This window comes from Neolamprologus brichardi, unplaced genomic scaffold (assembly GCF_056152115.1).
Source record: "Neolamprologus brichardi isolate AB-2024 unplaced genomic scaffold, ASM5615211v1 NODE_ptg000032l+_length_1147064_cov_1, whole genome shotgun sequence".
NCBI classification, from domain to species: Eukaryota; Metazoa; Chordata; class Actinopteri; order Cichliformes; family Cichlidae; genus Neolamprologus; species Neolamprologus brichardi.
In genome coordinates, this window is record NW_028270039.1 from 995 (window position 1) to 136,829 (window position 135,835).

At 43.8% G+C, this 135,835-nt stretch overlaps 8 protein-coding genes across 11 annotated transcripts; 3 read left to right on the plus strand and 5 right to left on the minus strand.

Annotated features, from left to right (window-relative positions):
• Positions 1-3,547: 3,547 nt before the first annotated feature.
• Positions 3,548-25,326, plus strand: nt5c2a (5'-nucleotidase, cytosolic IIa). 2 transcript variants are annotated; one of them, XM_087836980.1, is made up of 19 exons: positions 3,548-3,610; positions 4,079-4,200; positions 7,596-7,634; positions 11,127-11,200; positions 12,463-12,580; positions 12,679-12,774; positions 13,373-13,464; positions 16,905-16,962; positions 17,098-17,191; positions 17,276-17,329; positions 17,444-17,527; positions 18,508-18,549; positions 18,629-18,736; positions 19,165-19,231; positions 19,748-19,918; positions 21,012-21,063; positions 22,025-22,085; positions 23,687-23,863; positions 24,067-25,326. In XM_087836980.1, exons 2-19 carry the CDS (start codon positions 4,100-4,102, stop codon positions 24,292-24,294), a joined length of 1,716 nt encoding a protein of 571 aa, XP_087693106.1. In that variant the 5' UTR covers positions 3,548-3,610; positions 4,079-4,099; the 3' UTR covers positions 24,295-25,326. The 2 variants fall into 2 exon arrangements, with proteins under 2 accessions (XP_087693106.1, XP_087693107.1); XM_087836981.1 differs by lacking the exon at positions 7,596-7,634 and having other exon boundaries at positions 24,067-25,325.
• Positions 25,327-26,938: 1,612 nt separating this feature from the next.
• borcs7 (BLOC-1 related complex subunit 7) lies at positions 26,939-30,623 on the minus strand. The gene is made up of 5 exons (XM_006807076.3): positions 30,465-30,623; positions 28,603-28,665; positions 28,416-28,459; positions 28,306-28,326; positions 26,939-28,217 (listed from the first exon to the last, which is right to left on the minus strand). The coding sequence occupies exons 1-5, from the start codon at positions 30,594-30,596 to the stop codon at positions 28,166-28,168; spliced, it is 312 nt and encodes a 103-aa protein (XP_006807139.1). The 5' UTR covers positions 30,597-30,623; the 3' UTR covers positions 26,939-28,165.
• A 1,102-nt stretch (positions 30,624-31,725) lies between these two features.
• Positions 31,726-37,445, plus strand: cyp17a1 (cytochrome P450, family 17, subfamily A, polypeptide 1). Its single transcript, XM_087836982.1, has 8 exons — positions 31,726-32,098; positions 32,178-32,316; positions 33,249-33,484; positions 33,745-33,831; positions 34,142-34,360; positions 35,483-35,652; positions 35,887-35,990; positions 36,595-37,445. The coding sequence occupies exons 1-8, from the start codon at positions 31,784-31,786 to the stop codon at positions 36,873-36,875; spliced, it is 1,551 nt and encodes a 516-aa protein (XP_087693108.1). The 5' UTR covers positions 31,726-31,783; the 3' UTR covers positions 36,876-37,445.
• Positions 37,446-44,553: 7,108 nt separating this feature from the next.
• Positions 44,554-56,076, minus strand: rnf166 (ring finger protein 166). Of its 3 annotated transcripts, none has more exons than XR_015717373.1 (7): positions 55,549-56,076; positions 52,200-52,356; positions 51,773-51,885; positions 49,073-49,187; positions 48,323-48,430; positions 45,577-45,839; positions 44,554-45,477 (listed from the first exon to the last, which is right to left on the minus strand). XR_015717373.1 is itself a non-coding variant. In XM_087836974.1 (7 exons), the coding sequence occupies exons 1-7, from the start codon at positions 55,725-55,727 to the stop codon at positions 45,774-45,776; spliced, it is 852 nt and encodes a 283-aa protein (XP_087693100.1). In that variant the 5' UTR covers positions 55,728-56,076; the 3' UTR covers positions 44,554-45,773. The 3 variants fall into 3 exon arrangements, 2 of the variants coding, with proteins under 2 accessions (XP_087693100.1, XP_087693099.1); XM_087836974.1 differs by adding an exon at positions 52,000-52,113 and having other exon boundaries at positions 44,554-45,839; XM_087836973.1 differs by having other exon boundaries at positions 44,554-45,839.
• A 2,175-nt stretch (positions 56,077-58,251) lies between these two features.
• ctu2 (cytosolic thiouridylase subunit 2 homolog (S. pombe)) lies at positions 58,252-70,194 on the plus strand. The gene is made up of 16 exons (XM_006807072.3): positions 58,252-58,461; positions 60,105-60,179; positions 62,957-63,035; positions 63,156-63,215; positions 64,415-64,475; positions 64,598-64,707; positions 64,784-65,025; positions 65,148-65,283; positions 65,380-65,511; positions 66,925-67,016; positions 67,114-67,211; positions 68,239-68,331; positions 68,414-68,516; positions 69,151-69,217; positions 69,632-69,690; positions 70,075-70,194. Exons 1-16 carry the CDS (start codon positions 58,406-58,408, stop codon positions 70,133-70,135), a joined length of 1,524 nt encoding a protein of 507 aa, XP_006807135.2. The 5' UTR covers positions 58,252-58,405; the 3' UTR covers positions 70,136-70,194.
• Positions 70,195-72,698: 2,504 nt separating this feature from the next.
• On the minus strand, positions 72,699-83,334 carry cdk1 (cyclin dependent kinase 1). The gene is made up of 8 exons (XM_087836979.1): positions 83,236-83,334; positions 82,609-82,651; positions 82,202-82,358; positions 81,782-81,905; positions 80,092-80,262; positions 78,117-78,280; positions 75,407-75,548; positions 72,699-72,940 (listed from the first exon to the last, which is right to left on the minus strand). The coding sequence occupies exons 2-8, from the start codon at positions 82,643-82,645 to the stop codon at positions 72,824-72,826; spliced, it is 912 nt and encodes a 303-aa protein (XP_087693105.1). The 5' UTR covers positions 82,646-82,651; positions 83,236-83,334; the 3' UTR covers positions 72,699-72,823.
• Positions 83,335-87,775: 4,441 nt separating this feature from the next.
• ncapd3 (non-SMC condensin II complex, subunit D3) lies at positions 87,776-113,731 on the minus strand. Its single transcript, XM_087836971.1, has 35 exons — positions 113,615-113,731; positions 112,834-112,997; positions 112,538-112,700; positions 111,824-111,987; positions 111,422-111,586; positions 111,275-111,336; positions 111,116-111,203; positions 109,596-109,729; positions 106,334-106,406; positions 106,086-106,211; positions 105,519-105,771; positions 105,390-105,428; positions 102,247-102,339; positions 101,056-101,129; positions 100,805-100,939; positions 100,507-100,727; positions 100,227-100,418; positions 98,379-98,476; positions 98,192-98,301; positions 97,862-97,969; positions 96,002-96,116; positions 95,639-95,734; positions 95,319-95,557; positions 95,141-95,220; positions 94,393-94,530; positions 94,181-94,314; positions 93,869-94,077; positions 92,467-92,577; positions 92,138-92,299; positions 91,324-91,436; positions 91,027-91,088; positions 90,261-90,308; positions 88,526-88,588; positions 88,377-88,419; positions 87,776-87,986 (listed from the first exon to the last, which is right to left on the minus strand). Exons 1-35 carry the CDS (start codon positions 113,664-113,666, stop codon positions 87,926-87,928), a joined length of 4,188 nt encoding a protein of 1,395 aa, XP_087693097.1. The 5' UTR covers positions 113,667-113,731; the 3' UTR covers positions 87,776-87,925.
• Positions 113,732-124,583: 10,852 nt separating this feature from the next.
• yipf4 (Yip1 domain family, member 4) lies at positions 124,584-135,341 on the minus strand. The gene is made up of 6 exons (XM_006807071.3): positions 135,102-135,341; positions 133,411-133,564; positions 132,634-132,805; positions 127,833-127,910; positions 127,632-127,745; positions 124,584-125,371 (listed from the first exon to the last, which is right to left on the minus strand). The coding sequence occupies exons 1-6, from the start codon at positions 135,157-135,159 to the stop codon at positions 125,234-125,236; spliced, it is 714 nt and encodes a 237-aa protein (XP_006807134.1). The 5' UTR covers positions 135,160-135,341; the 3' UTR covers positions 124,584-125,233.
• Positions 135,342-135,835: the final 494 nt, after the last annotated feature.

Consider the following 135,835-nt stretch of genomic DNA (forward strand, 5'->3'; position numbering starts at 1 on the left):
TTGCTTTGTGCAATGGTGGTCACTGGAACAGGAAGAGGCCATCACCAAACTGTTCCCACAAAGTGAGGCGCATGAAGCGTTAATAGCTGGTTTCACAGGAACTAATGGCCTGAGCTCAACTCACTAAAAATGACACCAGACCATAATCACCTCTCCACCAAACGTTACACTTGGCACAGTGCAGTTAGACATGCGCCTTTCTCTCAGCAACTGTCAAACCCAGACTCATCTATCAGCTTTCCAGTCAAAGAAGCATCATTACTCACTCCAGAGAACATGTGTCCACTTCTGCATCCAACTGCATTGGTGATTCAAGGCTTGGATGCAGATGATTGGCCATGAAAACCCATTCCATGAGGCTCTCTGTGCACTGTTCAGAAGCTAAGTTTGGAGGTCTGTAGTGATTGACTCTGCAGAAAGTTGGCAACCTCTGCAGACTATGCACCTCAGCATCCACTGACCCTGCTGTGGCTGAGTTGTTGACATCCAGTGTGTTATAATACCACTAACAATTGACTGCTGAATATTTAGTAATAAGGGGGGGGGAAAGGACAGGTATGTCCAACCTAATATCAGCATCTGAGCTCATGGTTCAACAAACTGAACTGAACAGTGTTTGTGCTGCTGATCTAGTGATGATTAGTTAGCAAAACGTTCAACAATGGACAGAAGAAGTCTTCTTAAAAGCAAATGAGAATGGTTCGTTATCGTTTGGCTGACACCCATTTTAAGTTTGTCGAAATCTGGGGCCCTTTTCTCAATCATATTAAAGGGAATTTAACATAAACTTTAACCCATTTGACTGCACTTTGTGTTTGTGTGAAACTGCACCTCTGCCGGACCCTGATTCCTTCCTGGACATGTTTCCCACATCTTCTGGTCTTGGTGAACTCTCTGTTGCCCGGTCTAACCTCACACAGAAGATCATCTTCTTTGGACACTGGTGTTTCTTTTGAACTTTTGATTTGTACTGGCTAACTGGTGTATTTTTATTTATTTATTTATTTATTTATTTTTTCCTTTTCTTTCCTGTTTTCCTGTTTGGGTTTTTTTTTGTTGTGTTTGGTTTCTGTTTTTTTTTTTTTTTCTGTGCTTAAATGTTATTGTTTTTGAATCTTATGTCCTTTGTCTGGTGTGCCGTTATGTAACTTTGAACTTAAAATCTTATAAATAAACATTTAAAAGAAAAAAAGCAAATGAGAATGGGTGTTCAGGCTGCGGGAGTCCTTGCATCTGCTGTTGTGGTGTGTAACATGGCCTGCTAGTTTGATAGCTGCGCCTCGGTCATGGCTCCATGTGATGCTGTCCCCACCATCCTCCACTGTAGTCACAGCATAGGCCAGTGCTTAGTTCCCTCAGACCATGTCCTGAGAGTCCTTCAGGTGCCTTTTTGCAAAACTCCTGGTGGGCTGTAATGTGCTTTTTACTGAGGAGTGACCAGGCCTGACTGGTGTTGCAGAAATAGATGTCTTTCTGGAAGGTTGTCCTCTTGCCACAGAGTAATGCTCTGTCAGAATTACTACCTGGTTCACTTTGCCCTTCCACCCTGATCCAGACCTACAGGCTCTTCTACTTCAGTCACTTGAGCTGGTCGTGTGGCCACTGAGGTTTGGCCATGAATGATCCTTTTGATTCCAAACGTCTTGCATTTACAGATGAAGAAGGCCACTGCGTCATACTGTAGAACTGTTTCTGTATCATTACCAAGATCTGTGCTTTGATAAGATCATATCTGATGTTGTGTTGAGCTCTTGAATAAAACTCCCGCTCAATCTTTCTTTAATACAGCTTACTCTCATGCTGTTTTACATGCCACACACTTCCCGTTGAGTGGGTAAGTACTGCCGCCTAGTGGCGCATGATGTACATCAATATAGATTACACCACATCTGAGACCTACAGACAGTTCTTTGAACTTCATGTCTCTCGCATCCACTGCATGCACATGCATGCATAAATGTGCAAGAATGTCAAACAAGCTGTTTTCACTTTGTCATTTTGGGGTATTGTATGTAGAAGTTGAAAATGAATTTAATCCCTTTAAGGATAAGGAATAAGGCTACGACATGACAAAATGTGGAGTAAGTGAAGTGCTATGTCTTGATGCATGCTCAATCATCCAGGTAAGTAAATCCCAAAAAGTTGATTCTGTTCATCTGGATGTTTTCAGTGGGAGAAACATTTCATCACTCATCCAGGTGACTTCTTCACTCTCAGCTGACTGCAGGTTTCCCCAACCTTACAAACACCTGGTGAAAGTCAGATCTCAGGACATACCACAATTCATGGATCACATTAACTCTGTGGACCGACACATCAAATTCACCAGGGAGGATATGAAAAGTGGCAGGTCAGCCTTGTTAGACTGTGAGATTTCCATCAGTAATGGGGGACATCTAAAAGCTGGCGTGTACCGGAAACCTACACATACGGATCAGTATCTAAGGTTTGACTCTCATCATCCACTGGAGCACAAACTGGGTGTCATCAGGACGAGCGAACACCATCCCCACTGACACAGCGGCCAGGGAGGCAGAAGAACAGCACATCAGGAAGGCCCTGAGTAAATGTGGTTATCCCAGCCGGACTTTTGTCAAAGCTGGGAAAGATCCTAAAGAAAGCTCCAGCTGATCCAGGAGAGAAGGACAACCGCTGCCCAAGAGAAAACCTGCAGTGATCCCGTGTGTGTGTGTGTTTGAGAGAAACAGATAAAAAAGAACAATGTTTTTCAATTCAATTCAATTCAATTTTATTTATATAGCGCCAAATCACAACAAAAGTTGCCTCAAGGCGCTTCATAGATACAGAGAAAAACCCAACAATCATATGACCCCCTATGAGCAGCACTTTGGCGACAGTGGGAAGGAAAAACTCCCTTTTAACAGGAAGAAACCTCCAGCAGAACCAGGCTCAGGGAGGGGCGGGGCCATCTGCTGTGATTGGTTGGGGTGAGAGAAGGAAGACAGGATAAAGACATGCTGTGGAAGAGAGACAGAGGTTAATAACAGATATGATTCAATGCAGAGAGGTCTGTTAATACATAGTGAGTGAGAAAGGTGACTGGAAAGGAAAAACTCAATGCATCATGGGAATCCCCGGCAGCCTACGTCTATTGCAGCATAACTAAGGGAGGATTCAGGGTCACCTGGTCCAGCCCTAACTATATGCTTTAGCAAAAAGGAAAGTTTGAAGCCTAATCTTGAAAGTAGAGATAGTGTCTGTCTCCTGAATCCAAACTGGAAGCTGGTTCCACAGAAGAGGGGCCTGAAATGCAAATGCAGTAGTTGAAATGTTTAAGCAGGCTTTTCAAGGCTTAATATCCTGAAAGTAATTTTCTTTGATCATTTTAAAAAGGGCTCAAGTTGTTTCAGTGATTTATGAAAAAAGCAGAAAAACACTGTCGTTTGTGGATTTTACGGCAGATTTTGTGCGTGTACATTTTTGTCCACGGAGGTGTCAGGCGGGCACACGGGCCAAGTATTCAGAAGCTCCAGGAGAGGGCGCTGAAGTCATTCGGTGCGAAAGGAAACTGCAACAACAACAGAGAAGACCAGGAAGCAGCTGCAAAGGTTTGCGCATGCGCCATACACTGTACCAAGTTAAAACGACGGTGAGTTGTTTGTCATTCTTCTGCATAACAAGTAAAACTGCGTTTTACCTTAACAGCGTCTGGTCTGTGAAGTTGTTGCAACTTGTGACTTTGTTGGGGGGCAGCTGGAGCTCTCAGTGCGTGGAGTGGGATTACACGCCGTACTGTCAGCTGCAGCATCGGAACTTACTCTAAGATGAAGCTGAACTTTACCGGAACCTGCCTTCTGCTCTTGTTTAAATACGCACGTGCTGTTAACAGTCCAGTCCACAAGCCCCTACACCGAGCCCACCCGAGTGGGTGATAGTGGAAAAGGGCTGTGAGAGGGTGTGGGTCATCATCAAAAAGTGAGATTTGAGGCGTTACGCCGTTAAAGGACGCGAGGGACCGTGGGTGTAACGGAGACGCTGAAGCGTCCTCGTTGATGCTGTCAGTGCGACACAGAGAGCCAGCTGCGCTCTTTTTAAACGACTCGGTCTTTTCTTACAGAAACATCAGTAACGGTTGAAGATGACGACCTCATGGAGCGACCGTCTGCAGAACTTCGCTGCTCTTCCGGCCAACATGGACGGCGTAGCCATGAAGAAGTATCGTCGTGAAGCTCACCACAGGTAGATGGTCCCGGTGCAGCACACGTCTGTCCGCTGATGCTCAGAAATGTGCAGTTACACAGTGCTGTGCAAAAGTCTCAAGCCGCCTCTCCTTTAGCATGATTTGCATGGAGGACGTGTGCAGTTGTGACAAGCTTGGAAGTCCACGCTGGAGTGAACACCTGCATTCTTTCAGTTTCCGGGCTTCATTCCCGAGCTGTTCTCCTGATCCTGGCCGTCTTTGTTGTGCTCTGTCAGCATCCCTCTGTTACAGGATGCTGTGTGTCTGCTTTTACCTCATTGTCCAGTGTTTTGGGACTGTGCTGAATGCATGTGTGAAGTTTAAGATTGTTTGTGAGTACTCTAAAGTTGCACACATTTGTTTGTGCTTGTGGAGCATATGTTACACAACTGTAACCAGTATTCCAACCAGTGATGCTGGGGATGTTGATCACTTGGGAGTTGCAGAAATGCAGAAAATCCACCGTCTGCAAAGAGTCAGACTGGCAACAGCTGCAGTTTTTAGCCGCCAACCTTCTGATTAGTTGATGATCTGCTGCCCCTCCTGAACTACAGCCACCCAACCCCAGGCCAGTTCTTACATATATAGAATCCACAGCATAAACACAGTGTTTTCAACTATCCACACATAAACTCAATACAGTTTGACTACATGTAAAAGTATTTTGCAAAGACCAGTTCTGCGTTCCACGAGGGTACATCTGTCACCGTCTTACAATATTGTGATTGTAGCCGTCCCCAACTCTCTGTGAATGGGACTCATGGCCATTGATTCAATTCAATTCAACTTTATTTACACAGCGCCAAATCACAACAACAGTAGATCGTACAATAATACATACAGAGGAAAACCCAACAATCATATGACCCCCTATGAGCAGCACTTTGGCGACAGTGGGAAGGAAAAACTCCCTTTTAACAGGAAGAAACCTCCAGCAGAACCAGGCTCAGGGAGGGGCGGGGCCATCTGCTGTGATTGGTTGGGGTGAGAGAAGGAAGACAGGATAAAGACATGCTGTGGAAGAGAGACAGAGGTTAATAACAGATATGATTCAATACAGAGAGGTCTATTAACACATAGTGAGTGAAGAAGAAACACCCAGTGCATCATGGGAATCCCCGGCAGCCTACATCTATTGCAGCGTGCATCGAGATGTTGGGTGGATAGCACGCTGCTGTCCTTTATGTGTTTCGTGCAGCTTTAGTGGCTGCAGACCAACAGACCAGATTTAGAAGATGGCGCCTGTGTTTGGCTTTGCTGACTTTATTATTTTTACTCTTTTGTGTCATGACTTTAGCCATTTTTCTCTGTACCCAAATATTCAAGTACGTACTTGCATGTTTGCTCAGGAGACTGTGGACTGGGAGGATGCAGTGCCATCATTCTTTAACGACATCACATCGGGTCACATGGGTTTTAGACTTCTTCTTTTGTCCAGTTTCCTCAAATATTTTGCAGATGGACACCGCACCAAGTCATGCTACGTTTTTGCTGACTGGCTGAAACGTTCCTGTGAGAATGCTGGAGGGAGTGAAATGGGTGAAAAGTGTTGTTCAAAATCACATTTAAGAAATGATCAAGTCGGGCTCCTCGGAAATAAAACGTAATGAAACTAGCACTGGCTCAAGACTTTTGCACAGTACAGTATTTAAGAATGGATATGTTTAAGCAGCTTAAAGAAACATGGCACATAGTTAAGTTCAAACAGTTGTAGCTGAAGTTAAAGCAAGTTGGTAGAAAATACACACGAGTACTGGATGTACAGTTTCCACTTGTCATGAATAAAACGGCAACATTTAAATTTCAGCATGAAGTGAATTTGTGAAAACACATTGTAACATAATTACCACTGAACAAACCTGAGGCATGAACACAAAGCCAACAACAGTTTAAAGTGATCGTCACAGCGATTCTACATAAGAAACACGAACAGGTAGAAATGAAGGTTGCAGCCTCATCCATCTGTTTCCTGTTCACATTCAGGGCTGGTTGCTGGGCTGGGGCCACCGGCGCTCTGGCTTCTGGACTTCGAGTGCCGTCTGTGCACTTTACCATCGCTCTCGGGTCCTTTTGTGTAACGGTCACATCCACACCGTGTCGCTGTTCTCTTCCTCTGGCACAAGAACTGAAATCAGCCGATTGTAACACAAGTGTTCGTGGAAGCGATGTGAGGAATCCCGATCCCTGCTCTGTAGCTCTGTGTGAACAACTGGGAAGTGTGATGGGCGAACAGATAGTAACAAACATGTAAATCAAGAAACAGATTTCATGCCTTGTGATTGTAGAATGCTTCTCCAACAAACACAAATGAAAAAGCCGATACTCTGTCAGAGTTAAACACAGCAGCAGGGTGACAGCGGTGCCAGCCCGGCTCTACCAGTCGTTACTCTCAGTCATTCATACCCAGTGCATACCATTCAGACACGTTCATGAAGAAATACACAGCAGTGCTGTAAGAGAGGGCCTCGTGCTGTCAGCTGCAGTCAGCTGTGAGCTCATACAGGAAGGATCTAGTCTTTGCAAAAGAGGAAAAAGGGAAACAGAAGAGGACGTCTTACAGATGTGTACAGCTGCAGCAGTTCTCTTTAAATATCCACCAGCATCAACGTGACAGTATTATTGCAGCGTCTACCGTACAATATAAAGCACCTCGAGGCGACTGTTGTATAAATAACATTGAATTGAATAATTATGGTTAATTATTCAAATAAATAATGGTTGAGCATAATAACTATGATTTTTAAGGCCTTTAAAAAACATAGTTATAACTTGTGCATAAGGACTATTAACCTTACTGTAGCTTCACAGTTCAATCACTGTCACCTCAGATCAACAACATGCATATAGGTCTGATCAGTTTGTCATTATGCTGAGTCTCTGTCTCCCTGCACAGCTGTTGTAGCGTCGGGGTTTGCTTGAGTTGGTGTCGGTTTTCGCTCTCAGCCAGGCAGGAACTCAGACGGAAAACGTACAAGTTCAGAGGAAAGTCTTTAATCAGCTCCTGTTTTCCACTGTGGGGCGTCTTTATCATTTAGTCAAAGCTCAACCTGTCATGTCACTGTGGCATGACCGAAGGATAAGAACAAGCAGCTAAAGTGAAATAAGCCTGTTTCTTCTCATTCTAACCAAACAACACACTGACTCGTCTCAAACGTGTCACTTATAAAGCCACAGACCCCGGCTTTGTTATATTGCTACTCAGATGTATTCAGAACTGTATTAAAATGTCAGCTGTGCCTGTTTCTTGTATGTTCATCATTTTAAACTAATAGTAGGTAATGAAGGCAGATCTAATTGCTTTTGTTCAGAGATAAAAAGACTGTCTGCAGTCAGAGAGCAGCAGGAGGGTAATACTAGTTCTGTGGTAATACTGCGTGTATTTTCTATTACAAAGCTTTCCAAAGGATCTGGCTCAAAACCATCCTGCAATGAGGTATGCCGTCCTACTGTTACTTACACTGTGAATGGTGACGACGTTACTTTTGAGTTTTGATGTCTGTGATGTGGTTCGACCTTCCATGAAGCCCTCAGCTCATGGAGCTCCATAATATTAATGACTGGGATTTCTCACTGTGAAGAGAGCAGCTCTCATTGTGGGTTCTTGCATTTCTCTTCTTTCTCCATCTGCCCTTTTATTCCATTATTATCCATCAGATGAACTGAAATCCAGAATTACAGGTTATTATCTGTCGTCATTTCGCAGTGCGCCAAATGTTTTTAGCAGATGAAGCGTCTGCAGAGAGGCCAGCTCTGTACTTTCTGCTGCCGTGCTGGTATAGCTGTACTATGCAATTTAGCATCATCATGCCTAAATATGCAACACCTGAAAAAGACGTCTACTTCGATAAATCACTTAAAGCACTTTCTACTACAAGTAGAATCCAGTCACACATTGGTACAGCCCTTTATCTGTGCTTATATTAAACATTTGTTTTGGCTGTATTGGACAGAGAAAGTTAAGACTGAGGAAGACATGAGGCAAAGGGCCGCAGGTCGAGTTCGACGCCGGCCGCTCTCAGCCATGCGGCATACGGTCGCATGTTCATCCAACTGAGCTAAACTGGTGCCCTGCTTAAGCACTTTTAACTAGAATCTACACGCGCACTAATAAATTGTGGGTTCAGTAGTTTTATTTCAGTAGATTTGCATGTTATTGCTTTCTGTTTTCTCTTTATGTTTTCAATGTCCCCAAACTTTTGACGTTGGGTTTGAATCTCCATCCTTTAATCTGTACGTCTTTGATTATTTCCGTATACACATTTATTTGGATTTGGATGCTGCTTCATGGAAAATGTTGTCAAGTCTTTCCGATTTTTCCCATTCCTGCTTGAATAATACCTGAAACATCCGATTTTCACGTTCCGCAAGTAGAAAAATCCAAGATTTCATTTGGGATTGTTGAAAATGGTTGATGGCATTGTGCATAAGTTTGGTTCTCTGTTGTGGATTTTGTGTTCATCTCTGCAGCAGTGAGCTCCCACTGGCTCATCTGTTAAACTGCAGTTTGTGGCTGGTTAGCTGAAGCCTGTGTGATATGAGTGGCTTCCATGTGCTAAAGTCATATGTTGCCTTTATGCAACATGTTGGTGTTAGAACATTCTGGTAACAGTGTTACCAACAAACTGCAAATGGCAAAAATCAACTGGAAACACTGGATCTGGTACGTCTGGATTTCTGGTGTAGCTCAGGTCACATGATCAGTTGAGTGAGGACGATATGAGCTCACACATTTGTCTGCTGTTTGGGTATTTGGTGGCTAATCGCTGACACCGCTGGTCCAATCATCTTCCTGCTCGCCTTCTTCAGGCCAGTCAGCCTCTACTCTGCATGCTCACTGCTTACCCGTCATTCTCCTTGCAGACGGCTTCACGCAACCAACTCCGTCCCATTTCCGCCTCTCTCGTGTTACTCAGGCTCATTCAAGCCTCCATCTTTATCTGCACCACCCGTGTGTGTAGACTCTGGGGGGTCCTGTCCTAATTCTTATAACCGCTGGGGTTCCATTCTGTGATGGGCCATCAGTCTAATGGCCACATAGCTTCATTTTCACATCGCGGGCCACATACGGAAACTCCCCCTACTGTCAGTGTAGAGAAGTGACATATTTACCAGTTTGTCTACATGATAAAGAAAAAGACAGAAAACAGTCAGCACAACTCTTTGGACTTAAACTATAAGAACCAGTTAATGGACTGGTTCTTGTTAATGGACTGGTTCTTGTTAATGGACTGGTTCTTATAACGCTTTTCTACTCTGAGCACTCAAACACCACCTGCCTCATTTACCCAGGAACGTTTTCTGTGCTCTTTCTATGTGAGCACTTTCTGGCTAACATTCATTCTCCAATGGATGCATTGGAAAGCCGGGTTATTATCTTGCCCAAGGATATTTGGCATGCAGACTGGGACAGATGGGAATTGAACCACCAACCTTCCAGTTAGTACTACCTGAGCTACAGCCACCACGCCAGCTCACTGCTCAGTAGGGATGGGTATTGTTTAGGTTTTATCCGATACCGGTGCCAAACTGGTACTTTTGAAACGGTGCCGGTGCTTAAAGAATGGAGAAAACAAAATTGGTCCAAAAACCTCTCATGTTTAACTGTTTTCCACTTTTTCTTTGGTCATTTTAGCCTTTTTGTCCAGGGTGAAGGGAGTATCTGCCATCAAACAAGAAGACAGCCGCATGTAGCTATGATGATGTTTGCTAGTTCACCTTACATGCATTAATGTAATAACGTGGTTAGCTTACTCAACGTAAATTACACACGAACAACATTAAGCTACTCACGCAGAGAAGAACGGCTGCCGCTGCCATCATCATCCATCACCACCACACCCACCGTAGATGTGCTCGGTGTGAGGTCTCGCAGCAAGCTATCAAATACGGCGCATTTCTTGGCTTTTAAAAAAACGCTATGCGTCGCCAGGTGTTTCATCAGATTTGAGGTGTTACCTCCTTTGACAGCATCACAGTATCAGCTTAAAGCACTTGTTGCAGCTGCTGAGTTTGCATCTTTTGCTGTGAAGTACAGCCAGACTTTGACCGCTTCGCTTTGGGCATTTTTAATCTGTAGCTCTGCTGTAAAAGAACGTACGTACCTGGACCCGCCTACTATCCTCGGAAACGTAAAATGATTGGCTAGAATTCAAAGTGTATGATATCTCAAGAAAAAAAAAAAGCACCGAAATGCGCGCTGCTTTTCGGTCTGGTTACTACCGTTTATGTCAGAACTGGTACCATCATGGCACCGGATACCGGTACCCATCCCTACAGCTCAGACTGTCCCGGTTTTTTGGTTTTGGGTTTTTAACTGATTTCGTAAAAACAGAGGGGCAGAAATTTCTGCAGTTGAAAGTCAAGACAGAGACTTTTCTCTCGTGTAATTGTTCGTTGCATGACTTTGTGTAGTATGATTGGTAATAAGGTGTGTTTACATTAGTAGAAAGTAGTTGGGCATAGAAGAAATAATTGAATGGGTGAGTGAGGCTTGCAGTATAAAGTGCTTTAAATGCTCGAGTAGAGTATAAAAGTTTTTATATAAGAAATAGTCTGACCTTTCTCTGACCCCTGACCTTGAGGCCGAGGTCACTGAGATTCAAACTCATCTCAGATTTGTGGTAGATACACGTATGATGTTAATTTTAAAGTCCTGCATCACATTACCTGCCCAGCAAGGTGACATCATCAGCCTTTTCCAGCTGATGGTGATAACAAGCGTGAGTTTCTCTGAGGGACTGACGCACGGCCGGCATCATGCATTAAGACTTTGCCCTGTTCTGTAGTTTCTGTGCTTGCAGACTGATTTGTTAACTGTTTACTGTGATCTAGGTGTGTGTTGTGGGAAAAGTAAGCAGTGTTGTTTAGATTTCATTCCACTTTCATCTGTCGTGCAGTCACTGACCGAACGATTCTCCTGTTTCAGAGTGTTTGTTAATCGAAGCCTGGCCATGGAAAAGATCAAGTGTTTTGGTTTTGATATGGATTACACTCTTGCAGGTGAGTGAGTCTTTTCTTTAATGTAAATTCCACTTATTTATTTTAGGTCATCCTCTCCACATATATATATGTGCAGCGGTGGTATCCCAAACTGTTTGGACGAATATATCGACCATCAACGATGGCGGGAGAGAAACTGGCTTCTTTTTCCACTCTGTGTTTATCTGTCTGACACACTCGACACAACAACAAATACAAAATTAAACAAAAAGTTAAAAATCAAAATGTCTCTTTCAGTGATCTTAAAAAAAGCTGTATTATAGCTGTATGAATACTGAAACAAACAAGAAAAGAAGGTCAGATATTCCCTCCAAACAAAACTTTGCCTTGTCAGGTTTTAGCCGCGTGATTCACAGTATCAGCTGCGGTCAGCTGAGCACAGCAGGACGGTGGACACGTGCATGCTCGTGCAAGTCAGCTGTGCTTGAGTCCTTCGCTGGCGCCGTACGTCTGCACCGCTTTGGTTCCATCCTCAGGTTTCCCTCTTTCATCCAGTTTAAAGTCAAAGAATTCCCAAATTGGCAACTTTGTATCTTTTTGGCAGCTCGTTCCTCCACGTTTGGACTTCTTCTGTGTTCTAACAGTCCGTGCATGATCACGTTGCCCCGCCCATCAGAAAGTCGCCTGCGTGAATATATCGCCTATCATCAGAAGAATATTACCGAATGTTAATAGCTGTAAACAAAAGCTGACCTGCACATCTGCTGTCAGAGAACACGACTGGTTTAAAGCACTGAGCTGAAGGAACTTTCTAGATAATGCCATTATCTGCGTCTACCTTAATTACTGGATTATTTAAATATTTAGACAAAACCTATGACAGTAGGAACCTGAAATGCTCCTTTTTTTGCATTTTCTGTATATCAGTCTCTGAAGTTAACATTCACTTTATAAAATAATAACAGAATATTATTGATTCTGTTTTGCTAGAAACAAGTGGAAATATCCACCCAGTCACAGGAAGCGTGACGTTTTATGTAGAGTTTAAATAAATATGATTCCTAAAAATGTTGCTGAAGCACAAATGTGTTTGATGTTTGAATGTATGGGCATCAAGCCTGCAGTATGCTCGTGGGAGATATGACCGCGATGCAGAAGAAGCTAGCTTGTTGTTTAAACGATAGAAGACACAGTTTGGTTTTGTTTGCACCGCTGTAGCTAGATCCCAAAGACATGAATAAGACTCTCTCCATGGTGGATACAATGACATCCTGTACTGGAAGGATCGTTGTGAACCGGAGCTCGTCTCTCTGCTTTGTTAGTGTATAAATCTCCTGAATATGAGTCCCTGGGCTTCGACTTGACAGTGGAGCGCCTGGTATCCATCGGATATCCACAGGAGCTGCTGAACTTTGTCTACGATCCCTCCTTCCCCACCAGGTAGGTTCACAGATCCCAGCGTTATTATTTCACTTCACCATTGCACCGAATGGTGACTGTCAAGTGTTTCTGTTTTCACCTGTTTCCGTGCTTCACAGAGGTCTGGTGTTTGACACAATGTACGGGAACCTGCTCAAAGTCGATGCCTATGGAAACATTCTGGTGTGTGTGCATGGGTTCAATTTCCTGAAGGGGTAAGGTCCATTACTCCCACTTTGCTTTGAACTGGGCAGTTATACAAACCTCTGTGTCTTTAAATTCAGCTTAGGTGATGAAAACTGTTGAAACTTGACTGTCAGAGGAAGTGCTGCATGCTGGTGTTTCTTCAGAGCACAAAACCTTTCGCTAGTGTTCACCAGTACGTGCACTGGTTAAGCCTGTTGGGGGGACTGTTGACGTTGTCATTGTGATTGTGGATCAGGTCAATATTTCTCTACTTCAGCAGCCAATGAATCTTTCTGTGCTGAAGGTCAAAACTCAAATACAGGTGTTGTGGACATCTTCCAAGTACAGCTGAGGCAGGAGTTTGATTAGTTTTACAGTCAAACTACAGTATGATGGTGCTGCTGAGCTAATGCACACTGGATTTAATCTGCCAGCAGTTTTCTACCTGTGACGGACTTCTTGAACTCATCCCTGTATTCCTAACATCTTCCTGTGTGCCACACTCACATCGTGTTAATGAGCACGCTGGTTTCAGTGTTTGGACTGCTGCAGAGGGAGATAATAATGTTGGGAAGTTTGTTTGCTTGTATTTATATTTGCTGCTTCTTCGTTACTATTTCTGCTCAGACCTGACATCAGAGAGATGTACCCGAACAAATTCATCCAGCGTGGAGACACAGACCGCTTCTACATCCTCAACACTCTCTTTAACCTCCCCGGTAAGTAAGCGAAGCAACCCTGAGCCTGATGTCTGTGCAAAAAGGATATAATGAAACAAAACATGCGTGTTTGCAGAAAGACTACATGTGCTTTATCAACCTGGGGAAGGCCTTTGACTGTGGGCCAGCTGTTAGATACCATTTGGTTCCCATACAGCTGTGGTGAGAGCTAGGTTTGCGTTGGCAGCTTTAACGGGGACTTTGTAGGTCGGGTTCACGTTGGCGCTCCATTCTAAAGATGGGACGGCCTGTTTTAACCACAGGGAGCATCTGTTGTCAGTCTGTCAGAGGCAATGTCGGAAATATAACACGTGTCGGGCTAAAGCTTGTGTGGAGAGTAAAGGTATGACTTAGAAAACATACGACAAAAGCAAAGCAGATGGTGTCAGCTTCTTAGTCACAAACAAAATCCCGTTTACATGCTGAGCGAATATATTTATCAATATCAGTAGATCGTCTAATCCAAAGAGAAGCAACCACAACGGAAATCTGGAGTTTTCTGATGGTGCTCAGGAAGTCATTTCATTCATTAAGTGGATTTTTTAGTGTCACTCATTTTCTAATCTTTTTATTTTAGAATATTTTCTCATGAACAATCATTACTTTGCCTAAAATATTATAATCCAAAGTTTCTGTGTTGCTGCTTAATTTTAGCTTATATGGCAAATCTTTTTTTTTTTAATCTAAAGACTCATCACAGTGATAGTGTGAGGAAGCTGAAGCACTGACACCTGCTGGTCGTTCGATGTACTGCATCATGTGCTCACATGTTTGTCCCCAGAATCACCTCAGGTCCAGTTCACACACAAACAGATTCTTGCATCATTAACAACCTAAATAAAAAGATGGTTTTAAAGCTTTCAGTAGATGCAGATTTTTATAAATAGCCCAATAAATTAATTGCAGTAAATGTTTATGTAATGACTCAAAAACAAATAAAAGCAAAAGTAACCAAAAACAATTTGTTACACTTGTGCATAATGTTAGTGCGAGGACAAGGGCGTTCACTGTCACAACCTCAGGAATCAGCCCGTCTGCAGACTGGAGATCAGCTGTTCACTGCTTGATCTATGACGCGTGAGTCAAATCCAAATGTGTGCAGAGCTGCTGATGGGGATTTCCAGTTCTTTCTCTGTATGTAAGGAAAGATGTTCAGTAGTGTTGGCTGAGTGAGCGGCTGAGTGAGTGGTGGCTGGATGGGAGTGTAGGATCTTTGCTTGTGTTAAGAAGCAGAGTTAATGTTTAGAGCGGCCTCATCCCCATCTGTCGTGTTGTTTCCACCTTCGTCTGTCTCTGACTCTTGTTGGGGCTGCTCCTCCTGCACTAGTGTCAGCAACAGCGACCGTTTGTGACGGCTTTGTTTGAGATGGTGCAGCCGCTCACACATCAGTAAATTTGATCTCTCTCACTTTTACTTATCAGCCTCTTGTTCCACATCAGACTCTGCTCAGTGTGTAACGACACCAGAGCCGATGACAGTTTGATTAACTCACACGGCTGCTGTTACAAACACATTCGTCTGCAGCTCGCAGCGCCACACAAACACCACCACAGACAGACAGACGGCTTTTTATGCTGTCGAGCGTGATTGCAGATGCCGTGCAGCTGCGTCCGTCACCATCCAACACTCCATTAGTTTAACCACACTGAGCTTTGTTACAGGGATGGAAGAAACGAGGCTAAAGACTGTTGACTGGTTACAGCAGGGGTGTCGAACTCCAGGCCTCGAGGGTCGGTGTCCCTGCAGGTTTCAGATCTCACCCTGGGTCAACACACCTGAATCAAGTGATTAGTTCATTACCAGGTTTCTGGAGAACTTCAGGACATGTTGAGGAGCTAATTTAGCCGTTTAAATCAGCTGTGATGGATCAAGGACACATGTAAAACCTGCAGGACAGCGGCCCTCGAGGCCTGGAGTTCGAGACCTGTGATTTAGAGGCAGATATTACTTTGAACAGGACGCCCACATCCACAGCTGCCTCACACATACTCAGCCAAAGAAAGAGGGACGGTCGTGTTAATTCATAGAAAACTTCACTGTTGGAAAAACTGTAGATGTGAAACAACTAATACGAGTTCTAAACACGGCTGCAAGGAACATTATTAAACAGTACATGAGTGAGTTTGGTCTTTGCTGGTGTCACCGCACTCGCACCAGTACACCACTCACCCCACTCGCACCAGTACACCACTCACCGCACTCGCACCAGTACACCACTCACCGCACTCGCACCAGTGCACCACTCACCCCACTCGCACCAGTACACCACTCACCGCACTCGCACCAGTACACCACTCACCGCACTCGCACCAGTGCACCACTCACCGCACTCGCACCAGTACACCACTCACCCCACTCGCACCAGTACACCAGTACACCACTCACCGCACTCGCACCAGTGCACCACTCACCCCACTCGCACCAGTACACCACTCACCCCACTCGCACCAGTACACCACTCACCGCACTCGCCAGGACTACTTGTTAGTTGGGCTTTGTTCCTGCAGCAGACTCAGATTGAGGAGCGAGTGCAGGATTTCAGCTCATGACTCGGGCAGTTCATAAACTCCAAGTACCTTTCTTACCTGGCCACCTCCCACTTTGAACACCTGCCGCTCTCCATGATGGCATCTTCACAGAAATTTATATCTAAATTTATATCTCATTAATTGATAGCCAGAGAACTCCTCATGACTGATGGGTTTGTATTTCCGTCCTCTGCACCATCTTCTTTGAAGTTGAGCGATGACCGTGTAGCTCCAGCAGCTGCTCTGCTTTGCACGGTGCTGGCAGCTGGTCCCGAGTGGACGTAACACAGAGCTCGGTGTGACCCCTCCCCCGCCATGAAAAACATCAAGAAGACCGTGAAAATGTAGTTTCTAAAAACAGAGAAGATTAGCCACGGCTATGAAGAAACTGTGGGACAAACAAACACAGCAAACTACAGCAGGCTGCCACTGTCACAGCACCACGTATGAGCACTGAGGATGAAACTAACCTGGTCCATGTACGACCCCACTTTCACCTATGGCCACACACTTTTTGTAAAAGTGAGCCTGTGGATATAAGCAGTGGAAATGAGCCTTCTGTGAAGGTCGGCTGCCTTTCCTTTAGAAATGATGTCAGGAGCTCGTCACTCAGGACAGAGTAGAGATGCAGGTATTTATCCTCAATGTCTCCGGGGTGAGGTCATTATGGCGTGTCCGCCTGGGAGGAGGCCCCAGGGCAGACCTGAGCCACACTGGACTGATTACATACATGCCGTCTGTACGGCTGGGAGAACTAGAGCAGGGGGCTAGGAAGAGGGAGGCCGGGGGGCTTTGCTTGGGTTGCTGCCTGTGACCCATGCCCAGGTATCCTGAACAATGACTGTTGTGTTTCTGCTGGTTTTGGTTTGTTTTTCCAATGAACGGTGCAGACTCACTCTCCCTCTCCTCAGAAACCTACCTGTTTGCCTGCCTGGTGGATTTCTTCAATAACTGCTCCAGATACTCCAGGTACTGTAGGCTCAGTGATCCAGGCAGTGAGGGGCAGCCTCTGATCTGTTAATGACTGATGTCGCAGTAGTGTTTCATCATCACAGTATTGTTTGAGAAACATGGAAACGCTGTGAACATAATGTGTCCCTGTAGCTGTGAGACTGGGTTCAAAGACGGGGACCTCTTCATGTCCTACAAGAGCATGTTCCAGGACGTCCGAGATGCTGTGGACTGGGTCCACTTCAAGGTAGAGACTCCTGTGTCCAGTTCCACGTCCTCCAGTCCCTGCTTGGTCCATGAATGTCCTCAGTAACCTGGTTTATTGTCACAGGGCTCCTTGAAAGAAAAAACAGTTGAAAACCTGGAGAAGTACGTGGTGAAGGACGTAAGTGGAGCAGCTCTGATTCTGCATGTACTGTTGTTGGTGTTGGTGACACATGTTGTTGAGAAACGTAGAAATGAAATGATTTTAACGATTCAGTGTTTGATGTGTTTGTAGGCGAAGCTTCCTCTGCTCCTGAGTCGGATGAATGAAGTATCCAAAGTGTTTTTGGTCACCAACAGTGATTATAAGTACACAGAGGTAAAGTCCAGCTGTTTGCATCTGTTTCTGTAGAAAACCTCAGAATGAAGAAGAAGACGGCTGCATGAACAACATCATCGAATTAGTGCATCGTTTATTAAATATTTTTCTTTACAGTGTAACTCTGGGTCAGGCTTATCTCCAACCTTTTAATCTCAAAGATTAGTAGAAAAATCTTTACTGCAGAGAAACTGAAGCTGGATGACAAACACCAACGAGTTAAACCACAAGAATCTATTAAAGACACAACTTCTAATTTTCTGCTTCTAAATTCACATCAAACTGAGGTCAAAGCTTAGAAACAGGATGTCTAACAGATACTTACTGCATTAGCTTTGTCTGCAGTAACACTGTGAGGACGCCTGGAGGCAGTTTTGACCTGGATGCTCATCGTAAACAAACATGAGCGTCTCTGTAATTACAACCTTAGACTGATGCTGGAAACTTACTGGGACATTTTCAGCTCCATCAACTCTGAGCTCGCTGCCATGGAGATGCTGCCACCAGCAGTTTCCCTGCAGGATGTTCACCAGTGTTGGTGTTTGTCACTAAACTGGAGCAGCTTGTTGTCATCCTTTCAGAGCGACTCCCAGCAGGCTGAGGGAAGAAGCCCTGTGAGTTAAGGCCTAATAATGAAGCACTGCTAAGATGCTTCCAGCAGGTTCTCCCACCTCTGCAGAGGATTTGTTTTGTTCAAGTGATGTTTGGATCCTGGGTCACCTTCTTGTCTAAGGACCTTCTTCCCCGGTTAATCAGTTTGACTGCAGAGCCGAACATCTTCAGATCCCCACAGGCTTTGACACAGTTTCCCTCTTCTGTCATTCACCAAGTTCTTCCTTCAGTTTTGATCTGTCCATTGAGGGAGGGGGGGGGGGGGGGGGGGGGGGGGGTGTCATTGTGGTGTGAAAATGGAAAATTTCCAACATGATTCATTTTAAATTGGATTAAAAATGATTGTTATAAAAACTCTTGTCTTACAGAAAATTATGACCTACCTGTTTGACCTTCCTCACGGTCCGAAGGTAACGATTAAAGCTTGTGTGCAGATTTGACTTGAACTACACACTCAGACTGATGTGTTATTGTGTGTGGGCCTTGCAGCCGGGCACGCCCCACCAGCCCTGGCAGTCCTACTTCGACCTGATCCTGGTAGACGCCCGTAAGCCCGTCTTCTTCGGAGAAGGAACGGTGCTCCGACAAGTCGACACCGTGAGTGTACTCGAGTGCAGCCAGCTGCGTTGTTGCCGTGTCTTTGATAAGACTATGATGACGAGTACTGTTTCAAAAATAATGTCCTGTGTTGTCACGCGCTCGATCTTCACCACACGACGGTTCCTGTGACGGTGCTGCAGCTGGAGCCACGCATCAGTGCCTGAGTGTGCGCTTCCTCCCACACAGTCACACCAACCACTGAAAGGTGGCTGATGACCTGCAGCTCAGCACCAGGCCTCTAAAAACATGAGAGATGTGTGTGTGGCTTTGCCTGGGCCTCCTCTGTGAGCTTCAGGGGAAGTACCTGTGATATTGAGCTTAACCCACGGACGCTGGCTGCCCACTAACACTGAGCGAGAGCAAGAAGTTTCATTTGCACAAAAGTCAGTAAATGCTGCTTATGTGACTTGTTGGCTTTCTTTCAGAGCACAGGACGGCTGAAGATCGGCACATACACTGGACCTCTGCAGCACGGCATCGTTTACTCTGGAGGTAAATTTAAAAAACTGTGCTGATGTTGGACAGGATCTCATGTTTAGATGTGCTGATGATTATCAGTCCTGACCTGTTTTTGAATAAAGGACTCGTTCCTTAACCCGTGACTCTCACTGCGTAATGTAAGAGGTTAGTCTCTATGAGAAACAGAAGTGCAAACATCGTCTGGAGACTGTCAGTCGTATCTGTGAGCAGAGTCAAAGCTCCAAACCTGAAGCTGATGGTTGTTCCTGGAAAGCTCTCGCTCTCCTTACAACAGCTCAGTTTAATCAGACTCTGTCGCTGGTGTTCGATGGCTGTCCTCACTGGTTCCCATCACACATCCAGTGCTGGGAACATTTCTGTCGCCTCCTCCTGACGATCCCTCTGATGCTTCGTCACCATCTGCAAACTTTTCGCCTTTTTTGGCTCAAATTGTAAATAATTCACATTCCAGGTGAGAAATGTTTTGAAACAATTGATTGTGGTCATTTTAAGAAGTGTGTTTTTTCTATCCTTGTGTTTGTGTCTCAGGTTCTTCGGACATCGTCTGTGACCTGCTGGGTGCTAAAGGAAAGGACATCGTCTACATCGGAGACCACATTTTTGGTGACATTCTCAAATCTAAGAAGCGTCAGGGTTGGAGGACGTTCCTGGTGATTCCTGAGCTGGCCCAGGAGCTGCATGTGTGGACCGACAAGAGCTGTGCGTCTGCGCCCACACGTGTACACATACACATAAGAATAAGCATGTTTCTCCTGCAACAGCCTGCACAGACGGAGGACTGTGTGTGTTTGATTATTTCTTTCTTTTCTTTCAATCCGACACGTTACAAAGCCAGTTTGTTCCTGCCAAGGTCAATGTTGCGTTGCGTTGGTCACTCTGGCATGAACACGTGTTCAGAGGGTGAAGGTCAGGAGTGTGGGCAGGCCGTTCCTCCTGCAGTCTACAGATAAGCTGCTGGGCATGCGGGGGCAGAGGTGTGGTCATCTGGGATGACAGTTTGGTCCCAGACGATGGACACGTAGGTTTGCCTCTGGGTGTAGGCTCTTATCTTCACATCCCTCTGCACTGAAATCGCCTCCAGTCATGACAAACCTGTTTCCAGGGAGATGCTGCCGCCGCCTGATGTTGCAGCATCGGTCCAGCATTCTCCACCTTTGAACCTACGATCCAGCTGCAGCAGGCAGAACTGAACTCATAATGTTGCTGCAGATGTTCAGGTTTCAGCAAGCACGTGTTGGCAGTGAGGGCAGAACAGTCAGATATCAGCTGACCAGTGCAGCAGGCGCCTCAGCGCCAGCACTCGGGTACCGGAGGTTTAAACAGTGACAGAAAAGATTTGGTATGTTCGTGGGTTCAGCTCACACACTCGTCTGCATCGTGCTTCCAAATGTGGCTCCATGCAGGGAAACATTCCCACAGTTTAAGATTGATCTCCAAGGAGCGTCGTTGCAACAAAGGAACAATCAACCGCACACAGTTCCCTTGCTAAGCATGTACGAGTGCAAGTTTTTATACAGTTTGTTCATTTAAACAAAATGAACAATTATTAATATTTAATTCATATTAAATGTTGACGAGGCAGCTTGGCACCACCTCAGCGATCAGTCGTGCGCGTGCCTTTGAAACATCGATGAGGCCACGATGAATAAAGTATCCTGATGTTTCACAAATACACAAACTGTAGATCCACAGTGACTGTGTCCATCTTTGATGTGTGGTCTGTGGAGTAACTCAGCTGTGCTACGTTACCTGTGTGTGTGAACAGTAAAGATCTCACTGTTTTGTTTTTTAGCCTTATTTGAAGAACTTCAGTCACTGGACTGTTTTCTGGCAGAGCTTTACAAGTAAGCTGCTTCTTTTGTCTTATAATTTAAAAACAAGGAAACATGTTGTGGGCTCGGACGGGCCTCAAAGTTATATCTGCAACACTGATATTTACAGCAATACAGAAAGAAATGTTGAGTGTTTTACCACCAGACACAGCAAACAACAGATGACAGATAATATGCTGTCCTCGCCCTGAGTCTCTTAGTTTCACCAGCTAGACAGCGAGATAACGATGCTCCAATAACCAGACTTATTTCCTTTTTGCGCTGATTTATTGAAGAATGGCCTCTGACCATTGCCTTCTCTTTGACCATCGTAAAACTGAAAGTACAAAATACTGTATTAGCTAGCTAACATTGTAAACTAGCTTGTGACACTCTTACTGCAAGCTAACAAGATAAAACTTTCAAATGTACAAATTATCGAACCATTTTTACACAAAACAAAAGATAATAATTATTTTATGGACACTCATACTTACAGACATATCTTGTCCAAGGCAACAACATTTTAAGGTCCGTATCAGCTTAGAACGATAACATTACGGTATCACTTTCCGCCATCTTTTATTTCTTCTTCACGTTCTCATTTTTCCTTTCCCAAAGTAACCGAACCCATATTACAAAGCAGCCACTAGAGGGAGCTCTAGGGCAGTTTACAACTATAATATCCCATTTAAGTTATAAAAGGCAGAACAGATAGACAAAGTGTGAATCACAAGCCTCCAGCAGCATTGTCTTGTAATAGCAGTGGCACAGCGTAAAATGCAAAGTTAAATATAAGAGCCAGTGTAGCCTGGGAGGTTTGCAGGTATCCAGCACAGATGTAACAAACCTAAATATGTTATATCGCCTTTAACCATGAATCATTTCGAGCTGTTAACAGAACGATAAGTGCAGAAGTGGGCAGTATGTTCTAATTCTGACCTGATTCCAAACTTCAGCTGTGGAAACTACATTTCAAATGATTTGTCCTCAGGCACATGGACAGCAGCAGCAACGAGAGGCCTGATATCAGCTCCCTGCAGAGACGCATTAAGGTACAACTTCCTCTGATTTCAGTCTGTAGACGTGCAAAGCTGGTAGAGACAGACCCTAAAAGACTGGCAGCTGGAACTGCAGCAAAAGCTGGTTCTACAAAGTATTGACTCAGGGGGCTGAATAATTACGCACACCCCACTTTGCAGTTATTTATTTGTAAAAATGTTTGGAGTCATGTATGATTTTCGTTGCACTTCTCACGTGTTCACCACTTTGTGTTGATCTTTCACCTGGAATTCCAATAACATTGATTCATGTTTGTGGCTGTAATGTGACAAAATGTGGGAAAGTTCAAGGGGCCAAATACTTTTGCAAGACACTGTATGTACATAACTTAAGTGACCAATCACAATAGGTTTGGTCTCCAAACTAGACATCACTGAAAGACAGGAGGACGAGCTGCAGAGCTGAATATGCTTCGATTTTTATTAGAAGGGATCCAGATGGGAAGGATTAGAAACCAGTATGAGAGGGACGGGCCAAGGGGTTCGGACAGGCGGAGGGGTTCGGAGAGGCCGAGGGGTTCGGACGGGCCGAGGGGTTCAGACAGGCGGAGGGGTTCGGACGGGCGGAGGGGTTCGGAGAGGCCGAGGGGTTCGGACAGGGCCGAGGGGTTTGGACGGGCGGAGGGGTTCGGAGAGGCCGAGGGGTTCGGACGGGCGGAGGGGTTCGGACAGGCCGAGAGGTGTGGACGGGCCGAGGGGTTCGGACGGGCCGAGGGGTTCGGACAGGCCGAGAGGTGTGGATGGGCCGAGGGGTTCGGACGGGCGGAGGGGTTCGTACAGGCCGAGGGGTTCGGACGGGCGGAGGGGTTCGGACAGGCCGAGAGGTGTGGACGGGCCGAGGGGTTCGGACAGGCCGAGAGGTGTGGACGGGCCGAGGGGTTCGGAGAGGCCGAGAGGTGTGGACGGGCCGAGAGGTGTGGATGGGCCGAGGGGTTCGGACGGGCCGAGGGGTTCGGACGGGCCGAGAGGTGTGGACGGGCCGAGGGGTTCGGAGAGGCCGAGAGGTGTGGACGGGCCGAGGGGTTTGGAGAGGCCGAGGGGTTCGGACGGGCCGAGGGGTTCGGACAGGCCGAGAGGTGTGGATGGGCCGAGGGGTTCGGACGGGCGGAGGGGTTCGTACAGGCCGAGGGGTTCGGACGGGCCGAGGGGTTCGGACAGGCCGAGGGGTTCGGACGGGCGGAGGGGTTCGGACGGGCCGAGAGGTGTGGACGGGCGGAGGGGTTCGGAGAGGCCGAGAGGTGTGGACGGGCCGAGGGGTTTGGAGAGGCCGAGGGGTCCGGACGGGCCGAGGGGTCCGGACGGGCCGAGGGGTCCGGACGGGCAGGGTTGAGCTGGTATGGACGTACGCAGAGGAGGATGCTCTCCTGTGGTGAACTCTAAAGAGAGCAGCCAATAGAATAAGGAGGTTATCATAGAGTAACCAACACATTACTATACTATTACCAACCGGTTTTGTTTTTGGCATCACACCACCTGCTCCGTAATATTGGGATGAGGAACTCCGTATCCTGGTTTGATGCTAATGGCAGCTGGAACCTTCAACTCCGCAGCACCAGCGAGTCTGACGTGACTGTACATGTTTGTGACCTTTGCAGAAAGTGACTCATGACATGGACATGTGTTATGGCATGATGGGAAGCCTGTTTCGGAGCGGATCCCGGCAGACTCTGTTTGCCTCCCAGGTGATGCGCTACGCTGACCTGTACGCGGCCTCCTTCATCAACCTGCTCTACTACCCCTTCAGCTACCTGTTCAGAGCTGCACACGTGCTGGTGAGAAACCTACACCCGTGTTTGTGAGCGCAGTAAGTCGAAAAGCTCTCAGGAGTTTCACACAAAGGTCTGTCGGTGGGTTCAATTCAGTACGTTAGACATTTAACCAACCATTTATGTCGAGTATAAAGATCATGCACACCCATCATGGGGGTCATTGTTAGAGACGAGAACGTGATTCTTGATTTCTGTGTCCCTCCCAGATGCCTCATGAATCCACAGTGGAACATACACACGTCAACATCATGGACATAGAGTCGCCGCTCGCCACGAGAAACCGCCACGATGTCGACTTTAAGGAGCTCGAGTGCAAAAGACACCAGCTGACCCGATCCATCAGTGAGATCCAGCCCCCGCATTTCTTCCCTCAGGCCCCGCAGGAGATTACCCACTGCCACGATGAGGACGATGACGAGGAAGAGGAGGAGTAGGGGAGGGCCGTGAACCTTTCCCCAGAAGAGCCTGTTTAAATGTTTACGTTTGTCTTTACTTTGATTTGTAGCTGCAGCGAGTGAGCGCTCTCAGTCCGCGCTCTGCTTTTAACGGTTTATACGTGCTCACGTTACGCAATATCACATCAACAGTTGGTCTCACGTTTACGGGGTTGTGCCGAGAGTTTGTCCCACGCTGCAGTCACGGTGGATTCTGCTGTGACGGCTGTGGGAGAATGTCACACGTTGATCATTTCTGGGTTTGTTGTTGCTGAATATCACGGTCTTCCACTGATGTTAACCTGTGACTAGTCTGAAAGCGCTCTCATTGGTTCAGCTGTCAACATGTTGCAGATATGCTGTTCCTGGGGTGGGCGGAGTTCAAAGTGCCTCAGTGTTGTTACTGTTCAGTACGCACGGTGACGCGTTTTTCTTTCGTCATGTTTTTATGCTGCTGCCTTGATTTTAAAGAAACTACAAATATGTCCGACCAATAAAGCTGCAGCGAGGGCCTTAAAGGTTGTAATTTGGCTGCATGCTGGAGTTTTCAGGGCAGCGTCCCTGCATTGGTGCAGATGTGCCAGAGGGAGCAAGACTGGCGCCGACAAACAGGGCGAGTAAAGTATCAGGGTAAGAAGTAAGAACGTAGATCTGACTGCCAGGAGAGGGAGACAAACAGCATGTTCAGGGTCGCCGACAGGGTCAGGCTGCTGCGACTGCTACTAACGAGCGACTGCAGTGATTGTGCTGCTACAGGCTGAGACGGTTCTTCGTCCTGCGCTCTTCTCTTCTCCTTCCTGTCACAGTTTGAGTGAAGTGAGCTCAAATCAAAGGATGCTGTTTGAACCTGGATGTGCCCGGGAGGACTTTTCATAGGACGGACTCATCTCATAATCCATGAAGCTGAAAGCATGTTTTTATGTTTTATTCAAACGTCAGCAGCAGAGAGTGCAAATGCTTTTTTTATTTTGAATTATGCTGGGGGGGGGGTGATAACATGCATTGTTCTGCAGCTGACACGCTTTTTCATGACTGCAATAAAATATATTACATTGCTGCTGAGTTTTAATTTTACTGTTAAATTTGCACTTAGAATAGAACAGAATAGAATAGAATAGAATAGAATAGAATAATCCTTTAATTGTGCCACAAGGGGAGATTTGGTTGTAACAGCAGCCAAAAGGACACATATACAAACAAACAGCACACAGGACAGAAACACATTTCTTTCACATATTTACATCGAGGACAATAGTTACCACAGTACTGTACTGTTATTAGATAAATACAGATAAGAGGCCAACCTGGTTGTCGTGTGAATCGGTTGATAAAATAGTGAAAGTTACAGATGTAAACATCTGTTTGTTGGGAGCAGCTCTGATCGTGCAGTCTGAAGCTGCAGGGAAGAAGGACCTGCAGAAACGCTCCTTCATGCATCGAGGATGCAGCAGTCGGTCACTGCAGCAGCTCTGCAGCAACATCTACATGCATGTAAATGTTGGGAGACTCTGTCCATCAGAGATGTTATTTTGTCCAGAGTCCTTCTGTCTCCCACCACCTGCACTGGGTCCAGGGTGCATCCCAGCACAGAGCTGGCCTTCCTCATGAGTTTATCCAACCTCTTCCTCTCAGCTGCCGATAAACTGCTGCTCCAACATACAACACGTGTTCCTGTAGCTCCTGATAAGCCTGGTTCATGATAATAGTTCAGCTCTTAGCTGCTGTGTTATCAGACTTTATCTCTTTTCTACTCGTTTCTCCTCAGTAAAGTTTTCCTTGGTTAATTTCATTGTAACTGGGTCCAGTTGTCCCTTAATGGGTCACTGCAAATATCGCTTTTATTTTTCTTCTGATTGAGACAAACGTGTGAATCTCGTGCTGCGACCTTTTCACTCATTGAGTCTGAACAGTGTGTGAGACAGGACCACGTCATCAAGACACCGAATGATGAGATTTCCTCTGGACTACTGATCTTCACCTCACCTTCATACGTCCCCATCAAAGGTTTAAAACCACTTAAAAATGATATTTTTCATGGTTGGATCTCAACAAGGTTCCAAGTAGAGCTTCAACAACAACAAGAAGAAACGGAGGGAGACGAAACATTGTTTCAAGCATTTATTAGAAACAAAGCTCAAAGTGAAACAGGCTGTTTTACAGCTGATCAGGAGTGTAGGACCACAGAAAAACATAAACCCCCTAAAACAGTATATATACATCTGTGCAGGAGGCCGCGGGGCGGAGCCAGGACACGCTGGAGAGGTGGATGATGGGTGGATGTGTAGTGTGTTGTTGATGGTGAATAATAATGACTGAAAAACAAATCAAGCTGTTGCTATGAACAAGTGAAAACTGTATTTTTCACAGACATGAACTGAGAGTGTGAAACTCTCAACCTTGTGATTGTCTGGAACCAGTAAGTGTTGTTCTGCAGACTGGAACACACTGGAGTCTCGAGCTGATAACAGCATTGAGGCTGTGGGGACGGTTCCCACAGGACATCCTGTTGGCCTGAGCTCGTTACAGACGTCTGACAGAATGTTCTAGAGAAGGTCACAATGATGCTGATGCCCCCGGGGGGGGGATACTCAGCTGGAGTGAATAAGACGGTACGACGTAAGTGCTCCTGTCAAGTCACGGTTGATTTACTTTGAGCAGATGATCTTTCAGGGAAATTCTTTTGTACCAGCAGCTGAAATGATCAGTCGTTGTTATTATTGGTGTTTTATATTCTTCTTATATTCAGAGTGGCGGGGATGCTGGAGCCGGTCCCAGCTCCCAGTTACACTCTGGACCACAGCACACAGACTGCACTGATGGCCCTGCTACGTGCCTAGCCTTGGATTTCGCCGCCTCATCAGCAGCGAATTGTGAATCTTGTTGCACACGTGTGAACTCAGGAGCACGGCTACAGGAACACTGTCAGGGCCGAGCAGCTGTTTGGCCTTCAGCTGCTGATAAATTTGTCCTTTTGTTCCGTGTCACCAGTCAGGGATGATGAAGAGGCAGCGAAAGAGAAAAACATCCCTCAAATCTGAGGATTGTTTTTGATAAAGGCTTCGCCCATAATTTCATTTTTGTTCCCTTGAGGTTGCCAGACTACAGCCTGGTGTGTGGATGAAACACTACGTTTAAACTTCACATTAGTTTAATATTCTATCAGAAATGTGGCCACAAATATCGCTTCCTGTTCAAGAACGGCACAAAAGTGCTGAAGCTGCAGGTGACAATCACTTGGCCTCACTTCAGCCTTTTATTCGATTTTTATTAGTTGACAGATTTTGTGTCAGCGCTGCTGTGGCGTCAGCAGAATCATCTGCAGCTCAGCCTGACAAAGGACACGACTGTGGACCAGCTGAGGTCCTTTAACATGTGTGACGCTCTGTTGTGGCCGGTGCGTCCTGGATGCTGTGACAAGCAGCAGGTTGAGGCTCGCAGATGCACTGATCCACAAAGCAGGTGATGCTGTGGAGCCGGACTCTAAAGGTGCTGTTGAAGACGTGGATGTTGTCCAAGATGAGGAGATGCTGAAAAGTATCCCCCACCCACTCTGTGACGTGCTGCCGGTCACAGGAGCAGCTCAGCGTCATGTTTCTCCTTAACGTAAAACAATGGACCAAGTCGTTTAGTACTTTTACTTTTATTAAGGTCTTTGATTTTTTCCCTTGATGTTATTGTCACACACCCGCCCCACAGATGTACATATAGTCCAGGATGACAGAAGCGTGTGTGCAGTTTGATGTGAGGCGACAGTAACGGCGTTTCACTGATGCAGAGACGCGCCGCCCTTCAGACGTTATTTCATTTGAACTAAAAGTCCGACAGCGTCCTGAGACGCCGTCTGCAGTGTGAACTCAGCGTGTCCTCTCCGTTACTTCAGCAGGTGCCTCAGCTGGTCCTGCAGGTTTCTCGAGTGCTCCACACTGGAGGACAGAGGAGCAGAACCGAGCTTACTGCTGAGAAATGCTCCAGCTGTGTCTCTAAAGCATGAACAGCTGTGGTCACACTTACTTCTTCTGAATGGCCTCCTGCCTTAGACACAGAGACAGAGACACTTTACAGCAACCAGTTTAAGCAAAAGCCAGCAGGTTTCATACATGAAAGAGACGAGAGCTACTTACTGGTACTGCAGATGTGTGGTGATGATGGACATTTTTCTCAGGCTCTGCGAGAGATGAAGAGAACGAGCACACACACAGTTTTGGACCTCAGCGAACACCAAGTGTAAAATTGTTTTTGAGGATTTTCTTTCTCCAATAATGACGCACACTTCACGTGATTCCTCTGACCTATCAGAAGACTACTCACATCCTCAGAGTGCAGGATAGCATCCTCCTGAATCACCATGCTTCTTGCTGCTTGACCGAGAAGCTGAGAGAGAAGCAACACAATCGTGACGATTATTTCATCAGTACTTCAACTGAATAAACGAACCTTTATCACCATAGTAACATCTCACAGATGTTTGTTTTGTCGCAGAAATATCAGGACAGCCGTCTGCAGTTGGAAACCTTAACCACTCATTGACCCTGCGACAGGCGGGCAGCGCGTCCAGGCTACACAGCCTGTCGCCCTGTGACAGCTGAGCAACTGTGGAAAACTCCACACCCACAGCACATTTAACAGAAAATCCTAAAATCAGGGAAACTCCTTCGGAAAAGGACAGCAGGGTTTTGTTCACTAGGGCTATAAATAAGTCTGTTTATTCCACATTACATTGTATTCTGGGATTTGTATCTCCTGCTGGGATCAAACTGGAGATCAGGCTCAGACCCACTGGGTCGTGTTAGTGTGGGACCACAAGAGTCTGTTTGTTTAATATATTGATGTGAAAGATTTGGTTAAAAAAACAAAATTAAAGCAGACGTCAGCTGTGCAGACGCACACTAACAATCGTGACTTACACGTTTTAACAGAGGCCTGGTTTCCCAGGAAAACTTTTAGAAACAGATCTGTTAGGAAGCTTCGTTGATCTTAACTTCACAACAAAACAAGATTCACTCGTCCGTGTGTTCGATGAATATCACAAACCTGACTTCCTACTATTATCACAAAGCTGCTTTAAAACAAAGCTGCCCACGTACCTGGAGGAGTCACTGAGATAACTACACTGTGGCAACGCGCACACACTGACCTGCCACCAGTCCAAAGACATGTGACGTGTAAACACTACGTTCACATGGCGCTTTCACATGAAACATCTGCTTTATGTTCTTTCATTACAGATGTTTCTAGTAACAGACGCGTCACATTTATGAACATTTAGAATTGAAAACACAGAGTTCATACAGGACAGTAAATGTCTCTGCAGCTCAAAACTGCCACAAAGCTGCAAACCAGCAACAGAAGACTGTGTGTGTTCATAAAGAAGACCACGAGTGACCGAGTGAAGCGTGCGCTGCAGCAGGTCAGTGCCCAAAGCATCAGGATGGCCCCAAACTTCTTCCCTCAGGCCATTTGGACTGTTAACAAACACCAATCTGAGCCTTCATCACTCACACACGGTCGATTCAGCCTTTTCTTCCAAGCATTTACAGCTTGTTCTCCCACATGTTCTTTTCTCTTGTTGTTGTATGTTTCTCCTTTTTGCCGTTTATATTAATCAGATTTCATCGGCACAGTTGGTGTACATGTACATCTATTCTTCTATACAGATCTGCTGATTCATGTTAATGTCAGTGATGTGTTCATCATCCCAGCAACATCCGCTGCTTCCTGCTTTAAACGTTAAACCTAATAATCCTCAACTTCCTACACATGTTACTTTTAATCAGCAGGGTTTTCAGTACAATACACACACGTGCGTTTAAATGAAGTCAGGACACCACGTGTAGAATTTGCCAGAACAACAACTGTCAGCAGTTCACATCTGAAACATCTGGCGCCACAACTCCAGCTGTCAGAGCAGCTGTCCACTCGTTTGTGTTTGATTAATAAACAATGATCAGCTACAGTAACGCGTTTATTATAGCAGCGCTCGTCTTTTGGTGGATTTGATTTTCTTTGTCAAATATTGAACATAACAGTCTGAATCCTTCCAGCATACACACTGGTCTAGTCCGTTCCTGTAGTGTTTCCGTTAGCTAACAGTGGGCTTTCCATTAGCTAGTTGCTCAAAGCAGACGCTAAAAATCACTAAACTTGAGTTAAAACCACTTGCGTGGCGATACCTCCTGACTGCGGGATCCTTTTAGCACTTGACGTGTCAGCGCGATAACATCCCCGCTGCAGGAGCCCACTTTATCGGATAACAAGCCTTTGACAGACTGTCCGAACCGCGGCTGGGAATCAGCTGAAGCCATTTTTCTGTTTTGGCCAGCGATGGTGCGCGGGAAGGGACAAACGACACAGCAACGAGTTCTGTAGATTAGATAGCGCTCCGGTGCAGACGCGCAGTCTGGCTGTGTGCAAAATAAACTCCGTGTGTTTCTTTCTCACTTGCCTGTAATGCAGTAAAATCATTTTGCGACTCCATTCTGTTCATCTACTTTATTACTGACACGTTTTCAGACGCGTGACGCTGATTAAAGTTGTACAACATCCGGGTTTAAAATGAAACTGTGGTCACATCATCCAACTTACTGCAAATCAAACTAGGAATGCTACAAAGCAACACACACTCCCCCACAAATTAACTTCGTGCATTCGGCGTTTTCCTGCGTGGTTCCCATAAATGAATTGTGCAAAAATACCGCACGCCTTTAATTAGCTAACTGGGTCTTCTTTATGATGTCCTGCACATGCGCGTACTCGCTCATTAAACTGACGTAATACTCACTCTACTAAGTAACTAAGTCGTTTCACACTGTTTCCTGTGTGTGCCTTTGTCTTGTTTTCTATATATTTCCTTTGTTTGCTATTTATTTATTTTACTTTTTCACTCCTGCACAGTTGGTGTGGAGCTCCTGTAATTTCTGTGTACATGTACAAAGTCAATAAATGGCTATTTTATTCTATTCTGTTCTATTCTGTTCTGTTTTATTCTATTCTGTTCTATTCTGTTCTGTTCTGTTCTGTTCTGTTCTGTTTTATTCTATTCTGTTCTATTCTGTTCTGTTCTGTTTTATTCTGTTTTATTCTGTTCTGTTCTGTTTTGTTCTGTTCTGTTTTATTCTATTCTGTTCTATTCTGTTTTATTCTGTTTTATTCTGTTCTGTTCTGTTTTATTCTATTCTGTTCTATTCTGTTCTGTTCTGTTCTGTTTTATTCTGTTTTATTCTGTTCTGTTCTGTTTTATTCTATTCTGTTCTATTCTGTTCTGTTCTGTTCTGTTTTATTCTGTTTTATTCTGTTCTGTTCTGTTTTGTTCTGTTCTGTTTTGTTCTGACTGATCATCTTATCTTGTTTGAGTTGTCACAGTCCTAAAGATTCAAGGACCTGGCCTTGAAGTTGCTGCATAAAAGCAGCGCTCCGCAGTGGTCGGGAGACCTTGAACAGATATTTCCTGGGATGTTTCGGCTCTGTTGAACCAAGCGCCTCTGTCACTGATATGGCTTGGTTTTGGTGTCTGTGTGTGTTCATGGCGGTGGGCCTCACTTTGTTAGCGCTGCAGTTCAAGTTCAGGATGTCAGCACACGGTTCCAGGGAGCCGCCACACCTCCCTGCACTACCGCTGATTGGCAGCCTGCTGAGCCTGCAGAGTGAATTACAGCCGCATGTGCTTTTCAAAGAACTGCAGGTAAAATACGGACAAACATACTCGCTGATGATGGGCTCCCACAGCGTGATTGTCATCAACCAGCATGTGCACGCCAAAGAAGTCTTGCTCAAGAAGGGAAAGACGTTTGCAGGAAGACCTCGAACTGTGGGTATAACTCTCTCCTAAATGTCCTGTTCTGTTTGGTCGTTTTTTGGTTTTCATTCATGTCGTGTTTGTGATGAAGGTAACTACAGATATTCTGACTAGAGATGGGAAGGACATTGCATTTGGAGACTACAGTGCTACGTGGAAGTTCCACAGGAAGATAGTCCACGCAGCCCTGTGCATGTTTGGAGAAGGCTCTGCCTCTATTGAGAAGACCAGTGAGTACAGTTCACTCCTCTAGTTTGATACCACTCTCTCATGTGAGACTGCGCGTGGCAGGCAGCTCAGCAGCAATAAATCCCAACAAGCAGACACACTCGTTTAAACGAACACACGGGGCGACTTTTTTACTCTTCAAAGCAATTAAGCATAAATTTAAGTTAAAGAGAATCTGATCCGACGATCAGTCAGCAGGTGGAAAGGACCTGTTTTTACAACGTGATTAGTCATTCTACTGTTCTATTCTATTCTATTCTACTCTATTCTACTCTATTCTACTCTATTCTACTCTACTCTATTCTATTCTACTCTATTCTACTCTATTCTATTCTACTCTATTCTATTCTACTCTATTCTATTCTACTCTATTCTACTCTACTCTATTCTATTCTATTCTATTCTATGCTATTCTACTCTACTCTATTCTATTCTACTCTACTCTATTCTACTCTACTCTATTCTATTCTACTCTATTCTATTCTATTCTATGCTATTCTACTCTACTCTATTCTACTCTATTCTATTCTACTCTACTCTATTCTACTCTACTCTATTCTATTCTACTCTACTCTATTCTACTCTATTCTATTCTACTCTACTCTACTCTATTCTACTCTACTCTATTCTATTCTATTCTATTCTACTCTACTCTATTCTATTCTACTCTAGTACAATGAAAATAATAAAGAGAAACAATAAAGTTTATTTATATAGAGCCAGCTCACAACAAAGGTTTGGCAACAGTAGGAAACTCTGTGTCCATGTGTGCGTGTGTGTGTCCATGTGTGCGTGTGTGCGTGTGTGTGTGTGTCCGTGTGTGTGTGTGTGTGTGTGTGTGTGTGTGTGTGTGTGTGTGTGCGTGTGTGTACAGAGAGATGCAGTCATATCTGCTGTATGATGAGTATCTAAGGTAATCTTCTGTGTTGCCCAGTTTGTGCAGAGGCCCAGTTTCTGTGCTCTGTGCTGTCAGAGGCAGCAGACGTGGGGCTGGCCCTGGATCTCGCTCCTGAGCTGACTCGCGCCGTCACCAACGTTATCTGTTCTCTCTGCTTCAACTCGTCCTACTGCCGAGGCGACTCGGAGTTTGAGACGATGCTGCAGTACAGCCAGGGCATCGTGGACACTGTGGCCAAAGACAGCCTGGTGGACATTTTCCCCTGGCTGCAGGTAAGCAGCAACAATCAGACCACAGTGTAAATGTAGCGATCAACAGAAAGATAAAGGCCGCCTCGTTGTGTTAGTGGGATCACTGCCACTCTGGTGTTTCTTACAATTTATGGTGGAAGAATGTGACGAGTGTCTGATCCACATTTGCAGTGCATGTTTATAAGGATCCTGGCACGATCGAGCTCTCGCAGCACATTTTGAGCGATGAGGAAGAAGGTTGGACCGTGATGTTCATCAGGCTGTTTTTGTCTTTATCACAGATCTTTCCTAATGCAGACCTACGTCTCCTGAAACACTGCGTTTCCGTCAGAGACGAACTTCTGCAGAAGAAATTTGATGAACACAAGGTAACCCTGTAACCACAGGGCCATTAGTGTTTGAAGTTTAAAGGTAGTGTACAGTACAAACTGCTCTTTTAGTGACGTGTCCAGTACCTTATATCACATACTTGGTTCCTTTCATTTGTACAAATGCATCGGCAACGTTTGAGGCAGAAGAATCACAGTGTTGTAGCAGCGCTGTGATCCTGTGCAGCTGTGAGACGGAGGACATCATAACACAGAGACATGCTTGACGACAGCGGTCACATTAGGTTGCTATGCTAAACAAATACAAAGCCTTCTGCACACTGCACGCTGACGTGTTGCTCCCTCACAGGTGGATTACAACGACCACGTGCAGAGAGACTTGATAGACGCTCTGCTGAGAGCCAAGCGCAGTGCGGAGAACAACAACACATCAGAGATAAGTGCAGAGTCCGTGGGCCTGAGTGATGACCACATTCTCATGACAGTGGGAGACATCTTTGGCGCTGGCGTGGAAACCACTACCACTGTGCTCAAATGGGCCGTAGCGTACCTCATTCATCACCCAGAGGTAAGGCTCGATCAGCAGCAGTGTTTCCACGAGGTGCGTGGCGTGGCTTTCTCCTCCTCTCTGTCTGATGGGCAGGTGGTCTAAAACATGTTTAAAACTCTGAATCTAATTAAGTTTAAGCATCTTTTTACAAACTATACCTATGCAACATCATCAACACACACAAAGTATGAAGCGCCTTGAGGCGTCTTTTGTTGTGATTTGGCGCTATATAAATAAAATTGAATTGAATTGAATTGAACAAAGTCATTAATAAAGTCAGTTGTTGCCAAGAAAACCACAGCTGATGGTGGCTGCAGCTGATCAGGTTACTCACCTGCCCGCAGTGTGAATGTGAAAGAACACATATAAAACATGCCTCACAGCACATAAGTGATGGTAATCTTGAATTTAAAATATTGTTGCTCACCTTTAAAATTATAAATAATTTAGCCCCTCGTTATCTTGCAGATCTTCTTAGTCTACATGTCCCTGGGCGAGCCCTCAGGTCTTCAGCCCAATTACTCCTGGCTCAGCCTGGATCTAGACTTAAATCTAGGGGTGACCGTGCTTTTGCCCTGGTTGCACTGAATCTGTGGAACAACCTTCCTATCGCTATCCGTGCGTCAGACTCCGTTTTATCTTTTAAATCCCGTTTAAAAACTCATTTATTCAACATAGCTTTTCCATCTAGTCCCTGTTTTATATTTGGTTCAATTTCTTCTTTATGTACTTTATCTTTTAGCTATAGCTGTTCTTAGTAACTTTGTTCTTATATTCCCTTTTATTGTTGTATAATTAGTGCCCTTAACCTGATGACATATGTGGTACTTTGTTAATAGTCTTTTATTTATTGTCTTAATTTTCCTGTTTTTATTGTAAAGCACTTTGGTGTACTGCTGGTCTTTTAAATGTGCTATACGAATAAAGTTGTATTGTATTGTAATCTTAACTTGTGTAGTATAAAACATGCCCTTTATTCCCTTAATGTCCAACTTGCAGTGTCCACTCTGCAGCAGCCATTGGGAATAATATTTTTATTGATTCTAATCAAATGCAACAGAGAAAATGTGTGAATCCTGAGTGTGTGAAGCTCTTAAAGAGCATCTCCGTTGCACAATGACACTACTGGTTCATGTTTAGGTGCAAAGACGTATCCAGGATGAGCTGGACAGGACGGTGGGTGACAGCCGCTCTCCTAAACTCACCGACAGAGGCAGCCTGCCCTATCTGGAGGCCACCATTAGGGAAGTATTACGGATTCGGCCCGTGGCACCTCTACTCATCCCCCACGTGGCTCTCTGTGACACCAGGTACAGCGATGCTCACTGAGTTCACCCTTCACGAACAACACACCCATCTAATAAAGCCATGTTGACACAGCAGAGGTGACTGCTGTGCGTCAATCTGTGAAACGTGACCAGGCTGTGTGTTAGCATCTGATCTGGAATCTTCTGTTTCTGAATGAAGTCTTAAAAACACATTTACCTGATGCACAAACACCGTTGTCAATCCCATGAGTGAACTGTGAGCTCTTGTTTCTGCAGCATTGGAAGTTTCACAGTGAGGAGGGGAACTCGAGTCATCATCAACCTGTGGGCTCTGCACCATGATGAGAAGGAGTGGAAGAACCCAGAGTGGTTTGACCCCGGTGAGAGCAAACATCTGTCCACAGTTTAATGTCCAGTTCCGGAAACTGATTTTATTCTCTGAGGCAAAAGTTTGGTTTTTTCCCTCAGTCAAGGATGATTAATGGAGATAGAAAGGCATCCACTGTCTCTGGCTGCTATCATTGTCATACTTAAGTAAATACACCATAACAGTGACATCAGTGCTTTGAATTGTATGTTAAAGACCCGACAAACACCCTGTTTTTGATCGTTTTTGGGACAGAAGAAGTCACCTGGATGAGTGACGAAATGTTTCTCCCACTAAACAAATGTCCAGATGAACAGAATCAACCGTTGGGGATTTACTCACCTGGATTATTGAGCATCAACGATAGTTTTTGGACTTTCAAATTCTCCAAGGAATCTGAAAGTCCAAGGAGAAAGGACTCTAATAGCAGCAAGTCAGGAAAACCAGGAAAACCTCACCTTAGGGGATAGCTGGAGTCTTGTTCCTGTTTGATTCACTGCCACTGTTTTATACATGAAATCCTGCATATGTATACAGGATGGATCTGACAGTTGTGTTAGTTTAGCTTCTGTGACCATCACAGCTGTGAACTTAAACCTGTTGTTATTGCTCTGCAGGCCGGTTCTTGAACAGTGACGGCACAGGACCGACGATCCCATCGCCCAGCTACCTGCCCTTTGGTGCTGGGCTGAGAGTGTGTCTGGGTGAGGCCTTGGCCAAGATGGAGCTCTTCCTCTTCCTGTCCTGGATCCTGCAGCGCTTCACTCTGTCCGTCCCACCAGGCCACGGTCTGCCCAGTCTGGAGGGAAAGTTCGGAGTGGTCCTGCAGCCAGCCAAGTACAAGGTGAACGCCACAATCAGACCAGACTGGGCAAGACACAAGTGCCAGGCAGAATAGTCCTGTGGCTGTGAATACGCACGCACCATCGAGAAGGAAAGCGAGCTCGCAGCTCTGGACGCTTTTATGTGACATGAAGTCTTATTTTTCTGAAATGTAACAAGGATGTACATCCTCTTCACATTTCAGTCAAAATGTGTGAAAAACTGTGTTTAGGCCGTGAATGTATATAGCATAACAATTAGAGAGCAAACACATGCAGCTCGCAGGCTGAGAGAACACCAGACTATTATTTCTAAAGCCTCGTTACACTTCCAGCTAACATCAATGAACCTACGTTACTGTCGTTGAAATGCCAAAACTCTAACAGCAATGCTTTGTTCATTTAAAAAACCACATCACAGATCAAACGTTATGTAGTGAAGAAATGAGAACAGAGAATCCCGTCTGAGCTGTGTGAAGAAACTGATGTGGCAGACGGTCACAGCTGCAGTAAAGATGCTTCTTTTGTCCTTGTCTTTCTTTCAAACTGACATGTGACTGTAAGTAATGTGAGATGTTGCTAATCCATATCTTTGTTTTGCTGCTTTTTTGCTTTTATTTGGCAAAAGAATAAAAACATGAAAAATGCCTGTTTGTGCTGTTTTTGTGTGTGGCAGACAAACCAAATCCTTATGAATGTATAAATGTTATCAAGACAGTAGAGGAAGTGCTGAGCTCGCACTGCCAGCAGGCTGCTGCACTCAGTGTCGACCACTAACAAAACCATCTCAAACTTTAAACCTCGTGGTTTTTAGATAGAAACAGGCTCTTGTACGGCTGTGTGATGGACCGAGCAGTGAAGGAAACTTAGGCACAGGTTAAAGTCCAAAAAAATGATTTTTTATTTAACCCAAAAACATAATTAGTTATATCATGCAAAAAGAATCAAAATCTTGGGCCCATAAAAGAGGTCAAACTAACAGAACTCTCCTCAAAGTTGACAACACTGCTGATAACTCAAACAAACTGACCTCACTTAACGAGACGAAGGGGAAACTTAAATAGTGGCTGATCAGCCCACAAAAACAGGAGAAACACAAAACCTAACTAAACCAAACATAATGAACTCCAATCCCCCCCCCCCCCCCCCCCCCCCCCCCCCCCCCCATGGTCCCGAGTTATGGCATGAACCAATTTGCAGTCTTCCTTTAAAGCTGGCTCCGCCCCTTTTCCACCTCTTGGCTCCTTAATCAAGGGACTGGAACAGCTGCAACTAACTCAGAAAACAAAAGATTAATCATACATAACAGTGTAAACTAAAATGTGCGCACTTATTTTAGAATGCACTGTTATGTGGATATGTGAATGAACTCTAAACAAAACCAGTTATTTATTGTCCTGTAAACTAACTCCTATATTTAAAGACAAATGTGAATGTGATGTTACTTATAAGCCTCCACACTAACATGGTGGGTGTTACCACTGTGTGGCTGTAAGTGCAGCCATCACAGACTGTGTGTGCATTGTGGGCGGCTCTTGTACAGCTCTGTATGTTAATATCTTTTGGGCGTGCCTTGTAGGCGGGGCTTCTGTGTGCCTTGTGGGCGGGTGTTATACAGCTGTATGTGTTTGGTCATTACAGATGTCTTATTCCCCAAACTGGTGCTTATCGTTTTATATTCTGTTGGGTTTCATCACACGCTCTTCTAAGATTTTCTGACACCAGCAGCACAGACACTTGCTGTCCTAATGTAGCTACCACCAGCTCGCCTACACGGCTAGGACGCCTCAGAGCATCTGTTGGTTGTCCAATAGAAAGCCTCCATTTTGATGTAAAATAGGTCTAAATATTCCCACCTGATCATTCAGGTTGATCTTCAGTACTAACAGATCCTGTTCTTCACACAGGTTGTTAAAGTGGGCAGAAAGAGGACGGCTCTCAAAGATTGTTGCTGGGCACCTCAAAATCAAAATGACAACTACAACAGGAAGTGAAGTGTGATGTTTGTTCATGGACAAACTGGTCATTCCAAGCATTCAGTGCCATTTGAGTCCTCATGACAGAACCGAGTATATTTTGTATAAAAGTGGGCCATTGCTCATGTCTGAAAGCTCGTCCTACACTATCCCCCCCCCCCACAACGTAATCATATGTATCCAAAATTAGTTACTTTTACAATAATCACTGATTTTTTAGTACAAGTAAAGTTAATAAGCCATGTTCCCAATCATCTTTGTTCAAATCCTTTTGCAAGAAATGTATCTTCATGACTTTAATCATTTTATTAAAAGATTGATCATTTTAAATAAAATTTCTAAAATGAATATGAAACTTTTCCAAACTTTTCCAGACTGAGGCCTCAGTGTGTAGCTGTCCACACCCCAACCACACCTCACCTCACAGTAAATAATCATTTCCCATACTGCCAGTATAAATATACACAGTATACTGCATCACTACAATATACATGTTTTACACACTCCTTTTGTTGTTGACATTTACAGGCTGTCCAGTAGGTGTCCTACTAGAGCAAATGAAGCTTCAAGAAGCTTTGTGCTGGGGTGAACCAATTGGATGAAAAGCTTCAGTGCTTCATGAAGCTTCATCTGCCCATCACTACCAATAATGGGCACGTGAGCATCAGAACTAGACCGTGGAACAATGGGAAGTGTCCCGGTTGGACGAATGACCTGGCAGGGTGCTTGTGCATGACTTCCCTGGGGAATACCCGGCACCAGGATGCCCTATGGGAAAAAGGCAAGCCGGCAGAGCCAGTGCCAGTTTGCTACTGGGAAACCTTGGGTTTTGTCCATGAGGATGCTATTCTGACACATACCCTGCACCTGAGCATTGTTGCAGACTGGGTCACGGGTTCAGGACAGGTGGCAGGCTCGGTACTGAGGCATCTATCCTACATTCACCAATTTGTTGTGTTTGTATCAAACACTGAGAACTTTGTTTTAAGCAAAACTGCTCACATCTCACTCTTACAGTTCTTTCTTTTTCTACACTGTGATAGTAGAGATGACACGATACCACTTTTTTATGTCCGATACGATATCATAAATTTGGATATCTGCCGGTACCGATATGAATCCGATATAGTGTTTTTTAATCAATGAAACGTTTTTTTAATATCTTGCTGCATTTTGTATAAGTTTATACTCAAGTTTAAATAAATAACAACACTAAAGCTATTCTGTTATACCTGTATGTAAAAAATACACTGCACCCAAAATATTTCATAGTTCAGCAACACTGATCAATCTAATAAAGTTAAACCTGCTCCATCCTCCCTATTCTGGTATTTTAAAGAGTACTTAGCAGAAATATTAAGCAACCTAACTAACAGGGTTGCAAACTCCCAGCAAAAAAAAAATAGGGAACCACCCCACACCCTCCACCTCATGATGCTTAATCAATGTAATCAAATTTAATTTGATGCAGGGGGGAAAAAATGCACAGAATTAAATTATTTTTCAAGAATAATTAAATAGATTCAACATCTTTCTTCTACAGAACTGCAGACTGCACAGATGGTACCCAAAGGAAAAAGTACTACAGCTTACTAGGGTATGTTAGACTTAACAGTTACTATATACAGTAATGGACTTCTATACATTTTACATCAGATTAAAACTTTGGGTGTAAGATTCAGATAATTATTTATTAAAAGCTCGACATTTTAAATGAGAATAAGAAAGAAAAGTATGTCTTTGTGCCCCCTTTTGCCTGTTCATGCCCTATCGGCCCCCCTGGCTAAACTTTGCTAGATCCGCCCCTGCACAGTTACGTCAGCTGTAGAAAAAGATCCTGGTGTAGAAATAATATTAAATAAATTCTAACTACAGCTGATCAAGCTTAAACGTGCTGCTGTTGTTCAGCCGCTGGTTTCCTCTTTCTGGGGCAAAGTGAGACAAAAACAAAGAAGAGAGACGATCAGCTGATCATTGATCACTTTATGATTGAAGCAGCAGCAGGAGAGAGAGAGAGAGAGAGAGAGGCAGTCGCTCCATATATCTGTTGTTAAGCTTTACAAACATTCAGAGATGAACTTACACACTTGCTTTACTTCTCTCTGGGAAAACTTCCTCGGAGATGAAATGCTGGTTTGGTAGGACGCTCCAAATACACACAGCCGCTCTATCACGTGACCACACTGCTGCGACGTGCTGCGGTTATGAGCCGAGTTACGCCGTGTAGCAAGTTTTGTGAGGTGCTTTTTTGATATTTAATGGATCGGATTACATTTTTTATTTCTCTCCGATATCCGATCCAGTAATATACGTCAGTATCGGACAGATACCGATACGTAATATCGGATCGGTCCATCTCTATGTGATAGACGCACATAAAACTAAAAATACACACCATCATCGGAGGATAAGGTTCACTGCTCAGATTAAACTGACGAGTCAGGTTTGGGGTTCCCTCGGGCGTTACACCCCACGCAGCCTGAGGCTCGAGTGAGGCTGTGTGCTAAAGAGCAGGAGGACAAGAAAAAGAAAATGCTGTGATGTGTCCTAAAGGGACCATCGAACACGAAACCCTTTCAGTTGGTTTGTCTGTAACTGTGATTTGATCAAGATGAGAACTATTGATATCAACACTTCACCGAGTCCTTTTGATTCCTCAGAGGCCTCCGATGGAAGACAAAGCACTGCTCATAGACCATTCAACACTTTATTTCTCTTTCACATCACTTCTAGCAGGGAGATGCGTCCTGCATCACACGTTGCCGTGACAGTAAGTTTCCACTGCAAGATGCTTCCCTCTTATCTGCTGCTCTACAGGCAAACATGGGCGAGAGTCTACGACTGACTTATTATTCAGGGCTGTGTCCACTTCTATATGTGGTCGTTTGGATTAATGTCAGATTAATAGAAGGCACAGTAATAAAGCACTTCAGGTAAGATCATTCCAACAGAACACAATCAAGAATAAATCGAGTAATAATGACGAGATCCTGGCATTTTACAGGCTTCACAGATGGTTTTTACTATATTAGCTAATAACATAAACCAATGTAAAAAATACCGTATTGTATTTGAATGATCCTTACTTTGAAGACACCATCATAACAGTTTGTTGTTTCTTTGTTCACTTGGTGTTGGATGTAATGATGCCCACAAAGAGTACATGTTTGATATGTTCACTGCTGTTCGTTTCATTTAAGGCATAGATAATCCTCATCTATGCTAACACAATATTCACGTGTCATGCTCACATTTCCATTGGACCCATGTAACTTTTGAACTACGACCCACAGTAACAGGTTCAGTTTCTGCAGTGCAGAGATGGTCAAAGCTTCTGGGTTTGACTAAGTAAAGAATGCAGCTATCCTGGTGTGGAAACAGCTGTGTCAAGGATGAAAAAGCTCCGTATGGCAGAACGCTGCTGCAGGACTGCTCTCCCGTCCCTACAGGACATTTACGTCAGGAGATGCTGGACTAGAGCGACTCGTCCCATCCCAGCATCGAAATCAGGCAGAAGGTTCTGCACCATCCGAACAAGAACAGAGAGGCTCAAGTTTTTATCCTCAGGCCATTCGTGTGTTGAATCCCCCCCCCCCCCCCCAATCATCTTTAAGTGACTGAGACAGGACTCGTTACCATTCTCATCATCCTGATCCTTCTGGCTTCGCTACAGCACAAGACACTTTAACACCCTCCTCACGCAGTGTACACAAGCTGTGAATTTCCAGATTGTTTTATTTTATTTATATGTATATAATGTACATAACTCACCCACTCGCTGCACATAATGTCCTCCTTGTATATAAAGTTCGGTCTGTCACAGTGGAGGAGCGTATCAGGTCACGTTTCACTGCGTGTTACACCTGTATAACCGTGCACGCCACAAATAAAGAATCTTGAATTAGCCTAAACCTGCATTCTTTATGATGGCCAGCAGGGGGAGACTCCACTGTTGCACACAGGCGTATGGTTGCAAAGATTGATTACATTTTTTATTTCTCTCCGATATCCGATCCAGTAATTTACGTCAGTATCGGACCGATACCGATACGTAATATCGGATCGGTCCATCTCTAGTTCAAACCAGAGTACTCATATTTCAACTGAAGAGTTAAAAAAAGCAGACTCGGTACTCAAACAGTGACAAAATAAAAATCTGAATATTCTTCAGAGGTAAAAATCAAGCAGCAAACAAACATAAATAACAAACACAAGACTGCAAATACATGAAGAACAAACAAACAGAACTGCTGTTCCTGAAGAGGCTGAAACCTGCTCATGAACAAACCAGTATTGGAAACATTTCATGTCTGCATTTGGAAAATGATCTCCAAAATCACCACCAACAAAAAATACTAATGTCCAAACTTTTTGTACCGAGCTGCACATGTTTCTGACACAACAAGGTGAATATTTGTGTAACTCTAAATCCTAAATGATGGAGACGAGACAGATGTGGACAATCCTGGTGACAGCATCTACACACAAACACTGTTCACATAGTTATCATCTGTTACCATCACAGCAAAGACACTCAGTGGTGCGACACAGGTGGTGCACAAACCTGCTTCATTGTCTAAACACACGTAAGTTCAAACAATAATGTCAGATTTGGCTACTGTTCAAATGTGCAGCTCAGTTTTCTCCAAACAAACCACATTAATGTTACAGGTTCCCAAAACACTCTTATCACAATCACATGGAAAACCAGAAAGTGTCCACACAGTGTCCTCAAAGCGCACTGTGCGCTGTCAGTGCTGTGTGCTGCACAACAACATTCAATATTTAGTATTTACTGTAATGTACACTTAGCTAGATTAACACGATGGTCGTGTGTTTATCATGTTGGTCTTTTTTCTCTCACTCTCCCTCTCTTTCTCCCAGCCATGTCTATCCCGTCTGTAACAGCTGAAAATCAAATCAAATAAATAACAACAAAGGTCGATGAAATGGACCCATACGGCGAGGCCGTGATGATCCACTTGGTAAAGTAAATCCGTCGGGTATCTTTGTTGGCCTTCAGAACCAAACGGGACAAAAAAGCCTTTTATCATGCCTCCCTGTGTCGATCTTCATTGTGCAGCACCTCTGTCGACATTCGTTGTTTTAAATGTGCTATAAAAACACATTGACTTAGACTATGATGGCAGAGCTTACAGCAGAATACGTGTGTGATATTTAACTGATGTCTGTTCCAGCGACTCATCAGAACTTTGATTTTTGCTGCTGTTACAGGACAAAGTGCCTGAAACCCTGGAGAGAAACACCTGTGAAGCAAAAACATCTGTTTGTGCATCCATGCAGCCTCTTCTGCTGATTCAGTTCACACTTGTTGCCAGATAGTGTGAGAAATGAAGAAGATTCATCAAACTGCAAAGAGTTTTGGAAGGAAATGCAGATACATCGGTATTTAAAGGAAAAAGCTGAAAACTGTAATAAACAGGCTCCAGAAAACCTTCCAGCTGTGTGTTGGTGCAACCAAAGAAAATTTGAGATCACAGCAGTGTATCCTCTGGTGCATCGTGCATGCAAGACTTATAAAAGCACCATTCATCTTTTTCAGGTCAATTCAGCAAGACACCAACCCACAGTCCAACAACACAGCGCTGCACAGCTTCCTGGTTAGAAGCCAGGTTGCAGAGCGGCGGTGGAGAACTCGGGCTTTCAGCTTCACGTGGAAACAGGAAACACCTGCACACGCGTGTGCTCCAGTCAGAAACACTGTCAGAGGAACACGCAATAGAGGGAAGTACAAAGAAGGCAATGTTGTAGAAACCTGGTGAATTATTATTTTTATTTCGTGTGCTCGCAGTAGGAATATGTTTATTGTGAAGATACTCCACCACGCTCAAACGCAGATACATCTCAAAACCTCGACATTCATGTCTGACATCGTCCAGCTGAGTCTGTGGACGTTACATCACGTGTGGGCTGATCACAGTTCATTTTACTCACCGACGACTTTAAACTGAACAACTCTGTTGTGTTCGGGTTGCTATGGTGACCTAATGGCAGCCACGCTCAAAACAATGAAAAGAGTTCATTAAACCTCAGCATCGGCTGCTCACTGACGTCCTCTGCTCACAGGTCAGACCTGCTCAAAGATGTCATCAGCTGTCTAAACCTGACAAAAGGAAACAACAGGAGCGTTGTGCTGCGGCTGTGTTACATGCAGAGGAAACACAGACGTGTCCAAAGCTGCAGAAACACGTCGGCTGCATCAGGTTCAACACAGCGTCAAACACCTTTCTAAACTTGCCTCATTCACACAAACAAACACTTTTCTTCTGTGGAAGTGCTTTTCTCTCTGACACGGGCAGATGCATCGGGGAGCAACGGGGGTTAGTCCCTTGCCCAAGGGTATTTGGCATGCAGACTGGAGCAGACGGGGATCGAACCACCGACCTTCCAGTCAGTAGGTGACCTGCTCTGCCAGGAGGGACACAGGGTGGCTGTGCTGAGCAGATAACCAGCAGGTCAGTGGCTTCCCAGCAGCTCACCACAGAATTATGTCCAAGCAAAGGTTTTTCACCTGAACTCTGCAGGCTTCACTGGCTTTCTGATCTAACCTCGCGCAGCAGCCCGTCAAGGCCTGACCTTTCTGAGGGTTTGACATCAGCAGTATGTGTCATCTTCAGGAAGGTCGTGATCTTATTGCAGCTGTGAAGTGAAGCTGACGATGGGCAGAGCAAAAAGATGCAGACTGGAATTTATTTAGAAAACAAACATGTTTCAGGTTTTTGTTTAGATTGTTCAAAACAAACAGGTTAATATGACTTCTGTGAATACAGCCTCGACCTACTGAAAACTGTCCAGCTTTCTCTTCAGATCACCAAATGAAGCAGTGACGAATGTTTCCAAACACCAGTCCAGTCTGTGGTGGAGCTCCTGTACACACTCCATGAACCAGGCTGGCTCAGCTGTGTGCTGGGTGGATGATAGCCTCGACCTCCAAGAAGGATCAACAGAAGTGCAGAGGGGGCAGTGGTGTGAGCTCGGTCAGTTTTCAGTCAGTGATAGTGCCAAAGCTGCTTGCAGCGCTGCCTCTTCATCGATGCTGTAGTCCTGAGCAAACACAGAAAGCACCGATTACTGTACGAATGCATCTGCCTAACGAGCTTTTGTTTAGACGCTCTGTGATTCAGATCGTTGAACTGTCAGGATTTGTTTGGACCCACATCTGAGCCTTACAGTCTGAATTTCTCCAAAGACACATTTCTTCATTTTGTTGTCTTATAAATGATCATGTTTTACTTTTCTTTCAGTTTCTGTCCACCTGCACACTCTGCAGCAACAGCTTCACTTCAATTTGATCACAAGGTGCCGATTCAGTTTATTAATACAGCCCCAAATCAAACCAGCAGTTGCCTCAGGGCGCTTTAGGTGCCATCCACCGATTGGTCAAAAAGTACGGGGCCATGTACACATATGTACTTTACAGCTCCGCCCTCTAACTTGGTTTTTTCACTTCATGACGGCATACTGTGGTTCCTACATCCTTCCACTTTGCAATAACATGACTTACAGCTGATAGTGTCTTTCTGTGGATGTCACTGAATGACCTGTTTACACGTCCATTCGTTCACAGGTAACAGCAGAATACGTTGCTTCGTGTGGAAATACGCCTAAAATGACTTGAATTCAAAAATGAATATGTGCAGCCCAATACTTTTATCCACAGAGTCCAGATTGTAGTAGGATGTGTCGACAAAGGTTGGCCTGAGTAAACTGCAGTGTTGGAGCTTTATAAAGCTTTATGCATTTACACATTCACATTATGATGGCTGCAGATTCTGGGTCTTTGCATGGACGCTTTAGTATTCTTGTCTTTAAGAACTGGTCAATAATCAATCTGTCACCAACTGATGTGGAATCACACTGATGAGACATGATGTTGTAGTATGTAAACTGAATGAGACAGCATATAAATATATATACAGCATGAAATGACTAGAATGATCCTGAGAATACAATTCAAAGATCCGACCCTGGAAGGAGCAGAAACAGTATAATTCAACTGATCTGATGATGTCATCATTATGATTTCATCTGGTGTTCAGCTTTATTAAAACATCCACATTCCCCTTTCAGCCCACAGTAAAGGTAAAAACCTTTGTATTGTTAGCATATCACAGATCTGACCCAGTTAGTCACCAAGTGCACCGATTACAGAGTCTGACCTGCGGTTCGTATTTGACCTGCGAGGCCACGCTGCCAACCCCGCCTTCAGTGGAAGTGGGATCGACATTCAGACTGAAAGCAGTCAGAGCTGGGCGAGGCCCCCTGACACAGACATCCTGTACCTGGTCTGGTTAATATTATTACAGAATACTTATAATCGGCTAAAAGCACATGTTTCTGATAATGTTGTTATATAGTCGTTATAGTCGTTACATAGTTGTTATATAGCCGTTACGTAGTCGTTACGTAGCCGTTACGTAGCCGTTATCTAGTCGTTACGTAGCCGTTACGTAGCCGTTACGTAGCCGTTACGTAGCCATTAAATAGCCGTTAAGTAGCCGTTAAGTAGCCGTTATCTAGTCGTTACGTAGCCGTTACGTAGCCGTTACGTAGCCGTTACGTAGTCGTTAAGTAGCCGTTATCTAGTCGTTACGTAGCCGTTACGTAGCCGTTACGTAGTCGTTACAAAGTCGTTACGTAGCCGTTACGTAGCGTTACGTAGTCGTTACGTAGCCATTACGTAGTCGTTACGTAGTCGTTACGTAGCCGTTAAATAGCCGTTAAATAGCCGTTAAGTAGCCGTTAAGTAGCCGTTATCTAGTCGTTACGTAGCCGTTACGTAGTCGTTACGTAGTCGTTACGTAGCCGTTACGTAGCCGTTACGTAGTCGTTACGTAGTCGTTACGTAGCCGTTACGTAGTCGTTACGTAGCCGTTAAATAGCCGTTAAGTAGCCGTTAAGTAGCCGTTAAGAAGTCGTTACGTAGCCGTTACGTAGCCGTTACGTAGTCGTTACAAAGTCGTTACGTAGCCGTTACGTAGCGTTACGTAGTCGTTACGTAGCCGTTACGTAGTCGTTACGTAGCCGTTACGTAGCCGTTACGTAGCCGTTACGTAGCCGTTAAATAGCCGTTAAGTAGCCGTTAAGTAGCCGTTATCTAGTCGTTACGTAGCCGTTACGTAGCCGTTACGTAGTCGTTACGTAGCCGTTACGTAGCGTTACGTAGTCGTTACGTAGCGTTACGTAGTCGTTACGTAGCCATTACGTAGCGTTAAATAGCCGTTAAGTAGCCGTTAAGTAGCCGTTATCTAGTCGTTACGTAGCCGTTACGTAGCCGTTACGTAGCCGTTAAATAGCCGTTAAGTAGCCGTTATCTAGTCGTTACGTAGCCGTTACGTAGCCGTTAAATAGCCGTTAAGTAGCCGTTACGTAGCCGTTACGTAGCCGTTACGTAGCCGTTAAGTAGCCGTTAAGTAGCCGTGTTTCCAAACTGCTCGCAAACACAGATCAGAATTTCTGCACTTGTGTGTTTGAACAAAGGATCTTTTCTTGTCATTTCTAAAGAACAATGGTTCCTCTGGACTTACAACAAACGTGTCATATGAGAACTTGTGTCTGTGGAGAAGATGCTGAAGAAAGTTGGAGCTCTTATAACTGGGGTCTCCCCACGGCATGGCTGAGCACACTGGACACACCTGCAGGGACGAGCACACAGCCATTAAAGGACACACACATCACAGGTGCAGCAGGCAGGAAGCTGTGGATGTAAAACAACGAGATGAGTGTGTGTGGCTTTGTCATAGAAACCCGTGCAAACTGGCATCTCTATATAAGGCTTCTCTGGTCTGACCAAGCTTCCGGCTTTTCTCTGGACTACAGGCCGTGTTTACTGCATCTACTGCACAAACACAGTGAGTTTAGCGCCTCTGCAAACACAGAGAAGCCTGCTTGGTGAGAAGCAGCACCGTCACGCTGCCTGCACAGGGCTGAGGTGAGGAGGGAATCCAGCCGAACAAAGGAGACGAGCCACACAACACGTGTTAACAGGAAATTAGTGAGTGTTGTAGTCTGGAAATCTATGTTCTGTACTGCTTACACCTTACAGCCATGAATACCTCAGGAACCTCAGGAGGGATTCAGTGGGAGCAGGAACAGAAGTGTAACTCCGAGGCAAAGAAAAAGACTTTTCCAAGATTTCCTAATGATTCTCGGAGACGTTTGTGTTTCACGGACAGATTAAAGGCAATTCTGTTCCTGACACCCAGAAATAATCTAGATGGTGCTGATGTCATCCTAATACACAGTTTAACAGTGTGGTGTAGTCGTCACTGTCTCACCACTTTATTTGGGTCATTACGATGGTTTTCCATACAGTGCTTCACCAGTTCCTGCTGGTCCAGGTTTCTGGCCCCACAGAACGGACACACAAATGTTGACCGGTTTGGAATATTGCTGCATATAAAAGGACACACACACACACACACACAAATTATCACAAGGCTGGGCTGACGTGTGCATTCGTGTCACAGTGAAGCTGAACATGTGCAGATGTCTCACAGGCAGCTACGCTGGTGGAAAATGTGTCGAACAAATGTGAACTTCTATTTGGAAAAAGTCACAAACGTGATATTTACAGATTTACACAAATACACTGAGAGCTGCAAACTCACTCATACTACAGGTCTGTGATCCTCTCAAATCAGGAAGGCTCAGCTGTGGGTCACACACGTGCGCTTTGGCAACACTTCACTGTGTGACCAAACTGCACTTGGATTCACAGACACAGAGCACCACGAGCCAGCGGACACGCTGCTGTGCAACATGCACATTTTCTGATCACCTCGGTCTCTAAGGCAGTGTTCAGGGTCAGGGCCTCAATACAATCTTTAACAAAAAGGAAAGTTTTAAAAGTAGAGATGGTGTCTGCTGAGAACCTCTAACTGTCAGCTCTCTGACAGTGAAGCACAGCATGTGTGACAGTGATGGGCCAGGTTATTAAGACCCTGTACTGAGGTTTAACAGGAGGTCAGAGAGTGAGAATAATCTGCTCTCACTCCTTCATCCTGCAGCTGGATGCCTCAAACAGAGGACATGGGAACGTTCTGTCCCACAGGGTGAGGGGTCGAGCTCTCAGTGCTGTACAGCAGCCACAAGTTGTTAGAGAGACAGTGCAGATACAGCAAAGCTGAAAAAGAGTGGGTGGTGGACTCTGTGTGTTATTGCCTCCTGGGACGCCCACTCACACTCTGTTTGGGTCACAGCCTGGTCCACCTGCTGGTATCTGGATCTCTAGCTGTTTGCATTCAGGCTGGCCCACAGATCAGGCCACAGAGAGTCGTGGCTGATTTCCTCTCCCAGATGCAGCACCTGATTACAGTGCATAAACCTGCTGACCATGTTATTACTGGGCTTGACAGACCAGCCCACTCAGCTGACCTGAACTCCACAGAGAATCTACGGCAGGGTCGGCAGCCTTTCTGATGATGAGTGCCTCTAAAATTTCCTCAGAGGTCAGTGTGCAATATGACTGCATTAGCAATGAATCTAATAACATCCAGCAGGTGAACATGCAGCTCCATGAACACACAGCTGTGGATTCCAGCTGCTTCGATGTTGCATTAACTCAGCCAGTTAATGTGAGACGAACCAGCTGCTCATTAAAGATTTCTGGTTTGATCAGAAAATAAAACATTGGTCCAAACACCTGAAAGTCCCAAAAACACATTGTGTCTCGAGTCTACGGATGTATCCATGTATTTCTTCCTTCCCTTATAACTTCCCTTCAACTCATCCATGTCACCTAAAAGGTAAACCTGTTTCTCCATCACCTGTTCAGCTCTGATGATTCAGTAAGGACGTCTCCTGGTTTCATCTTCATGTTTCCCTCTCACCACATATCCAAACCATCATGACCAGCAGCTTTACAGCTGTGGCTCCAGCAAACATCAGCTGATACTAGAAATTAATATTAAATAAATTCTAACAACAGCTGATCAAGCTTAAACGTGCTGCTGTTGTTTAGCGCGACATCCGCTGGTTTCCTCTTTCTGGCACCAAGTGGGCGATAAACAAACAAGAGAGCCGATCAGCTGATCATTGATCAGTTTCATGATTGAACTAGAAACAGGAGAGAGAATGAGAGAAGAAGAGGCAGCTGTGCAGCAAAGACACAGAATAACGGGACAAACTGTTCCTTTTCACCTCAATAAGAAACGCGTAATATTTTCTCTGAATACGAGACGATTCTGTTTTTTACGGGACGGTTGGCAACTCTAATAATTAACCTTATGAATAAAACAAAGTTCATTATCAGTAACATCATAGCACCCACCCAGCTGTATAGAAACTCCATCATGCTAGCTAGTACGCAGTACGAGTTATTGTAACTGACGGTAAAAAGTCAGCATAACGAAAATAAACTCCACCTAAACTTGGTTTATATCTGACCAACATAGACTGCAGGTCATAACTTCTTACCTGAAGTTCAGTTCACCTGATACTCGGACCGCTGCTGCCTCAGGTCTCTCCTCCTCCTGCCTCCCCTTCTCTCATCCACCTGCTGGCCTCAGTGGAAGCTCCACCATAGCCACCACCAAACAACTGAGTTATTGTTACACACCGACCAGCATCTGGCCAATCCTCCACCTCTCAGTGTTTATACCGTTGAAGAAAAAAAAAAAAATCATTGGCCCATAAAAACGGAAAATCAGCCAGCTGTGGTCATGCCATCAGTTAACCCTTCGCACGCGTGCCTGATCTACGGTGTCTCATCTAAAGATCAGAAACACCTTCCCTAAAAGTACAAACTAGCTGAAAGGTAGCATCAGAGCAGCCTCAGTGATCTCCACACTGCAACAACTCGACATGTCTGAGCTGAAATAATGGATCTCTGATTGTTACAAGTTATACGCAATAATCATCAAAAATACCACAAAGAAACACACACACACACATATATATGTCTATGTGTCAGTTTGTGTATGCATGTTTGTGTGTGCATGTATCAGCTGTGCATGAACATGGTTGCAGTGCAGTACCTTGGTATAGGTTGGGAGGTGGGCACCACAGGAACAAACTTGGGACAGTTGGCCATCTGCTCCTGCACCTTAGAACAGGAAGCGATGTGGGTCCTCATCTTTACCAGAGCCACCTGACAGCACGCACACACCTGGGGTTACGACTGTATACTGTACATGTATGTAGAGTCACAGTGACACTGCATGGAGGGGGGGTTGAGTCTGCTCTTCACTTCTATTCATCTTACTCTGATTCTCAGACTGTCGTCCATTTTTACAGTGACTTTCATTTCAAACATCAGTTCTGACACGTTTGTTTCCTTTTTCAGTTTCACTGTTGAATTTGCACAAATGTCCAAAGACTAAAACTATAAATAACAGAGAAAAGATTCACAGTGTGAACTGTGCAACAAATAATATTTGTAACAACACTGAGGTCATTATCTACCTTCTTGTTACAACCCCTGCAGGGTGCTTTATATGAAGCCAGCTGCTTCTCCACACTGGACGACCGCTCCACCTTCTTGGGGTCGAAGGGCACGCGACAGAGGGGGCAGAGAGGTGAGGTCACCTGGAGACAGGGCTGCAGACACTCCCCACAAAACCTGGAAAAGCAAACAGCAAAGGTAACGTCTTTACTCAGACCAGCAGAGCTGCTGGCTCCACTGTCCTCTCATTTAAATCCATCTTCAAAGGATTTCTTTCACAATTAGGCTGTTTTTAAGTTTCCTGGTAATTACATCAAAGTCTCTTATTCATCGATGCTTTGCAGTCTGACTAAAGCAGAAAAAACAGAAAGCAGTTCCACTTGCAGTTCATTCAAAGCTGTGGTCAAATACTGAGCTGAGCTCAGGTGTCAGTAACACTCAGAGAAACCCAAAGGAAACCATCCACATGTGTGGCACGAGCACCTAATGATCAGATGGGTGTCGCTATTCTTCTTTTTGTTTATTCATTTTCCTTCTTCCTTCCTGTACTTGACCAAGGACTGAACAAGTTAAAACCTGCAGCACGTTTCCCATTTAAAGAAGCCAGAAGCAGCAGCATCATGCTGCACACACCTGTAGAGAGCAAGCTAACAGTCAACAAGAGCCCAGCTGAGTGAGTGCAGACCCCAGCACACACAACTTCAGCACGTCTATCAATTTAAATATACTTAAGAAAATCAAGACGTAGTCCTGTGTTTATGAGCTCATGAACAACAGTTTACATAAAGGACGGCTGCTATAAACATCTGATTTAAAGATACAAGGTCTTAAATAATCAGGCCCCATCTTATCTTAATGACCTTGTAGTACCATATCACCCTATTAGAGCACTTCGCTCTCGCTCTGCAGGCCTACTTGTTGTTCCTAGAGTATTTAAAAGTAGAATGGGAGGCAGAGCCTTCAGTTTTCAGGCCCCTCTTCTGTGGAACCAGCTTCCAGTTTGGATTCAGGAGACAGACACTATCTCTACTTTCAAGATTAGGCTTCAAACTTTCCTTTTTGCTAAAGCATATAGTTAGGGCTGGACCAGGTGACCCTGAATCCTCCCTTAGTTATGCTGCAATAGACGTAGGCTGCCGGGGGATTCCCATGATGCATTGAGTTTTTCCTTTCCAGTCACCTTTCTCACTCACTATGTGTTAACAGACCTCTCTGTATTGAATCATATCTGTTATTAACCTCTGTCTCTCTTCCACAGCATGTCTTTATCCTGTCTTCCTTCTCTCACCCCAACCAATCACAGCAGATGGCCCCGCCCCTCCCTGAGCCTGGTTCTGCTGGAGGTTTCTTCCTGTTAAAAGGGAGTTTTTCCTTCCCACTGTCACCAAAGTGCTGCTCATAGGGGGTCATATGATTGTTGGGGTATTACTGTCTACTGTACAGTATAAAGCACCTCGAGGTGACTGTTGTTGTGATTTGCTGTATAAATAAAACTCAAATGAACTGAATTGAACGAATATTAAACAGAACACACAGTATTTAAAACGAGCTCAGTCGTAAACATATGAAGCTCTAACATTAATTTATTGAACACGGCGACACACTGGGGCATGTTTCTGCAGGATAATTATTTTTATTCTTCACAATAGAGTTTTTTGTGTACTGAGGTGTTTTTTTAACAGTGTTTCATAAATGAAAATGTCTGTAAATTTCCTCCACTGCTTGTTATTTTCAGCTAATAATAAATGCTCGGTGAATGCTGCATTCAGCTAGAACATCACATCAGTAGTAACGGCAGCCGGGTCACTAATATTAACATTAAATCAGTGTGCAACTAAACAGTGTCAGAGTTTGTGGTTTTCTCTGGTCTTTCCCAGTCAGAGCAGCAGGGACACGTTCAGCTCTCGCTTCTAAAAATCTGTCCAACTTTATTAAAACCTCCAAAATGTGACAATCCAGAGTTGGGACCAGGAAGCAGAGTAGTCTGCTTTCTTCTTTGTGTTGGATTACAGCGAGTAGATTCAGACTCGCCCGGCCTGCAAACGCTCCACAGCATAAAATTTGTGTGAATATTTAATATATTTTATTTAATGGAGGTATATAAACCAAACGACAGATATTTCACATCACAGAGTGTTAATGAGTCGACTATAATCGGAGACTAATCTGCTGCACAGTGTCTAATATGAGAGGAGCATCCCTGAGTCACTGCAGCAGGACAGAAGCAGTGAATCAGTCCTGATGGAAACAGGAGTAAATGATATTTATGCTGATGCAACATAAATAAAATGAGCCTTGATTTTGTGTTTGTGTGTCGCTACTGAAATGATTTGTCTCACTAAAGAGCTGACGTCTCTATACCAGCCTCTTCAAGGCTGTAAGAAACAGATCGCAAACCACCTTTACTGAGGTCAAGTGTGTCTCTGACAGTTTATTCAAAAATAGAAACAGAAATGATGACAAGCAGATGCTGACGATCTAAAATTATTCTTCAAAGCTGCAGAGAGTGATGCACATGATGGGACATCGTGCTGAGAGTTCAGCTTAGAAGGAGAAGAAAAGAAATCAACTTAATCAAAGAACTGAGACGAGCAAATGTGACGGGAAGGAAAAGGATTCAGAGCTCTGGGTTTATCCAGAAAGCTCCCAAAACAGAACATCAGTACGAAATGTGCTGCAGGAGTATTAGGACCAAGTCAAGAACATAAATATTGTTGTTCTGAGATTAAAGTCAGAAATGTGACCAAAAAGTGTAAAAGCTGAGTTTTTAAAAGCAGACGATGGTCGTTGTTCAGAGTGCGAGGGTGAAGCAGCTCTTAAACAACAACTGTAATCTCCACGTGTGGAAACAACACTCGTCGGTACATTTCAACCTTTGGAGACGTTACTTAGAAATCTGGATTAGTGAAAGATTTATCAATTCTTCAGCTGCTCTCTGCAGCAAGTAGCTGAACTGGTTTAAACCCAGTTCCTGGTAAACCCCGAGGATGAGGCCAAGATTGAACTTCTTCTGCTCGTTAGGCTCGCCAGTATACTGTGGGCATGCTGGTGTCATTCATAGCTCTAGTTTAATGTGACAGTCTTGTTGTAAATGCGGAGCTTTAGTTAAAGTTTAGAAACATTTTACTGTCATTTGAAAGTGTGCGCGTGCGTGCACATATCAACTCCAATCATTCAAGCAGCTGATCGTCTGTTTGGGCTCGGTGACGTCACAGGATGCTGATGGACACATCAACTTACTCAGGTAAAGAGTAAAGACACACATGTGTTCTTCGATAGAAGACCACAGCTGGACATGAAAGTGACCGTTCACGGTCATTCACGTCCACACACGACAGCAGAAAGCAGAAGAACAAGCGGCTACTTTACGTGTGAGCACAGCTGGCGATGCTGACGGGTTTGTGGTACACCTCCAGGCAGATGGGACAGGAGAACTGGCTCTCGATGCTCTCCGCCGGGGCTGCCAGCGAACCCGGGCCGCCGTTGGGCTGCTGCTGCTGGCGGAGCTGGGAGCTCGCCGACACAAAGCTCCTAAACATCGCCATCATGGAGCCGCAGACGACCTGAAATCGTCGACAACTGCTCGGTGCCCGAAAGAGGAAGCGGTCCAAGCACTCAGACAGCTGGTAGCTAGTGCTTCATGTCGGGAGTTTGAAGTAACCTTCTGCGAACACGACGGCTTTGGCTCGACATAAAATCCTCCACTGAGCACAGCATCACTTTCCCGTGGCTGTTAAAAACACGCCGAACAAGTAAACAGTGGGAGTGTTGTTGGCGAGTGTGAGCACGATGCCGCGAGGATGAACAAACAAAGTGATCTACGAAGAGAGCCGCGCGCTGCTAGCTTAGGAACAAGCGGACGCTCGCGAGCCAGCCACAACAAACAGCCTGTGCGCGCGACGCTTTCTGGAAGCTGGAGTTCTTCTTCTTTGGTGTTTATTGGCGGCTGCTCGGCGCATTACCCCCAACAACTGGTCTGGCATGTGGATCAGACTCTATCATACAAATGCGTTTGTCTAAGATGAAGAAATATTCCCTGATAACTTCCTGAGTTATTTCTAAACCAATCAGTTAAATCTAGTTTCAGTTCGGTTCTGTTTGGGTTTTGTTGTCTTCCTTCTTCCCGACAGTGTCATATAACGAGCTGCTTTGCCTCATCTCCACAGTGCTCACGTTTTCCAATGTTTCCCTGAAATGAAGAGTGTGCGCTTCAGCCCAGTGTGCCCAAATCTGAGACATGAAATCATCCTCTCCTCGTTTCTCCAGTTGTTTGATTTCATGAATACATCTGGTCCACTTTCTGAATTGTAAACTTACTAATGATGAACTGGAATCTGAACAAATGACTGGTCTTAATGGTGTGGTGTCTTCAACCCAGTGGCTGATAACGTTACAAGCGTTTCTCCAGTGTGTAGCGAGTCCATCATTTATCAGTTTCCCTATTTTAAACTCAGGTCAAAGTAAAAGCTACTCTAACTCTATCCTCTTTACAGTTATACACAAATATATTTCTGTGCTGTACGTGAGTTTAAAGTAAACTCCTCATCCTCATTTCTCTTTTCCAACAAAGTGAAATCTACTGTAGCATCTGGACGTATCCACAGCTGTATTACTGGTAAAGGTTCGATTTAACTTGAGCTTGATTGCTTTGGTTTCACAATCCAATCAAAACTCCTCACGTTTTGCTTTGACCCAGCAGGGTTTAACCATTCCCCAAGTTGGATCCTCCTCCATCACCATCTACGTTTTCCCAGTAATTTAATGTCAGTTGCTCTCTTCTAATATTAAGTGGCATACTGTACTATAGACATGCACTTCTCAGAATAATTATTTCCTATCCTTACTTGTTTGCCTTCCAGAGAGAAAATCCTTGTCTACATTCACCCTGCGACACCATCTTCCTCATTTGGATGAATAAACCTTGTCTCCACATCGTACCCTGTGCTTTTTCAATTTCAAAAGTTCTGTGTCATCTTTGCCTGGCATGCAGATCTTTACCATCACTGCTTCTTTCCATTTCCCAGATTTTACTGTAAAATAATATTCTTTAGTCACAAAGTTGACTTCTCGTTAGATAACAAACCTGCTCTTCGTGGTGACTCTGATGTGAGAGGTCCATTTATTAAATCATTTACATCTTCGTGTTCTAATAGCTCTCTATTCTCTGACGTTTCTCTTCCTGTTTTCCCTTCTACAGTAATATTATCTCAACTATGTATTTTAACAGATGTTTAGCCACCAGCTATGCTTTTCTGTCGAGCTCCAAGTGAGCGGCTCGTGTTTCCCCAGTTCCGCACCTGGCCGGGGTCCTGGCCACTCCCACTCACCTGTTCCTCATGCCGTGACAATCAGTGTAGCTTCTACCTTAAAAGCTTATGAATCCGATTTAAACCATCTCTGGAGTCTTTAATTAAAGAAACCCAAAACAAAACCCTAAAAGAATCGTGTTGTTGCCATTTATTTATAAAGGTAGTAATGTTATGTTACCAGGGGAACAACAGCCTGTGCAAGAAAGGTTATATTAAACTAACCATCAGCAGGGATAATGTGTGTTTTTAGTTTGAATATGTGCATAGTGCATTGTCATCTAATACGAGATTTCTGGTATATGTAATGACTGCTTTTATTAAGGCTCTGATAGCAGTTGTTCTGCAATGATTCTGGGTTTCATTGATAAGTGAGGATACATAAAAACAACACTTACAGTTGCAAAACATTTAAACCTCACTGAGAAAATCTAAAATACGAAGTCACCATATCAGATAGTTAATAGTTACAGTTTGGTACTTAGTTTTCTTGCCTATATTTCGAAATGTATATAAAATGATAAGCCCATTTCTACTCATATTGTTTATACTTAAAGACAGGGACAACAAAACAATGTCTGCGCCATAACGGCAACACTGAGGACACGCTGCAACACGTTCACATCACCTGAGTGACGTATACGCCTGTGTCTGCAAGACTTTCCAGGATTTTAAACAAACAGCCTACTCTCCACACCACTAGGTGGCGACATGTCACGGTGTACCAAAGAACCGTCTCCTACGTCATCAAACAGCGACACGATTCAGACACGAGCCTGTGGTGTGGAGGCAGTGGGTCCGTGTTGGTCTGCTGATGAAAATAATCCGCTGCTGGAGGTTTCACTGATCTCACAGTTGGAGCTCTCTTTGGCTGCTTGCTGTTTTCTCTCCTAACGGCCGCGTTCACCGGAAGAGCCGCGATGTGTCAGGTGGAGGAAGATTACCGGGGAGAGATGGAGCGCGCCGCCGTGCCCAGGTAGGCTGAGGTCAACAGTGCTGACAATAAGTGTGTTTATGGATGAGAGTCCATGTTAAAAAGGCCCAGCGATGAAACGCAGATAAGCTTAGCTGGGATTTGATCAATATACCCGCATTAGTCTGGATATCACATGGAGGGAATAACAGTCCAGGAGCTGGAATGTTTTTGTAAATATTGTAGCCAATTCATCTTAAATGTGTCGTTTAAAGTGCTAAGATCCATAAAGCTTAGATCAGCTTTATCATATGCATTCATGAGAACAGGTTTAAATAATGAGGCAGAGACAGAGCTGCGAGCTTCTCTCCGCTTTAGTCATCAGGTCTGTCCGGAGCCGCTGGTTGAGTCTACATCCAGATTTAAGCATCTTCTTCTTTGCTGATCCTTAGTTATCATCACCCCTAAGTATCTCACTTCATTTTAACTTGTATATTAGAAATACATGTACTGGGACGTCCCTTAATAGCCTCAAGTTCACACTTGATAATATTGAGATCAGAGCCAGAAGCTCGAGAACACTTGTCCCAGAGGCCGTCTGAGCCCAAAGTCGTCGCTTCTCCAACCCGGACGAAAAGGTGTAAAAATATTCGTGTAATAAGTCAGGACACCGTAAAAACTCCACCTGAACTCTGCACCGAACACCAGCCAGGTCCTGGAACACCGCCCTTTACGTCACGGGCTGTGCAAACCGGCGTTTTGGGCCATAGCTGAGCTCGCTGTGGTGGCACATCAGTGACAGTGGGGACACTCATCCACTTAATGTAAACGCCAATCAGAGGAGTGCAGCCCACACCAGTTCATCCAGGTTCACCTTGTTTGCCTCCTCCATCTACTCTGTAGCCGTCGTTGATACAGTCCTTACCTGTGTACTAGGCCCACTGTGGATTTTTGATGTTTTTTAAACATAAAGCAAAGAAAAGGCAGAATGCTGTGACTGAATCAGCAGACCTCCTGTTCATCTGGACGTAGAGAAACGTTTCATCATCACCAGGTGACTCCTTCAGTCAGTCTGCAGGTTTCCAACCTTAGAAACAGCTCAGACTGACTGAAACTAGCAGCACTGATGAACAATGGGCTGGGAGGTCAGTTTATAATCATTGATATGGAAATGATCATGATCATTGATCGTTGGCCGTGAGTACCGTTCACAGAGAGTTGGGGAATGGCCTCAGGGCCCTTTGTTCCTCAGTCATAACCAGACGGGTTGAAATGTGGGGATTTTGGCTTAGATGAGCTGCAGGTTCATTTATTCACACGTTGAAACTCAGCGTCACAGAAGCGGACCTCTCCCTCATATATGAAGCCACAGCAGAACTTACAGCTTCAATACGATTCCTGAAGTGATCCTGATATTAGTGAAATAGTAAAGACGCTGTGTTCACTGAAAATAGAATAAACGCATCAATTATTGAAACTGAGAAATGGTTTGAGTAAACACGTCACTTTAACAACACTAAATATGTTTAAAAATGAAAAACATCATGCATCACTATTTGCTACTAGAACAACTTAAGTCTTTGGAGCTCTACTGTAGGAACCATAGAGAACCACAGAGAACCACAGAGAACACAATCCCAGATCTCCTCTCTGTCATCATCAGTGTCCTTCCTGTTCTAACATGCTGCTCTTCTCCTGTTTATTAGTGTTTCAAAGAAATGTGTCAAATGCAAAGAGGCGCCTGCAGCTTTGGTCATCAGAGCAGGAGATGCGTACTGCAGGTAAGCTGTGCAGCATTTCTAGATACAGAGCTGTGAGAGATAATACTGTAGACTGAGAGCTCGGCTGTGATGGCTGGGATGTTTGTAAGGTAAGCAGTGTGCCTCACTGCAGGGATACATGACTGCATGTGTGATGATGGTGAGCGTAGCCTCATGGACAGTGGAGCAGACAAACTACAGGGTGGGCCGTTTCTATGGATACAGCGTAATAACATGGGAATGGTTGGTGATATTAAAGTCCTGTTTGTGGCTCATTAGTATATGTGAGGGGCCAAACTCCTCAAGATGGGTGGTGACCATGGTGGCCATTTAGAAGTCGGCCATCTTGGATAAAACTTTTGTTTTTTTCAATAGGAAGAGGGTCATGTGACACATCAAACTTATTGGTAATGTCACAAGAAAAACAATGGTGTGCTTGGTTTCAACGTAACTTTATTCTTTCATGAGTTATTTACAAGTTTCTGACCACTTATAAAATGTGTTCAATGTGCTGCCCATTGTGTTGGATTGTCAGTGCAACCCTCTTCTCCCACTCTTCACACACTGATAGCAACACCGCAGGAGAAATGCCAGCACAGGCATCCAGCATCCGTAGTTTCAGGTAGGGCTGTTCCATATATCAATGTGTATCAGATGACGATATAAAAACGTCTGTCGTTTCATTTTAAGCTATCGTTGTTTCGTGGTGTCGCAAAATAAACTGTTTACGGCAATATTTTTTCATTATTTTGATGGTCACTGTAGTGGCTATATTCATTTCTTAAAGTTCTCTCTTTCTCTTATATTTAATATAACCACACTACCGACAGACGAGCGCCTGTTTTTATGCGTTGTCGTTAGCAACAACGACGGTAAAACCACCGCGTGCTCAAGATCCTGTTGAGACTTTTCAAAATAAACTGAATCACGTGAAAGAGCAGAGTATTTACGGATGAGAAGTAAAAAAGACGCAAGGTGCTAAAAAATAAACCTTAGACTCAAACGTTAGAACAGGCTTTTCCCCGCAGCACGCCGTGTAATAAATACTCAAAGAAAACGGCGGCTGTTACAACTTATGTCTAAAAATGTATCGTTTCATGCATCGGTTAAAACACTCGACTCAGCTACATGACGCGCAGCTGGAAACACGTCACGCAAGTCGAGCTGCCCGAGATTCACAGAACTTACAGAAAATGTTACATTTTTGTGATTTATATCGTTATCGGACGATAGATGTTTTATATCGGGATATGAGATTTTGGTCATATCGCACAGTCGTAGTTTCAGGTGCTGCACATCTGGTATCTTCACACCATAGACAATTGCCTTCAGATGACCCCAAAGATAAAAGTCTAAGGGGGTCAGATCGGGAGACCTTGGGGGCCATTCAACTGGCCCACGACGACCAATCCACTTTCCAGGAAACTGTTCATCTAGGAATGCTCGGACCTGGCACCCATAATGTGGTGGTGCACCATCCTGCTGGAAAAACTCAGGGAACGTGCCAGCTTCAGTGCATAAGGAGGGAAACACATCATCATGTAGCCATTTCAAATATCCAGTGGCCTTGAGGTTTCCATTGATGAAGAATGGAGCCACTATCGTTGTACCCCATATACCACACCAAACCATCACTTTTGTTGGTCCAACAGTCTTGGAGGATCCATCCAATGTGGGTTAGTGTCAGACCAATAGCGGTGGTTTTGTTTGTTAACTTCACCATCACATAAAAGTTTGACTCATCACTGAACAAAATCTTCTGCGTGAACTGAGGGTCCTGTTCCAATGTTTGTTTTGCCCATTCTGCAAATTCTGTGCTGATCTGGGTCATCCTCGTTGAGATGCTGCAGTAGCTGGAGTTTGTAAGGGTGCCATTTGTGAGTAGCTAATATCCGCCGAAGGGATGTTCGACTAATGCCACTCTCCAGTGACATGCGGCGAGTGCTACGCTGTGGGCTCTTGCTGAATGAAGCTAGGACAGCCACTGATGTTTCTTCATTAGTGACAGTTTTCTTGCGTCCACATTTTGGCAAATCCAACACTGAACCAGTTTCACGAAACTTAGCAAGCAGTTTGCTGACTGTAGCATGGGAGATGGGTGGTCTCGTAGGGTGTCTTGAAATCTGCTGCAATGACCCGGTTACTGCGTTCACCAGATATGAACACAATTTTGATCCGCTCCTCACGTGTTAACCTCTTCGACATGTCAATGGCTGTGAACAAAGAGAAACTTGTAAATAACTCATGAAAGAATAAAGTTACGTTGAAACCAAGCACACCATTGTTTTTCTTGTGACATTACCAATAAGTTTGATGTGTCACATGACCCTCTTCCTATTGAAAAAACAAAAGTTGTATCCAAGATGGCCGACTTCTAAATGGCCACCATGGTCACCACCCATCTTGAGGAGTTTGCCCCCTCACATATACTAATGTGCCACAAACAGGACTTTAATATCACCAACCAGTCCCATGTTGTTACGCTGTATCCATAGAAACGGCCCACCCTGTAGAGCTTGGCATGATGCATCAAGCTCAGCCAGCCTGGCTCCGGCCTGTTTCCACAGATGCTTCATTAAATGGAAACTGTCGGCCCTTTGTCAGCTGGACTTCCTCCCTCAGTGAGAGACACGCGGCTCAGGCTGGTGAAGAATAGACGATCACTGAGAAAACAAATGTTTTTCTGTACTGTGAGCCCAGCACGTTTTCTGAGATGTTTGAAAGAAATGTGTTTGCACCTGGAAGTCATGTGAGGTGTGTTTGCAGTGGCTGTGCTCACATGTCTCTGTGTCGTTCAGGCTCTGTTTCAAAGATTTCTTCACTCACAAGTTCAAAGCTGTGCTCGGCAAGAACAGGATCATTTTCCCCGGAGAGAAGGTAAGTCGTCCCTGACTCAACACAACGAAATTCACTTTGCTTTATTGTGCGAGTTTGTCTTTGACCCAGAAGAATCAGCAGAAGCTGAAAGCGTCAGAACTGTGCGCCTCTTTTATCCAGGTGCTGCTGGCTGTGTCCGGAGGTCCTTCTTCCTGTTCAATGCTCAGACAAGTTCAAGAGGTGTGTGTCACTGTCACCACAAGTCACTTCAGTTTTATTTATGTAGTGCAAATCACAACAACAGCTGCCTCCTTATATTGTAAGGTAAACGGGTTTGAGGCCCCTGCTTCAGACCTGTGTTATGGCCAACCTGCAGGAAGTCGGGTTCAGGCGTGCGCCCCATAACAAACAGGATTTTACTCTCTGATCCCGACTTCCACCTTACTATCATACAACAGAGAAAAGCCCTGCAATCAGTAGGACAAGCAGTTTGGCGACAGTAGGAAGGAAAAACTCCTTTTAACAGGAAGACTCTTCCACAGCGAGTCTTTGACCCCTCTTTCTTTTCTCACCCCAACCAGCAGCGCAGGGATGTCCAACTCCAGGCCTCGAGTGCCGGTGTCCTGCAGCTTTTAGATCTCACCCTGGGTCAGCACACCTAAATCAAATGATTAGTTCATTAGCAGGCCTCTGGAGAACTTCAGGAGATGTTGAGGAGGTCGTTTAGCCGTTTAAATCAGCTGTGCTGGATCATCGTCTGAAAGCTGCAGGACAGCGGCCCTCGAGGCCTGGAGTTGCCCCCCCCTGCGCTGCTGGTTGGGGTGAGAAAAGAACGAGGGGGCAAAGACTCGCTGTGGAAGAGAGACAGAGATTAATAATAAGTCATATTTAAATGCAGAGAGGAGAAACTCCCAATGCATCATGGGAATCCCCGGCAGCCTACATCTATTGCAGCATAACTAAGGGAGGATTCAGGGTCACCTGGTCCAGCCCTAACTATATGCTTTAGCAAAAAGGAAAGTTTGAAGCCTAATCTTGAAAGTAGAGATAGTGTCTGTCTCCTGAATCCAAACTGGAAGCTGGTTCCACAGAAGAGGGGCCTGAAAACTGAAGGCTCTCCCTCCCATTCTACTTTTAAATACTCTAGGAACAACAAGTAGGCCTGCAGAGCGAGAGCGAAGTGCTCTAATAGGGTGATATGGTACTACAAGGTCATTAAGATAAGATGGGGCCTGATTATTTAAGACCTTGTATGTGAGGAGCAGGACTTTGAGTTGATTCTGGATCCACTGTTTGGTTTTTGGGTATTTAAGTGGTAGAAAAGCATAAAATATTATATTAGTCTATCAACTTCTTCAAACCGGCATTAAAAATATCTTTAACTGCCATAAATAGTTGATGCTGTTCTTGTTGGATTTATTGAAGCGTCTTCGTCACAGGGTTTGAGTCAGAAAGCGAACAAGAAGCTGCGATTCGTGCCTGGCATCGCCTTCATCGACGGTACGCTACATCTGGTTGTACGCTGACAGTAAAGTTTCTATTTCTGCATCTCTGGAGACGTTTTTCTGAAATGATTCTGGCTGAAACAGAAACCTTGTAAAGGGGTGTGTCTTTGTTCCCAGAGGGTGCTGCGATAGGTCAGTCGGTGGAGGAGCGACAGAGGACAGTGGCTGAGCTTCAGGAGGTGTTTGAGGCCACTGGTTTCCCCTTCTTCATCTTACCTCTGGAGCAGGTCTGTGTGGAGCTGCTCTTAGTTAGACTGAAGCTGATCACAGAGCGTCTGTTAAATATACACGATGTTCTCTAAGGTCCTGGACCTGTCCGCGTCAGTCGTGGCGACCAATCCGTCGCCCTCAGAGCAACCTGCCGGCGCCTACAAAGCAGCCGTGGATCGCTTTGTCGAGACTGACGGCAGCAGCTTTCCAACGCCACAGGAACCAAAGGAGACGCTGCTGCCTCACGTTCAGCAGTCGCACACGCTGATGCTGCAGCAGCTGCTCGGCTCAGTTAAAACACTGACGGCCAGAGAAGAGCTGCTGAACACGCTAAGGTCAGAGGTCACTCGCTTCTACTACTCGTGATGCTTTTGTTGCTTAGACACGTTCCGAGCTACCGCCTGCAATCATCTGTCCACCACACGAGCCGCTGACCTGACTGTGTTGCTCCTCAAAGGCAGCATCTGCTGGTGCACACAGCTCGCACGGAGGGCTACAGGAAGCTGATGCTGGGAGACAGCTGCACCCGCCTGGCTGTTAAACTGCTCACCAGTATATCACTGGGCAGAGGAGCACAGCTGGCCCAGGACACGGTGCGTAGACCTCGTTACCTCGTGTGACGCATCAGCTCGTATTTAAAGGTTGAGTTAAAGCGAATCTGCTCTTAATGTTGTCGTTGTTTTAAACAGGGTTTCTCTGACTCCAGATACGGTGACGTCATATTAGTGCGGCCAATGAGAGACTACTCTGCCAAAGAAGTCGCTTACTACAACCACCTGTTCACTGTGCCCTGTGTTGTTGTTCCAGGTGTGGACACCAAGGTAAACCGAAACATTAAAGTGTTTCAAAGGCTTTAATGTGCAGCAGCAAAGCTTTGCTTTAGAGCAGCGGTCTCCAACCTTTTTTGCGCCACGGACCGGTTTATGCCCGACAATATTTTCACGGACCGGCCTTTAAGGTGTCGCGGATAAATACAACAAAATAAAACTAGTACTGAAAAAAAGAAGATTTATTCATAACACACGTGAAAAGACCCAGGAAAACCGAGTAAACGATAAAAACGATAACAAAATAACGCTGAAAACCAATAAAAACCCGCTGCCTTAGATGACGTACGTCTATCAGCAAACGTTCCAGTCACAGCTGGAACAGCTGTCAGTCAGTCTGTGGGAGGAGCTGCAGGCGCTGTCAGCTCATTGGACGGCCTGTTCAAGTAGTACAAAAACAAACAAACAGGAAAACAAATATTTCTGAAAATGGTTTGTTTGTTTGTTTGTTTGTTGTTTTAAACTTCATGTAACAAACTGCAAACATGAACACAGATTGTTTTCCTCCCTGTTAACTAACACACACGTCTGCTGTGTTCATATTTAACACAGACGCACACATGAGTGTATGAACTAACAGCATGTTTGCACTCTCATATCACATCATTTACACAACTTGTTGTAACATTGCTCTCAACAACAAACACGAAGTCACTTCAGGGACCAAACTGCGTTATATTTCTTCATGTTGAAGGCCGCAAGAAGGTGTGACATGGGCCACAAGCGGCCCCCGGGCCACGGGTTTGAGACCCCTGCTTCAGACCTGTGTTGTGGACGACCTGCAGGAAGTCAGGTTCAGGCGTGCGCCCCATAACAAACAGGAAGTCAGGTTCAGGCGTGCGCCCCATAACAAACAGGATTTTACTCTCTGATCCCGACTTCCACAAATAATCAAGATTATTCATGAAACGGGCACCGTCAGTACAGATGTGTACAGATATGTACACGACCTCTGCGGCTGTGCACTGTTCCCACGGGACAGTTTCCTGCTTCCCCTCCTTACATCTTTGAACCGTTCATGTTTGATGTCCTCGTTCAGGCAAAGCTTCTTTTCTTCTCTGTAACTAAATGACCTCAAATTAAATCCAGGCAGACATTCTTCACTGTGTTATCAGGAATAAGTCGCTTATTGTAGGTTTGTGGATGTTAGGCTGGGCTTCATGATGAATACGATGGTTTGGCTTAAACTGTGTGAACAAAGTTCTCTCTGAGAACCTGCACGAGGGGAAACGAGACAGACATGGAGTGTTATCACAGATGGAGGTGTTTTAATGTTTAACATATTTATCATCATCATCTGAGACGTCAGGACCTTTGCTGTGTGCATCGTCTCTTCCTCTGCCTGCGCCTCCTCCAGGAGTTTCAGCGTTCCCAGCCTGAGTACAGTTGTGTTGCTCTGTTCCACAGACGGTGGAGAAGGCCAGCATCCAACGACTCACAGAGAGCTTTGTCACCAAGCTGCAGACAGACTTCCCCTCCACCGTCAGCACCATCTACAGGTTGCAGTTACACACATGCTTCGTGCACGTCGGCACTTTGAACAGATCGTGTGTGCTCAGACAGTCTCAGTGTTAAACCAGCACGTGTGTCACACAGGACCAGCGAGAAGCTGCAGACGGCGTGTAGGAAACGGTCAGGAGGCGACGGCTGTGAGCGATGTCTGCTGTGTGTGTGCAGCCTGGATACTGCTGTGGGTGAGTGAGGCAGCCACAGCCTGCAGGTCACTGACCACAGGAGGAACGCATCATCGGCACATTACAGCGCTCCACTCCAGCTTTATTATTATTCAGCTTTATCTGCAGCTGCGCATTCACTGTCAAAATAAAAGACGCTCCAGATAAGAAGTTGCAGCGCGCGTTTGGACTGTGATTGTCCACTAGAGTGGGATTTTCACAGCACATTCTGCACCACATCTCTGTGCGTTCATCATTTGTTTGAAGCAGCTCACCTCCTGCAACCACTTTTCCAAGAATACGCTTCTGTTGTGGTTCAGACGCCTGCATTTCTTTGGAGGTGGAGGAACAGCAACGTAACTGCTTAGAGGAGCTTCTCCGACATCTGTCAGAGTCCTAAACAAATGTCTGTCCTCCTCTTATGTACGCAAACGTGCGTTGCAGCTTCTTATCTGGTGCGTGTCTTTTATTTTGAAAGCATTATGTGCACCCCTGGATATATCCCTCTAAATGTGGACAAACAGGAAGTGGAAACAAGGCCAAAGTGTTGCAGCCACAGGAAATCACAGCTTTGAACATTATTTTTCTTTCTTGCTCACATTCATGTTAATAACAGACTGTGGAGCGTTTCATACAAACATCATCACAGAGCAGCAGCAGCGTCACACAGAGAGCCACATGGTCCGATCAATAATGGATCAATATCCTGTCATAATCAGGAAAAGAGCAGCAGGTCATTTCTATTACAGATCAATAATTATAACAGTAATACTGTGGTGATGGCACGTTATGACCACCTAATTACAAAGTAGTATGAAATGTTATAGCTGAGTATCATGTTGTAATAACATATTAATAACAGTGTAGTAATAATCAATGCCAACAGCGTCGTCTAATATCTGTATTTATGTGTTTAAACCTGTTTATAAGCTGACTCGTGGCCTCACAGGGTGATGCTGGATTATGAGGCTCTAGGCTGCTGTTCATTATTAGTGTTATAATCCAGGACATCGTTCAGGACTGAACCTGTCTGTCTTCATCTTTCCAGAGGAGGCGTCGGCCTTCCAGGCCACGCTCATCTCAGATCAGCTGTCCGGGTCTAAGCGAGGCGGCGCTGCTGAAACGCTGAGGCCAAAGCCGGGTACGGTGACTGCTTTAGACCTGAACAAGCTCCAGTTTACATGGATGCAAAGCCGTGTTTTTACGACGTCTCTGTTAAACAGGGAGGCCGGAGTCGCCGGCTCCCACCGCACAGTGCTGTTCCTCTGCAGAAGGGCGGGGCTGCGGGAGACCAGGAAGTGATGCAGGTTGCTGTTCTTCTGCGAAGTAAGTGTTTATTTCCTGTGTCGGATTTATTACCCAAAAAGCTCTTTTTCAGACATGTGTGGCAAATATTTGCTAAACTGTACGACGTGCATCCACGAGGTGCTTTGACGAGAGTCGGTAATATAAGAGATAATCTTGTTTGCTGTCAGTTTGGACACTGGCCCGGCTGCTTGGTATCCTCTAGTTTAACTCCTGCTTATTTTGAGAATGCTGTGATGTTTAAAAATAAGAATTATTTAATAATAAGATCGATCCTTCTCTTCTTAGCTCGATTGATCTGTAACTGCTGAGGTTTTGAGGAGAGGTCGTAGCTAGGCACGTTCAGGTTTGAGATAATTGTAACCACAGGCCCCTCTGTAGGTATAAGAACATTACAGAGTAATCTATTACACTGGCAGCATGCTGTCATTTGAACACTTCACATAAAGGTGCTTTCGTTCACACGTACAAAGTGTTTGAGTTTATATCCTGTAGGATGGATTTCATCAGATGTTCAGTCGAGTCCTAAAAGTAAACTGGGAGAAACTTTCACGTTTCTTCTTCGGTGCATCGTCTCGTCTGCTGAAGCATCGACTGTGGACTCGTCCCTGTGGGTGCTCACAGCTCAGGTTTCTGTGTTGCACTTGTGTTACAGGCTACCAGAAACAACACGTCTGCAGAGCCTGTTGTGTTACAGCTGTGCACTGACTGTCAGAGACATGGTGAGTGACGACGTGTTTGACCCTTTCATGCATGAATTATGACGACCTTTATTCTTCTTTAGGCATAAACAAGATTTTTGAATTTGTACTTTTCAAAGAGTTTGTTACGCTGATGTGTTGGAGTGAACATCAGTGTCCATCCAAGTGCACCATCAACACAAATACATGAAAACAGCTGTCCACTGTGGTGAGGTCAGGGAGAGCGGGGTCACTGGTGTTTTTGTATTTATTGTATTTATTGGAGTTGTGGCATCAATTAGCAACACTTCAAACATTATAACACACACCTGTGACTCAGACTTAGCCATCAGCGCGCTGCAGCGAACAGGAAGTCAGTGAGCAGCACACACCATGTTTGGTATGAACTGATCAGAGTGTGAAGATCTGACATCCAGATGTTTGTTTCCTTTGCAGTCGACAGTGAATCACCTCCCTCAGTACATCCTGTCAGAGGCTCAGAGGAGGCAAAGGAGGTGGGATGTTTGACACTGATACTGACACTGTACACATGATGTAAAGTATGATGTCATATTTACGGTGGCTTTGGGAAATTTCAGCGTGTGTTGAACAGTTTGAGCTGCGTCTGTCTCGCTGTCCTCTTTGCAGTCGCCCGCCCTGAAAGTAGTCTGTGTTAGTTAACCTGACCACAGGTACAACGTGCTGATGTGTAAGGAAGCATCACAAGGATGTAATGCTGTTTCCTGTTTCGTTCTAACCAAACAACGTTGTTCCAAATCGCATCGTTTCCACTTTTGTATGATCGTCTGTCGGCCAGCTGTGGTTTCTTTGGTGAAACAGCTCAGAAATACAGATGTACAGTGAGACTGCAGGGCTGACCGGGTCGTTGTGCTCTGTAGGTCTCACATGAGAGAGGAGATCAGTGACTTCCTGCTGGACGATGGTGACGAAGGAAATTAGAAACAAAAGGAGAAGCCCTGCCCCCCCCCACGCCAGAAGACGATGGAGGAAAGGAAACTGGCACTTAAGTCCTGCAGGAAGGAGCTGATTTCATGTTTAACAATCACATCATTAGAGATCGTGTGTGTGTGTCTGAGTGTGTGTGTGTGTGTGTCTGTGTGTGTGTGTGTGTGTGTGGGGCAATCTTGCATTCTTTTAAATGATTTTGAGTTTTTTTCTTTGAGCTGAGTCTCCTTAAACACACTTCAGCTGTTCTTGTACAGATCAGATTGTATCATGAATGTGACAACATGTAATATTAATCTCTTTATTTCCATCACGTCCTTAATAAACCTTCACATATCAAAAAGACGATATGGCAGTGAGTCCATCTCCTCCTTGTGAGTGATATAAACCATGTTTACATGTTTACATCAACACAAATCAAACACGCACAAAATAAAGTTTTATTCAAACACATTCAGTTGATCATGTTGTCAGAAATCGTTGAATTTTGATGAAACATTTAAAAACTGCGTTTTGTATTTTTTATTAAAATCTGCTAAAACTCCAGCTGTGAATGTGAATGTGTGCGTACTTTACAGAGAAGTTGTTGCTATGGTAATAAAAATAAAATTTTTATCATTAGAGAAAAAATTACCAATAATCATCCCACAGATGTAATATTATCTACAGCTACTTGTAGTTCCATTGATGTTAAGTTAGACTCTTTTTCTCCAATTGATCTTTCTGAGTTAACGTCAATAATTACTTCCTCCAAACCATCAACGTGTCTTTTAGACCCCATTCCTACAAAACTGCTCAAAGAAGTTCTGCCATTGATTAATTCTTCGATCTTATATATGATCAACCTATCTCTAATAATCGGCTATGTACCACAGGCCTTCAAGGTGGCTGCAGTTAAACCTTTACTCAAACAGCATCTCTAGACCCAGCAGTCTTAGCTAATTATAGGCCAATCTCCAACCTTCCTTTCATATCAAAAATCCTTGAAAGCGTAGTTGTCAAACAGCTAACAGATCATCTGCAGAGGAATGGTTTATTTGAAGAGTTTCAGTCAGGTTTCAGAGTTCATCACAGCACAGAAACAGCTTTAGTGAAGGTTACAAATGATCTTCTTATGGCCTCTGACAGTGGACTCATCTCTGTGCTTGTCCTTCTTGACCTTAGTGCAGCATTCGATACTGTTGACCATAATATCCTGTTAGAGCGATTAGAACATGCTGTAGGTATTACAGGTATTGCACTGCAGTGGTTTGTATCATATCTATCTAATAGACTCCAATTTGTGCATGTAAATGGAGAGTCCTCTTCACACACTGAGGTTAATTATGGAGTTCCACAGGGTTCAGTGCTAGGACCAATTCTGTTTACATTATACATGCTTCCCCTAGGCAGCATCATTAGAAGACATAGCATACATTTTCACTGCTATGCAGATGACACCCAGCTCTATCTGTCCATGAAGCCAGATAACACACACCAATTAGTTAAACTGCAGGAATGTCTTAAAGACATAAAGACTTGGATGGCCACTAACTTTCTGCTTCTTAACTCAGATAAAACTGAGGTCATTGTACTCGGCGCTGAAAAGCTTAGAAATATGGTATCTAACCAGATTCTTACTCTGGATGGCATTACCTTGGCCTCCAGTAACACTGTGAGGAACCTTGGAGTCATTTTTGACCAGGATATGTCCTTCAACGCACATATTAAACAAATATGTAAGACTGCGTTCTTCCATTTGCGCAACATCTCTAAAATTAGAAATATCCTGTCTCAGAGTGACGCTGAAAAACTAGTTCATGCATTTATTACTTCCAGGCTGGACTACTGTAATTCATTATTATCAGGAAGGATTTAATGATGATAATAAATTAATAATAAATACGTCTTTTACGTCACTGACACAAGACAGACGCTAATTATCAGCGCCGGAGAACACATCGCAAACGCTTCCAATATCAGTCAAACATACTGTTGCTCTGGGTCTAAACAGAGCGCGTTGTGTGTGACGTCTTCTTTTGCGCATGCGGGCGCTTTGAGCGTTCACACTAGAGCGCGTTTGCTGTCACATTTTATCTGTAGTGTGAACGAGCATTAAGACCTGCAGAGTGAACGTAGCCTAAGTTTCTCCTGTGACAGTCGGGCTATTCTTTTTGCTTTTAATGCAGGACAGTAGCACATTAAAGTCAGCTGAAAACTTTCTTCAGTTCAGGTGGACATGACTCAGGGGAAAGCTTCGATGACCGTCCTATTAGCTGGGACCTGTGAAAATAATCTGAGGAAGTTTGGGGACCTTTGCCCACAACTAAAAGATAAATGTTAAAGCTACAGAAAGATGAACACAAAGCTGAGCTGCAGGTGTTTCTGAGTGCAAACATCATGCTCAGTGTTAATGAATGTCAATGTAAAATGGGGAAATGTGTTTTTCCCGTCACCGTGAAGCAAACTCAGTAACATTAAATAAGACACCCTGACCGTCACGGCCGCACAGCGTCACGGCCGTGTTTAATGATGTTGGAAAGAAGGAGACATTAGGTCCAAATAACTGAGCAGGAAAAAAAGAAAAAAAGTGCAGTTTTATTAAAGATTGACACTTTTTCCTCACACAGACACACAAATACACATACACATATTTACAGAGTCACAGATGGTATGTGTCAATAAGCAAAGTCAGTATGCAGTTTAGATTTTGTTGATGTTGGCAGCTGGCAGGGTGGATTTGTCCAAGTCGTCAAAGTAAGGGTGCGTCATGGCCTCGCGGGCAGAGATCCGTTTGGGGGGATTGTAGGTCAGCATTTTCTGCAGAGACGAGACCAGAACAGGACGTTATTCTCCAGAACCTGAACATGCAGGAGTCCCTGGACCGGCACCAGCTCAGCTTCATGACCAACATCAGCAGGGCTGTGCCACATCAGCTTATTATTAACAATAAGAAAACAATGTCAGATGTGCCACCAGCTGCAGGTTAAACATCTTTAACACTGAACACTGTGTCACCACTGCTGACCTACAATGCTAGGAACGATCCTGGTGACTAGTTTCTTTAAAGCGTGGCGCATGCTGCCGTGCTGTTTCAAAATTCACGACAACCACTTCAAATCTAAAACAACAACAATCATCTGTTTACTTCTGCTAGTCCTGCACAGCCCATCATCAGGACAAACACTTCCCATTAGGAAATTCACTGTTTAAACTGAAAAGCTGCTGATGTATTTTTATTTCCTAGAGTATTTAAAAGTAGAATGGGAGGGAGAGCCTTCAGTTTTCAGGCCCCTCTTCTGTGGAACCAGCTTCCAGTTTGGATTCAGGAGACAGACACTATCTCTACTTTTAAGATTAGGCTTCAAACTTTCCTTTTTGCTAAAGCATATAGTTAGGGCTGGACCAGGTGACCCTGAATCCTCCCTTAGTTATGCTGCAATAGATGTAGGCTGCCGGGGGATTCCCATGATGCATTGAGTTTTTCCTTTCCAGTCACCTTTCTCACTCACTATGTGTTAATAGACCTCTCTGCATTGAATCATATCTGTTATTAACCTCTGTCTCTCTTCCACAGCATGTCTTTATCCTGTCTTCCTTCTCTCACCCCAACCAATCACAGCAGATGGCCCCGCCCCTCCCTGAGCCTGGTTCTGCTGGAGGTTTCTTCCTGTTAAAAGGGAGTTTTTCCTTCCCACTGTCGCCAAAGTGCTGCTCATAGGGGGTCATATGATTGTTGGGTTTTTCTCTGTATCTATGAAGCGCCTTGAGGCGACTTTTGTTGTGATTTGGCACTATATAAATGGCAAAGACAAATTTAACTGAATAAATACAAAGAAAAATCATCACTAATGTCTTTGAATTAATGTGATTTAATTTTGAGGGTAAAGCAGCACGTGGCTGCTTCCTGTCTCACAGTTGAAGCTCGGCTCACAGGAGGCAACAATACTCACGATAGAAGCACTGCAGTATCTTAGGACAGCTGTGCAATAACACAAATCCTCACTGATCTTAGTTACCTGAGGCCACATTTATCTTGTTTCTCCAAGATAGAAACAATTAATATACAGTGGAACCCCGGCTACGAAGACGCCATTTAACGAAAAATTTACGTTACGAAGGCTTAACGGCAATATTTTTGCCCGTGGTACGACAAAATGCCCGCGTAATGAAACGCGTTTCGCTGTGTGAAAGACGTATTGTTGTTGCAGTGCGCTACTTTGTGTGCTTTTCGTTTGCAATCAGCCTGTCGTTCATTCAAAATGGGGCCGGCGTAAAAATGAGCGAGTTTGAAAAAATATCATTGCAGTGTACGCACATTAACATAAATGTTTTAAAGTTTAGAATTAAATTCCATAATGTACACGCACGTGTGCTTTCTGCAGCCTCCACCAAGAACTTCGTCTTCAGCATCGCCTCACTCAAAAAAAAAAAAGGTGCTTCGACTTACGAATATTGTGACTTATGAAAGACCCTCTGGAACAAATTAATTTGGTACGTCGAGGTTCCACTTTATATAGAAATAAGTAACGCTGGTTTACAAGCTCTCTGTATCTGCATGTTCTAGTTAAATGAATCACCTGCTAACTGCTTCATTATTCAATCTTAATAGGTGCTCATGTGTCCTGGTTTCTCACAGCAGCTCTTCCACCTGATGTCTCCATAAATGTTCATGCAGAAACTAAAGACCACCTGCAGCCCATGATGGCGGTGACCTCTGACCCCGATGATGCGAGACACTGATTTCCTCTCTGATCTGTTACCAAGTAAAAGTCAAGCTTTGATACTAATCTGATACTTTGTATGTGTTTGGAAAATCAAAAGTAGTTTATTTCAAACGATGCCCTTCATAACACTGAAGTATAGAGAAGTGTGATGAAGCTCCACCTTCTCCATCAACATGGAGCAAACACACCATCAGCCTTTACTGTCAACTGAGTCCCACGTGAGCCGTGACACAGTCCAGCTGCATTGCACATCTCACTATGAGAGGCGGAAGAAAAAGTAGTTCCTACCACTCAAACGTGTCAAACGTGGGAGGGATACAAGTATTTCTACATGACTGTGGATTTAAAGCAAACGTTAGTGAATCACCCAAACAGACACTTCTCAAAAAGCCTGGTTGAACATCACCATCACAATTTTGTCATGAGGACAGAAAGTCACCACAACACCTCCAGCCTCAGGAAACAGGTGAGGTGAGCAGGTGTTCGACCTGCTTCCTCTGGTACGACGAGAATAAAGGCTGTTCTGTTCAGCATGCTGTGGTGCTGCCTTTGTCCTTACCGCCAGCAGATCCAGCCCATTCTTGTCCAGGTTTTTCACCATGGATGAGAGGTTGCCAGATTTCCATTTGGGAAAAGTGTTTTTGTAGTCCGGCAGACTCTCAACATCCGGCCACACATCGTTGTTTGGGGTTCCCAGCGTCCTGGAAAAAGACAAATGCAACAAAGACTCCAGGGTCAGTTTGTTTGTTTCCATGAGCCACAAAGTGTTGAAACACCGCAGACAGTCTACAGCTGAAGCTTCTGACACACAGACACACTCGTGTTGTTTTAAATAGCTGCCAGGATAATGTGGCACCAGTGTGAACACTAACCCTGCCGTACAGGCCCAATCTCACCAATCCCTGCTTCTCCACACAATCCAGGCTGCCTCGAACTGTAGGAAAGACTTCACCTGACATCAGCTCCACGTTAGGACATCAACGTGACATCAACACTAACACAACTTCTCTGGCTCTACACCGCAAATGTCAACAACAGATTTATGTGTTTAAGCACTAACGTTTGCTATAACGACAACGTGTAGTTGTTCCACACACACTTACATTCAAAGGCTTCATCCTGATGAAGTAATGATGTAGAAGAAGACCAGGTAACAGGTGTGTTAACTATGTCAATCACAGACACACACACGTGTGAGGCTGCTGTTCCACCTAATTACTTTTATCCACGCAGCTAGAGACAGCCGAGGGTGACGCTGTGCTCCACGATGAACCATTTATTCATGTTTCAAGGTAAAAAGACTCAAGGAAGCCACGGCTCAACTGTCATGGTGCGAGGTGCACACTTAGGGTGGTGGATCCAGGAAGACTGAGCGAGTGTGCACATCAGCTGTCCGTGGTCTTCACTAAGATCATCACTGTCCCAGTCCTTCAGCCCACCCCCCCTGAATTCAGCCACAATCGTTCCACTACCCAGAGAGACCAGAAGCAGCCTGAACTGGCTGCTCTGCAGACTAAAACTTCAGCAAGGCTGACCATCAGCATCGACTGGAAGTGCATGGATGGCGCTCCAATGGAAGTCAACACCCTGAGAGAAGAAGGCCCATCAGCATCTCCACTTACTGAGGATCTAAAACCTGAACAGGGAGCTGGTGACGACTGCATCTGTGTGGTTCTTGAGCTGTACTACAGCACACAGGGAGGCACTTAAAGGGTCATTAACAGAGGCCAAAACACTCTTTACTGGGCCCCTCTTCTCCTCCCTGGAGGAAACCCACCACTGTGGTGACCTGCACCCACTCAGGACACCAGGTGTTTACGCTTCGGTCCTCCCACAGGAGATCCAGGACGCTGAGGTCATTACAACCAGACCTCAGCCCTAATCAATGCTAACAGCTATGTACATACTGTATAGTCCTGTCCAAATTCATGGGCTGCATCCTCCTGAGGCCGCATTTGTAGACCGATTACGTCACAGCGACGCGCCGAAGGCTGTCCAAATTCGTAGACTCCTCCGAATGCAGCCGACAAATGCGTCCTCCTTTTCCCCGAATTTGAAGGATGGGTCGGGTGTGTCCTTCGTGGCCCACCATATCCCAGAATTCATAGCGCGGCCCAGCCAAACTCCAGTTTCCAACAATGGCGGCCGCTACTTAGTTTTAGTATTACTCTTACTAATCTTTCTGGGTCACAAAATAAACTTTTAACATATTTTCAGGCGAGAAAGTAGCTGTGTAAATTTCAAATATCTGCTCAGTTTATCAAGATATCGCATATTTGCAAAAGTGCTTCGACGTTTTCGGAGACGTCTGCTACCCACCAGCTCGATAGCTCGCCGGGAGCTCGAGGGTCACTGAAGCCGCCGAGAACGACACAACTCCCGGCACATCATTTTCAGATCACCGCGGACTTTCACTACTCAGGTTAAACGTAATATATAAGTCACTTAGACAACCTAAAATGTTATTGTTGGACTTTTTTCAGTGTTTTATTTGTTCGTGAGTAAATCGGTTTGGCTGAGATTAAAGTTATTAGATTAGATCAAATAAAACTTTATTAATCCATCGGGTGGGTTCCTCCTTGGCTTTTATACAGCTGAATAAACATCAAACAGAAAACTGATTAAACAGAAGTATGAGACAGTCGAGAATTTACGCCAGTGTCCTGTTATATTTTAGATAGCAAGGAGCAGACGGCCGAGTTTATTAAACTCCACCGAGACAGCGGTGACGCTGATCAGAAGGCTAGACCGTCCCATTTTACAGCCGCTCACTTCCGGCCTACCCGACCTTCTGAGGACCCGGTCCACGTAGACCGCGAAGGCCGGGTCCTCAGGAGGATACAGCCCATGAATTTGGACACAACCTATATGTACACATGGTATTTATTTATTGTGATTGTCTTGCCTTTCCTTTAACAGTGATAAACTACACTCACTACAGATCTGACAGAGTTGGCTGACCCACAGCAGACACAGTAGTTGTGTGTGTACAGTCAGACTGCAGTCTTCAAGAGCCAGACACAAAGCAGCCAGTCCTCATAAGTACAAGAACACCACATGTGGAAACATGAGATCCACAGCTTTAGCCAATCGTCTCTCCCACTCACACAGAAAGCTGAGCTCATCTGTAAATGTAACATTTCGACAGTTTTCTCGCACCAACAGTTCTTGATACTTGCTCGTCTTTCTCAATTCAAATTGAAATCAGCAGTTCAACTAAACTTCAGCTTCTATTGTTTCTAAACACATGATGTTTTTGCTGCGTCTACCTGAAGATCCTGAAGAGCTGGTCTATCTCAGAGTCTCCATGAAACAGAGGCTTCTTAGTAGCAAGTTCTGCAAAGATTGTCCCGGTGCTCCAAACATCGACGGGGGTGGAATATCGGGGCGAGCCCAGCAGGACCTCCGGGGCCCGGTACCAAAGAGTGACAACCTGGGAACACACAAGCAGGACAGACCTGGCTGTTTGTGACGTTTCAGATTTACAAACTAGTAGGGCTGCAACGATACTCGTATCGATATTGAACCGTTCGATACAGTGCTTTCGGTTCAGTACACATATGTATGAACAATACAAAATTTTTAATTTATTTTATCAACTTTCCTTCTGACGATGCTGTCTGTGTTGAGCGCTCAGTGGATCTGCACTCAACAGTGCAGCCTAGGCGGAGTAGTCGAACACAGATTCACTGAGCGCAGCGCAAGCTAGCAGACAGAAGCTAAGCTCGTTGCAACATGGCAAATTGAACCTCCCCCACCCTCATTCAGATCTGGTGTTTGGAACTATTTTGGTCTTCATGTGACGTATGACCCTGAAGGTAAGCGCGTCATGGACTAAAGTAAAACAGTATGTTGGATGTGCCAGCAATGCTCAATTACATGGGTGGGAACTAGTGTGTTAGCGCAGTTAGCTCGTTAACGTGTTGACGCCGTCCAGCCCCACGCACGGGGCGATCCGCGGTAGCTCGTTAACGGAGATTTGCCGTGTTGTGGCGTTAACGTCATTTCAGATTAACGCTGACAGCACTAGTGGGAACACAACGAATATGACTGCACATTTACTCCGACATCATCCTAGTGCAAAGACAAGTGGAAGCAGACAAAAACAACAAGCACGCATGCTACAAACTTTACCCGAGTCATTTAGACAGCCGTTAGCACATGATTCTCCTTATGGGGACCTGATATGTTTAATATGCTGCCGAGAATATAGCCCAGAAGAAGCGTATAGTAGAGCTTTTATTTTGGAAAGAGACATTTCTCTGTAATAAACTCTCTTTTCCAAAGATGAGTGATTTTCTCGATCAGATAGATTTTTTTTATTACTTTGTTGTTTCAGCAACATTAAATTTAAAAACTGTACTTTTGAGTTAAAATATATATTTATAATTTTAATAAATGACAAATTAAAAAGGCATGAACATTTTTTTTGTATCGAAAAAATATCGAACTGTGACACCAAAGTATCGAACCGAACCGTGATTTTTGTGTATCGTTGCACTCCTACAAACTAGTCACGTCGCCTTGTTTGATGTCATTCTCACATGTCTGGATTTACACTCACGCTCTCATTCTGACAGTTTATTAATAACCATAAACATGTTTAATGAATTGTTTTTGTAACTTTCTAACATTTCAAAACTTGTGCAAACATTTTGTAACAGTTGTATGAAACGCTTGCAGCCTGTTTCTGAACCACTACAGCAGTTTATTTGTGCGTCGCTCCTAAAACTCTCCTCACAATCTGACCTGGTTCATTCATGCAGCACGTTTCCAACAGTCTGTGCTGCAACGTGCTTAACAATGTAAAACGTCACTAAAATAATAAAATGCACAACAATGATGCAGTGAAATATAAAAGAGAAAATAAAATGATAAATATAAAAATAAATTAAGCTTTTACTGTTTCTTCCTGTACTAAATGTGACAATAACATTCAAGAAAAAGCATCAAGCAAAATCACAACTCTGGTTTTACGCAGAGTTTAAAAACTGGTACATAGTTTGAAGTCCTCACTTTCAACACGAGTGCCTCGAAGCGACACGTTGTAGATTGGTCATGTGATTTGGCTGCACCGGGGCGCCCGTCGACCCCAGAGGGTCACCTGCACAGAGTCTGTCTAAATCTGTATTCCTCAAACTAAAAAGGATTTTTCTTGGTTTTTAAACTTATAAGAAAAAGTAAAAGAAATGTTTTGAAATGCAGCGGCCGACACATCCCAGGAGCTGTGATAAGGATCCTTACCTCGTGGGTGTAGACCCTGACAGGAACACCAAAGGCTCGAGCCAAGCCAAAGTCTGCCAGTTTGATGACGCCCTTGTTGTCGATCAGCAGATTCTGTGGTTTCAGGTCACGATGGAGAACTCGGCGACAGTGACAGAAGTAGATGCCCTCCAGTATCTGGTACAGGTAGCTCTAAACGTGTTGGAGAACGAGCAGATCTTTAGATGAGCAGCAGCCAAATGACACAAAACGTGAAACGTGACAGAAAAATGTGTCATTTCCAAACCAGACGTGCTTCAGTATTCAGAAAGTGTCAGTGTTTTTCTTTGTTTTGTACACAAAGTGATGTTTGTGTTAAAAGTGTTCTTCCTGCTTCTTGTGTGAACAGAATCATCTTACACAAAAGTGTCGGCCTCATGTTTGTTTTATAATTTAACTCAACAATAATTTAATGGTCTTTAAAATTATTGGAGCTTTGTTCAAAGCTCGCCTCAGATTCCAGAGTGCAAAACTGTGTAGACTGCGTCTTCAGACAGTAACAGGAAAATAAAAACGACCAATAGAAATGAAGCCGTGCTGAGTTCAGTGAACGACAGATTTACGAGCATCAATCAGGACCTCCACAGTCATTCAGTGCTGTGGAAACGAGACATTCTTCACTAGTGGGAATAGTTACCAAGCTTTATTCTTTATGATGAGAGATGACAGGGAGCAGGCACATCTGTTACACGATGTCACAGCAGAACAAAGCAGAGATCCTGTTGGATCAGAAGATGCGCTGCTGTACCTCCTGAGCTACAGCCACATCACACACTGATCAAACGTCCCAATTTTCTCCAATAAAAGTCAAACAAATGACATAAAATAAAGATTTAGTAAGGACCAGTCTGCGCAGGCCGGGTCCTTCGAAGGATGCTGGCCCTGCATCGTGGGTTTGGTGGTTGCCAAGTGGAAAGTTTTGGGTTTTTTAAATGAGGGTTTGTGGTGTGATTGCTTTCAGGAGTTGGGCTCGGCCTCTTAGCTCCACTGAAAGGAACTCTCTCAGCACATCAGGACATTTGGGACAAACGTCACGCTCCCAAACACTTTGGGTGTGGCCCTCTCCTGTTTCAACATGTGCACAAAGTCCACGAGGAGACCCGACTACTGACAAGACCCAGGACTGCAAACCAGGACTTTTCATCCATCATCAGTGTTGGAGCTCATAAATGCGCTTCTGGGAGATCAAACACATTCCTAAACCTTGTGAAATGTTAAGGTTAAGAATGGGATGTCTCTAATTTTTGTGAGTGTGAAGGCAGATGAGTAAATACTTCAGGCAATATAGCGTATGAGGTTTCATATCCATGTTTCATTACCTGAGAAGAACAAAAACGCTAAAGAAAAAGAGCAACATCTGAATAAAATGTCGCGCTCTTCCTCCTCGCCCTTTGACCTCGAACACTGAAGGAAAAGTTCAGGATATACTTAACAAGTCACATCAGTGTTGCTGTCATTGGACAGAAGCGAGTTTCACTGACTCATTAACACAATGGCTGCCGTATGTGCTGCACAGATGGAGGGTTGAGCAATCGACTCATTTTGTACACTGTAACTTTAAAAGTTTGGCTCATGAATCATGTAATATATTATCTGCTAACGTAACCCATCTCAGATTTAAAAGCTTCAAGTTCAAGCAACTAGTGCACCCCTGAATTAATGTAATACTTACCTTGACCAACATAGCGTCCATGTACTGGCCAGAGGGGATGGAGTCCAAGTATTTCTTCAGGTCCATGGACAGGAACTCGAAGATGAGGTAGAGACGAGATTCTTGCATTAGGACATCGAGGAGTCTGGATTACGCACAAATACACGAGTTCATACTTTATGTTTACATTTCTCATTAGATGTGACTGAGCAGCACTCTGCACAATAGTGTCAACTATCGCTACACATGCATTTATATAATGAACTTGATGCATATCTTCAAAACTTCACAATAGTTTCTATTGTTTGACCAACACCATGTCTCTCCATGCTGCACAAAGGGCACTAGACAGTATAGAGAAGTATTGGACATATAAAAATTCAAACCTCGTGTTATAAAAACCAAAAGGATTTTAAGATCAAAGAGAATTTGAGAGCTTACCGTACAACGTTGGGATGTTTCAGCTCCTGGAGCAGAGAAACCTCTCTGACAGCTGTGCTGGGGACGCCCTCCTCCTCACTCTCCAGTCGGATCTTCTTCATGGCCACAATTTGCCCCGTTGCCTTGTGCTTACCTTTATACACAACCCCATATGTACCTGGGGGAAAGCACGAGCACTGGATGAATGTACTGGCAGCTCCTGTTTATGCTTCCAAATTGCTGGACATCATTACTTATTACCAAAATACTTCTTGTCAAAAGAAAAGTTACACCAGAACAACTTTATAACCATGAGATTGTTGAGCAAACAGAGATAAGAAAACTTGACTACACACATAATTACACATTTTTGAAGTATCAACATTTGTAGAGCTTCATGTGAATAATTTAGATACGTTAAAACCAACCTTCTCCGATTTTCTCTATTTTCAGGTAGTCTTCCATTATTGCCTGAAAGGAGAAAGAAAAACGCAGTAACGTAAACAACTTCCGAGGACCTGCATTCCCTTCTATCAGCTTACACACATATCTAATAATTGTTGAGTGTCGATATTAGGCTAGATCAGCCTTTTATTTAAAAATGAACTAAACAACAAGCCTGTTCGTATCGAGCACGACCTTGTACGGAAATCATTCAGACTGGAAACTCATGTCACGTTGATTTAACCATTTACAGTAATGCACACGGGCCTATCGCCAGATCAGCAGGCTACCTCAAAATACGACCGGGGACGTTTTGAAACGTTAGTTTTGTTGCATTAAGCAGCTCGTTTTCCCGTCGCTCTTTCACTCGTGTTAGTAACTAAGACTAGTTAGATATTAAGCAGTCGTGAAATTAGCTTTTCTGATTAACGACCAAGAGAGGACCACTAACGTTAGCTTAACAAAGTGTTTAGCCATCAAAGTCACCTTTTTTGAATGTCATGCTAACTGCTAAGACACGTTGTGTCGGGCGTTCATGTTCCGCATTAGCTAAGGAGTCTTTTAAATGTAAAATTTAAATTTCACTCATACTGACAAATATAAAAAATTACCTGTTTGTGCCTCGTTTTTTACAGACACGAACAAACTGCCGCTGGAACGCTCCCGGACTCTTTTGAAATGACTGGAGTGCAGCAGCAGGTTAAAACAGTCCAATGAGCATACGGAATGTATTTTCAAAACAGCCAATAAGAGGAAAGGAAGGCTGTCACGTGGGTAGAGCGGGAGACAACCCGCCGATGTCCTTGGGAGCGTTCACTGATGCTGGGATATTTCAGCTCTACCCACTTCTAGGGTCCGATTGAATTACATACTATTTATTTTTACAGTTAAAGTTAGATTAACCTTCCTCTCGTGTTAGGGTCGGCACCGACCCATTTTAAATTTCAAATGCATAAAACAAATCACAAACATTTGTTTATTGTATCAAGGCTTTTTGACTTTGTCAGGAACCTCTATTTCTACAAAATAAAACAAAAAAAAATATTTTCACTAAATTATAAAATGCCCTAGTTGAAATTATGACCTTTGTGTTGTTAGGGTCGGTTTCGACCCAGGCATAATATTATGAGTATAAAGCAATAATTAAAGCCAAAACTGAAATCATAAGTGCACTGTCAGCTAAAACATTGACAGCAAGCTCCTCTCCTAATCATATGAGCTTTAGGGGATTCTTATTTTGCGTGTTTTTTGCAGTATACCTGCACAAAAACAAAACAAAATAAAGACGGACATGTCAAGACATGTGAGGTGAATTCACTCATTTGAGTGGCCATTTGACTTCCAGAGTGCACATTTACAATTTGCAGCATACAAAAATGAGAAAAAGATTCACAGTGAGCCAAGTTCTGCATCATATTTTAGGTGAAAATGAAGGAGAGGACACAGAGCAGCATAGCGATTCAGATGGGCAGGTTTCTAGGAGGAAGACAATGTGGACTATCATCCAGAAGACACAGACACATCTGATCATTTTCTGGGCAACGATGTCACTTCACACATTTGATATCATTTTGATTCAGGAGTCCTCAGATTTGACAACAGAGAGACCAGACCGAGGTCTGACAAGCTTGCTCCCATCAGGGATGTCTGGGAGAGATGGGTGCGGCTTCTTCCCCTGATGTTCATCCCAGGGCCAGAGGTGACAGTGGATGAACGTCTTGTCCACTTTTCGAGGAAAATGCCCCTACCGGCAATACATACCCAGTAAGCCAGGGAAATACGGCAGAAAAATCTGGGAAGCCTGTGATGCAAAAACCAACTATGGCTGGAATGTACAGATTTTCACAGTCAAAGCTGTGAGTGGCACCCCTGAGAAGAAACAATGAAAATGTGTGGTCCTCGATATGACCACTGGACTGCAGGATCACAATATCAGCTGTAATATTTTATTTTTTACCAGATATGACCTCGGACAAGAACTTCAAAAAGGGAACTTCACAAAGATGTAGCTGTATCATTGGGAAGTGATAAAAAGCCCACAATTACCCACGACTATAACCAAAAGAAAGGAGGAGTGGACTTTTTCTTTTTTTTCAGTTTATATTAAAGGTCTACGGCTAAAAAAATTTTTTTTTGTCTTTTCTTGATGTAAATATCTATGGGTCGAAATTGACCCGTAGCACCATAGATGTCATTTTAGTATTTAATCTTAAAATGAAAAAAATCAATAAAACAGATTTATTTAAGAGATGTGTCCTATACCCCTCAGTAATAGTCAGGTAACACAAAAACCTTTTATTTATTAATATGATTCTCTTGAGGTTAATTTTACAATTTTTTTTAATCGAAATCGAGGGGTATAGTGACAAAAAAAGACCCACAGGCCCACACCAAAAGTATTAAAACCAACACTTTCATGGATAAGGAAGCCTAACAAGATAACCAAGAGATGAGAAACAAATTGGATGATCACTTATTGTTTTTAGTGTATTTTATAACTGATTTAATTCACGGGTCAAAACTGACCCGTTAACATAAGAGATGATAACAGAAAGCTAACACAAGAGGAGGGTTAAATATCGTTGTGCAGGTTGTAGATTACACAGAATACGTATACAAGAAAAATAGCCTACATTTACTTCTTGTGTCTTGTTATAAATTTGCTGTCGGTTACTTTATCAAGATAAATGGGTTCAACTGCCTTAATTTGGTTTACTATATTAATATTCATTTTCATGTATTAGCAAGTAGTGCATTTATAGTCAGGAGTCTGACACATTTGCAGTTATTTTTGCTAAGTGAAAAAGTGTAATATTGGCTACATATCTCTTTCAGAAATGCATAATATCTATAACTACCCCAATTTTATGTCAGCGGCCCTGTACTATCCATCAACAATGCATTAAGGAAGGTAAGGGTCAGTAAATAATGCCTAAAGTTGAAAGCAGATATGATGAGGCAGCTGTTGATTTGACTAATAATGCTTGCACTTGTTCCCTGGTGATCATTAATAACAACGTTTATGGCACTTTTGCATTGACTTCACTTTTCAGATCCTGATACAATGTTTGCATTTTTAATTTTATATTTTACTGCTAAAATTGCTGTGGTCCCCACTTTAATGCTGTAAGCCACGCCAACTCTAAACATATAACACTGTGCAGACATGGATCAATATTCTGCTTAGATAAATATATTTTTCTATTTCGTGTGAGATTAATGAGATATGTCCAACCCATTTTTTTATTTTAATATTTTTAATGATAATGTTATTATCTATTTTTTTTTTTTTTTACATTGATTAGTACCTTATACCAAATACAAATAGAACATATGTCACCTTTTTGTAATAACCAATGTGAAATCCTTTGGTAGACAGATGGAATAATGCGCTCACCTCTCATATGAATATCATGACTCTGTATGAGTCCAACATCATGCCTTTGACTCAGTTACACTTTCTCTCTTTTTCTTTTCACCTGTTTGTCAATAACACTTCACTAAAAAAATAACTCTTTGAATGAAGATAAAAAACAATGGAAAGGATTTCCACATGATTAAGTTGCTTTAGTTGTCCTGCCCCTCTCACCACTTTTAAATCACGTCTCAAAACCATCTTTCCGACAGTTTCCGATACCTGGGTGTCCACATCACTCAGGACCTGTCATGGTCCTGCCACATCAACACCCAGGTTAAGAAAGCCCGTCAGCGTCTCTTCTTCCTCAGAAGACTTAGAGACTTCCATCTGCCACTGAAGGTGCTCAAGAACTTCTCCTGCTGCACCATCGAGAGCGTCCTGACGGCAAACATCTGCACCTGGTTTGGGAACAGCACCAAACAGGACAGACGAGATCTGCAAAGAGTGGTGCGCTCAGCCGAACGCATCATTCAATCAGAGCTCCCTGACCTGCTGTCCATCTACACCAAGCGGTGCAAGTCCAAAGCTAAGAAGATTGTGATGGACCTCTCCCATCCCAACAATGGACTCTTCTCACTGTTGAGGTCTGGGAAGCGCTTCCGCTCCCTTAAGGCCAAAACAGAGAGAATGAGGAGGAGCTTCTTCCCCCAGGCTATTCGGGCCCTGAACCAGGTGTAGGACTGGACTCTCCCACACATCACATCACCACACGCACCACCACACATTTCCTATAATTTCCTATAATTTATAATCTTTATAATCTCTCTCTGCTGTTTGCACATTTTTATTTATTTTTATTTTTATTGTTACCTTGCTCAGCTTTTATACTTTCATGCTGGTTTTTTTCTGATTGACCTTATGTCTAAATTGTATTGCTGCTGTTGTAAGGTGACCTTGAGGGTCTTAAAGGCGCCTATAAATAAATGTATTATTATTATTATTGCTTTAGTTTAGCATTATTCAGTTCTGTTATTCCAACAATGTACTTGAGTTGGACCAACTTCATTAATGATGAATCATTTTACTTAACGTCGTCGAGCCAACCTATGCAAATTACATCAGTCCAACAAAAGTTCTTAATGCTAATAGAAACCCATTCATTACCGTGGAAACCCTTTCAATTCATGTAAAGAGCAAAGGTCATGTCTTTGACGCTGGGCCTTGGTGCTGTGAGGTAACAGTGCTGACCACCACCAAGCTGCCACTCCAGGATTTAAAAAGTGGGAAAGCTGTGACTACAAGGCCTCACACAGCATTTTCATTACGTTTCTGTCTCTTATAACACCAGTGATGTTCCTGTGGTTAGATGTATATAGTGCATCATATGTTGCACTGTGTACTTATGCATGTACATCTCTTTTTATGACTTCATAACTTGAGAGATAACAGCCGATGGTCATAAGCAGGATGAACTTGTACTGTAATGCTGGCATCGAACTGATGATGGCTGAGAGGCTCCGCCTCTTGAACAGCAGCCCTTAATGTATGATTAAATCTGAAACGCTGTCGGTGGTCAGCGAGACGACAGAAGATCCACATTCTGTTTGGAAACGATGTCGTTTGTCCCTGTGGCATGTTTTCTATCGGTTTGTATGTCTGTTATTTATTCCTGCTGTCTTACTGTGTATATTTTATTCCTGCACAGCTGCGCCCACAATTATACATGCCAACGACAATGAAGGGCTATTCTGGTCCATTTCATCAAAGACAATAGAAATGAATGATAGAACCTCTCAGTGAAACACCACATGTTGAACTTTTATTTCATATTGTACATCAATACATCAGCTAAACAAAGAGTGAAAAATCCTCAAAGTGACAAACAGGATATTGTTTTAGATAAAGACAACCCACACATACACACAAACTGAGTGACGCATCCACTACAGCCTCTTCCTCAGACGCAGAGGAGACTGCACGTTCCACTGCCTCGGTCCAGGAGCTCTGAACAAACAACAGAGCTGAGTTTAAACAGGTCACACGTACCGTGCACAGATCTGTAGTGTGTGTGCAATAATGTGACAAAGCTAGCAGGCCTACAAACACAACAATGTGTGACTCAGGTCTTCTGGAGTTTCCATGTTTCTGTAACTTTGGTCGTTTTAGTTTGTGAAATTATTAAAAAACAGTGAAACAGACGAGTTTCCAAAGTAATAACTTTGTTACTGCCTCGCTCTCGTCTTCACTGCTGTTGCTGTCCCAGTGTGATGCTGGATTGTGTGTGTGTGTGTCATGGTCATTAAGTGTCACCCACTCTGTGGTGTAGTGCTCAGGCACTGAACCAGCAGAACCAGCACTGAGTTAAACTAACAGCAAGGAAAGAAGTGCACTCACTGGGCTTCACTGGATCGCACATGAAGGACGCTGCCCTCGTCACCTGTCAACACAAAACACTGATTATTATAAACAAGCTGAAGATTTTTCATTCACAGAACTCCACAAAAAGCCGAACGTTGGCTGTCAGCGTTCGGTCAGAAACGTACTGGTTCCCTGCTCACTGAGGATTGCGCTGAGTCCTTCATCAAAGGTCAAGTTGATGTTGACACCTAGAGGACAAACAGATGGGTCAGTCGAGGGTTTGTGGATTACATCATCATGTATCCCCCAAAATATCAGTGAGATTATAACCAACAGGCTATGGTACCATAATGTAGTAAAGTACGGTGCAGTGTTTGGAGAGTGGAGCCACTCAGGTCCTCACTGAGCTCACAGCACATACAACAGAGCTACTGACTGCACATCATTACATTTATTGGTAGGAGGTCTGATACATGCTCATGCTTTTCTTTGTACAGCATGTCTCATTCAGCCAACCATACCAACACTTTATGTGCATGTGTGGACCTGAGTGCAGACTTTTTAAAGTGTTCTGATCATTACTGCCCGCTCTTGTCCAATCCCACAATATGTGTCCACACCTGCAGACACATTAATGATACTCTGTGTGATGATGCACATTGAATGTGACATTTCTATAGAACAGCAGCAGAATAAATAAAAGCAAAACCAGCAAACATCTCTCAGCTTTGAATCGTTAGTCAGTAAACTGAGGTTAAACTAATCAGGGTACTAGTATTTTTAGTTTCTATAGCATTGTTTACGATAGGCAACTGTATCCTGACTGTCTTATGGTGCTCCTGGGCTGCTCCAGCGACTCCTTGGCACTTCCCTTTGCTGTTCAACAGGCCCTCATGTTTGGTATGGTGATTGCCAAACGTCTGATTCTGGGGGAGTGGAAATCTGCCTCCCCTCCCTGCTTCAAGAGGTGGCTCGAGGAGATGGTCTCCTGTTTATACCTGGAAGAAATTCAGTTCTCTACGTCTGATTCCATGGAGAAGTTCAGGAAGATATGGGGGCCCTTTATAGACCACACTAAGAAGGACAGTTCACGCCCTGGGTCCTGACCACGTTGTTTTAACTGCTTTCATTCTGAGCTGTTGCCCATAACTGTTATTGCATGATTGTTATCAGCTCCTCCTAGTGATCTTGTGAATTTGATCTTGTGGATTGGACTCACTGGATTGTGAGTTGTTTGACATGTATACCAGTTGCTTTTTTTTTCTCTCTGCTGTTCTTAATAAGTGCTGGCTGTGTACCCTGTTGTGGGGTTTGTTGCTGTTTTTTTTTTATTTGTTTGTTTGTTCCTGTGTTTGGTTTTTGATTTTTTTTTGTTGTTATTGTCATTATTGTCTGTGTTCCTCTGTCCCGCTGTCTGTGAATGTGTAAAAATTTTGAAACTTGCATAAATAAATACATAAAAAAAAAAAAAAAAAGAGAAACTAATCAGGGTGCCACCAGTGCTACCGTCAGGCTGCGACTCCCATTGCTGTGGACAGATCTTATGAATCATAACTTGCATCCACTATTGTTCTTTCTTTAAAACAGCAAGAGTATACTGAAGCTCATTTCGCCATCTAAATCTGTAATTCGTTTTCCTTTTGGAGAAGTTGTCGTTAGTTTGGTCCTGAGCAACAAAATCTTAAAGCCAAACGTCGTTGCAGCAGCTGCACAGACTTCCTGCTTGAAGGAGAATCACTGTTCTGTCTGTGAAGAACGGCTTACTGCAGTACGCAGCAGGCGTGCTTCCTACTGTCAACACAAAGTCCAGCTCGTTACCTTCTTTTAAATACCCAAATATCTCACTTTCCATTTTTTTGTACTCTAACCTTCATTTTGGACCTGCGTCTGTTTCAGCTGCCAGAGGCAACTTTCTCTTACCCTTTGGTGTGCTGATGGCTCGGTCACTGGCAGCTCCTTTAGCCATCACTGAAAAAGTCAAATTAAACACTGTCACAATGTCACAATGGATAACACACAGACACACACAGACACACACACACACACACACACACACACACACACTGAGGCTCTAACACTGTGCAAACAAGAATCAGACGTAAGACCTGCTTACTGAGGTTACAACAACACAGAGGATAAAGTGAGTAGTTTTACATGGTGTTCATGCATCACTGGACTCATGAAAGGACATTTATGGTTCTGACTGGACTCATTATCTCATTATCATCCACGTGGTCCCTGACAGTAACCTCTATTAAAGAACAATACTGTGTTACTGTTTCACCACCCTGAGGTTAAACTAATGTGTCGAGCTGTGATTTTACAATGAACTTCAAATATGAAAAGACTACATGGGCTACTTTTGTGCATATATTACTGCACCTGAACTGGATTGAAATGCTGCTGCTGCCTTGTTTCAACAGATCCACACTTCACGGTGAAAACGATGAAAACTGCCCTTCATTTACTGTTAGAATATAAAAATGTACAGCTCTGATGTTTGCAAGCTTCAAGCACTGATGGAAGGTTCTTCACACGTTTTTCCATTTTAGGCACAATGATCACATGACGCTGTGGAATTTAAATCTAATTTTCTGATGCTATGTCTCCACCCCACACATTTCCTCTCCACTTAGCAGACACTCAGGATAAATGACATTTGTTCAAACCAGTAACTGAACTGTACCTGTTCCTTCCAGAGCGATCGATTTAGACTGGACATCATCCTGCCTCCTGGGTCCACGCACACTGACAGACAGACACAGGGATTACTGGATTAAACCAGCAAAATCCTTTCTACTAATTACACGTTTACATCTGCTCGCAAATATGAACTCGTAGATGTGGCTGGGTCATTGTCAGCACTTTTCTGTGTCTAAGACTAAATGTGATTACTGGTCATATGAAGGAGCCCCAAACAGCGATCTCAGATATAAATCAGACTACAGTAGAGTGTAAGTGCCTCATACTGCTGGACGCCTACCGGTCAGTGAGCGCCAGTCTAGCAGTCTGGAGGTTTGGACGAGGTGGCTGCGGCGTGGCGAAGGCAAGAGGCAGCAGGGCCGTGGATCTGACAGGAGAGCGCTGGGCTGAACCCTGGGGAGGAACAATGATCATTCATATGATAAATAAATAGTTCAGAGCATCAGATGATAAGAAGAAAGTTCATTTAGAGAAAATATTTCAAGGAACTTGTACAAAAGTCTGAGGACTGTGTTTCATTGTAACACAGTCCTCGTGTTCTCAGTGAGACCTTTCTGGAGTAACTTGCTGCTCCAGCAAACACGTTAGCCTGCTGTTATTGGAGATCGGTCAAATCCACACTGCCTGGATTATCTTCATATTCAGAGTACAGTATGCAGAGATTAGCAGGCATTCAGTCTACAGAGGATCCACAGTGGTGTACGATCATGGGCTTCCCCTGTCTGCAGCTCAGCACCGACTCCTTTTCCCCAGAAGAACGTCCAGCACGTAGCAGCAGATTATTTAAACTGTATGTTCATCTTTACAGACTGACTGTTTGTTTCTGCTTATTTAGAGGGAATGTCCCCTTAATTTATTAAAAACAAACGCGCTCACACAGGCAGCGTGATCCGAGCCTGTCAGACGATCGGTGCACAGCTGCAGGCTTTGGAAGCGAGCGAGAGGATGTTACCTGCAGTTTATGCACAGAAAGTCTTTTGACAGTGAAAATAATCACACACGAGTCAAACCTGTAGAATACATGTTTCTCTAAACCAGTGGGTTCATAGTGGTTTGAAGCTGCAGTCAGAAGTGGAGGTGCACGGTGCTCTTACGTGGGCCTTGTTGCCATCTCCTGCCAGGCCGTCGTCGTCCAGCTGTCCCACTGTCGCTCTCTCCTTTTCTGCTATTTTCAGAGCAAACTCCATTTCAGCTGCCAGCTGTTCGTCTCCAGAAAAGATCTCCTTCACCTCATTGCGGTAGTCCTGCATAGTCACCTGATGTCAGACACACAAAGGTTAGTGCAGTTCCCTTCGCTACAGTATTTTCTCTCTTAAAAGAGGAGAAACAGAAGCACAAACGGTTCTGCTGATGCTTTGCAGCTGACGGTGCTGTAACGCTGATGCAGAGCATCAGTGAATATGATCATGCACGCTGGGCTTACCTGCAGGTAGCCCATGAGATCTCTGAGAACAGGAGAGCGCTTCTGCTCCAGCAGGTTCTTCAGGCTGATGATGAGAGGAACCGTGTTCTCTGTGAAGGCCTTCTTCCTGACCTGTGGATCAAAAGTTGGATTTATGTGGAGATTACCTTCAATCAATCTCAAATATTCCATCTGCTGAAATATAAAAACGTTAAAAGTCTTCGTTACACTTCGTGCAGACAGTTTAGCCTGATGCATCTCTGAGGATGAAGACCTCTAACCTTCACCATTGTTTGACTGTCTTGCTCAGATGGATATAAACAGCGTTTTGCTCATTTGGTTCATAATCAGAGTCAGAATCAGCTTCGACAGCCTTCATCTTCATCTTCAAATACAAATATTTAAATAGTTCAGAATGAGTCAGTTTGTTCCTCAACGTAACAGGAAGGTTAAAGTTGTTCTTGTTCTGTAGCCTACTGACAGAAATAAGAAGAAAGCTGTTCAGGCTGAGCTGACAGAAGAAACAAGCTTCATGTGTTTGAATGTAAACTTCAGGTTTAACTACTCGACATTTGTGTTTTTGCTGTTGAAACAGATGATTCCTCCTCAGCAGAGCACGTGTCCTCACTGTGACGTCTGACTGAGCCAAACAAACTAAACAGTCAGTGGATTCAACATGATGTCAGATGTAAACGACCTCCAGCCTCTGGTAGACGCACAAAACACCACAGGTGGGCAGGTCCTTACAGTCAAGGCCTAGCCGACCATTTGAAGTGACAAATAACAGTTTGTGTGGCATGTTGTATAGAGCGCTTCGAGTACTGCGAGTAGAAAAGTGCTCTATAACAATCAGTCCATTTACCACTTTATAGTCACTGCATTGGTTATTGCATGCAAGACATATGCCATGCAGCTGCCGCCGTGCAGGAAGCAGCTGCCGCCGTGCAGGAAGCAGCTGCCGCCGTGCAGGAAGCAGCTGCCGCCGTGCAGGAAGCAGCTGCCGCCGTGCAGGAAGCAGCTGCCGCCGTGCAGGAAGCAGCTGCTCCCGGCTCGCTGGCATCCTGTAATCTGGGAATCTTTGAGCTCCGGTACTTTCAGATGAGTTCCTGTGTGGATGAATTCAAACTGGCTCTGCTGAGAACACCAGGTTACAAAACTTGAGTAACACACTGGTAATGGGCGGTGCTCGGCATCAAATGTGTGTCACTTGATGGAAAGCCTAGTTTAGTGTCCTACAGTTCTATAGGTCATATAACGTGTTATCTAACAGCTATTTGTGTCATTGTTACTATAAATGATCACATGGTCTCCTGTGACTGAACAGCTGGTGACAGGAAGACCAAACCATCTGCCTCAGTAACTGAGCTGAGCAGAAAGAGGAACAAAGGAACCAAATACACTTTAAATGTAGAGAAATCATCACCTGCGACACCACTTTCTTCTGTGCAGCCTGCAGAACAGCTTTGGCCATGGTGGCCATGTTCTCCTCCTCTGCTTCCTCCCCTGCAGCAGCGCCTGCTGAACCAGAGATGGTCTGCAGCTTAAACTCTTTAAGGCCCAAGATGTTGAAAGTCTCTGACAAAATGTTAGCACCATCTGCATCCAGGGGCAGCTCTTCATCAGCAAAGCACGCTGATGTAGGAGGTAAGAACAGAAAAAGACCAGGGTTCTGGTTAATAGTGCTTTAACAACAGGCCCAGCTCTGAAACAAAGAACCTCAAGCTTTTAAGTTTACCTAAAATGGTCTGGTTGATCTTGTTGGTGACGTTGAAGCGCTGAGCATCTGTAAAGTGCTCCAACAGGAAGCAGTAGATTCGAAAGCGTTTCTCACGGTACTGTTCTCCTTTTAGGGAGAAGTGAACGCGCTCTCTGCGTGGATGTTCAAAGAAAAGGAAGAAACTGAACAAACATGTCATGACGTGAGGAATCCAGCTGAACGGGTCATACCTCTCGCTTTGGGAGAATTTGTTGTAGGACTTGTGTTTTGTGTAGGAGTTGAAGTGGAAGATGCACTCAATGAAGTGCTGGCTGAACATCTCTGGGTTCTTCTTCAGCAGCAGGTGGAGCAGGCAGTACTCAGTGAGGCTGAGAGGAGGGAAACATACGAGCATCGGTCTTGTGAAAGCAGCTTCAGCTTTACGGACACATTCAAATACTGATTACAGCGAGGAAAACTACGGAGCCCCGCAGGGGACATGGGAGAAAAAAAATTAAGACGGACTTTTGTGAGATCTCGCAAAACTAACTCGGGATCTCGCAAAAGTTTTAGCCGCATTCTTCCCATTAGCTCGAAGCTAACGGGAGGTCGAGACCCACTTCAGCCGGGAGGAACACCGCTTTCCCGGCACATCGTGCCTCGACCGCCCGGTCGGCTTCGAGCCAGCGTCCGAAGAATGCGGCTAAAAGTTTTGCGAGATCCCGAGTTAGTTTTGCGAGATCCCGCAAAACTAACTCGGGATCTCGCAAAAGTCCGTCTTAATTTTTTTTCTCTCATGTCCCCTGCGGGGCTCCGTAGAAAACAAACCCTGCTCACGCTTCAGACACACAAGCCTCAGCCTGAAACCTGCGCACGAATCACCTGGACTTCCTGTTAACAAGTTTGCTGAGTGCATAATCTGTCTGCCAGTCAGGGATTCAAAAATGAATGAATTTGTGTTGCATTTCCCACTTTCACGTTCTGTCTGTGTATGAATACCTGGCGATGGCAGGGACCGGGTCAACAAGAGCCACCATGAAGTCAAAGAAGAGGGAGCCTTTCCATTTCACAAATTCTTCCTAAAATGTGGTCATGAGAAAAGCATGAAGTCCATCCATGTTTAACATGTGAGAGTACATACTTACAGAAGTATGGTGACATTAAAACAGGAACTGACCTGCAGCAGGTTGGTCAGCATGATGACAGTCTGCTCTCTGATGACAGCTTCTTTGTCTCGCAGACAAGCAGAGATGTTGGGGATGTAGTGATCCACCATGTTGGTGTATCGCACACACAGATCACACATGATCACGACCACGTTGCTGCGTACTGAGACCTCTGTGCCGACCTCCAACTCCCTGGCAAACACGGGCAGGTACTTTTGGGCTAGTTCTTCATTCTGCAGGGCCAGTTTACCTGAAGCACAGTCACAAACATTTAAGCTCACGGCTCGGAGTGAAGAGTCACGGCTGAACGTGGAGGACGCACACGCTTTACCTAAAGTGATGACTCCATGGGCTCTCACTCTGGTAGGCAGCCGGTTGGCTTTGAACTGAGAGAGAGGCAGTGAAGCTGGCAGCTCTGTGTGGCGCTCTGTCAAAGATGGAAGATGACAAACAGGTTAGCAGAGCCATGCTAACCCGGCCTCGCCCTGGACAGCACAAGACTTCGTGGTACGTTGAAGACGATGTGACAGCTCCTGTTTAAAGCAGAGGACCTTGTAGAGTCTGAAACCTCACGTGATTTCCAACTGTGGCAAAATGTCAGCTGACTTGTGCTGACCTTACAGCAGCAGCCGTTCTAAACTCCACGTCTCTGCAGACGCTCACTCACACACACAGTAACATCAGTCGTTCCTACCTGCCAGTTTCTCAGAATGTGTTGTGAGGACCGATTCCACCAGCAGCACTGTCCTCTTGTTAACTTTGGCAGGACACTGAAGTGATGCCACGCCCAGAGTGTGGAGATGTTTCACCTGAAAGAGAAAACATTCCCCGTCTATCAGCACCAGCCCTGCACGGCTGATCACATGTTGGTTTTCAAACGTGCACCGCGGCATTTTCCCGTCTTCCTGAATGAAGTTTTGATGAAACTGTCATCACACCACAAACAGAACAGATGGATCTGTTTCGTGCCTCGCAGTTCTTCAGCTCACGTTTTCTTAAGCCTGAGGATTGCTGAACAATCCTGCCTTGAAAAGTTCACCCCAAACCCAAAGGCTTCATTCCTGCAGAGTTGTAATAGTTATAGATCTATGCAGTGATTAGAGTTACTCATAGTTGACAGTAATGGCAGTAAGTGAGGAGGACGTCCTGCAGGCCCACCAACTCCACGAGGCGGTGTAGGAAGAGGGTGCAATGTGTGTTAGCCAAGGGTGGAGGATCCCTGGCTAGGCTGCCGATCCGGTCATGGAACATCGGCTCCCCCCCATGGGAGAGGGTGAGCTACTGCGTGAGGTTGAGAGATACCAGCTATGTCTACCTGGTCTCGTCTTAACCCACGGCTCGGGCTCTGGAGCCAGCCTAGAGAGGGGCTGGACTCTGTTCCAGTTTGGAGTTGGCGAGTGTGAGAGGTGGTGGGCTGCAGTGGGTATCTGTGACCGGGGTGGTGGTTCTCATCTTTAAGAAAGAGGAGCAGAGGATGTGCTCCAACTACAGGGGAATCACACTCAGCTTCCCTGGACAGGTGTGCACCCTGCTGCTGCTGATCAGCTCCTGCACAGAGAGCTTGGTCTGCATTACGGCAACAAGTTCGACTCTCTTCCAGTGGGTGGTGGACTCCGCCCTTTGTCACCATTCCTTTATAACTTTTACTTGACAGAGTATCTGTGCGTAGCCAAGTGGTGGAAGGTTTCTCCCTCTGTGGCCTCAGAACCTCATGTCTGCTTTTTGTGAATGATGTGGTCCAGCTCACCACCTCCAGCTCGCACTTGAGCCGTTCACAGCTGAGTGATGGATACAAAAATGAGCACCTCCAAGGATGGAGTGCCCACTCTGGGTCAGGGACAAGCTGCTACCCCATGTAGAGGAGTTCATGTATCTCAGGATCTTGTTCACTGAGGGATGAGGGGCTCAACAGCTGCAGGGATGCAGGCGTTCATGGGAAAGAGGCAGCTGAGCATAAAAGCAAAGCTGTTAGTTTAGCGGTCGATCTACGTCCCTCCCCTCACCTATGGCCACGAGCTTTGGGTAGTGACTGAAAGAACAGGATTGTGGGTACAAGTGTCAGAAATGAGCTTCGTCTGAAGGGTGACTGCTCCCTTAGAGATAGGGTGAGAAGTTCAGCCTAGGCTGAGGCTCAGAGTATACAACGCCTCGCATTGAAAGCATCCAGGTCAAGTGGCTGAGGTATCTGATTAGGATCCTGCTGGACGACTTCTGGGTGAGCTGTTCTGGGCATGTCCTGCTGGGAGGAGGCCCCGGGGTAAACCCAGGGGCCGGCCCAGAGATCATCTTTTGCAGCTGCTAGCTATTCCCTGAGGCGAGCTAGAAGAGGTTGGCTGAGGAGAGCGAGGTTTGGGTTTCTATCACCAGGCTGCTGCTCTATAACACTAAGTGTTAAGAGATCAATTGTTCTTGTCTAGCTGCCATTTCAGAGACAACAGCACAAGATACTGAGGGTTGGAGAGGATGTGTCAACACCACTGAACATAAATGACTAAAGTTTACCTTTCTGCCACAATAATAAGGACATTTCTGAAGTCTAAGAGTTTCTTCTCACCATCAGCTCCTCATCGAGGTCCTGAGATCCACTGTCAGTCAGGATTACGCTGGACAAATACGCCTCGCAGGCAGACACCAACTCACCACAGCGCTGGTTCAGAAAAGCCTGACAAAAACACAAGACACACTCACAGTGGGCTTCAGTCATATCTTTGAGCAGGGCAGGAGTTTTGGCACTGCTTCCTGCTTCCTGCTGGAACTTACGAGGTTACACTGTTCTTGTGTTTGACGTCATCTAAACAGAACGGAGACCAACAACTGTTTGTTACTGAAAAAGGATTTCATTGCTCAAAAAGTACATCAGCCCTGAAGGATAAATCTCTCTAACCTGAGTCTGCTTGATGTCGTCACTGCAGCCAAACTGATAAAGAGTCTCAACAGCAGAGCTGATCACCTCCAAAGGCAAAGTGAAAGTCTTCAACCAAGACATCAGATCAGCTGCAGAGAGACGGTGAGACAGACTCAGATCATTTCTCTCAGTAATCTCCCGCCATCCGTCCCCTTACTCAACCTACCGACGACCCTTTCCTTTGTTTCTTCATTTAAATGCACGGCGATGTCTCCCATCACACACAGGATGTGACAGCATGTTGTTGCATTTCCATCCTTTGATCTAAGAGAAGACAATTAAACCATTACACAATACATTTATCTGCAAACAGCAAAGCAGTGATCATTAAAAACATTAAGAGACGGACTTAAGTTAGTGAAAAGTGATTTATGACCATTTTACAGGGTGTGTGAAGCGCCTTGAGGCGACATTTGTTGTGGTTTGGCGCTATATAAATAAAATTGAATTGAATTGAATTGTGTTTGGGGATTTGTTGACCCTCTGCTGGTGTGCCGCCCTGTCTAAATCACACGACACATTTAAGATGACGTAGCAGAGTCGAGCCTGTTTCAACTTGTGTCAGAAGTGCAGACTTCTATGTACCAGCTTTTTCTTTGATTGTGTTGATAGGCCAAACCTCAGATAAATAATTTACACCATTTGTTTTATGATACACACTGTCATCGGATTTGGTGCAGGAAGAAACCGTTAAAGAAAGATAGTAGTTTACTTCCAAGTAAAAGAAAAAACCAAGACAAAAACATGTCAGCCTTTATCTGTGAGGAGAACAATCCACCATGTCAAAGATGATATGGCAGCACGTGGTGTCTGGTTGCTGAGGGGGGGCAAGGATTGAGGGAATGATGGAGGTGAGTAGAGATGGGAATCACCATACATCCCACGATACGATATTATTGCAATTTTTTAAAATATTTTGCGATATTCAGATTCTGTACATAAAGGTAAACTTTATCAATATTCATTTTCTCTAATATCAAAGTCTCACACTCAGTCTTTCTCTCATTTCAGTTTGATTGTTGACAAACTGAACGGTTTGTATTACAGTCTAGTCCAACTTAACTGAATCAACCATCTGGTACAATTATAGCTATTCTGAACTATGCAGTTTATGAAAACTATGCAGCCCCTTCAGCAACTGAAGAATTTGAAAGTCAATTAAAACAAAATATAATTTTACATTAAATAAAAAAGTTTTAAACTTAATTAAAATAAAACATGTCTTAAATTAAAATAAGTAAACTGTCATGTTTATTGCTGCCATAAAAAAGTTAAACACATTTGGACAGTGAAGGAATGTCAGGATTCTTGCTCAGAAAAAGGATCAACATGCTCTGAAGTCAGAGCACAAAAACCTTTTTGTAACAAAATATCGATTTCTGCTGTCCCTGTATCCATACATTATTAGCAAACAAAATATCACCATACTACACAGTATCCATTTCCCCCCCACCCCTAGTGGTGAAAGAGAGAGTTTTGTGTTACACAAAAAGATGTAAACACAGATTCCTGTGTGTCTCCTGACAGCGGCCACAGCTTACCAAACTAAGTTTCATCACTCTCCAAACAAAAACCAAACATATCCTTCATGTTTCAAAAACATCAACTCTTGTCTTTCCAACCACAACAACATCACATCTCCCAGAGAGGAAAGGTTCCTGAAAATCACCATTTCCTGCCATTTTTTGATTGGACAAAGGTTCATTCTGCGCCACACGTCAGCCCCTCCTTACAACGGGATAGATTTGTTTGTATGCACACACAGCCTATCATGTATCAGTCTGTAGTGTTGCTCTTCACCTTCTTTGTTTTGTTTTGTTTCCAGCCCACAACACCCAGGAGCAGATTGTTTTTATTAAATGGTGGAACTGAGTTTGCATCCAGGAGGTGGAGCGAGAACAAAACAAAAACAAAGGTTTGCAGATTTCACCATTTTCCACCAAATTACAGGCTAGATCATAAAGTGCTCATTTTAATTCAAATAAATGTGACAGATTGATTTGGTCTCGCCCACCTGACCATCTTGTCCCAGGCGTCCAGGATCTTGCCATAAGGCAGTCTGGAGGATGAAGAAACCACCTTGGAGAGCAGCAGCCAGGCTCCGGCAGCGTGATCAGCCTCAGTATGTGAGATCAGGCTGGAGATAAATGACGGCGTGAACTTCTTCTGTTTGGACCAGATGGTGAAGGCCTTGCTAAAGTAACGACTGGAGACCGGGTACAAACACAGTCAGTATTTAACATTAAACATTACGTCATGTTATTTCACACAAACAAGCGCTGGGCTGGCTTCACCTGAGCTTCTGGCACTGGTGACACAGCAGGCCCAGCAGGTCCCACATCAGCCTCTGACTGGCATCCAGCTGGCAGCCAGCAGAGTACGGTTTGACCTGACTGAGCAGTACCTGGTCCAGCGCCTCCAGGGCCTTGTCCTGCACCGAGGTCTCAGAGTCCGCCACGGCGGGCACCACCCCCTGCAGCCACGCCCTTTGCACCACACTGCACTCTGGTTTAACCTGGCAGAGAGATGTTAGGTTAGCTCTCACCCACGCTCGCTTCAGCGACAGTCCCGTCAGTATGTGGCTCCACTCACACTGAGCAGCTCCCCCACACACTGCAGGGCCTTCTTCTTCACAGACACAGATGGGTCTCTGCAGCGCTCTGACAAAGTCTGAAGATTCTCCCAACTCACGGGGATCACATCATGTTTCAGGAGACCCAGCAGGGCCTGTGTAGGAAGAGCACACAAGTCAGCCTGGAAACATGCAGATATTCACCCCCACCCACAGGAAAGGACTTCAATCTAAGTCGTGGCTGTTGCTGATCATGCTGAGCTCCAGGTACCTGCAATGCTGCTTTCCTCACATTAGTCTTTGAATCCTTCACACGCCGCAGGAGGAGGGCCAAATTCTCTTTTGCTGCATCAAATACAGAAACGAACTATGTGATTCACTGACCTCCAGTTCAGACTAGGGATGGGTACCGGTGTCCGGTGCCCTGATGGCACCAGTTCTGACATAAACGGTAGTAATCAGACCGAAAAGCAGCCACATTTCAGTGCTTTATTTCCCTGAGCTGTGATACACTTTAGATTCTAGCCAATCATTTTAGTTTCCGAGGATAGTAGGCGGGTCCAGGTACGTACGTTCTTTTAGAGCAGAGCTACAGATTAAAAATGCTCAAAGCGAAGCGTCAAAGTCTGGCTGTACTTCACAGCAAAAGATGCAAACTCAGCAGCTGCAACAAGTGCTTTAAGCTGATACTGTGATGCTGTCAAAGGAGGTAACACCTCAAATCTGATGAAACACCTGGCGACGCATAGCGTTTTTTTAAAAGCCGAGAAATGCGCCGTATTTGATAGCTTGCTGCGAGACCTCACACCGAGCACATCTACTGCGGGTGTGGTGCCTGTTATCGACCCGGAGTTAGCAACATCCCCCAAAAACCCGAAGAGGAGAGTCCTGGCCCCTAGCCCTGCCAGTGTAGCAGAAATGATGAGGATGATGATGCAGCAGCAGCCGTTCTTCTCTGCGTGAGTAGCTTAATGTTGTTCGTGTGTAATTTACGTTGAGTAGGCTAACCACGTTATTACATTAATGCATGTAAGGTGAACTAGCAAACACCATCATAGCTACATGCGGCTGTCTTCTTGTTTGATGGCAGATACTCCCTTCACCCGGGACAAAAAGGCTAAAATGACCAAAGAAAAAGTGGAAAACAGTTAAACATGAGAGGTTTTTGGACCAACTTTGTGTTCTCCATTCTTTAAGCACCGTTTAAGCACCGGCACCGTTTAAAAAGTACCGGTTTGGCACCGGTATCGGATAAAACCTAAACGATACCCATCCCTAATCCAGACCATGAAAAACAAATGAATAAAAACAAACACGTGACAAAAGTGATTTAAATGTGTGTTAGCCTTGTGACAACCTGGCAACCTTGTCCAGGCTATACCCCGCCTCTCGCACCGTCACATACACGATAAGATATTAAAGCTCTTCAATAAGTGGAAGAAAACGGATGGACTGATCTCACCATAACAAGCAGCGCTGTCAGTGCTGCTCAGCTCCACAGTCCTGAAGGGAAGAGTACGGTAGGTTTTCAGCGTGTGCTGCGTGCTGAGAGTCCCTGAAACAAAGTCATATCAACAACACCGTCACAAAGTACAGTCACAGTCAACACAGTAAGAGTCATGTCAGTGAAATAAAAAAATAATGTCGTCTTTACCAGGGCTCAGGTAACAACCTGAGATGCAGTAACATCCTTTATTGTTGCATTATCTGCTGTGCTAGCTCCAGACTGTGTGCAGCTCTGAGATATTTATGCTGTAAACCTTTGTGAGAAATAAGCTCTGCAGTCACAGCTGTCTCCAGGTCCAGTCGGCTTCAGGTCTAGACTTTGACTGGACGACTGCAGCAGCTGATGCTTTAATGGTTCTTCTGGCAGGAACCAACTTCTCTGCATTAATGTGATCAATTCTCAAAATCTCTCCTTGCACCCAGGTTAAGAGCTTACGTGTTGTTCCTGGCAGCTCCTGACATTTTGAAACACACTAATAATATCAGTCTGCACATTTCCACGTGTCCATATATATATACAGTGGGGCAAAAAAGTATTTAGTCAGCCACCGATTGTGCAAGTTCCCCCACTTAAAATGATGACGGTCAGTAATTTGCACCAGAGGTACACTTCAACTGTGAGAGACAGAATGTGGAAAAAAAATCCATGAATTCACATGGTAGGATTTGTAAAGAATTTATTCGTAAATCAGGGTGGAAAATAAGTATTTGGTCACCTCAAACAAGGAAAATCCCTGGCTCTCACAGACCTGTAACGTCTTCTGTAAGAAGCTTTTCTGTCCCCCACTCGTTACCTGTATGAATGGCACCTGTTTGACCTCATCATCTGTATAAAAGACACCTGTCCACAGCCTCAACCAGTCAGACTCCAAACTCCGCCATGGCCAAGACCAAAGAGCTTTCGAAGGACACCAGGAAAAGAATTGTAGACCTGCACCAGACTGGGAAGAGTGAATCTACAATAGGCAAGCAGCTTGGTGTGAAAAAATCAACTGTGGGAGCAATCATCAGAAAATGGAAGACATACAAGACCACTGATAATCTCCCTCGATCTGGGGCTCCACGCAAGATCTCATCCCGTGGGGTCAAAATGATCATGAGAACGGTGAGCAAAGATCCCAGAACCACACGGGGGGACCTGGTGAATGACCTGCAGAGAGCTGGGACCAAAGTAACAAAGGTCACCATCAGTAACACACTACAACGGCAGGGAATCAAATCCCGCAGTGCCAGACGTGTTCCGCTGCTGAAGCCAGTGCATGTCCAGGCCCGTCTGAAGTTTGCCAGAGAGCACATGGATGATACAGCAGAGGATTGGGAGAATGTCATGTGGTCAGAAGAAACCAAAGTAGAACTTTTTGGTATAAACTCAACTCGTCGTGTTTGGAGGAAGAAGAATACTGAGTTGCATCCCAAGAACACCATACCTACTGTGAAGCATGGGGGTGGAAACATCATGCTATGGGGCTGTTTTTCTGCCAAGGGGACAGGACGACTGATCCGTGTTAAGGACAGAATGAATGGGGCCAAGTATCGTGAGATTTTGAGCCAAAACCTCCTTCCATCAGTGAGAACTTTGAAGATGAAACGAGGCTGGGTCTTCCAACATGACAATGATCCAAAACACACCGCCCGGGCAACAAAGGAGTGGCTCCGTAAGAAGCATTTGAAAGTCCTGGAGTGGCCTAGCCAGTCTCCAGACCTCAACCCCATAGAAAATCTGTGGCGGGAGTTGAAAGTCCGTGTTGCTCGGCGACAGCCCCAAAACATCACTGCTCTTGAGAAGATCTGCATGGAGGAATGGGCCAAAATACCAGCTACTGTGTGTGCAAACCTGGTAAAGACCTATAGTAAACGTTTGACCTCTGTTATTGCCAACAAAGGTTATGTTACAAAGTATTGAGTTGTATTTTTGTTATTGACCAAATACTTATTTTCCACATATATATATATATATATATATATATATATATATATATATATATATATATATATATATATATATATATATATATATATATATATATATATATATATATATATATATATATTATTTATATATATATATATATATATATATATATATATATATATATATATATATATATATATTATTTATATATATATATATATATATACACACACACACACACACACACACTGGTCAGCTATGCCCACCTCTCACAGCTCACAGTGCTGCTATTCTTGTGCATGCTCTGTATGGATTGTTGTCATTCTTTCCTTCCTGACTCACAGCTCAACCTTCACCACAGCCCCATCTTAAAACTGATCCAGCTGTTGAAGACCAGGAGCAATATGTTTTAAGCTTCTGCTCCGTACCTCTCTGATATCTCTCCACACCTGACCACCACGGGGTTTAGGGCTTTCAGCTAACACAGTGCTGTGCTTTATGGCCATAATCTGTCTGAGGACAACGGGTCTAATGTTGTCATAGAAATGTTCTTATCCTGCACATGTTAGCAAATCAGAGTGAATCTGAATGTTGAGGTGAAACATCTTTACCTCCAGGTAAACCCTCGTGAGGTTGAAAAGCACAATAATGAGGTGTGAAGAAACCTGAATTGGATAAGTGGAAACAGATGGATGACCTATGACCTCTAAAAGATGACCTCAGGGTGAATGGAAACGTAGGTTTCCACGCACTGCTTCTGCATGTTGTTTCAGTGTTTACTGATCTCAGGCTGAATTTAAACAGAAGTTTAGAACTGATAAAAGCTTCTACTGTCTTCTAGCCATGACTGTACACACCGAGTCATTATGACACTTTTATACAGGCTGACTGATCCATATCAAAATGACACTTTAAAGCTGTTGCACTCCCGGGACTACATGCTTCAGCTGTGTGTACGTAGGCCACCTGCTATTGTTATTATTAGAGTTTTTAGATAAGCTATCAGCTGTGGGAAAGTGGGATCAGAGCGTGACACTGAAGGTCACTTTCTTCATGTTTTGTGGTCGTGTGACAAAGTTTCCGCCTTTTTTCCAGGACATATAATACCTGTAAGATTCATAGAGAGCCAGACTGTGGCTTTTGTTTTTTAACCCGACTACAGGAAATATAACAAAAACAAACTTTACCTTCTGTGATTTCACCTTCCAGCACCGTCTGGGTCCCAGCTTAACCGAGCAGAGAGAAAACACAAGTTTAATGGTTTAGTCTGAATGCTGTCTTTACCCTTTAGACTCCTGTGTGTGGGGGTGTCTCACTGGCAGAGAAGAGGTTGTGGATGGCTCTGGTGGCATTGAGCGAAGGCAGCTCCAGGCACTGAGCCAGGCAGTTCAGAGCGTGGCCCTGGACAGTGGGAGATTCGTCCATCCGTCGAGCAAAGAGCAGGTTCTGGATAAGGGAGCTGTGCATCAGGAAACAAACGAGATCCGGATCTCGACACTCCTCCGGTCTTCTCTCTGGCTGCTCCAGCAAAACCATCACCACATCCACAGAGAACAGCCGGTGCACCATCTGCAGAGGCCATCGCAGTCAGCACCACTGACAGAAGGTGACGGAGCTCACTGACATTTAGCTAAGTTCAAACATGCTCCGAATAACCAACCAGAGTATCACACGGGAGGATGGACACACTCTGAGTTCATCATGATCTTTGAACGTGTGCTGCAACTTCAGCAAAGTCGCACAAATTTTATCGAGACACTAAACATTTGAGCAGCTGTTTGACTTCAGAGTAGCTCAAGATGATGATGAGACAGAAACCTGCAGTGTCTACGTCAGCATGTGGAAGTGAAACCATTTCTCAGACAGTTAAAGTGAAACCTTACCTTTGAGCTTCTGGAGAAGTTACACAGCCACTTAATGAAGCGAGCATAGTCTTCACCTGCCATCTGAGACGTCAGCATACCCACAGCCTGAGCTCCGTGGCTTCGATACTCATTCTTTTCAACCATCTGTGTATCAGCACAACACAAACATTAATGATAACAATGCAACTTTGCAGCCGATACGAAAAAACCTGGAATTCTGTGTTTGCAGAAAGTAATTTATGCCGAGCGTTTGCTGGAGAATTCACCTGGAAGCAGATGTGCTGTAGGAGGATTTGCAGGAAAGGCAGTGCCAGCTCCTTCAGCTCGTCCACAAGATGACTGTAAATATAAATATAGAAATCTTTCACACATCTGCTCTTAAAGGTTCAGAAACATCCCTGAATAGTCACGATCCCAGACGTCTTAGTGACACATTAGTGTCGAAAGTAGAGGAGAGACCAGGATGCTCCATTTTACCATCATGCTAACAAAGATGCTCTGTGTGTGTGCACGTGCTGAAACTGATGCCTTTAACAATGTGAACAATCAGTATTTCTACGAATGGTCAGATATGAACAGGTCTGAATGTTTTTGGGGCGACCGTGGTTCAGGGAGTTAGGAAGCTCATCTGTAACCGGAAGGTCACCGGTTCGACCCCCCTGCTCGCCCTGGTCGTTGTGTCCTTGGGCAGCTGTGGCTACAACTGTAGCTGCCTGCACCAGTGTGTGAATGTGAGAGTGAAGGAACAGTGGTGTAAAGCGCTTTGGGTGCCTTGAAAAGCGCTTTATAAATGCAATTATTATTATCATTATTATTATTATATTATTGTTATTATTATTATCAATATTATTATTGTTATTATTATTATTATCATTATTATTATTATCATTATTATTATTATCATTATTATTATTATCATTATCATTATTATTATTATCATTATTATCATTATTATTATTATTATTGTTATTATTATTATCATTATTATTATTATCATTATTATCATTATTATTATTATTATTGTTATCATTATTATCATTATCATTATTATCATTATTATCATTATTATTATTATTATTATTATCATTATTATTATTATCATTATTATTATCATTATTATTATTATCATTATTATCATTATTATCATTATTATTATTATCATTATTATCATTATTATCATTATCATTATTATTATTATCATTATTATCATTATCATTATTATCATTATTATCATTATTATTATTATTATTATTATTATCATTATTATTATTATCATTATTATTATCATTATTATTATTATCATTATTATCATTATTATCATTATTATTATTATCATTATTATCATTATTATTATTATCATTATTATCATTATTATCATTATTATTATTATCATTATTATTATCATTATTATTATTATCATTATTATCATTATTATCATTATTATTATTATCATTATTATTATCATTATTATTATTATCATTATTATCATTATTATCATTATTATTATTATCATTATTATCATTATTATTATTATTATCATTATTATTATTATCATTATTATTATTATCATTATTATTATTATTATCATTATTATTAATATCATTATTATCATTATTATCATTATTATTATTATCATTATTATTATTATCATTATTATCATTATTATCATTATTATTATTATCATTATTATTATCATTATTATTATTATCATTATTATCATTATTATCATTATTATTATTATCATTATTATCATTATTATTATTATGATAATGACACCTTTAAAAATCATTAAATTAAGTAGCGACTGAAGTGCAGACTTTAACAAAAAGTAACAAAAGAATTACAACCATTTTTATACAGTCGCCACTTAAGGAGGCTCAAAAGTAATTAGACAATTGACTGACAAGCAGCTTCAAAGCAGCCAGTCTGCTTCCTTGTTATTCCAGTTGCAGTCTTAAGAGGTTTGTTTACTCTGGTGTGAATCAGTTCAGTCCTCATCAGCCTCATGTGTCTGGGGCGGGAGAAACAAAATAAACACAAGGTGCTGTGGACTTTTGAGAACATTGATAAATGGTGTTAGTTTCACAGCTAAAGACTTTGCATGTCTATAACACCTTCACGCACTGAGAACAAAGCATACGTGGCTACAGGACAGTTTTTAGCACAAACTTGTAACTCATACCCGCTCGTTCACATCAGGGTTGCATCACATTCACACCGAAAACAAACCACCCTCGAGTCTGTTTGAGACTGGGGGGAAATGAAGCACAGCTGTGAAACATCTTAACACATCTCTCCAGAGCTTCTCTTTCTATTATCCCTCCAAACACTATCACTGTGTCTGCTCCCAAACCATCAGAAACAACCAGCAAAAAAGGACATTAACGTATCATCAACAGCACCAAAACCCTCAAGAGTGAAACGTAGACGATTAAACATTACGTGAGTCTATTTCCTGTTAGTACATGAATTGATGAACAAATTGACTCTGCCTCACAGAAACCTGCTTACAGCAGGATGATTGTTAGTTTAATGAATCAACACCTGACAATCAATTATAAACACAGACAGTTTGGATTCATCTGAAAGCCTGATGCTGAGCCTCGTCCTCCCCAGCTGTGAATCCAGTCTTGTTATCATCTATCGCCCACCTGGGCCTTACACAGAGTTTGTCTGATTTCTCAGACTTTTTATCTGATTTAGTTCTGAGCTCAGATAAAATAATTATTGTGGGTGATTTTAACATCCATGTAGATGCTAAAAATGGATTCAGGAAGTCCAAAAAACTCCCTGAAAAGCCTTCAGCTAATCCAAAATGCTGCAGCAAGAGTCCTGACAGGGACTAGAAAGAGAGAGCAGATTTCTCCTGTTTTGGCTTCCCTTCATTGGCTTCCTGTTAAATCCAGAATTGAATTCAAAATCCTGCTCCTCACATACAAGGTCTTAAATAATCAGGCCCCATCTTATCTTAATGACCTTGTAGTACCATATCACCCTATTAGAGCACTTCGCTCTCGCTCTGCAGGCCTACTTGTTGTTCCTAGAGTATTTAAAAGTAGAATGGGAGGGAGAGCCTTCAGTTTTCAGGCCCCTCTTCTGTGTTTGTATGAGGGTGAATGTGGCCTGTTGTATAGAGAGCTTTGAGTAGAAAAGCGCTGTATAAGAATCAGTCCATTTAAGCTCTTTAACTTACAACATAATTAAAACAGAATTGAACTAAATTCTCTCTGGAAACAAAGACTGTAAACCAGCCATAGACATGAATCTGTATTTACTCTGAGACAGACTGGTGACCTGAGCCCGTGCAGCCCGTCTCTCAGGGTGGGGGCTGAAGCCTAACCTGTCTGCCATAAGATGAGAGGCTCCCACAGATGGAAAATGAGCCCCCTTTAAAGACAAGCCTTCATTAACAAAACTATAGTCATCATCAAAATCAATTCAAAAACTGAAACAGATTACACGTTTAAACAACATCCACCATGATGAGATGTAAAAAGTATCAGATCAATATTAAACTAAACGATTTACCAGACAAACTGGACGGCCTGGTCACGAGTAGCGAGGATGGTCTGGCTCGGTACGAGGAGGGACGGCTTCCCGGTGTTGCCCTTCTTCATCATCAAAATCACGTAGAGGAGCTGGTGGAACACCCTCCTCAAGGACTGGAGGACACAACAGATAAAACCCATTAAAGAAGACGTTTGATGACTCTGGTGGGAACTCAGCACATGGGTCTCCTCCCTCAATAAATACTCAAGTCACTTATTTTGCAGCAGTCAAACTGTGAGAACATTTTAACATTTTCTCAGTTGAATTTTTCTCTGAATCTTGTCACAGCTCGTTTGTTCTGTTGGCTTCATCGGCTGGTGTTCATCCCATTATACTGTTTGGATCCCACTGGAAAAGGAGGAAGACCGCATCATCCACTGACTGCACTGAAGATCTGATCAACTTCCTCTCCACAGGTTTTAAGACACCACATTCAAATGTAGTAATAGCTCGAGCTGCTTTCATTTTGGGTCGAGGTCACACGAAAAGTGAAAACAAATAAAAACTTCGTATCACCCGACATGTTTGTGGCTCATCTTTAAACTTCATGTCGATATCCCCGGACTTGGGGACCTGAGTACCTGGGTTGGATTTGACTATGACCTTCAATGTTAGCATCCAGGTCACAAAAACATTTCTGCACGCCATATCAAGCACAGTTTATTATATGAAAGGACACGCAGAGAGCTGTATGAAGCAACTCGTCTTTCTATGCCTGTATGTCCTGTAGTTCAGCAAAAATCATCAATATTGTTTGAAAATCTCACATTTTTACAGCTTCTATATGACAGAGACATTTAGGCTCTTTGAGAGACTACAGCGTTGGTCCGGTGGAGTGAAACACTCCTGAGTCTCCTGACGCTTTGCCAGAATTGCTTCAAGGAAGTCAGAAAGTCTTGTTCCATAGCCTGACCGCCTCCCACACCCAAGTTTCTGCTTCAAGCAGCAGCCAAGGTGCTTTCTGTTTGGCCTGCCCATACTCATCAGCTCCAGTAGGACTCCTTCAGCTTGATAGCTGCCTCCAGTTTTCACTATTAGATTCAGGGACTATCGCCACGACGAGCACCAACTACCTCACAGCTGCCTCAGCAATGGAGGTGCAGAACACGGTTCATTCATAATGCTTCCAAAGTCGTGTCTGAGGTGGGAGTTGAGGCCCCGGTTTGGAATAGTGTGTGCATTCCCAGCACACCCTCACCATACGTTTAGGTGTGAACACCACTCTGCTTCAGATCAGGCAGGCCATGCTCCAAGGCCTCATGGTCACTGCTCACGTGAGCGTTGAAGCCCCCCCTCAAATACCCCCCTCACTAAACTTAAGAAGGCTACATAAGTGCAAACAGTCAGGATCCATTCTCTGAACTGAAGAGGAAGCAACACGTGGGGAACCTGGTCCAAATCTCTGAATGCAGCCAGCCTGAGTCTCTATAAAAACAATATTTCTACAGTGTTATGATGTCGTCTACTGAGAAGTTTATAAGTAGTGTACAGGATCTTACTTCTTTCTGGTCTCCATGTTTTGGCAAGCAAAGCAGCCGTAGGCCGTAGAAAGCCATCTCTGGAACGCTCCTTAGTTTCGTAATGTCTCTGCAGAAATGACACAACTATCAGTTTGATTCTGATACATTAAAAAAGACAAAATAAGGAAGAAAACTCACTGTTCAGCAGCAAAAACTGGTTTGCCAGTGGTGGGTTCAAAGTAAAGCAGGTTACTGAAGATCTGGAGAAAGAAAAGGATCAGCTGTGAACAGCTGCAGGACCACAGTGTGAAATGAACCAGCTGTGCAGAGACAAGCAGGTGGTACCTGCATACAGTGGATCACGGTCTGAGGACTGGCTTTTAGTGGAAGTGTCTGCAGAAGTCTCAGTAAGCTTTGAACCAGGAGAGCTACAGCATCTCTGATCCTCATCAGGTCCTGTCCAGAAAGATGAACTTCCTCTTCCTCCTCATCCTCCTCCTCCATTTCCATCTGATAAGAACACATAAGTCTGATCATAAATGTGTTCCACCAGCTCACCTTCACACAACTTTAGCATCAGAAAGATCAGAACCATTTATTGGTTTGTTTTTCTCTTCAGAAGGTTTTAAGAAAATGAAACGAAATTAATGAAAAGTCCTTCTTGCTGTTGTATTAGCTCCTAGTTATGAAATCAGTGTATGAAAGTCACTATTCAGCCATCACGTTACAGTGATCCTTGGAGTGTACCTCTGGACCGTCTTTCCTCTGTGGTCGGGAGCGTTTTCCCTCCGTCTGAGAACTCTTCAGGTCTTTTTTGCGTTTCTTTTCAGAATCCTGAGGCCAGCAGTGACGGGTCAGGTCCAGACATGTGTCCAACAAAACTTCATGAAAAACCTTGTTGGAAATGCTCCCTGGAAACAACAATAGAGAGAGCCAGACACACTCACACCTCTTACCCAAGCAAACATCTTTTACTGTCCAGCTCGTGTGAATCATAGCCTCAGTTTTTTATTCTCAGTCAACAAGAACGACGTCCATCGTTATCTCCTGCTGCTTTAGCTCATCAGCTTCAAGGTTCAACAGGTTGTGTTCAGAGAACTTCCACTTACTGGATTTTATTTTATTTTTTTCATTTTTGAACCACTTACAGTTCAGTTTTGAATATTACATAAAAATAAACAACATACAAAGTGTTTTGAATGGCAGATATGCAGAAATATGTGCATGTAGCACAGAGCCATGGCTCAGTGTCTAAATGAGTCTCACAGGCCTGAGTGTGTCCAGATAGCTTCCTAGAAATATGTCACAGGATAGACAAGCAGACACACACTCCTTGAAAATTAAGACATCTACACCAACGTTATAATTTACAGTCAATAAGCAGTGACAAATTATCTCATCAGTGTTAGTTCCACCGAGAACCAAGAGACTTGTAGTTACTTCCATTTCAACTTTCCTTACCTGGAATTCTCAGAAGTAACAGGTACACTGAGGCTGCACACAGGCTGGTCACCCTCTGGTGGCCACTGGCCACTTTAGACTTTCCTGCCAGGACAAAGAAGGACAGCACAGCCACCACAGACTTGACTGATACGCCACTCTCCCCCAGAACTGCCCAGACACTCTGCAATGCAAGATAGGAGACAGTCAGCTGACTGCGACCTTCAGATGGTGAAACAGACGCTACAGACTACAGGAAGACTTTAGACTGAGCAACTGCAAGCATTTCAGAGAGCCACAAAAACTGATTTGCTTACCTGTGAAGCTCCATCACTGCCTGCACACTGATCAGCATGGGCCAGTAAACACTGGTAGAGGGCTGTGAAAGACTTCTCTTGCCTGGCTGTAAGTTCCTCCTCTATAGTTTTATCCAGTGGTTTCCTTTCAGTAAACTCCACGTCCCACACCGCGTCCACCCAGGCTACAAATAGAATAATATTATCTCAAACATGTAAATATAACTGAAATAACAAGAGAAAAAAACTTAAAAACATCAAGTTTTTGTGAAAATCTCTATGTCTACACAATGTTTATGTTTGAAAAGGAGTAGGATGATTTTTTTTATTTTAAATTACATCATTTACATGTTTAACTATATACAACTCTACGCTCAGCTCATAAACCAAAACAACAACAAACTACATTTTACATAAACTAAGCACCCTGTGTAAACACCCACTAATCTCTGAGCTTAAAAATGATCTCTTATATCACAAAATCACTGACTTTCATTTACTGCTACTTTTAACACGTTTGCCTGTCAAATGTCAGACGAGCCGATGTTTTCTCAGATGCCAAAGAGACACTGCTGTCTGCCATGAATCCACAGATATTAAGTTCATTACAACTGCTGACTATAAAATCTGACGACAATCTGAATATTCAACTGCTTTATTTAATGGCAGATAATCTACACTAATGTCGCTTCACGGTACATCTCTCGGCTCAAATGACCCAGGAAACAGCCAAATTTGACAGACAGCCAAACCGCCGGGTGTTCAGTAAACCACATCTGGATAACAGACAAAAGAGTTTTACCTTCTGGGATATCGTTTAACCTAAGAAACTGCAACGCAGATATCAGATCCATCTTATTTTGGTTTGTCTTTTTCTTTCTAGTTTAATTCGCCCGCCCAAATATAAAAACTCCGGACATGCGCACTAAACGTCTTCGTTTTATTTCTTTTCCCGGTTATCAGCCTCAGTGTTCAGTACTGCCACCTGCTGGGCTGGAATGGTTAGTTATTTTATTATTGTTTTTTAATTTGCAAGAAAAGTTAAAACTGGTCGCAAAGTTTCAAACTAGTTTATTGGAACATAAACTAGTTCATAACAGTTTTAATATGACTAATACTAAATTCATATAGATAGTTTCACCTGATAAATAATAATGTGCAAAGAAGGTATTTATAATACACACTATATTCCCAAAAGTATTCACTTTTCTGTCTTCACATGCATATAAACTTGAGTTATATCCCATTCTTAATCCATAGGGTTTAATATGATGTCAGCTAACCCTTTAACAACTCTTCAGCAAAGCCTTTCCACAAGGTTCAGAAGTGTGTTTGTGGGAATGTTTCACCATTGTTTATGGGCTCAAATTGTGGTCATGAAAATTTTGTACTTGTAAATCAAATGTGTATTTGTGAACTGAGTTTTTTAACCTTGTGAACCAAAATATGTGAACATTTTTTGTTTGTGCATCTACTGATGAGAATTTGTGTGTAAAAAATATTTGTGTTTGTAAAAATATTTACACAAGTTACAATTTTTTTGTTAAGGTCTGCTTACAGATACAAAGCAAAAAACTATGTGTAAAACTCTGCGCTCTGTGTGAGTTTCAACTTACAAGTATGAATTTTCACCCAATTTTTCTTCCTTTCAAATGATTGGTCAATGTCATGTCAATCACAAATGTAACAATCCAATCAGAGAACAGATGGCTGTCGGAGGGGTGCTGTTACGCCCCAGTCTAGGAGTACGGGAACGCAACATAAGTTTGAAAAGTTTGCCCCGCCCTGGTCCCCAAAACCATACACAGAGGGAAAACCAATTTCTTAGTGAACGGTGGTTTATTTCTCTACACTGCAAAATGAAGCTCCGGGGTGAACAAAGGCCAAAATAACAAACAAAACAAGCTAAGTCAGGAGGAGGTGCTATCTAAAACCCTATGTGAAATCAAAAAACAAACAAAAGACAAGCGCTAGACAGCGATAAACAGGAGAAAACAGTGCAAGGGAAAACAATAAGGCAGATCACCCCTTCTGTTCCAGTGCTATTTACAATGAAAACTAATGTACACACTATATGCAGAACTCAGAAAGTCGCAAAAGTCACAGGCACAAACGTCACAGGTTTTGGAGGCCAGGGTCAGGTCTGCTGCTGCTGTCAGTGGCTGCCCAGGGCCAATGCTGGTGAGGGATTTTGAAGGACACCACATGACCAGGGGACCAATCAGCAGCCGTCAGCTCATCCACTCAGGGACCTGCAAAGACTTAAAGACACAGACAAAGAAAACAGCCAGCAGAACAGATTATGGCCAGGGCCATAACAGTGCTTTACGCAGCTGCAGGTCCTGGAAGGATAAATGGTCTGTATTTGTATAGCGCTATCTAGGACCCCAAAGCGCTTTACACATTCAGTCATCCACCCATTCACACACTGGTGATTGTAGCCACAGCCACCCTGGGGCGCACTGACAGAGGCAAGGCTGCCAGATACTGGCGCCACCGGGCCCTCTGACCACCACCAGTAGGCAATGGGTGAAGTGTCTTGCCCAAGGACACAACAACTGAGACAGTCGGAGCCGGGGCTCGAACCGGCAACCTTCCAATTACAAGGCAAACTCCCAACTCTTGAGCCACGATCGCCCCTTTAGATAAGCCTTTATTATCCCACGGATGAGAAATTTCGGTGTTACAGAGCTCTTACAGCACGGGAAAATAAAATATAAAAGGAAGACACAAGGTGCTCCTATAAACATAAGCTACCAAAGTTCGTATATACAGGTATATACAGGTAACAATGTACAGAATATGTATAGAACAACTGAAAAAAATCTACAGAGCCATGTATAAAATGTACAGTAAACAAACAAGCTGGTGAGTGGGGGGTCCCGTGTTGAACCAGGGGGCTCATATCGAGGAGGCCGAAACCCGCATTGCCGAAGTAGAAAGCACACTTGAAAAAACAGAAACGTCACTGAACTCGGCCATCAAACGAATCGTTCTTCCTGAAGCCAAAACAGATGACTTGGAAAACCGGGACGATGAAAGAACCTGCGCATCTTTGGCATAAAAGAGCAGAGGGGCAACAATCACTTTTCGACTTTATTAACATCATGCTACCTAAGTGGCTGGGGCTAGCGCCCGACAAGTCATTCACACTGGAGTGAGTGCATCGCACGCTAGCCTCCGGGAAACCAAACCAAAGCAGGGTGGTGCTTGTTTGCTTCTTAAACTTCCAAGAGAAGGAACTGGTCTATCAGGAAGCAAGAAAACAACAAATTACACATGATGGGGCCAAGATCACATTTGCGCAGGATCTGTCTGCGGAGACGGTTTGGATCCGACGGGGATTTCACCCGGTTGTCAAGCTGTTTATTGAAATCAATGCCTTCTGTGGATTCCAGCACAACCCCTGCAGACTCAGGATCCTGTCCGATGGAAAGATCCACCTCTTCTCAACACCCGAAGAAGCCGAAAAATTCTACAAGAATCTGCCAAAGGAAACAGCAGAGGATGCCCATCACCAGTTAAACAATAGGTTAACCGTTAGGACCCTCCATAAGACTGCTTCTGCTTCGACATAACTGACTAGTAATGGAGTCATTGATAAGAGACAGATAAAATTTCGAATTCAAATTAATATGGAACTTATGTTAACATAACTGGACGTTTTTTAAGGGTATTGTCAGGGTCCTGGGTCTGAGCGACCCAGGATCTCTGAGCAGTTATAGACTTATGTTACTTATGTATTTTTGGTGTTGCTCCCCCTTTTCTATGATTGTACATATGTGTGTGTGGGTGGCTGTGTGTCTGAGCACTCGCCTTCAGGCCTGGTGGGTGTGGCCCTGCTAGGGGACTGGCCACACCTGAAACCACACACCTGCTGCTGATCAGAGCTTGTCGGAGGAGCTGCTTGAGAGTGTGGTGGAGCTCTCTCTGACACGGGATCATTGTGTGAGACTCCACGTTAGTCACCCAGTTGAGCTTAGTTAGTGTGTGTATGGCCATGGTTGTATGTGTCCTGACGGCTGCTTCTATTGTGTCCCCAGGAGAAGTGTGGAGTGCCAGACAGCAGCCAGCAGGAGGAGTGCTGAGACACGGGAGCGGAGAGCACAAACACTGGGAGAAGATACGACACGGGAGTCTGGGGAAAGCACGGGGATTTATTGTTGTTTAGTTCCACACACTGTAAATAAACGCACTGTTTACACACAGAGCACCGCGCCTGGGTCCTCCTTCCCTACACCCCCACGGTCTGGCTGGCAGACCGTGGGGGTGTAGGGATCGTTTTGGGTTATATATTAACAGCTAAACCTTAACTAAGTCATTATTTTATTTGTCCTACCAAGGGCAAACTTTACTTCATAATGGAAAAAATCAGTATCATTATATGGTTAGTGTACACTGTCTGATTTACGGGGTTTTGGAGAGGTTGCGTTGACTAGTTCCTCCTCAGTGATGTGGATTAACGCCCTCCAAATAATTGGAGGGTGTATCCATGAGGAGTAGTGTTCTATCAACTGCTGCAGTACATCCGTTCCTTTATTTAATGTGAAGGTGCTAATCGACACATTTTTTTTGATCTCCGGGTCTCCTCGGTTAAGAGCTTCTAGATGATCAAGATTCTTTGGCCAACTGTTGTTTGGTGCCGTGAGAAAGGTCTGGTCCAGAAATCCAGACATGGTTCTGTAGGAAAAGGCCTACGTTCTGTCCTCTTGAGATACAATCAGCCGGATTGAGATGTGAGTTGATGTGTCGCCATTGAGAAGCCACGGACACTTTTAGGATTTGAGAGATGCGGTTGGCGACAAAGGTGCGGTTGTCTCGTTGTTTATGTACTTTAGCACCGCTGTACTATCAGTCCAAAACACCGACTCTGCAAGCTGTATTTGTAGCTCTTTCCTTAACATCCTGTCCATTCGTCCTGCCATAGTTGCTGCTGTTAATTCCAGACGTGGAATGGTGGTGTGTTTGAGTGGCGCAACTCTTGCCTTCCCCTTAACAAAGGAACAATGGACTTGACCATTCCAGCTTTTCTGCACCAGATAGGTTACAGTACCATAAGCCTCCTCACTAGCATCACAGAAATGATGAAGCTGAGCAAATGAAGTGCCTCCAAAATGTGCTGGCTTGAAAGATTGCTCAACTTCAAACGCCCGGAATAACTCCAAATCATTAAGCCATTCATTCCACTGCTGAGCAAGATGTTCTGGAATGACGCTATCCCAGCTAATCTTTAGCCTACAGCACTCTTGCAAAATCCTTTTAGCCGGCAGAACCACTGGCGCCAAGATGCCTAGTGGGTCGTAGATGAAACTTGCAGTAGAAAGAATGATCCTCCTTGTGGGCTTTTTCTCTTGAATGGCAATTCGGAATTTGAAGCTATCAGACTGGACACACCACTGTACTCCCAGTGCTCTCTCCATGGGCAGTACATCCTGATCCAAGTCCAGATCTTTAACTTCCTTTGCCTTTTCAGTATCAGGAATGGAGGCCAGCACCACACGGCTGTTGCTTATCCATTTCGTCAACCTGAATCCTCCTGTTTGACAGGCCGCTTTCAGATTGTGGAAAAGCAACACAGCTTCATCCTCAGAGCCAACTGACTTCAGGCAGTCGTCCACGTAAAAGTTCTGCAGTATGGTTTCAGTAGCTGTACTATCAAACTGGTCCCTGTTGTCCTCGGCACACCGTCTCAGAGCATAGCTGGCACAGCTTGGTGATGACATTGCGCCAAATAGGTGCACAACCATCCTGCATGCCACCAGAGCTTGGTTAACGTCTCCATTTGGCCACCATAAGAACCTTAAGAGGTCTGCGTCTTCTGGTGGAACCTTTACCTGGTGGAACATGGCTTCCACATCGGCCATGACAGCTACAGGTTCTTGGCGAAATCTAGTGAGAACTCCAATCACAGTACTGGTAAGGTTCGGCCCTTGAAGAAGTTGCCCATTCAACGTGAACCCCTGATAGGCAGCTTCACAGTCGAATACAACACGCATTTTGTGCTTTTTGGGATGGTACACTTCATGGTGTGGGATGTACCAAACCTTTCCATCCCTGCGCTTGAGGTCTTTGTCAGGGACCTTCGTGGCATAGCCCTTGGAGATCAGATCCTTCATGAAAGCAATATAGTCCTCACGAAATGTGGTGTTTTTCAGAAGCCTCTTCTTCAAATTTAAGGCACGCTGTTCTGCTAGCACTTGGTTGTTGGGCATTTGAATCCTTTTGTTCTTAAGAGGTAGGCCGATGCAGTAATGTCCGTTAACCAGTCTGGCAGAATGTGTTACTGTCCATGAATTGGAGATCTACCCTAGACATTTCCAGTTGCTCTTCCTGGTTGCATTCAGGAAAGTCATATTTGAGCTGCTGTTTCCACAGGTCATCCAGTTTGGCCACAGATATTCGATTTGATTTGACAGTTACTGTTTTGCTCCTTGCAGCGCTGCGATTGCCATTCCGTCCATTCACTGTCCAGCCAAGGCTTGTTTTTACTGCATAGGGTCCGTCGTCTATGCTGTGAATGACTTCCTCTGGCTCCATAGCCCTTGGTACTTTATTTCCGATTAGCAGACCTATTTTTGCATTGATGTAGGGTATTTGCACCCGCTTTAGATAAGGCAATTTGTCCACGTCTGCCTGCAGTGGAATGTTCCTTTTGTCGGCTGGGATTGCCTTCTGAGAGAACACCTCCTGCAGCTCAATGAAGTTGCAATTTTCTAGGCTGCTAACCTCTAGGCCTGTAACAAGATGACTGCTGACCGTTTTCTGTTGCCCCATGGTTGTCAACAGTATGTCCATTTTCTTTCCACTGAGATTGAGCTCATTCATTAGCCTTTCGGTACAAAACGTTGCAGTGCTGCCTGGGTCTAAGAAAGCATATGTGATAGCCGCCTTGTCGCCTTTCTTTGCCTTAACTTGGACTGGAACAATAGCAAGGATGCTATCTGCGTCTCCGGCCCCAGTACCAGAGCATAGTGTATTAGCTGTCTCTACAAACCCACTGCTCACAGACTGCTTCTCATCATGTTCTGGTGACTCCTCCTTTGGTGCAGGCTTATCCTTGCTCCTGATGTGCAACACAGTTGGATGAGTCATTGAACAGAGCTCACAGCTCAATTTCTCCTCACAAGACCTACTCATATGGCCCTGTTTTAAGCAGCTGAAGCAAAGTCCCTTGCCTCGAAGAAATTCTAGTTTCTCTTTGTGTAGAGATTTCCTTAGTCTCTTGCATTGTGCCATGGTATGTTCACTGTGGCAAAACAAACATGTTTTTTTGAATGCAGAGGTAGGATTAGTGAGTCCCTTTTTGCCTCCCTTTAGCCTCTGCATCGATGCTGCCCGAGTGGTTTACAGGTGTGGCTGTTGTTGTAAAAATGGTCTTGCCACTCTTCCTCCCTAAAGTGACATTTGGTGGAGACTTGGTTGGTGCCTTATTGCTGTCTTTTATATCTCCAAACACTGGGTGTAATGCTACCTTAGCCTGCGTGTTAATAAACTTGACAAGGTCCATAAACTTAGGCCGCCGAGCTTCTGTCTCCTCTATTTCAAAGGCAACACTCCTCCACCTTCCCCTGAGGTTGTACGGTAGCTTATTCACAATGGCATGCATGTTGGCAACGTTATCCAACTCCTCCATGTACTCCATGTCTGACATTGCATTCCCACAGCAGGTGAGGAATAGTGCCAATGCGCTGAGGGCTTCACCATCTTCTGTCTTTATTGGAGGCCAGCCTAGAGCCTTGTTTATGTATGCCACAGAAATCCTGTATTCGTTGCCAAAGTGCTCTTTCAGGAGCCTTTTTGCTTCACAGTAGCCCTTTTCTGGATCAATGTGCAGACAACTGCGTATTAGCTCCCTGGGCTGTCCAGAAGTGTATTGCTCCAAGAAGCAAAGACGATCCTTTCTGCTTTGTTTTACACTCTACTCCATGCTCAAAGGCTCTGATAAACAGTCTATATTCTATATTCGATGGGGCGGTGTGGCAGCAATTTTTCACACCAGCCTATTAATTAATGAAAGACCCAGACAGACTTTTAATTCATTTGAAAGATTGATGCTTAGCCTTGTCCACCCCAGCTGTGAAACTCAGAAACCAGTCTTACTTGTTATCATCTATCGTCCACCTGGGCCTTTGTAACAGGGTCATAAATCACATTGTTATAATTACACAAAATGTGTTCTAAACCCCCAAACCGTTCCTTTTATACCTGACTTTTAGGACCTCCAAGCCTGTAGTTATGTTCATTATCAGTTAGAGCCCCTCCTCATTCTTTTCTTCTTCTTCTTTGGTGCAATCCTATAAATACAGTGTACTCCTTTTTCCCCTCCCCTTTTCTACAATTCCCCTGTGGGAGAGGTGGGTGTCATTTCTTTCCAACACTTTAAAACACACATATAATGCATATTTAGCCACCCTGATGTTTCTGATTGCGATTTTAGTTCAATTATTGTCATTATTAAGCCTGTTTTTGTTAGATGTTGTAAGTGTGTAGTATGTGTGTATCATAAATGTGTTTTAGGCGCCATAAATGCTAGCATGGATATATACTCCTTGCTAGCTTGGAAGTTGTGGTGGGTTGAGCTAACCCTCTTCCCCACTGTTTGTATTTGGTCGTAGGAGCTGGAGCGGGCAAATTATTTACTTGGAGGCCTTTCTTTCTTTTACCTTTTTTATCAGGTATGTCAGATTTCATGTTGTTGTTTTATCTGATGTCAAATATGTTACGTGTAAATGCATACTTTATGTTTAATGTATAAATAAATACCAGCCCCTTTTCTACAATTCCCCTGTGGGAGAGTAGCTGGAGTGGGCAAATTATTTACTTGGAGGTCTTTCTTTCTTTTACCTTTTTTTTATCAGACACAACGCAGAATCACACCGGTTACACCTTACACAGAGTTTCTGTCTGATTTCTCAGACTTTATATCTAATTTAGTTCTGAGCTCAGATAAAATAATTATTGTGGGTGATTTTAACATCCATGTAGATGCTAAAAATGACAGCCTCAACATGGCATTTAATCTGTTGTTAGACTCAATTGGTTTCTCTCAAAATGTAAAAGAACCCACCCACCACTTTAATCACACTCTAGATCTTGTTTTAACATATGGCATAGAAACTGAACATTTAACAGTGTTTCCTGAAAACCCTCTCCTGTCTGATCATTTCTTGATAACATTTACATTTACAATAATTGATTACGCAGCAGTGGAGAGTGGACTTTATCAAAGTAGATGTCTTTCTGAAAGCGCTGTAACTAAGTTTAAGAATATAATCCAGCCACTGTTATCATCGTCAATGCCCTGTACCAACATAGAGCAGAGCAGCTATCTGAACGCTACCCCAACAGAGGTCGATTATCTTGTTAATAATTTCACCTCCTCACTACGTACGACTCTGGATACTGTAGCTCCAGTGAAAACTAAGGTCTCTAATCAGAAGTACCTGACCCCGTGGTATAATTCTCAAACACGTACCCTAAAGCAGATGACTCGTAATCTGGAGAGGAAATGGCGTGTCACAAATTTAGAGGATCATCATTTAGCCTGGAGAAATAGTTTGTTGCTTTATAAGAAAGCCCTCCGCAAAGCCAGAACAGCTTACTACTCATCACTGATTGAAGAAAATAAGAACAACCCCAGGTTTCTCTTCAGCACTGTAGCCAGGCTGACAAAAAGTCAGAGCTCTGTTGAGCCAACCATCCCTTTAACGTTAACTAGTGATGACTTCATGAACTTCTTCACAAATAAAATTTTTATCATTAGAGAAAAAATTACCAATAATCATCCCACAGATGTAATATTATCAACAGCTACTCTTAGTTCCATTGATGTTAAGTTAGACTCTTTTTCTCCAATCGATCTTTCTGAGTTAACTTCAATAATTACTTCCTCCAAACCATCAACGTGTCTTTTAGACCCCATTCCTACAAAACTGCTCAAAGAAGTCCTGCCATTGATTAATTCTTCGATCTTATATATGATCAACCTATCACTAATAATCGGCTATGTACCACAGGCCTTCAAGGTGGCTGTAGTTAAACCTTTACTCAAAAAGCCATCTCTAGACCCAGCAGTCTTAGCTAATTATAGGCCAATCTCCAACCTTCCTTTCATATCAAAAATCCTTGAAAGAGTAGTTGTCAAACAGCTAACAGATCATCTGCAGAGGAATGGTTTATTTGAAGAGTTTCAGTCAGGTTTCAGAGCTCATCACAGCACAGAAACAGCTTTAGTGAAGGTTACAAATGATCTTCTTATGGCCTCTGACAGTGGACTCATCTCTGTGCTTGTCCTTCTTGACCTTAGTGCAGCGTTCGATACTGTTGATAATAAGGTGTGGAGCAGGGTGTATTGTCAGAGGAGACTGAACTTCATCTCATGTCTGTGGAACCAGATGAAGTTAGAGCTGGATCAGGTGACCCTAAATCTTCCCTTAGTTACTTCTTAAGTAAGAAGTATTATTATTATTTTTCTCTCACTATGTGTTTATACACCACTCTGAATGTAATCATTAGTGTTTGCAGGCACTAATGCTGCATGAAACACATAAAAAGGACAGCAGCGTACTATTGACCCAATATCTCAATGCACGCTGCAATAGACGTAGGCTGCCGGGGATTCCCATGATGCACTGGGTGTTTCTTCTTCACTCACTATGTATTAACAGACCTCTCTGCATTGAATCATATCTGTTATTAATCTCTGTCTCTCTTCCACAGCATGTCTTTATCCTGTCTTCCTTCTCTCACCCCAACCAATCGCAGCAGATGGCCCCGCCCCTCCCTGAGCCTGGTTCTGCCGGAGGTTTCTTCCTGTTAAAAGGGAGTTCTTCCTTCAGACTGTAGCCAATAATATTATTTTAGGGTCTTGACCTTACAATATAAAGCCCTTTGAGGCAAATATTTTTGTGATTTGGCATTACATCAATTGGAAAGAAGTACATTAGTGTGTGAATGTGTGTGTGAATGGGTGGATGACTGGTTGTGTAAAGCGCTTTGGGGTCCTTAGGGACTAGTAAAGAGCTTTATAAATACAGGCCATTTACCATTTTTAGTAAATTTCTTTCTCAATCTTTAACGACCCTAAACTGCTGCACTTACATTTTAGAGTTATAATCACCTGAATACTACTCTAGTACCACCTTGACGTTTGTAATTTGAAGACCTACGTTGTGGGCCACCAAGAGATTAATTCCTCAGTTCTTTGGTATTTGACAACCTACTGATGATGAGCCTCAGCTTCACTCTTGTTCTAAGTATTCTTTTAATGTTATGTCCCAAACCGATACAATACAGTCATTATCCGGCTGCCAGCCAGTCATATAAGCACATATTTAGTTGTTTCTGCCACTTAAATTTGCCAAACTTACGGTACATCATTTTTAAACCGGCACTGGCCTAGTTAAGCCTGGTTATAGTTAGGGTGAGTTAGAGCTGTTTTCTTGCGTTGGCCTTGGCTCTCCATGAACTATGCTTCCTTCTGATAACATGTTGGCAATAAACCTTTCTAAAAACTGACCTCAACAGCCTCCTTATATTTCTTTTTCCAGTGTCATGTTAGTCTCCTCACCACCTAGACATTCGTGGGGATGTAACATAATTGTTACTCTTGGCTTTGTCATTTTTTCTTTTTTTCTACAAACATTAGAAACCCGATTGTAAGCACAGTCGCACTGAATAAGAATACTGTCTTAGTGTGTTTGACGCTACATTTACAAGTGATTGTAAAATTTGAAGGCAAATCTAGTGCTGCAGTATAGATTACAGGACTGTTAAGTGTGACAAAGTTGGGTTTACTGTAAAGCAGTGATGAGACACCAGATGGTTTAGAGACAAATTACTCTACAAATTTACTGTATTATTGATCAAACGAGTATAGTCCTGTATAAAAAAGACTCAGGGTTTAGAGAACAAGGCACCACATTTAGTAGACAATGGTTTATATCCTTCTGATTGACCCACTGCTGAAATCTATAAATTAACATGTCTGTAAAAAGGGAAAAGCATAAATGAACATTTCTGGCTACAGTGCACAACAATAAGGATCAGCACAAACATACATAAATATTTGGCACCATATTCCTCAGTGTAATTAGGATTTTTAAAAATATGACATTAATATCCAGGCCTGGACTTATTTCTAGACCCAAGAACTACAGGTTTACGCAGGGCTCTGGGATCTGTATTGCACTGGTGATGGATAAGTCTGCATACCAAGGTTTAAGCAGCAAAAGCATATGCACTTTATTGACCAAAGACAAGGAAAAACTATATACATTAGTATATATTCCCAACTTCCCCAACATCTAGAATGACAGAGTTTTAAAAAAATCCTGGTTTTGTAGTTTTTTTTGTTTCCCCCCCCACACCCATGCTCCAGGGTAACTGTCCATGAAAAGGTCCACAGCTCCAGGTCATCCAATCACACTCCAGTATATAGCGACAGGAAGTAGATGTACAGTAGGAAAATGGGATATATGAGAAGGGGCTTCTTTGTTTTAAATTCATCTCCGACAAGCAGTGAAGCAGCGCTGTATGCAGCCCAGAAAACTCCAAAAAGCTGAAAGATGAGAAGAGCAAACAGCCACAGGGTGAAAGAACTTCATTGCTTATCTAAAAGCTACAATTATTGACAAGTTTCTATTATGCTGTGGGTTATGAAAGACTCATGAGAAGACAAGCTTGTCAAGAACATACTGACTGGAGTGCACAATTACAGCAATGCTCTAATTACCTGATGGTTCTAATTAGGGATGCAACGATACCAATTTTTTCAAACCGATACGATACCGATACTTGGATCTGAGTACTTGGCGATACAGAGTACAAAAACCGATACTTCTACCACACACACACACACACACACACACACACAAATGCAATGAATTGGAAGACAGGTTTTATTTTATTCTCTGCCGATAAAAAATAAAATCTTAATAAAAATGACCACAAAAAAATTTCAAGTGAAAAATAAGCACTTCTGTTAAATTATTGCAGAGTCTCCACATTGTAATTTAACAAAATATCACTGAACTATTGGCACTGTCTCGAGCTTTCAGAATAATAAATAAACACTTCTGTTTGGAATAAAATAAACTTTTAAATGATTGCAGAGTGTCCATATTGTAAACAAACAAACAAAATAACTTAAGTATTCGGCATTGACGAACTCCTCCATCTGCCCGTGGATCATCAGTCCACTGTGCCGTTAAACCAAGGACTGACATCGCGCACACACTGCTTGTCTTTACCTCTTCAGAAAGTTTTGGCACCATTATCTCCCTGATTTTCCACGGCCGGCATTGGCTGGTCATCCAGAGCGATAAAATGAGTCGAGCCTCTGTTATTTTAACTGCCCGTGGATTTTCTCTTGACATTTTTCATCGCTTTTCCAAAACCTGAGTTAAAGTTGGCTGTTCCACACTGCTGACATTTTGTTTAGCCTAGCTACAGCAGCCTCCAGTTTCTCTTTTTTATCTGGAGCTGCCAGTCTCACTCGCCTAACCCTGTGCCTGTTTAGCGCGGGATGTCCCCCTAGTGGCCAATCTAACAAACTACAACAGAAATGACAAGCCACCCTCTGATTAATGAAATAAGTTGGTATCAGTTCATGGTATCGGTTAACTTTTACGAGTATGAGTACACACACATTTTACAGTATCGGCCCCGATACCCGATACCGATACTGGTATCGGTGCATCCCTAGTTCTAATGCCATCCTGCTCTGACATGATAGAATTGACGTAAACTTCTCAGGCAAGTTTGAGTGTTTGTATTCCTGACTTTGCTTGCATACTGCATGAATGCGTGCTGAACCAAGCAACGCATATTTTTCTTTAGAGTAAAAGAGTGAATTTGGAACCAGGGACTATGGAGGACTCAAACCATCAGAAATAACAAGGCTCTCTATTTTATTCATACATTTCTATCCGCTTCTCGTGAGGAGAAATGAGGAAACTGTCACAGGCGCATCAGTGTCTGTCACGTTTATGTCGCTCTGTCTCCATGTTCACACCAATATGTTTTTGGACATGTCTCGTCCACACTGAGACGGCGTTCTTGGTCAGGGAAACGCAGCGTTTTGAAAACGCTCTCCAAAGCGGATACAATTGAAAAGTCCAGTGTGGACTGCGAAATCGGAGGCTCGAAAACTCGCATTTTAGTCATGTGATGCAGTCATGTGACCAATTCAACTAAGATGGCGGACGGCATTACACAGCAGTTGTTTTGACAGCCCTATTGAAGATTAATTCTGATTCTAATATCCGTTTGTACATGCTCCAGAAGACGCAATGTTTACTCAGAGCACTCTTGTGTTACTCGCAGCAACAATTGTCAGTCCATTTGAACAACTCGTGCTTTTCCTCAACATTTTGCCGCGACGCTTCAAAGAGCCGGGAAATAAATGGCAGAAAGAAATGACGCAGGTCGAATTGTCCTATGTTTCACGCATGCGCACTGCAGGAAGGTAAGTGTTTTCAGTGTGGACTATCATTGAAAATGATAGTGTGGACGCAGAGTGTTTTCGAATTTATCCGGATCAGTGTCGATGTAGCTACAGCTACAGCAGTCCGGCCTCCTTTTCGGAGCGGGCCCTCTCACTTACTCTCTACAATGATTTGAACACCAGCTGTTTGAGCCGTCTCTGCTTCCTACAATCTTTACAAAACACCCATACATGCATAGCACTACCGATTTGCTGTCATAATCATGTTCTTTATTTCTATCTTTCATTTTGCTGGAGCCTATGAGCCAAGTTGTAACATTGAGCTTTTTAACAACATGAAAACATAAGACACTTGTTTCTTAAAGTGACTCACTTTGACTAGTGTAGAAACCACCTCGAAGCCTCCAATCACTAAGAGCAGAGGGGCTATGACGATGAGAGGAAGAAGGGAATACCCGATCACTCCGAGGACCTGACCGTATGAAACCTGCTCAGGAGAACAAAAGCATTTCTTATCCTCTGTATGTACAAGTTAGAGTTAACTCCAAGTGCTGCAGGTGTCAGCTGGATTTACCTCCCCACCAAGAACACGAGCCAGCAGGAAGATGGTTAATGATCCAAAGATCCAGATGGTGATGATCCAAGACACAACCTGTGAATGCAAAGAACAGGTTGGTGTTGGCACTGAATTATGCCACAGTGAGTTTAAGACATTCTTCTAACCAACTTTGGACATACACATATATACACACATATATACACATACACATAAAAATAAAAAGGATCTAGCTAGTACATTATATATATGTCTGATGCAGATACATATAATGTAGAGGATGTACTGTCTAGTGAAGCTGCATTTGTTGGTCTACACATAAGGATGTGGTTGTGGTTGCTCCTCACATACAAGGTCTTAAATAATCAGGCCCCATCTTATCTTAATGACCTTGTAGTACCATATCACCCTATTAGAGCACTTCGCTCCCGCTCTGCAGGCCTACTTGTTGTTCCTAGAGTATTTAAAAGTAGAATGGGAGGCAGAGCCTTCAGTTTTCAGGCCCCTCTTCTGTGGAACCAGCTTCCAGTTTGGATTCAGGAGACAGACACTATCTCTACTTTCCTTTTGAAAAAGCAGTTGACCCCGAATCCTCTGTTAGCTATGCTGCAATAGGCCTAGGCTGCTGGGGGCTTTCCCATGATGCACTGGGTGTTTGTTCTGTCTTCCTCCCTTAACCTTGCAGCAGATGGCCCCGCCCCTCCCTGAGCCTGGTTCTGCTGGAGGTTTCTTCCTGTTAAAAGGGAGTTTTTCCTTCCCACTGTCGCCAAAGTGCTGCTCATAGGGTTCATATGATTGTTGGGCTTTTCTCTGTATCTATGAAGCGCCTTGAGGCGACTTTTGTTGTGATTTGGCGCTATATAAATTAAATTGAATTGAATTGAATTGAATTGAATTGAATTGAATTGAATTGAATTGAATTGAATTGAATTGAATTGAATTGAATTGAATTGAATTGAATTGAAAGGAAAGGTTGTATTTAATCCATTTAATTAGCACAATGTACTCAAGTTTCCACTGGACACATTTTCAACCCGTCGTTTCCAAATGTCACTTGGCACAAACAAAATGTCGTGTTTTTCATCAGATATCTGTCAGGAAGCCAGATGGGACTAAATAAGAACTATAACCAACAGCATATACAAACTAAAATCAACTCATCTTCAATGCAAACTTTTATCTTTGTAGTAAAATAAATCAACTGCACTAAGTTACAAGATCTTCTCTCACTCAAGCAACTCTGTACTCTGAGCTGGTGTGTACCTGACATATTTCACCAACCAAACAAAACCAGGTAATAGGCCTAACCGAATTCAGCAAACAGAGAAACGAAGCAGCCGATCATCACAGTCCTCTTCCACTGGGGAAATTCATTCAACCATGAAACGTAACACAGGTCTGCAACCAAAAAACTGCACACGAGTGTTTCTTATAGATTTGTACTCGCTGAAACCAGGAAAAAGATTTTTAAAATTCCTTCTCGTCACGTTTTCTTGCAAAACTCATGTTTTTAGTTTAACTCAGCATTTTTAAACTGAAATCTGAGTTAAAAACCATATCCCATAATGATTTCTTACATTGATGTAATATTTCTAAGAGCGAGACTCCAGAGAAATACAAACAGAAAACGGGAGGAAAGGGAAGCGTGTTGGGAGCATCAAAGAGAAGCTTTCACAGACAAAGAGTAAACGTGGTAAATCGATCATGAACGAATCGTCTTTTGTTTCTTCGTTCAATCATAAGAAAAATGATGAATAGTTAATTGTAACAAAATATTGATTTGTTTCATCGCTGTTGTGCTTTTTTAATGTAAACTCTGTGTTTTGCAAAAAAACTGTACGTGATGGAGGGAGATCATGTTTGGATTCAGCGCCCTCAGATTTACCTAAAATATCCCACGCAGCTGAAAAAATATAGAAATATTTTTTGCAGACCTGCGTCTTCATTTTCACAGACTCACTGCTCCACTGCTCACCATAGGATTGGGCTGGAGCTACGTTTGTTGTTCAGGAAGTAATCCTAGCTATTACAAGTCTGGGCGGTAGAAACGATATGAATTTGACTATACAGCTCTACCGCATGTTGATGATGTCATCAAGCTGCACCTGTTTTGATTGAAAGCATCGCAGTGGCTGCAAGCATGGAGCTTACACGTGAGGATTGCATTTATATAGCGCTTTTTGAAATGCTCAAAGCACTTTACAATTCCACTACTCATTCACTGTCACACACTGGTGGAGCCAACCACAGCTGTAGCTACAGCTGACATCGGCCCCTCTGGCCATCACCAGTAGGCGGTAGGGTAAAGTGTCTTGCCCAAGGACACAATGACCAAGACAGACAGAGCTGGGGATCGAACCGACAACCTTCCGGTTACAAGATGAGCTTCCCAACCCCCTGAGCCACAGTCGACCGGTGCTCATAAGGAAGACCAGTGCGATGCATTTGGACCTGGTTTGGGTTTAAGCGGTCAGATGTTGAGCAGAAAAATAGCGACACTGATGGAATACCAAGTCTGCAAACCAAAAGTTTAAAAGGAAAGCCAAGAACTGTGCCCTCCACAAACGCCCAGTCAGTCAAGTGGCCCTAACAAAGGTGGCCCTAACACCAGCAGACCGATCTATTCCAAGCCTGTTCCAAAGGCACATTTTCCACTTTATTTTAAACTATTTAGAATTTTGTGTATTGGTATTTGGAAAAAGATCTTAAAAGTTATTTGAAAAGTTTTGCAATTTAAACATTTAAAAAGAAGTTTTGCACAATAAATATGCTTAAAATGGCGTTCTATACTGTTCAGACATACAGTGGGGCAAAAAAGTATTTAGTCAGCCACCGATTGTGCAAGTTCCCCCACTTAAAATGATGACAGAGGTCAGTAATTTGCACCAGAGGTACACTTCAACTGTGAGAGACAGAATGTGAAAAAAAAATCCATGAATTCACATGGTAGGATTTGTAAAGAATTTATTCGTAAATCAGGGTGGAAAATAAGTATTTGGTCACCTCAAACAAGGAAAATCCCTGGCTCTCACAGACCTGTAACGTCTTCTGTAAGAAGCTTTTCTGTCCCCCACTCGTTACCTGTATGAATGGCACCTGTTTGACCTCATCATCTGTATAAAAGACACCTGTCCACAGCCTCAACCAGTCAGACTCCAAACTCCGCCATGGCCAAGACCAAAGAGCTTTCGAAGGACACCAGGAAAAGAATTGTAGACCTGCACCAGACTGGGAAGAGTGAATCTACAATAGGCAAGCAGCTTGGTGTGAAAAAATCAACTGTGGGAGCAATCATCAGAAAATGGAAGACATACAAGACCACTGATAATCTCCCTCGATCTGGGGCTCCACGCAAGATCTCATCCCGTGGGGTCAAAATGATCATGAGAACGGTGAGCAAAGATCCCAGAACCACACGGGGGGACCTGGTGAATGACCTGCAGAGAGCTGGGACCAAAGTAACAAAGGTCACCATCAGTAACACACTACAACGGCAGGGAATCAAATCCCGCAGTGCCAGACGTGTTCCGCTGCTGAAGCCAGTGCATGTCCAGGCCCGTCTGAAGTTTGCCAGAGAGCACATGGATGATACAGCAGAGGATTGGGAGAATGTCATGTGGTCAGATGAAACCAAAGTAGAACTTTTTGGTATAAACTCAACTCGTCGTGTTTGGAGGAAGAAGAATACTGAGTTGCATCCCAAGAACACCATACCTACTGTGAAGCATGGGGGTGGAAACATCATGCTATGGGGCTGTTTTTCTGCCAAGGGGACAGGACGACTGATCCGTGTTAAGGACAGAATGAATGGGGCCAAGTATCGTGAGATTTTGAGCCAAAACCTCCTTCCATCAGTGAGAACTTTGAAGATGAAACGAGGCTGGGTCTTCCAACGTGACAATGATCCAAAACACACCGCCCGGGCAACAAAGGAGTGGCTCCGTAAGAAGCATTTGAAAGTCCTGGAGTGGCCTAGCCAGTCTCCAGACCTCAACCCCATAGAAAATCTGTGGCGGGAGTTGAAAGTCCGTGTTGCTCGGCGACAGCCCCAAAACATCACTGCTCTTGAGAAGATCTGCATGGAGGAATGGGCCAAAATACCAGCTACTGTGTGTGCAAACCTGGTAAAGACCTATAGTAAACGTTTGACCTCTGTTATTGCCAACAAAGGTTATGTTACAAAGTATTGAGTTGTATTTTTGTTATTGACCAAATACTTATTTTCCACCCTGATTTACGAATAAATTCTTTACAAATCCTACCATGTGAATTCATGGATTTTTTTTTCACATTCTGTCTCTCACAGTTGAAGTGTACCTCTGGTGCAAATTACTGACCTCTGTCATCATTTTAAGTGGGGGAACTTGCACAATCGGTGGCTGACTAAATACTTTTTTGCCCCACTGTATATACAGAAGAACAGAATATATTGTGATATATATCGTTACAGCAATGTGGATTTTGGGCCATATCGCCGAGCCCTAATTACAAGTAAAGGTTTTGAGTTCCTGGAGGCACAATATTCGTTTTGTCTGGCTCCAGTCAGCCAATCCACACAGATCTCAAAGTGCTGTGCAGCCCAGAGCACTGGAGCTGTTTGATACGGCCAATGCTATTTTGGGCTTTAGTTCTTTTCTGGATTCAGTATGAAGCTACATGAAAGAAAAGCAGTAGCATAATGAGCACTACGTCAACTCCTGTTTAACCCACAAACATTGGTTTCAAATGCCATGCAGGCATGACAGATGATGATGGTCCTGCTGTAGTTTGAACATGTTTGAATGAAACGACACAGCTGTGTTTCTTGTGTCCTCCTCACCCTGAACTGTCCATAGATGGAGATCATGGAGAAGAGCAGCACCACAGCCAGAGGACCCCAGAAGTCTGGGTTGTCTCTAACCACCTGCCGGTTGTAACCCAGTGATGGCATTGGCATCAGCACACATCGAATCTTGTAATAGATGTCCTTTATATCAATGTCCAGCTCCTCCCTGTTCAAAAAAACAAGATGACATGATCATCACTGGTGTTAAAGTCAAGTCTAACCCAGCCAGTTTCAATGGTAAAGATCACAAAAACAGGATCTACAGATGTGTTTTGAGCAAGCAGCACAAAGTGAACTGAACTGTTCAGAAGCAGTGGAATAATACAACTGTGCAGCCTTCACCTTAAAGGGGATCTACTGTTTTATTCCTCTGATATACATCTTGTTCCAATAGTGCATGCTTGCATTACGTATTAGCAACATGATCCTGGTCTTGTGTACTCTGATGTCTGTGTTATTCCATAGAGAAGGAACATCTCTGACACACTGCTCTGGGTTCAGGTAGAGAATAAGTTCCCCGTAAGTAATCCTACAGTTTCCACATCTCAGTACAGTTATAAAAAAGCAGAAACATTTCACTACAAGTCCTCCCAGTTATCTAAAAGACGTCTACACAGTGCAGACTTGGATGACATTTTTTTTTGGGGGGGGGGGGAAGATAACCCACTATATAAGTTCATTGTAAAGATTAGCCAAGTCGATGTGAGTCATAATACAACACACTTAAAGCACTGTGGCTGTTCCTACAAAATAAAACCACCATGCACTTACAGAAGAGGTTTGCTCTCTTCATTGTCCTCTTCCTCCACCTCCAGCAGCCAGCCGTAGCCTCGTTGTCTCAGGAAGGTGGTGGCATACGGGTCCTTCCCACTGTCACTGCCTATATTCAGTTTAACATCTGGAGTGCTGATGGTGCCGCTGAGTTCTGAGGATGACATATTTGTTTACATTGTGTAATGTGTGCTTTTAGACTGGCATGGCTCCAGAAATACACACTGCAAGATGTATGACAACTTTAAGTCCACCACTATAACCAGTTCTTACTCTCAATGCAGCCTTACCAAGCTGACAAATAATCGTCCTAATTAAAATTAGGATGTCAAAGTAAACATTAGTGGCAGCTCCACTCTAAACATGAAGAGTGAGACCGATGCAGGCAAAGGTTAAATCTTTTTTTTTTTATAAGGAAGTTATTCCAGCGCACTCGCCTGGCATGTTTAACAAGCCCCTGTCCAATCAGTGCAGTTACAAGTTACACACACAGGGGACGGGACTAGCAATCGAGAACCGGTTTCCAGGAGTTCAGTTCCTTGGAAATGTTAGTCTGTTTATCTATTGATCTAGCTTACTTGATTGGAATTTGCATGTCAGAGGAGGAAAATACCAGCACAGTGTACAGCATGGATATGGACTTTTATTTTACTTTTATTGAACAAAAGGGTGAGAGCGTGATGGTAAAACGGAAATGCATCCAGGACAGAAACAGCTGCATTATGCTAATCAGACAGCAAGCTAACTCTAAGCTAGTCAAGAACCTGAGTGAACTCTGACCCCAGCCAAGCAGCCAGACCCTGAACTTCAACAGGCAACAAACAGCCTCCATTGTTACCTTCTGTAACGTTTCTGTACAGCAGGATCACTGTGGGGATCGCTGTGAAGCGTCTTTGTACTGGTTTCATTTTGGTTTGCTGTTTTCAGCTCTGTGTTCATACTTAAATACTGTAGCCTCAGGTTTATATTGTTCAATGGCAATTATGAGACAATGTGCTCCACCCATTTTATAGAGTTACATAAAATAACATTATTTTCTCCTTTGAGTAATAAAGTAACGTACTGCGTTACTTTTTATCCAAAAAGGTATTGCGGCCTAAATCACTGATCCAAAATCACATATGTGTGTTCAACCCGGATGACATATAGTGACTATAAAAGCCATAACATGTGACCCATTCACAGTAACCACTGTGGACGGATGGATTTGGATGAGAGTGAAATGTTTCATCCCAGATAAAAGTGACCACTTATAGCAAGTCTGTATTGACAAGCAGGGACTTTTCCCTTGACGTGGAAACAAACCCCTCCGCATCATAACAGCAGCAACCAGACCCTCACCCAGGAGAGACTCAGAGCCACTTACTCCATCACAATTTAAGTAGTAACATTTAATTTCTGGTTTAGCCAGTAAACTTGGTACTCGGCAGCTACGTTCTCCACCAGCCACGTATCAGTGCTGAAGTTATTTAGCAAAGCTAAATGACAGACTGTCTACCTGTGAATTACTGTGCACCAATTACTCAGAAATGCAGAGTCAGCCGACAGCAAAGGGCTATTTCTTAGTGTGGATTGATCTACACCTGGGTATCTAATCTAACTCGTGACAACGAAAATAAACGACGTGAGCAGGTACGAGGCTAGCTCTTTTCAGGCCTGCTAGCTGCGTAGCTCTGCTAGCGATAGCCTACCTTCAGCCTCGGTCGAAGACACGAACGTGAAATCTCCGTTGGTGGGAGAGAACTGCATGTTTCAGTTTCTATTACTGCCACACGCCTTGGCTCCACAGAAATTGCATTTAGTGACACGTTAATAAAGGTGTCATTGGTCACAACTCTTCAGTGAAGTTCAACTACCGCATCTTGTTTTCTTTCCGACGTTGTGCGCTTGGACGTAAGCAGGAAGTGCAGATGATGCTAGTAAAGAGTACACGTCTTGTGATGCATTCACGTCTAATCATGATGATCGGAAACTATCAGAAAATCTTTGTTAAGTTCAGTGTGCGGAATATATGCAGGGGTGGAGGGAAGGGGATCCACAAAAATAATTCAGGAACCACACGTGGTCTTTTATACTCTAAAGCCTGGTGGAGTATTTATGTCAATTTAACAAATTATAGATTAATTATAATTTCAGCTAAACGTCAGAACTTGACAACAGCCTTTAATAAAATGATGTTTTTTTGTTTTTGAGTATTTTGTTAATGAAGTTAATGTACGCCATATTCTCAGTCTAACGTTTTCCCCTGCAGACACATGTGATGGGTACAAACTGTTAAATATCCCCCTTAATACCCCTTAAATCCTGCTCGTACTGTACTGTGTCGTTAAGTGCTTAACGATATTAGGGCTACGAAAATGCATCAGAACAAAATGTTGTTAATTTCAAAAAAATGAACAGTGCCCCAAGTACTGCAAAGCCTGAG

Excerpts from the sequence above, each read along its gene's own strand:
- nt5c2a (XM_087836980.1), top strand. The coding sequence starts at position 4,100 with ATGACGACCTCATGGAGCGACCGTCTGCAGAACTTCGCTGCTCTTCCG. Across the intron at positions 17,192-17,275 it reads TGGACTGGGTCCACTTCAAG|GGCTCCTTGAAAGAAAAAAC; the intron begins GTAGAGACTCCT and ends TTATTGTCACAG. Across the intron at positions 21,064-22,024 it reads TTTCTGGCAGAGCTTTACAA|GCACATGGACAGCAGCAGCA; the intron begins GTAAGCTGCTTC and ends ATTTGTCCTCAG.
- borcs7 (XM_006807076.3), bottom strand. The coding sequence starts at position 30,596 with ATGGCTTCAGCTGATTCCCAGCCGCGGTTCGGACAGTCTGTCAAAGGC. Across the intron at positions 28,666-30,464 it reads AAGGATCCCGCAGTCAGGAG|CTTCTCGGTCAAGCAGCAAG; the intron begins GTATCGCCACGC and ends CTTCTCTCTCAG. Across the intron at positions 28,327-28,415 it reads ACCACACATCTGCAGTACCA|GCAGGAGGCCATTCAGAAGA; the intron begins GTAAGTAGCTCT and ends TCTGTGTCTAAG.
- cyp17a1 (XM_087836982.1), top strand. The coding sequence starts at position 31,784 with ATGGCTTGGTTTTGGTGTCTGTGTGTGTTCATGGCGGTGGGCCTCACT. Across the intron at positions 32,317-33,248 it reads TGCCTCTATTGAGAAGACCA|TTTGTGCAGAGGCCCAGTTT; the intron begins GTGAGTACAGTT and ends TGTGTTGCCCAG. Across the intron at positions 34,361-35,482 it reads ACCTCATTCATCACCCAGAG|GTGCAAAGACGTATCCAGGA; the intron begins GTAAGGCTCGAT and ends GTTCATGTTTAG.
- rnf166 (XM_087836974.1), bottom strand. The coding sequence starts at position 55,727 with ATGATGGCGATGTTTAGGAGCTTTGTGTCGGCGAGCTCCCAGCTCCGC. Across the intron at positions 49,188-51,772 it reads ACCTCCCAACCTATACCAAG|CAATATTCCAAACCGGTCAA; the intron begins GTACTGCACTGC and ends TTTTATATGCAG. Across the intron at positions 48,431-49,072 it reads GTAATGACCCAAATAAAGTG|GTGTGTCCAGTGTGCTCAGC; the intron begins GTGAGACAGTGA and ends TCGTCCCTGCAG.
- ctu2 (XM_006807072.3), top strand. The coding sequence starts at position 58,406 with ATGTGTCAGGTGGAGGAAGATTACCGGGGAGAGATGGAGCGCGCCGCC. Across the intron at positions 65,284-65,379 it reads CACAGCTGGCCCAGGACACG|GGTTTCTCTGACTCCAGATA; the intron begins GTGCGTAGACCT and ends TGTTTTAAACAG. Across the intron at positions 68,517-69,150 it reads GGTTGCTGTTCTTCTGCGAA|GCTACCAGAAACAACACGTC; the intron begins GTAAGTGTTTAT and ends CTTGTGTTACAG.
- cdk1 (XM_087836979.1), bottom strand. The coding sequence starts at position 82,645 with ATGGAAGACTACCTGAAAATAGAGAAAATCGGAGAAG. Across the intron at positions 80,263-81,781 it reads TGGACGCTATGTTGGTCAAG|AGCTACCTGTACCAGATACT; the intron begins GTAAGTATTACA and ends CAACACGTTTAG. Across the intron at positions 72,941-75,406 it reads ATGGGCTGGATCTGCTGGCG|AAAATGCTGACCTACAATCC; the intron begins GTAAGGACAAAG and ends TCGTCTCTGCAG.
- ncapd3 (XM_087836971.1), bottom strand. The coding sequence starts at position 113,666 with ATGGATCTGATATCTGCGTTGCAGTTTCTTAGGTTAAACGATATCCCA. Across the intron at positions 105,772-106,085 it reads ACTTCTCCAGAAGCTCAAAG|ATGGTGCACCGGCTGTTCTC; the intron begins GTAAGGTTTCAC and ends TGGCCTCTGCAG. Across the intron at positions 91,437-92,137 it reads GAGATGGCAACAAGGCCCAC|GGTTCAGCCCAGCGCTCTCC; the intron begins GTAAGAGCACCG and ends GTTCCTCCCCAG.
- yipf4 (XM_006807071.3), bottom strand. The coding sequence starts at position 135,159 with ATGCAGTTCTCTCCCACCAACGGAGATTTCACGTTCGTGTCTTCGACC. Across the intron at positions 133,565-135,101 it reads GTCTTCGACCGAGGCTGAAG|AACTCAGCGGCACCATCAGC; the intron begins GTAGGCTATCGC and ends TGTCATCCTCAG. Across the intron at positions 132,806-133,410 it reads GAAGAGAGCAAACCTCTTCT|GGAGGAGCTGGACATTGATA; the intron begins GTAAGTGCATGG and ends TTTTTTGAACAG.